General features: G+C 38.8%; 3 protein-coding genes across 11 annotated transcripts; 1 reads left to right on the top strand and 2 right to left on the bottom strand.

Annotated features, from left to right (window-relative positions):
- Positions 1-2,210: 2,210 nt before the first annotated feature.
- ZDHHC2 (zDHHC palmitoyltransferase 2) lies at positions 2,211-40,178 on the bottom strand. 2 transcript variants are annotated; one of them, XM_074588160.1, is made up of 13 exons: positions 39,941-40,171; positions 28,513-28,539; positions 25,256-25,350; positions 22,355-22,475; positions 21,364-21,433; positions 19,756-19,788; positions 14,813-14,933; positions 14,238-14,370; positions 11,678-11,804; positions 11,405-11,497; positions 10,207-10,316; positions 9,680-9,757; positions 2,211-5,815 (listed from the first exon to the last, which is right to left on the bottom strand). In XM_074588160.1, the coding sequence occupies exons 1-12, from the start codon at positions 40,110-40,112 to the stop codon at positions 9,717-9,719; spliced, it is 1,143 nt and encodes a 380-aa protein (XP_074444261.1). In that variant the 5' UTR covers positions 40,113-40,171; the 3' UTR covers positions 2,211-5,815; positions 9,680-9,716. The 2 variants fall into 2 exon arrangements, with proteins under 2 accessions (XP_074444261.1, XP_074444262.1); XM_074588161.1 differs by lacking the exon at positions 11,405-11,497 and having other exon boundaries at positions 39,941-40,178.
- A 7,073-nt stretch (positions 40,179-47,251) lies between these two features.
- Positions 47,252-103,761, bottom strand: MICU3 (mitochondrial calcium uptake family member 3). Of its 7 annotated transcripts, XM_074588151.1 has the most exons (15): positions 103,362-103,756; positions 89,881-90,034; positions 86,480-86,511; positions 85,574-85,652; positions 80,883-80,930; positions 80,413-80,495; positions 76,569-76,640; positions 75,184-75,222; positions 71,843-71,938; positions 67,056-67,156; positions 64,630-64,801; positions 59,983-60,091; positions 58,879-59,036; positions 55,784-55,858; positions 47,252-49,640 (listed from the first exon to the last, which is right to left on the bottom strand). In XM_074588151.1, exons 1-14 carry the CDS (start codon positions 103,647-103,649, stop codon positions 55,790-55,792), a joined length of 1,500 nt encoding a protein of 499 aa, XP_074444252.1. In that variant the 5' UTR covers positions 103,650-103,756; the 3' UTR covers positions 47,252-49,640; positions 55,784-55,789. The 7 variants fall into 7 exon arrangements, with proteins under 7 accessions (XP_074444252.1, XP_074444255.1, XP_074444251.1 ...); XM_074588154.1 differs by lacking the exon at positions 71,843-71,938 and having other exon boundaries at positions 103,362-103,761; XM_074588150.1 differs by lacking the exon at positions 55,784-55,858 and having other exon boundaries at positions 103,362-103,749.
- A 13-nt stretch (positions 103,762-103,774) lies between these two features.
- Positions 103,775-114,826, top strand: FGF20 (fibroblast growth factor 20). 2 transcript variants are annotated; one of them, XM_074588158.1, is made up of 5 exons: positions 103,775-104,079; positions 106,506-106,665; positions 107,557-109,997; positions 112,345-112,448; positions 113,742-114,826. In XM_074588158.1, the coding sequence occupies exons 3-5, from the start codon at positions 109,139-109,141 to the stop codon at positions 113,985-113,987; spliced, it is 1,209 nt and encodes a 402-aa protein (XP_074444259.1). In that variant the 5' UTR covers positions 103,775-104,079; positions 106,506-106,665; positions 107,557-109,138; the 3' UTR covers positions 113,988-114,826. The 2 variants fall into 2 exon arrangements, with proteins under 2 accessions (XP_074444259.1, XP_074444260.1); XM_074588159.1 differs by lacking the exons at positions 103,775-104,079; positions 106,506-106,665 and having other exon boundaries at positions 109,685-109,997.
- The last annotated feature ends 29,353 nt before the right edge of the window (positions 114,827-144,179 follow it).

Genomic DNA, 144,179 nt, shown 5'->3' with positions numbered 1-144,179 from the left:
TCGTAGAAACCCACATGGCAGATAGTATAATTTTATAGTATTTTCATTTAATAGTTCCAAGTAAAATTTCTTAACCTACAAGCACTAGTGCTTAAGAAGTCTGTCATTTAATCGTGTTGGCTCAATGTGCTGGAGTGGTAGTACTTGTTCAGCTCTGTAAAACCCTTTTGTGTAATCTTTTTGGAGTCACTTAGAAAAACAGGCAAAGGGCTAAGCAAATCAGCTGGCAAAGCGAGTGTCTTAGTGTAATACTCTTTGACCAGGTTGTTCTAGATATTCCACGTGAGGAGGGCTTAATGCTTTAGTACCCAACTTACTTAGTTGAAGACATCTGCTTTTATGTGGGATTTTGATTTAGAGAAGTGATACAGCAATATAATGAAATCACAACACAATGACAATATAGCGGTTGTATGCACAATTGAATTGCAATACAAACATCATTCCCTTTACCCATCTCTATAGCATGATTGTTTTGGTGTTTTCCTCCCTCTTTCCTGACTAGGTATGGCAGAGAAACGAGGAGGGTTCTCCTGCATTATTTTAGCAGTCTTGGGTTGGGAATGAAATGCGCTCCTTGCGCCACCTGTGAAGATCTGATTTCTGCAGAGGCTTCTCTTGTCCTTTTCCTGCCAGCACAGATGAGAGATCTTTTTTCTGCCTCTGCTGAAGTGGGAGAATCATCTTGTGTGAGTGTGCTCTTTCCTGGGCTCGTGGGACACTTCCCTCAGTTAACAGTGCTGGCTCATGCGAGGGGGAGATGGAGGGAGGAGAAGGGAAGCCTTCCCTTCTCTGTGCATCGGGTAGAAGCTGGCAACAGATGAACTTGTTGAGCTGCATTATGGAGAACTTGCTTTATCTCTCACAGGGTAGCACAGCAGAACTGTGGTTGCAGTTGGCATTGTCTTTTATTTACCTTTCATCATATAATAGCTGAGCTTTGCAAGCTCCCTGTTCCCCCTCTTTCTTGTCCTTCTGCACGCTCTGGAATGTATCTGCAGTATCTATGGGAGCGTTTTGTATGAAAGTTAATTACTAGTGTGCTTATATCATTACTAAGCCACTGATTTTTCTCTGTTGTACCTGTATCTGTCTGAACTACTGGCCAGTTTCTTTCTGATATAATAGAGAAAACAACTGGAAATAGGTTCCTGTTGTTCAGGCTGCAACACAGTTTGTATACGCTGTGTATTTTGTCTTTATAATCAGGACTGCTTCTTAGGTGAACTGAGCATTGTTCTGTTTTCATAAGAAAAAAAAAAAAGAGAATGACTTCATAGAATGATGATTGTCAGGAAGCGTTGGGTCTGTTCCAGTTATGCCAGTCAGTGGGACTGTGAGCAGGCAGGAGGTGGGAAAAAGGAGACATGGCTTACAGCACGCTCTTCCAACTGCTGCAGCCAAGCTGTTGGGCCCATCTGCTTGAGAAGATCTCAGCGATCTGGGTTGAAGGATGGAATCGTTGCCCCAAATACTGGAAAATACACAGCCAGATTTCAGGATGCCTGAGTTTCTGTGTGTCAGTGATGAGTGCCATAAGGAAAGCTTAGAGAAATTAAGGAATTCTTTATCTTGAATAAACCTTGGGAGGGAGAGGAATACACAGGATGTAGATATCCATTGTACATTTCAAATGAAAGACTTCTCAATCTGGACTTCCCTGGAAGGGCAGGGAAAGAGTGAGAGAAGAATGATGATGAAAACTTTAAAAAGGGAACAACTGAAGAAGTGCAAAGGGAAAGGAGGCAAGGATTTCCTTAGGTTACGGCAGGTGCCACTTGCTCAGAATTTCACCCCAGAAGGATGCTGCTTTTCCTGTCCTCTTACCAGCTCGCCGATGAACAAGTGATAACTGCAAATGATGTGGGAACAAAGCCACCCCACCACCCGTGCAGCAGAGCAGCACGTTCTTGGTTTTCATCTTGTTTAGGATGAGAATGTGTGGTTCAACACAAGTATCTATGGAAGGGTTTTAAATAAAAATGGGAAAAGCTTGGAGCATATACAGCAGGTTACATCTGAACTGAACAGGTGAAGGCTGCTTTCATCTTCATGTAACTGCTTCTGCATTTCTAGAGGCTCCCGAGTAGATGGTCTCATTGCTCTCTGCACCAGAGGTGGATCCAATGCTTCCCTAGGGAAGACTCTTAGCAAAGAGAGGAAAGTCAGGCAGAGCGGGAGAATCTGTCAATGACTGCTACGTACATGACTTGCTGAACATGAAGCATTTATTTATGTGAGCAATACATTAACAAGTGGCAAAGTTATACACTAAGTTTATGTAGAAATATATTTTCCCCCTACTCCAGTACACCAGTCAACTTAACTGGGGCAAGAACTTTCAGTCCAAATCATGACTAACAACTGCTACAGCACACCGTGCGCTACAACAAACTTGCCTCCTGCAAGTTCATGCTCGAAGACCCTGATTTTAAGTACACAAACAGTGAAAAATAATTTCATTAGTTACCTGCCCACAGTTGTACGCTACTAAAGAACCTTCAATCTGCAACTTAAACGGGACAGTGTTTTTTTCTCTCAAGTTAAAGAATTAAAGTGCATAGCAGCAACTGTGTCCAATTGCTCAGTGGGAGGAGCTCACCAACATCCAGGTGTTCCATTTTCTTAATAAAAATAATTCTGTGTGAGGACTTTGTGCATTCCACCACCAGTACATCAACTGCCAGAGAATGTGTGTGGACCACGTCTGGGGCAGATGTGTATTGGATTTGTTATTACCTACAACTTAAGGAAGCTTCTTACGCATGTGAGGGGCTATGATGCATATGACTGTTTACATATATACAAAATAAATTTAATTCTGTTGTCATTAGGGACTCCAGCCCATCTGAGGAGGCTGTAGAACTCGTTCCACTGAAGCTTGAAATGCAGTCATACTGCTAGACAAGTATCAGGGCTATTATTTTCTTTTTAGCAAAAAAGTAGATTAGTAACTGTACAGTAGGTAAAAAGCAGTCTTTAAAAAAAATACAGAAATTACACAAAAGGCTGTAGTAAAGTGCCTAGCAAGAATATAAAGAACAGGAGAATCAGTGTAAGCAGACAAACAACATCGCATCCTTGCTCCTCTTACTTCTTCACAAATTCTCCCAAGTGCATTGCAACAGCATCAATGCTCGATGACATTATGTCAAAAAGACCATTTCCACTTTGCTATATAAAGTATTAAGAGAGCTTAAAGCCAAGAATATAGTCATATCAGAAATTATACTTTGGAGCACGATTAGCTCCCTTTTGTCCATACTCTATACAGCGAGAACTGCCAGGAACCTCAAAAGCCTGCCGACAGCGCTCTTCATGGAGACACACACAGCTCCTACCCATCCTGAGAGCAGCCGTAGCTACAGCCCTCTGGCTCAGATCAGCTCAACAGTTACCTCTGAGTGACCCTCATTTCTCTTCCCCTTCTCCTCCCTTCATCCGCATATGTTTCTCACGCCTCCATCACTTCTCTGCTAAAGGGACAGCCTCTGGCTACATCGAAGTTGCAGATTATTTAGGGCTATTGTGCTTTCTACATGTGACTTCTGAGACATGGAGAAGTCAGGCATTTCTTGCTCCTTTATCCCTGTCCTTTCTCTACATTGATCCCCAGCCCTACTGAGAGCTCTCGGAGCCCTGGACGTAGTCAGGGATGCTGACATCTGTATGGGAGATGTCCATTTCCATTATGAGTTTTGCTGGGGAAGAAATCTGTACTTTGTCTTTACGTAAAAATACGGAGCAAGTTACACTGAAGCTGAAATTCAACTTTTTACTCAGTATTTTCAAAAGCATGCTCCATGACAAACCACCCTGCGACTAACTGTGTAAAAAACACGACTATACAGATAGAGAACCCGAAGTGTTAAAAATATATATTTTTCCCTCTCCCCTTTATCCCTTGACAAGTTAGCCTTTAAACAAACACTAATACGAGGTAAGCTGACAGAACAACACTGAATAAATAGCTGCGAAAAACTTTTGGTTGCTAGATGTCTGCAGGCATCATGTAAACTGTATGCTACCTTCATGCTAGTTTTAAAAAGGTGTTTTACATCTAGGGACCCACACTCCGGCACTTCTGGCAAGAAACAGATGTTTTCAGGCTGGTAAAATTTTGTGATTAAAAAAAAAAGGAAGTAAAATAAATACATTTTTCCCTCACTAGAAAAAAAAGCCATATTGTGCTCCAACAGCTATCACTTAAGTTGTAAACCCAGGAAAGATGAATTTTACAGTTACCTGCCTGTAGGAGAGTTAATGATGAGATTTTTGCTTTCAGAAATCCGTCACTTAGTCCTGCTGCCAGTTTTCTAAACAAACAACTGGCATCTTCACACTGTGAACCAACCTGCTGAGTGACTCAAGTTGGGTAACTGAAATACTTTTCTGCTTCAACTGAACTGACCTTAGTCTGAGAGGTTTCCACTTTTTTTTTTCTTCTTTGGACTAGTCTTTTTTAATCTAGCCCCCGAGAAAGCATAACTAAGTTCCTCCTAAAGTTGTTTCCTCCTAAAGTTGTAAATAACAATTTGCATTTAAATGTAAACACCGATACCATAAATTTAGTGTATACAAAAGGCACAAGACAAATTTGATTTGTGTTGCTGAAACTTCCTTGACTTTGAAAGTTGGTAACGCACCTTACGTTATCTGGCCAGTGAACTCCAATCCTAAGCAAGCTGCTAGCTCCTAACTTAACTGAAGGGGCTTTTTGGTATTGCAATCAAACATCTTGTTGTCCTGTAAATGCAAATATCACAATTTATAACAGTAAGTCTCCTTGATTGTACATGACAGTCATTAAGTTATGCAGTAAGAAAGGCAGTGTCTTAAAGAACAAGTGAAAAAAGAAATCTGAGACAACTATTGATTAATAAGAAACTAGGATTTTGAAGGACAGTGGCCCTCAGGAACGCAGGCTGGTAAAAAGCCTTTTGGATCAAAGTTAAGTGCCAACATTCATTTCCTGAAGGGGTTAATAGTTCCAAACGGGACAATAAAATCCCCGTTTCATAGCACTGTCCTCTGCGGCTCCCATCAAACTTCCCAGCTGGCCAACTTCATTTATGTATCATCCATTTGAATGCAGGCTTTTTATCGCTCCATTTACCAGCGACCCACTGCAGTATTCAATTAACAAAGGTGGTTTTTCCCCCCCTCTGCAACTTTTCAAACTATTGGTAGTACAGATCTGAAGGAAAACAGAACTTTTCAATAACATTTTCCAAAAATTTTCAAAAAATGTTCCAAAAATAGTCAGACTCTTCACTTGGGTCTCCTTATTCTCAAAAATTGCTTATCAAGCACTTGAAAGAAAATACAGACCACCAAGCCACTCAGTTATTCATAATCAACTCTGGCTGTTCTCCTAATTCATAAAGCCAGTAGAGCAAAAATCTGATTTTAAAGTCAACTACTTACAGCAATTTGAATTAACAGGTGACTTCTTTTCAAAACGAAGGCAAGCACATGGACTGATATGTACGGAGGTCACATTTTCTTGTGCTGAGTATCGAAGTAAAACCAGCCATTGAATTCTTACAATAGTAAACTCAGACTCCTTTTTTTTTTTTTCATTTCAGAATCATCCTTTGCCATTCAAAACCAGTAATTTTAAGTTGAAACATTCTTTATATGGTTCAGAAGTAATATGTTTAATTTCATGTTTCAAGCAGTGACATGGAGACAGCTAATCGTCTGTCAGTTTGTTTTCTGAGCACATCCACACAGGAGCAGACAGGAGCAGCTGGCCAACAGGGCTGATATTTGGAAGAATGCATCTTCCTTCTGACGGCAGCTTTTTCTTGAACTGGAACAGAACATTAATCACAAAATACGTTATTAGAATTGAAGAATACTTAAAAAAATAAGTTACTGGATAGGTCTCATCAACTGAAAGGGGAAAGTGAACAACAGCAGAATGAAAATCCCACCCTGAAGAAGAACACAGTAAGTACGTTCGCAGTTACGTTATTAATCCACTTCAGGGTGACAGTGATTAAAAACTGACTAAAAGTAAGTCAGGCCACCAGGTTACTAAATGAAGTGAGCTATTTTTAGAGTACTTCCAGGTACCAAGAGCAGTAAAAAACAGTTCTCTATTACATTAGAGTAAACCACATCTGGCGCCCTCAGTAATTAGTCCTCTGATTAACTATAAAGGATTACAGGATACAGGATATTGAACATAACCTTAGTTGGGACAGAAATTCAAATTACTAACGCTCGCAGGGGCTGTCAAAAATGGAATTAATTGGTTTTGTTGTTGTGACTTCAGCATCTTTAATAAAAGTACTCTACTCATTCCCCAGGAACAAATATAACTCAAATACTGACAATAAAGGAATGAAGTTAAACGGAAAGTAGTTCCAAAAAAAAAAAAAAAATGTAAAAAGGTTTTTATATAAGGGCTCTTATTCCAGCAACTGTATGTTGGAGATAGATAGATAGATACACACACACATATATATATATAAAAATATGTATGTACACACAGAGTAATCTAGCTTTTTTGTTACATCTCCAGAAGGTCTTTTTATTGCCACATAGAAATATCTCAGACAGAGCCACGAGTACAACCAAACTGGCACTTGTGCTCGCGCCAGAGAAATTATCAGTCCTTAGCTACTGCCTTTTTGAGACGTGCATGCATTGGTCTGAGGTAATACTGACTTCCAGGAGCCCCTTTACGTGGCTTTACACTTACTCTTTGGAACATACCCTCTTCTGAAGGTGGTCTCTCTTTTAAAAACCACACTTCAAAATGGATGGTCACAAAAAAAAGAAACAAAAAAACCCCAAAGAAAGAAACAACACCCCCCAAAACCCAGGGGGTGGGGTAATCAGACTGCAAACACAAATCTAATGGTTACTTTCTCAGACTGGACTAAAAGATAAAAAAAAAACAACCAAAAAAAGAGCATGAGATGTTTATCAAGCTAAACAGCTTTAAAAAAACACTTTAAGCATCTTGAGAATAATCACAGACCATGTTTGACATTCAGAATAATCTAAATGACAAAGTTCCAATAAAATGTACACACTGTTCAAAGAAAGGTTAAAGTTTAAAAGGTATTACTTCAGTAAATGCCATCCAGAGGGACCTGGACAGGCTGGAGAAGTGGGCCTGTATGAATCTCATGAGGTTCAACAAGGCCAAGTGCAGGGTCCTGCATCTGTGTCAGGGCAACCCCCAGTACGAATACAGGCTGGGGGATGAAGGGGTCAAGAGCAGCCCTGCTGAGAAGGACCTGGGGGCAGTGGTGGGTGAAAAGCTGGACATGAACTGGCAATGTGCACTCACAGCCTAGAAGGCCAACCGCATCCTGGGCTGCATCAGAAGCAGCGTGGCCAGCAGGTCCAAGGAGGTGATTCTGCCTCTCTACTCTGCTCTGGTGAAACCCAACCTGCAGTGCTGCATCCAGCTCAGGAGCTCCCAACTTCAGAAGGACATGGACCTCATGTCCAGAGCGGAGACATGAAGATGAGCAGAGGCCTGGAGTGAGGACAGGCTGAGAGAATTAGGGTTGCTTAGCCTGGAGAAGAGAAGGCTCCGGGGAGACTTTAAAGCCCCTTCCAGTACCTAAAGGGGGCCTACTGGAAAGACGGGAACAAACTTTCTAGGAGGGCCTGTTGTGATAGGACAAAGATAATAGTTTTAAAGTAAAAGAGGGCAAATTCAGACTAGATAGAACGAAGAAATTTTTTACTATGAGGGTGGTGAAACACTGGCACAGGTTGTCCAGAGAGGTGGTAGATGCCCCATCCCTGGAAACCTTCAAGGCCAGGTTGGACAGGGTTCTCAGCAACCTCATCTAGTTGAAGATGTCCCTGCTCATTGCAGGAGACATTGGACTGGATGACCTTTAAAGGTCCCTTCCAACCCAAACTGTTATATGACTCTATAAATAAAGCATTAGGACTTCAGAAAGTAGAACTCCAACCTGACAAAACTAGCTGCAATTAATGTTATTTCTGTAACATAATCTTAGAATCCAACAGGCCCGGTCTATTAATACACATCTCCGTGGCTGGTGTCACCAATCCAAAAACCTTTTTCTTTTAAGCCTGTTTCCAATGCTTTACTCTTGAGTAGTGATGACATGTAAGACATTAAACTACCTGAAGTTGAATAATTTATTCTTTTCCAGAAGCTGTTGTTCTGTTGAAACAACTGATGGATTAAACAGGGCAGAAGCATGTCATTTTACATTTTGAATGAAGGGTTAGAAATGAGATTTTTAGATTCTGTTTAAAAAAAGCTACACAGAGCAGTCAAAATTGCAGACACCGGCTGAGATTCATTCGCTCGTCTCTTTAACTGTTCATTTGACACCCACATTTTCAACACTTTAACACTTCACACCATCATCAAGTTTATAGATGTACCTATATCTGGAACCATCTGTGTCTTCATTCACCACTTAACACAAAACCAGAATGTAAGGGTCAAGAATAGTCTAGTTTCTCTGACGAATCCAACTGAACTTCTGGGACCTTTTTGGTACAAGCTAAAACAAAGGTACCAAAGGTACAACTAGGCCACCTGTTGGTATCTGCACACCTACCGATTTTATAATCTGCCTTGACAGTCCAATACCATGCCTGATTGGTCTAGTAACAATCACTGCAGTTCTCTGATGGCTTTCCATGCCTTCCACTCCCTCCAGGAGTGACTGAGAGCAGCCTGACAGCGTGCTCAGGAGTCACGTCACACAGAAATGAGGGACATCCACTTGAGATACTATTTCAGGATGACTTTTTAAAAGAGTGCTTCTAATAGTAGAGATTGAAATGACCTTGCTGGAACAACTCCTCCGATGTTGTTGGAAAATCGTATATTATTTGGTATGCTGAATTTCTTAGGGTTAAATTTTTTATTCAGCTTTAAATATGAAATAGTTGATTTCCATAAGCTTTGGTGGGGTTAGAAATCTTCAAATACTAAAGCGAACGATGATTGTATGTGTTCATTTCCCCCAATCCAATTATGAAGGTCTCCTCCTCTTATGTACGTAACAGAATTTACCAGCTGCTTCTCAAACCTGCCCTCTGAGAAGTCTATGTTGCAAGATAGCAATGCAAGAAATAATAACAACAAAAAAATCTCAATTGTTTTTGATAATAGGTGACTAAATGCTCAGAAAGTCATAGGGACACTTTTTGTCTTCAATAGGCAGCACTTTTAAAGTTATTGAACAGGATGCTCAGTACCTGGCACAGAAGAACAAGCTGCTAATAGTTTTACATATTAGAATAAATCTATTTTCCTTTCACTATCTGATAGACTTTTACGTGCTGTAGTGGACCAAGCTATGATCTTTGCTTTCAGTATTAAGAACTAAGTTACTTTTCAAACTTAGCTTTACAAAGATCTGCTGGACAGCTTGAATAGTCACAATTTCATTATCTTTCTAGAGAAAGGGAATAATAATATTTTGGAACACTACCTAAAAGCAACGCGTATAAAGTTAAACAATATTTTGCAAACATGAAAAATCAAGAAATCAGAGCTTTAGTTTAAAACTACGATTCATGTGCTACTACCTCATGGTAAAAAATCATTAAAGAAAAGAAAAGAGATAGGAATTGCTTTAGTAATTTTCTTCTGTGCATTCTTCAAGTGGTAAAAAATCGTGGAATAGCATATTAAGTACACAGAATATTAACATACCTTTCCTTATGTATTCAGATGCTTCTTTTAAGGGAAACTAGGTTTCATTTTCCATGGTTAATGCAGGATTGCTCATACCTTTAAAGACAAAAAAATTTATTTCCAGAGGAAAAGGTCTCCTGTCTCTTTCATCAAATAATACAGCCTTTAGCTATCCATCATCTTAATGTCATTCCACTATTACCAAGTCTGTGCCTGTCCTGTGTCCATTACAGAGCTTTTCACTAGTTGCAACAAGGCATCATATTCTGATATAAGAAATTTGTTCCCGAAAGAATTATCAGGCTCAGCCTAAAAGATAATTAGCACCTACTAGTGTTAGTGTTCTAGTATCTCTTGGTCAGGTTTACTTGGGAAGGGCAGGGCAGCTTGATACACGGAACTTTCTACAAACATGCATGTAAAATAAGCTTCATGTATTTTTTTTCATGAATACAAAACCCAAGTGATTTGGTCATTTTTACACTATATCCTCCAAAACAAGTTTATTACAAAACAAATCATTGCAGCATAAATCAATTCCTTACCAACTTTGCCCTTTTCAGCCTTTCCACTGGTTTCTGACCAAGACGGTGTATCAGTAAGAAGGTGGCTCTGGGAATCGCGCAACGGCTTTGCAGGAAACAGGTGGTTCTCACTGTAATGCCAACAAAAAGAACATTGTAGTAAACTGCAGTAATTTTTCATTATCTTACCACACACTACAGTTTGTTGTACACAGTATTTTCTCTACCTTACTGCACTTCTTTTCTGATGAATCATTACACTTTTATCATTACATACATTACGCTGTAGTTGTCACAGATGCAAGTGCAACTCCCTAGCACTGAACAGGGAAGCATTCTCATTTTTTCTTTGACAGGTATTATACATATATACATGTTTCAGTTCCAAATGTACTCTATCCATGTTCACTCCCACTACAACACATCTCACATGATAACACCTCCAAAACCTCTTGCCTAATGTAAGCTGTGGATCACTAGGGTAAGATTTAAAATGTCAATAAACAGTTAGCTGAAATGTAATGTCTTTCTTTTATGAATAAAATATTGACAATATGATTCCATTATCATTTCTTAGTCACATATTCAAGTCTACTACACTTACTACACTCTTCATTACATAAATGTTGCTAAGGAGTTACAATATGAAATACTAAGCTATTATATTTATTCAGTTTAAGGAACAGCTGCATACTTTTCACATTTTAAAGATGTCATGGCCATCAAGGATAAGGATTAAGAAAATGACTCCTATTAGCAGCAGAAATAAAACACATGCATTTAATACGCAGCTTCTTGTGCTTCAGCACAAGTGCCGAGATCTGGGATTCCCTTACGTGAAGCATCTTCTCACCAGATACGAAGAAGCAGGCCTCCCCCAAAAGCTTTGCAAGGTAATGCATCTGTATCACAGGCGGGCTGACTAACTGTCTCATATGTATGCAGAACTGAACGTTACGGATACTGTTTAAGCAGGCGTGGAAAATTCAGGTCCTGGGGTGACACTGAACTGAGACAAACTTATTTCCATAAATTTAATTATAAGTCTGAGTATTGGCTGAATTACAGCTTAGCTGTTTAAAATCTGATTTGTATATATTTATAAGATACACTTCATTTGCTTACCACTTTTAAGTATCTTATACATAGTTCTATTTATATGTGCACAGGAAAAAACAGAATATCAACTATTTGAAGTGAGTAACAAAAAGCAGATTACTTTTTGGATGTTGAATTAAGAGCACCAGGTGTAGAAGCTTGCTCAGGATCCTGATTAACAAGGCAAGTTGGGAAGGAGCAACCATCCCCTAGACTGAAAAATTCAGAATTAGCGTCATACATAAAAAAAAAAAAACAAACCCTTTGAAGAACTTTTTTTTAATAAAGTGAATATTACTGTATATTATTTCAAAAAAACTAGCCACCGCAAAACCCCTGTGGATGTTGATTATTCAACAGTTTCAACAAGTGAAGCATTAAAAACTGAGCATACCTTGAAAACACAGGCACCAACCAGTATTTCTTCTCATCACCAAACACCTGCCTTAGGTTTTTGCTGAAGCCCAAGCTAAAGCCATTCTTGTCTGTTCTATGACGAAATATAGGAGCTCTGAATACCTCTTAAAAGAAAAAAATTAATTAGATTTCTTCACAAGATAGGATGTTTAAGTTTCACACCAGTATTTAGGCAATTGCACTGATGATACCATCATCCAAGAGGAACGGCCAAATGACTGAGGAAGTCCTATGGCTGAGGAAGGGTGGAAATCTCCTCTATCCTCCTCCTCCCTAATCAAGGCCAGGAAGACTGAGAAACTCACTTTTTAAGAAAGCGTGATATGTTATATGAAGATTTCAGCATGTGGCTATACCGCAGAGAGTGTTTGAGAAAGAAAAACCTAAATAAAGGTTTTACTACAGAAAGAGTAACAGAAAAGATGAAAAGCTTAACCCACTTCAGTAGTAAAACTGGCTTTTCACACCCTGGGGTATGAAAATACTATGTGTTTTTACAGCTGCATAAGAAAAGCACTTCACTTGTAGACCCAGATTATTCCCCATGGACATCCAACCTATATTTCTGGAGAAGAGAGCTAAACATAGCTTCAAGTGTTGCAAAGTGCCTGAAGCACAAAACTCATTCACTTTCCACCAAGTGACTGATAGCCATTTAATTCCCTTAATTGGCTATATATAGTAGGCAAACCATGTCCTGATGTCCTGACAGTGCAGCTCACACAAATCATGCTGGAACCATGCAGAGATCGTCCTTCTGCAGTAAATCCTTAGCTACGAACTGCTGGAAATTACCTTCAACATGTAGTACGCACTAGTTACAAGATGTTTTAAAGAAGGGGGAAGGGAAAATAGAGACACCCTTTTAGATGCCCATGTTAGGCTAGGAAAACAGCTCCCAGGATGATTTAGGCACAATCACAGTTGAAGGTGTCATGGCTCCATTACCAAACTACTGCATGTTCAGGGTTTCACATATTGAGCAATTTCTGAAAGTAAGTGTGAAGAAGAGTCAAACTGATCTTTTTGAGTAGCATAAGTGTACAGAAATACAGTATATTACCTGCATGGAATGCAATTTCTTTTAAAAACATGAAATATTGAATTAGACGTGTACTGCATTATGGTTACCTTTGAACAAATTTTTTTTGGCACTCAAATTATACGAACAGTTTATAAACAGAATATTTAATTATTTCCGTTCATTTAAGCATCATTAATAAAAATTTTCCCCACTTATAACTAGATTGAACAATTTTTTTCCAATACTAATTTCTAAGTAGATGATTTTTCAGAATACTGAAGAAACCCACTAAACCCGAGAGAAATCTTGATGTAAACAAGCTTTCTTCCAATGATATATATTCAAAGTTTTTCACTAATCATCCACATATTATTAAATTCCAAGAGAACTGGAAAGAGCCGATCAATTCATTGGCTTACTCTAATTCAGCTTAGATCAACAGAAAAGCATTTAGAGATTTAGAAACTTTAATGAATATATTGCAAACTGGTATTATTACAGTCCAGTATATAGTACAGAACAGGGACTCAAATCTTCTGCCCCTCCTTTTATTTTTATTTTTTTTTTTATGATTTGTAACCAGACAAACATGCATCCAGGTGGTGGGAAATCCTGCTTTGACACTGATATTCAATGCAATTATATGTACACTCTCATAGTAGAGGCACAGGCCACCTTCGAGATTTTTAAAATTAACTCATAACAGCGACTCCTTTCTACGCATCTGTGATTATGTGGTAGACAGGACTCACAACTGTGAAACCGCCTTTCAGATCTCTGTGTTCATTTACTACTAAATATAGAAGCACTGCCTTAAAGTCTGTTCTTCCGTATCAGATCATTGTCTGACACTGGCTCTTTGTGTTCAGTCACGTTGATGAGAACTAACAACACCAGGTCAACAACCAGCGTGCCTTCCAGATTTTTTTTTCTCTCCTTGCCTACAGTATGGTCAAAGTTTTGGAATTAATAACTGTGCCTTTCAGAGCTTTTAAACAAAATTGTAGCCAAATTGAACAGAGGAACTTTGGTTCTGCAGGGGACAAGGGTGGGAACAAAGCGCTGGAGCCACTACCCAGACCAAGACACCACATCAGAAGATTCTGACCTGGGGGCTGGGAACGCCAAACAAGAATCACTTGTGCGAGCATGCATTACTGCATCTAACTTTTATTAGAAAGCGATCTCAATATTTTTTTTTTTCCACTTTATTCAGCTTCTGTTAGCAAGCTGTGGATGGGAGGAAGTTGGGGGAAGAGACTAAGTTCAATAATAGCTTGGCCACTTGGGGCAGGAGAAAAAGAGTCAGAATTTCCAGGGAGCAGCACAGCTGGGGAGTCTGTACTGGACATTGCCAGACCTGGGCACTTCTAACCAAGAAGTTAGTTAACTTCTAACTTCTATCCAAGGAACCTGCAGAGGATTGCCCACTTTTTCCATTACCCCTGTACATATACCATACATCTATTATTTATTTCTTGCTGTCAGAGAGAGAAGCATTAAATCCACTTACCTAACGTGGACTTATTCTTGCTGACAAGCCAACAGTGATACCCAAAGAGAGAAGACAGACTGACGGAAAACATAGCCGCAGCAAAGAATAAAAACATGATGTGGAACTTGGCTTGAGTATCAGGAAGGCCATTCTAAAAATAAAATATAATTATGCCGTTAGAATTGGGGAAATAGCTGTTTAACTTGATTATTAAAAATTGTCTATTCAGCCAAATCAAATTCAGTGCAGACACAAACGTACCACACAACAAGGGTCTGAATAAATGAATTATACACCTTCTATGTACAGATGACCATGCAATCAGCATCTAAAGTAAAGAAACAGGCCCTTTCTTGAGAAAGTGTAAATACTGACAAGAACCTGCAATTTGGATTTGAACTTTGAAAGGTCTTTTAGAGAAGAATAATTTATCTTTACAAAAATTATCTTGTTTGTTTAGCCTTTTCAGAATAATCATGTAACAGCATAAATAATGCACATCTACTGGATTTATGTACAGCCTCAAATATTCGACTTCTTGCACAGTAGTAACTTCATACACTTAAAGACAGTATGTAGATTAGAGTACTTACTGTCCAAAATTTGATAAAATACTGTAAATCCGTTGCAGCAATGAAAAGGCAATACAGTAGAGAGTAAGCCAGGAAGAGAAGAAAAAATTTGTAATTGGAGAATCCTACACAGTTGTTCACCCTGATTAAAAAAAAAAAAAAAGTAAAAATAAAAATGGAATGTAAAAGAAGTTATTTTCTTTGCTTTCATCCAATTTAAAATTAAACTTATTTACTCTGAAAACTTAGTATCAGCATGTAAACCAAATTTTGCTTCCTATCTGTGATACCTCAAGCTAATGAAATGTATTTAGGTTCAACTCCCAAATTAGTGTAGAAATTCTAACCAAAACAACAACAACAAACCCAAAGAACTTTACCAAACAATACCGCTTTCAACAGCTTACTGAAATTCACTTTTGACTTAGAGTATGAAATCTACTCCCAGCACACCCTGTGTAAATGTGATTGCACTTTTAGTTTGCAGGTAAGTTTAAGTATCCATGTTTTACCATTAGGCGGACTGTACGTAACTGGGAGAGTTACAAACCAAGATTTTGAATCTCAGTTGAATTTTGTGAGAATAAAAGCAGTCTCATTTAATCCACATCCTCCTTCATTAATCATACTACATACTAGTGCAAGCTTTATTAGTAAGATTCTCGAACTTAAAGAGTATGCACAGGAGATCCCTAAAAATATTTGCATTTATATATAATAATCAGATAAATACTACAGAAAATGTTCCATTTTAGTAACGACATAACAGCAAATAAAAAAAATATTAGGAACGTTTAAATACACATCCAAATGTTAAAATAAAACTCTTTTTATCATTTTTACTTATGGGCTTCAAGTTCATCTGTTTCCCATTTTTAAAGAATTTATACATGATAATGAGCAACTACCATGCATTATCATCAGAGAGACATGACAAGGGTACATGTGGTATCCTAACAGCTTCCCTTTAGAGACAATATATTGAGTATTATGAATTTTAGAGCTCTATTAAACATGTGATGATGTTACATCCACCAAATGAAAAATATTGGAGTGCTGCCCATGGACAGTTCATTGCTAAGCAGCTTCCTTTTTCTTTTATTTGGTTGCACTAAGCAGCTAACCAAAGTTATTACTACACTGCTAAATTTAACATAACTCTCCAGATGAGTAAAATATACCTTCTTTAACTACCTGATATTGCTGTCAGAAAAATCAGCTAATTAAGAGAAGACTACATCCACGAAAGCACTTGTATGTTGAAAAATAATTCTGAAAAAATAAGAAGGTGTGGCGAGTCTCAACTTTAGCTTCTTCTAGTAGTGCAGGGCAAGTTATTGCAACTATTCTCTTTAGGGAGACAGTGATGGTAATGGCAGAATACACAGTAATCAGAATAGGGTAAAATCTTAAAATACCAAATAAGTTTTCACTGTACACTAACGTCATCCATCCTCAGGGTACACAGGGGGTTTCTTTGTTATTGTTTTTGGTTTTACAAAACATGCCACCTTGGCTAAACATTAAATTTAGTATTGCCATTAAACATGCAGCAATAGCTAAGCATCTGTATTAACTACAATTAAGGAGGACTCACAAGAGAGACTGTTCTATTTATAAAAAACCCAGAAGGTATGTTTCTAAGTTCATCATGATTCTTATTGGCAAGTAAATTTACAGTTCTCCACAGTGAAGAGTCTTCTTAATTAAATATGTCAAAGTTAGGAATTCCATGATAAACTGCAAGCAATTCAGATGCAAGGTTTCTATAACCCTACTGTACTTTCATGTTATTTCTTTTATGACAGTTTTTACTTTATGACACTGTTTAGTGAGAAAAGAAATAACAAGTGAAATGTTATTCACCAGAGATGAAATTTCTTGAATCAAAGACAAATTTCTTTCTCGTGTTCTTTTGCATTACTCCATACAGTATAAACACCAAAAAAAAAAAATAAATTTCATAAATTATCCCACTCCCTGCAGTTTTGACAAAGCCCCAGACTGAAGGGTTCTTACTGGAAGAGAATAGTTCAAAAAAATTAAAGAGAAAGTAAACACCAAGCTTTTGTAATTATACTATTTGAACACGTAGCATCAAATCACAAGATCCGAGAATGGTGGTTAGATTTAAAGCCTAACATTTTGAGGAAGAATAAAACTGATAAATGTACAGGCAACTTGCTAAATAATGGTGTGCTACTGCAGTGAAACATTCATACAGAAGAACATTCCAAGTTAAAATTTGGATTACAGATAACGTTTAAAACAACTAATTCTGAAGTACAAAAAGAAGTGATACCCTTTCTACCTCAAGAGTTAGTTTACCAAAAATGCCAGGCAAAAAAATAACTTACAAGGCACTGAAGGTAACGCAGCTCAGTTAACAAAAAGCGTCATAGAATTAAGGACATACTAAATTCTCTTCAGATGACTCAAAAAACAAAGGAGAGATGGTTCAAATGTTTCTAAGGTGTTGCTAATGCACCTTGTTAATATTAGAGTTGTTACAAATTATTCTTTTGGTGCCTCAAGCCATGGCATTTCTGTCTGCAGCTCCATCTATAGTATGATTAACGCAAGCACTAGCATAGAAATCACTAATGCATTTATTTCTGCATCACTTTGCTTTTATTTCTGCATCACTTAAACCTTTTTGGAGTAGTTAGAGGGCAATTAGCATTAAATATTTCCATTTATCACAGCACTTCCATTATGGCAGTGGTGATAGCCAAAATAAAGCCTCCCAGAAAACAGCTGACCTGGGGCTCGGACATGACTACTCCCTTATTACCTCTGTCTTCCAAATGCTTCACCTTACCTTCCTCCTAGGTTATTTTTACATGTCCTCTCTCCAGAAATCCTTCTCATAGCAGAATATTAAAATAGTAATTCCCATTACTGTTTCCCTGCTCTCCCTAAGCATCACACAGGTTCTTTCCCACCTCTTTCCCACCAAACTTGCTCCCACCAAAAAATCCTAACACAAAAAGCAAAGCAGGACCTAATGATGTTTTCAGGGGGGCTAAAACCCACCCATGATACTGATTTGCACCCTTACTTTTGTTGGTAAAATAGCCATGTGATATTTCCCAAAGACACCTCAAACATGGGTCTATTATATAAAGTTTTATCAGCATCTGTGCAATATTTCAAAACTCTCTTGTCACTTCCACATAGTTATTTTTTTTCAAGGTCAGCAAGGAACTGCTGACATCTGCTCAACTTAGGAAAAATAAGACAATACCTCTTTATCAAGTGCATTTCTGCTACTTGGAGTACAAAAGGAATAATTCTCCATAAGGAAGTGTTACACATCTTTCACGTACTTTCTCCACGTCTATTTTTTCTTTTTGCATCCATTGCTTATTAGATTAAAAACCATCAGCAATCTAAACACTCTCTCAAACTGCGTATGTTTATGTTATTTGGATACAAAGAGTCTGCAAACGAGTAAAACAAACAAATGATACTGAGAGGAAAATGGAGTTTACTTTTGTAGAAGCCTAAGCCCTAGTGAAATACCACTTCACTGCCCTGTTACACAACACTAAGTACTCAGTTTATGATTTGTTATTTGATGCAATGAATTTTTATTCTGAAATCAAAGTTCACATGAAAGACATTCTGATGTACTATCCTAAGGCAGGTCAACTCAACAAATCCCAAACAGACCATAAAGCTCAAGAGAAGCGTGTGTAGCACTGAATAATAATAGTAATCTTGAGAGTTTTCACTGGTATTTCGTCAGGAATAGCCTGACAGCTATTTTTCTTATAGCTTTCCACAAGACAGCTATAAGAAGGCTGAAAAAAGGAAAGAGCCTTTTTTCTTGTAAAAAATTTGTTCCAACAGTTTGATCTGTTTATGCTTTGTTTGTTGTGCCCTTTTTTTTTTTTTGAAAAAAAGCACACTACTAACACTAAGCATCATCAAGTTTCATATGCTGATATCCCTACGGCAAAAAAAATATGTAGGAAGTAACTCTGCCCTGTATTGGTAAATATTTCTTTCAATTGTATCTACCATGCAGCTGCAAAATAAGGGGAGATTCTTAAATCATTTTGCATTGTGACAGAGGCTGTAGTCAGGACCAAGATAAACAGGAGGAGCCCAGCACCCCTTCCTCCCCTAGGACAGAGTCTCCTCTCCCCAGGAATTTGACTGAAGAAGTTCAAACCAGCTGCTTAGAACCATCCACCATTCAGTTTGTCCAATGCAGGAGATTCTTCTTTTCCGATTGGTTCCATCTGGTGAAGAACTGCCATCTACCACTCAATCCTCTTAACCTGGGACCTTACTAACCAATTCTCTTTAATTATTTCTGTGAGACACCTGCCAAACTGACATAAAATTAACTACACATCCTGTCTACCCACTGGTTCCAAGGGCTGCTGAGAAAAGACCGGAGAACAAAACCACTGTGCAGGCCGACACAGCAGCAAAAGCAGGGAGCGGGGAGAAAAAATGAAAGAAAACAAACGACCCCTAAAACTAAAGGAGCTAACTTGCTGTTTCCAGGAAGCCCACTCAAGCCGTGCTGGGAGGTTCAATAAGGGGGACAAGGTGCAACCCTTCCCTCTGGTTTTTAACTGAGAACAGTATTTCATCATTCAATGCAACTAAGCCACAGTAATATTTAAACTCAAAGTCCATGAAGAAAAGATGCAATTCCTAAAAGAAGCTTTCTTACTGACTGGAAGCCTACCTCATCCTAACTATAAAACATGGGGTTACCTAACTCAAAGGTCTAAGAAAAATGACGTATGAACTTCTTTCCATATCTCACAACTAGTAAAACAGGACATACAGCAAATAACTCCAATGGTCGCAGCTGCAAGATCAGTAACTTCATGTAAGCATCTGACTCTAGGAGTAGTGAAGCATCACCTTCTTAACAGGCCCCTCAAGAGTTTATTTTACCAAATCAGAAAATAGGAAAGGAAAGCCAATATTACACTCACCAAGGGCAATGATGATCCATTTTCAAAATGCATCTAAAAAAACCCAACAGAATTCCAAGCATCGCAAAAGGCAAAAGAAAAACAAAAGTCAGAAGCACAGTTACATGTCATATTTAAATTATTCACATACAGATTAAGAATTACCCATAAGTACTATTGGTTAACTAATCTATTTAACGAAGATGTCTATTTAAATTCACATAAATATGTACAAGTAAATTGTAGGTAATTCAAACTCAAAACACTTGTTCTGTCAATAGCTTAAAGATTTAAGAAAATGCAACCTATAACTTCAGCTTTAGGATGTAGTTCTCTTTCTGAATAGGTTTTTCAACTATTGTTTATGCTCTGACAGAGACTTAGAGACTGGGCTAATTCAATTATTACATACTTAGTGATGCAACTAAGTATGTTTCCAAATACATGATTTGCTCATATAGAAATATATGCAGATGCACAGGTTTTTAAGAACTTACCTTGTATGAAAAATCCCAAACATTTTTGAAATTAATAATTCTTCATAATAAAACATGCACAAGAAAATCAGACACAATTGAAGCAAGTGAATTTTGACGAGGTAAGGACAAAATTAAGGTATTCTGCAAAATATATTAACCAATGGCATTCTGCAAATTTCACTCACATTTGACAGGATAACACAGGTCACCTTTTTTCTCTACCCTGCTCAGACACGAGAACGTTCCTGTCTTACATTGCAACCACTATCCCATAAAACACAACCAAGATCCTCTTTCTGCCTCAACTCAGTTACTCTTTCAGTGTCTCCGCTGTTTTGCTGGACAAAATGGAAAGTCTTCTCTGCCTCACGACCATGTTGGAAGGTTTGATGTATCATCAGCTGGAGATTATTTGGATTAGCCTTAAAGCTAAGAATAAATCAACCTTTGAGGAAGCCCCTTCTCTTAAAAGTTAGAAATTTACATCACAGGGGACAAGAGTGGAGAAACACACAGACATCCAAGCTAACCGGAGAAAGGTCAAAGAGAAGAACGGCCAAAAGAAACATTAAACTAGAAAGCAATTAGACTTCTGGGGAATATAGAGGTGAACTTCATTTTCTGTTAGACAAACAAAAACTTTATTTTATGGCTTCAGTTAGAAATGATGCTTGGTTCTTTCTTCCAATAAAAATAACCTGCAAGTTATCCAATGAAAAATAGGATATTAAGTTTATTACCTCGGATAAGATGCAAGTGACATCATGATTAGATTGAGATGGGTAGTGATCTTTATTCAGATTCTAACAAAAGAAGCAAATTTTTGTTTATCAGCTATTTTTGGTTACATTCTTAACGAAAGTTCTTTATCAATATTCATAATTTTTAACCATTGAGTAAAGAACATGTAAGACCACGTAATCCATGCTGGCATCAAGAAAGCCATCAAATGAATTAGAGTAAGTTACAGACTTCCTAAAAAATACATAAATAAATAAAAACTAAACCTGAAAAAAAATAATCTGAGGAATAAACAAAAACTTCTCTGCCAAAACATTAAACCTGAAAAATCTACGCATAAAAAATAAAAGCTTCTGTGTCAAGAAAAAAAAAAATCAATTTCTTCAACATATTTAAAATATTTTCTTACTTGTCGCATACAGAACAGTGATGGCAACGATCTGGTTTTACAAGATGGCATCTGTCACAGTATCTGATCGCTAAAGAAAAAAGTTCCAAGATTAGATCTCAATGTACAGTCACACATTTTGATTCCTGAAGTCCGCGCAAACGTAAGTACTAGCAGCTCAGCCCAGCAGAACTCCCAGGAAAACATTTTAGCATCATCAGAAGCAGTTGCAAATATTGAAGCATTCTTTTAAGTACGTGCAATGCTGAATGTAGCAGAGTGAACCCAAAACGCTCAGTTTTTGCAATCTTTGCTAATCATGCTAATCACGCTTTTTCTTCCAAACCCCTCAGCTCTCCAAAACAACCAATGAACCAACAAACCCCACAAAAACCTCACTAGACTGGAAAACCTTTAAAGACTGTTCAACAATATAGCTATTTTAAGCTATTATTCTAACAGCTTTAATTTACTATATGAGATTATCTCTTGGATGTGCTTAGCTAGCCAGCATTCACAAACTTACAATATCAGTAGGTTAAGATTAACTCTTAGGTTGGAAGAACTTCTGTTCTTTCAACTGAACCACCAGCAAGTAAACCAGTAACAGTTTCTTACTGTGATCTATCAAGCTATACATGACATGCAGTTAGTGATATTTTTTTTTTTTTAACCTGTGAAAGAAGAAATCTATGCAGTTAAAGACTGCTACAGCCTCTTCTGCAGTTATTACAAGCTATTTGTTAACGTCAGATTGCAAACATTTAGCAAGGCATTGCCAATCCACTTTAAAATACTAAGTTGTACACGGCAATTTCCTTTCCAACAATCTTTGCACTGAATAAATGTAGCTGCATAAAGCTACATTAAAGTTAAGTTCTTGGGTCACTTTGTTATTTTATGAAGTATGAAAAGCAGTTCTTCCCTACAATCCAAACCCTTGACTCTTTTAATCAGTTTAGGTAGTACAGCAAGACACCTGCCTTCAGTGGTCTCCTGAACACCTATTTACCTCCAGACATTGTCCGTGTATAGATAGGAAGATCCTTGGCTGCTCGTCTTAAGACTTCTTGCTGGGATTCACCTCTAGGCTCCCTCTCTAGGGATTCCTTGTCTGAATATGATAGATGAAACTGGAATAATTTTTAAAACCAAAGATATGTTAGCAAATTTCAAGTTAAATAAGTATCTGTAGAGATGCAAAGAGAAATAAATATTCATTATATAAAGATGGATTAGCAGCACATACTAGGTATTACAGCAAATAACCCAGTGTTCCTAAGACCAGTTGCCATAGACTAAATTAGTGAAGACAAAATTTAAATTATTTCTGATTTGGCATTGATGCAATACTGACCACTTCCAGAAGTAATAAGCAACACTCTTCAAGAGGAGGATCAAGAGCTTACCATTTCATTGAGAGGTCAGTTAATTTACTTCTGTAATACTAAATATTAGCTAGTGAATATAACCTAGGGATGTCAGTCTTTAAGTGAAAGAAAATACGATACTAGTAATAGCAGAAAAGATAACTTTATTTCTCTTCTGGTGTCTGGCATTTTCCCTTCTATTCTTTGCCACTGGAGAGTTGCTGTTCTCTTCATGCAGGTGTTAGGATGTGTTTCTACATCAAAGATTGGCTGAGAGAGGGAAGACCTGTGTGTCCTGTATGACAGAATAACCACATCTTAACATCTTCGTGCATAAAAGGACAACTTCTGTCACCGCCCAAAATGGCAATAACAAACATTGCTCCAGCAAACTCCAGGGTAAAAATTACCAAGAGATGCACGGTATACATGAAGTAGTCCAAATTTCTTACACTCTAAAGTCCTCTACAACACAGCAACATAGTCAACTTTGTTGCTGTAGCTTCTAGAAATAGGCAGATGGGCAAGTCTTTGGTATCTCTATCAGAGAAACAGGATACAAAATCACCTCTGAAAAGAAGTCTGTATTTGGCAGGAAGAGTGGCTGTCCCTAACCTGTACTACAGAAGCCCTCTGCATAGCATTTATGTCTACAAAAAGGCTAGTCATTACAATAACATTGATTTTTTTCCTAAATGAAAGTGATGCATGTAAAACTAAGAAAGCAGAAAGAAACATACAGTTAGGAGCCTATTCTCACCTCCATAGAGAGGGCACCACTCTACCTTCCTGACAAAGCTCGCAATCTTCCAGCAGAAGCTGGAAGTTCACTGTTTAGCATGAGTTTCTCAGGCTCTGTGGTTTGCACCAGCTGCAGCATTCATGAGAACAAAACACAAAAGCTCTATCTGTTTTTAATTTTTCAAATGAGTATTTGCTATAGTTGATAAGTCAGTTCAGTTAAGTTGAAAATACATTCTTTTACATTTACAGACTTCATCCTAGAAACTGGAAGCCGAGCAGTAACTTAACATTATCAAATACACTAATTAAATTTTAAAAATACTGCTCTAGTAGATTAGGAAAAAGACGTGGAACAACAAAGATGTCACTTACTGCCAGCAACACTGTGTAAATTCAAAGAACACAGAAACACCACACATTGCTTTCTATTACCCAACTTCAATACTTTTAATATCCCATTTGAAGTTCTCCAGTAGCATTGTATGATGGCTTTGGAATCCCACTGTAATTATGAAGGATTTGTCAAAATGTTTTGGAAGTCTTTTATTGGCATCAGCCCAGTGATTTGAAAACCCTCCTAATTATAGCTACAGTCACCATATAAATGCATATATTTTGCTATGTAATTACCAAATGAAACAGATTCTTAATTTATTTTGCTCCTCTCCACCCCAAGCTGTAGTAAAAACTGCAGTATGAAATTCAAGGAAGACGTAATTACTTTGAATTATCTACTTGTTTCCACAATTATGTATCTTATTAGCGAATGAAAACTATTCAGAAAAGAACCTCCGCACAACAGACAGCAGAAATCACAAGCTATTTATTTTGTGTTGGCATGAGTTATGAGTCTGTGCCGAAATAAGCATTGGCTTTGTGGGTATTTCAAACTCCAGAGCAGCCATAGCATGATTCCTCTTGTCCTCAGAGGTTGTGTGACATAGCACCTACTGAGGACTGTGGGGTTTTGGTACAATGACAGGATGAAAGAGGCCAAAAGGTTGCGCTGCTTGTACCAAGCTGCATGGGGAGGATTCTCATCAAGGCTACTGACAGTTTTCCCTTTTTTTAAATGTTAGAAAGAATATGAAATTAAAGTTATAAAAATCCCCAATGCTGTAATAAAAGTAATTATCATGAGGCTACATCATGTCAAACATGGTTTTGTGTCTTAATATTCTCCAAGACAACTGGATCCTTCTTCTTTACACTTCTGTACTATCTGGACTTAGACCTGGGGTATATATTTACTCTTTCCTCTTTTCCTTTTTTCTATACTGGCTCCCTTCCTGCTTAGCCAGCTGCGGCTTTCCAGCATCAGTTTACCTGTCATGCACTCATGCCACAACCCCCAAGTTCCTTCATACCAAAACAGATGGGGAGAAGCATTAATTCAGAGGACAACAGACAGATGCTGACAGGCAATATAAGTCTTAAACAAAGGGAAATGAATTTTTTTCCCACATAAAAGTATTATATTCCCATGCAAAGAATTAAGCTGCTAGATCAAATAACTCATATTTTTCAAGTGGAGAGGTTTTTTTCTTCTTAATATCATAAATATTATCTACTTAAAAAAAAATATATTAAAAAACCTTTAAAACTTAGAGGAGGTGTAATTACTTTTGTCTTGATCATTACGCTGTGTGCAATGTGATTTACTCCTATTAAGAAGCTGTAACTACCATCTGTATTTTTCTACACAGTGTAAAACTACATGAGATTAGAGTTTAAGTTATTCAAACACTACAAAAACAAGCACTTGACTAGGCTATTTCAGAAACAAAGGTTTATCTTACTTCTTTTGAAGGATTCATGGGTAGCGTAAAGATTGTTTTCCAATATGACCAGACGAACAGCATGAAAAATATGTGGTAAGCAACCAGGCACACAACTAAAATCAAAAAGGAACAGAATTAATACAAACAGACCAGTGATTTTATAGTACTTGTGAACGGATGCTGTACGTATCACAGATAGTTACTCTAACAAATGTAAATACAGAGCCTCTGCAAAAGCTTTGCAACAAAAATATTGCACTGCAACTTTACATGAGACAAATATAGACTGTGTGGGGAAAGTCATGATACAGGCTACATATATTACAAGAGTTTGAGGGGAACGGTTAATAGCTTATTAAAGCCCCATAATTATTTAGCAAGCACTCTCCCTTTACACATTTATTAAATCTTATTTAACTGATGCGTCTCTGCTTTTTACGTTTATAAACCACGTAGTGAGACTGCTAGCCATGCACAAAAACCCAAAGAGAAACCCAAAAACCTCAACCCCCCCCCCCAAAGGAAATTTAGCTACCTATACAATGACTAGAGTCTTGTAGTGGATATGTATATGATACCTGAGCAGGAACCAGAACCAGTTAATTTGTTTTGCTAGATTTTTAGGAGGGAGGACAGTAGGGTGTTTTTTAAAAACCTGAAGGTTCTTTCAATTCAAATGTTCATTCACTACTTTATATCTTCATAGCCAGTGATTTATTCTCAGATTTTTTTTAACAGATTCCAGCCAACATTTACCACACTGCGTTGTTTTACTAGAATACAGAAGGTAACGTTAACTTTTCCAAAGAGCCTGCCATGGATGGATAGGTGTTTCCATTTAAAAGCTCTCACTATACTAAGCAATTCACTACAGGGAACAGGAAATCCCAAACTTGTATCCCCTGATTAACTTGCTCTAAATGCACAAGAAAGAGTATTTCCTTGGATTTCTCTTCCTCAGGCACAGATGCAGAAAATAAAGGACAGCTAGGACAGCAACAGTGAAAAATATTATTTCCTTGCTGTACAGATGAACTCAGATCATAGAGAACTCAAGGTTATATGGAAGCTACATGGTGAAATAGTCTTATAAATTCCCAAGATCTTCAAAAAACATTATAAAGGGAAACTTGTGTACGTTCACTACACAATCTGAAATATTGCCCTTGTATGGTTACCCCATGTTTTTATATATGCAATGCTATTCAGTGTTAGAGAATTTTCCATAACGCATTATGGTGTGCATAAATCCAGGAACAGTAGCCCAGCATGTTCTTGTTTTTTGCAATTTTGCCTCAAAAGCAACACTGAATAAATGTTTCTGGTGTTGAAGTTTGTTTACTCAAAAAAGCAGCGACACAGTAAATATTTACTCTTATTCACCAGGCAGTTAATAAACAACAGCTAACAAAATCTGAGGAGCAACACTGTACAAAGCTTTTGGGATGACAGGGGAAGAGAGCCATATGCCATGTCTATAAACTGAAAAAAATCTCATCAGTATAACTAAGTGACAGAACTGGACTCCACATCAAGCACAGTAAATGAAACGACCATCTTGTTATTGCACAAGCATCTGGCAGAACAGTCCACATTTTATCAGAATATTTCTATCAACTCTAAAACAACCTGATTTATTCAAACAAAATCAGTATTTTTTTAAACAACAGTATATGCATGGCATAAAGACAGGACAAGGTAGGGGAAGTTACATCAGTTCTGTACACTATGCGTTTACTAATCTGCATCTACATTTTATTGATGTGAGAATAATGGTAACTGTGATTGATAAGAAAATCCCTTTTTCACACATTGAAAAGAAAAGACTACTGGAGGAATATAAAATTTTAGCCTAAAGACATTATCCCATGTTTCCCCCCTAAAGTCTTCACAAGACTAAGTCTCTTGTTGTTTGCTCTTACACCGCAGTTCTCCAACCTGGTGCAGGTCTCGAGCAGTGACTTCTCCCAGGTTACCTACCCATCAGTTTCCCTGCACTGCAGTGGAGACCCTGAGCTACCCAGCTGCTCCACTGGGTCTGTGACTGTTGAGAGGCCAACAAAAGAACCCAAATTCCCTTGAGACCAAAAAAAAAAAAAAAAAAAAAAGACAGGTGTCCGCAGCTCCCTGGGCAGAAATCCTTCTATTTTACACATTTTCTGAAAAAAACCCGAATGGTGTATCCCTTGCTTGGCAAGGCAACGCATTTACAAATAGCTAGCATCACTAGAGTTGCCTGGAAATCTGCAGCAACCTGTAATAGGGCTGAGCCCCATTTGCACAATTTTCCCCCCCGAAAACACTAAGGGCAGAAATACAGCCAGGGAAAATTTCTCCTGGCTGAAGGCCACGAAGCCTTTCAGCAGCTAAAAATAAGGAAATGCATTTTGCTGTTAATTCTAATGTGCTTTGTGAGCAATGCCTAACACGACAGTAGTCCCCCCCGACATACACACTATGGAGCAGCAAGAAACTGAAATTATTTCAGAGTCTGCAAATGCTGAAATTTGCAGATACGCTTATGCATTCATGTCGGGGGAGGGACAACAGAACTGAAAGAAGTTTTTCAAGCAAATGTGTCTTAATTGGCAAATGTTTCTTAATTGGCTTGTGCTTTTTCTAAGTGAGGGAGTCACCAATGACTTAGTAAAACCTGCTGGAATTCCACAAACGTAAAAAGCATACAGTTTCTCTCCTAACCCCCAACTTCTTCCTCCAAAAGCTCTGCAGCCCCACACTTTAGATTTCCATGTTGTGCTGTAGTATTAAAATAGCATCTGGAAAAGTAATCTAAACATGCTACAGCCTCGGGGTAGGAACGCTAATGACAGCTAATCAGGCAGTTCTATTATCTTCTGAAAAGTTACGTATCTGAAGGATTCGGTTTCTTCAAAGAGAGTGGCTAAAAAGAAAAAATTCACCTCCCGTTTAAGTATGTTGCACTCTGCGCAAATGTCTTCCTTATCTTTATAAGTCCTGGTTTTACAAGAGCTTTCCTTGTTATGAATAAAAATTTTTAAAAACGGAATATAAGGATTATTTCAGTTGACACATCAGAAAGCCGGTAAGAAGACTAAAGAGTTCTAAATTTTCTCATCTCTATTTGGAACGGCTAAAGCAATATCAAATAACAGCAGGATAATAAAAGGAGCTGAGGAACACAAAAAAAAGTACTTATTTAAAACAGGTTAGATCTGTATCTCAATTCTACTAGTAAACCACTATACTACTCTGATCTATGAATTCCACTCATAAACAGCTAATAAAAATCTTACCTTTTTCTCCAATATTTGTCATTGTCACTGAAAAATGAGAAAAAAGGAAAGAGTAAAAATGATGTTTAAATAACAAATGATCTAACTGAATATTTTAAACTTTTGTTTTTCAACCAAAGAGGGAAGAGCAATCATCAAACAATATAAGCTTAAGGCCACACACTATCAAGCTTTTATGGTATAGCTGTGTACATTCATCACAAGAATACATAAAAAATTAAAGCTGATGCCAATTGCTTATAATGTTTTCTGGCTCCCACTCCCAAGCTCAGTTCCTGGCAACTAAGCACCTCCTTCTATCTGAAGTAGCCCAAGTTTAACCCAAGAGAAGCCATCTCGGACGAACAGTTATTCTTCAGAACTGTAGTCTTCCAAGTTTAATTGTTTATATACGTTCTGTTCTTGAGGCGGAGGTGTCAGACTCCAGAATTGGTTTTGCCAGCAATACTCTACGATACCTTCATTAGGTCTCTAAGGCATAAAAGCCAAAAGCAGAGAAAAGTTACATTTCCTTTAAGAAACTGCCCACAGATTACAGGATTTGGGGACAGTAAGAAAGCGAGAAAGGTGCCAGTACATTAGGCATGGATGGCATACACAGGTATGTATCAGTCACCGCATTCATGAAAGAGAATAAATCTTTTTCTTATACCTGTATTCCACTCTTGGTCACATTATTTAAAAAAAATAACCACCCCACAACAGATATCTCAGAGAGATTAGAAATGCCCAAGTGATCAAAACCTCATGGTGCTCTTCCCTTTCCACCCAAGCCACTCCACCACACATTTGTCCATCCCAATTAAGTACTCTACAAACTGTAATATACTGGCACCTACAATTGCAAGCAAGGGGACAGTAGCTATATGGATCTCTCATCCACTCTTGTTTTCCTAACAAAAATGTCTGCACAAGGCTGGTCTTCAAACAGCAGGCAAAAGGCAACTTAAAAGGCTACTACGTCCTACGTTCACATATTAAACTCAGGCTTGTTGATAAAGTGAGTCACTTATATTTAAATATATCTTGCAAAATGCAAGAATGTACTGTGGGACCAGTGCTGCTCAACACCTCAATTAATGCTCCGGAAGACTGAACATTCATCGAGTTTACAGATGACACCACCCTGGGGACACCAGCTGGTATGTGCATGTGCAGGGCTGCCATCCACAGGGACCCAGACAGGCTGGGGAAATGGGCCAACAGGACCCTTATGAGATTCAGCGAGGGCGAAGGCCAAGTCCCGCACCTGTAAAGAAACATCCCCCTGCAACGATACAGGCTGGGGACGGCGGGGCTGGGGCAGCTCTGTGGAAGGGGTGGTGGGGGTGCTGGTGGGCAGTGAGCTGAACATCAGCCAGCAGCACCAGGGCAGCAGAGAGGGCCACCAGCCTCCTGGGCTGCATTAGCGGGGGCATGGCGGTCCATCAAGGGGAGGGACTATCCCTTTCTATGCAGGATTCAGACAACATCCAGAACATTGCCCCTGGTTTGGGACTCCCAATACAAGAAAGACATGTCCAGGGGATGACCACCAAGCTGATAGGGACCAGATCACTCATCCTCTGAGCAGAGGCTGTTCAGCCTGGAGAAGACACGGCTTTGGAAGGACCTAACAGGGCCCCTCACTACAGGAAAGACGTTGAAGTGCTGGAGCGTGTCCAGAGGAGAGCCACCAAGCTGGTGAGGGGTCTGGAGAACAAGTCCTATGAGGAGAGGCTGAGGGAGCTGGGCATGTTTAGTTTGGAGAAGAGAAGGCTGAGGGGAGACCTCATTGCCCTCTACAACTACCTGAAAGGAAACTGTAAAGAGGCAGGGGTTGGCCTCTTCTCCCAAGGGAATAACAACAGGACCAGAGGAAATGGTCTGAAGTTGCAGCAGGGGAGATTTAGATTAGACATTAGGAAGAATTACTTTACTGAAAGAGTGGTCAGGCACTGGAACAGCCTGCCCAGGGAGGTGGTGGAGTCACCATCCCTGGGGGTATTTAAGAAACGTGTAGACATGGCTCTTCAGGGCATGCTCTAGTGCCCAAGATTATTGTTTGTGGTGGGGTGTTGTGTGGGGGGTTGTGGGTGTGGAGTTTAGTAGGTGGGTGTGCTTTTTTTTTTTTTTTTTTTTGTGGTTGGACTCGATGATCTCAGAGGTCCCTTCCAACCACTAAGATTCTGTGATTCTGTGACCTCCACGAGACATCAAGGAGGTGGAGCTGGGCTCTTCATAATGGCGCAGAGAGGGAGGACAAGAGCCAGTAGGTGTAAGTTGAAATTTGATACAAGGAAAAACTTTTCCACCATGAGAACAGTCCACCAGTGGAGCAAGTCGTCCAGACATGCTGTACAGTCTCCATCTCTGGAGCTTTTCCAGACTCAACCAGATAAAACCCTGAACAATCTGTCCTGACCTCACACGTAACCCTGCTTTGATTAGGAGGTAGGACTAGATGAGCTGAGGTCCCCTCAAACATGAATTATTCCACAACTCTATAATTATAGAACAGGTGTATTAAAATGGAGATTTGACTGTAGCTCTACCAAAATGAGCATCTACCTCACCTAAAGGAAAACAGTAAATAATCATGTTTATAAAGCTCTTCACAAAATCAGAAAGACCCCACAGAAGTTGCATAAGCCACTATAAAGCAAACTCTATTCTGCCCTCAGTTTTCTAGTTCAGCCAGGAGAAATCTTTAGAGCTTGATAAGCTAAATATCCATAAAGACAACTGCTAGAGAAAAGCTGAAGGAACAGGTATGCACATTTGACTCTGAGGAGCAGAGAAGCTGCGGCACAATAATGCACAAGAACTGTACAATTTTAAGTAAACAGTCATCCACCAGAAAAAAACAAAAGACATCTTTAGAATCAATGTGTAATATTTAAAAGTGCTGGAGCTCTCACATTAGGACAAACCAGCCAATACACAAGTGCTGATTTTCTTTCTCCACTTGGTATGGTCAGCAAAGTGTGCAGAAATTTTGCCAGTCATCTTGGAGTAACAACTCTCTGCTAATTAAAAAGCAGTAGCCAAGCATACATTGCAGAATCACCGGTTTCAAAATAAAATCTACTTAGAAAACCAACCCTTCATAAGAATTTGTGGTATTTTTCTCTCCTAACAAGGGAATGGCAGAGAACATTGCTGTGAAAGCAGTTGTCATCTTTTTTCCCCCCTTAACCTTGGATAAAATGTATTAATCGATGTGTTTGAGACTTTTACTTACTAACATCTGTAAGTAAAGAAGTAATACAACTAATAAATGCAAATTTAATAATTTCTATTTGACTGCAAGCCTACAACCTTTCAAAATCTCTGTGCACCTCCAGGACGAAATACACTCTTCAGAGTCTGTACCTGCTTGGTGGACCATCTTTTCAGCTTTTAAGGAATCTAATTTGGAATGTGTCTGACAGTCAGGAGCTACAGACCATGAAGGCTAAAATTTAAGTGCTCAAAGATGCCCAGTTAATTCCAGCAGGGTGAGAACTACTTTTTTTAAAATGTATCTTGTCATTTTAATCTCTTTTACCACCTGATATAACTCAAGAGTTATTTCATACGCTTCTGAGTTGCAACTACAGTAAGAGACCAAAGTAGAAGCAGCAAAACTGAAGAGAGATGTCAGTCACTATCTTCAATCGACCATCTTCTCCAGCCTTACTGCAACTGGTGTTTACGAGGAGACTGGCAGCACTGCTTAACACACAATCCATCACACAGCGACACACAGGAATACAGAAGATATCCAAGAACCTGCAGCTTTTCACAAAGTGAAGTACTATTCCTTCTGCTTATGCCTTTTTAAATCACTTTTGACAAAGACTCCCTGAAGGAGGTATAATGTGTGGGAAAGTAAAGGAGACGCATGTGCAACACCACAGGTTCAGGGAGGAAATAAAGGGGGGGTTTCTTGGGTTGGCTGGGATTTTTTTGCACAAATGTGGCAGAATTGACCAGCGGGGAGGGAAGCCCTTACAAACAAACACTCTCTTAAATTTCTCTCAAAAATTAAACTTTCTCTATTTGTAGAATGCCCACAATACAAAGATTTCTTAGGGTAACCACAATATGCTCATCATTCTAAAATCACACTATTTAATGGAAAATAATTTTCTAACACAAAAAAAACCCTCTAATTTTGGATTTGATCAAAGCAACGTTTGCTATTTTCCCCAACTTCTGAACAGCACACATGATATATTTATTTAAACCAAATTTCATATTTTTCAGTAGATACAGTGATACAGCTTTGCTATATTATTCAATAGTATTTGACCATATAGTCTTCTGTGAATCATTTATACCAGTCTTTCTTGCAGTTTTCTCATTTCTCTTCCGAGAGGTTATATTCACTGCTGGCAGTGAACAGAAAAGCAGGTCAGACTGTGCATCCTGTCATTAATAAATACCAGCTAAAATGCTGCAATTCACTCACTGGTAGTCAAACAGCATATAAATAATAAGGGTAAAAAGCATTTACGTCTACAATGCCTAAAATAAACACCAAGGACACACCAATCCCAAACATTAAGCAATTTCTACAATCTGGGAGAAAACAGCGTAAAACCCTTTGAGGGAGGAATGGAATGATACTCCTGTATATTCAGAGATGGAGATAATTATAAAACCATGACCTGTCTTCAAGAAGTCATTAAAAAGTTACAGCTCTGTTCGCCTAAGATACTGCAGGGGCCAATTTCATTAAGAAGCTGCCTTCCACTGCTAAAGCATCAGGATGCCATTTACAGTTCGGTACCAGCAGACTAGCACATAATTAGAGCCTCTCTGTTTCATTACGCAACTTGCAGACGGTGCTCATCAGAATTAGGGATCAGGCTGGGACATACGCAGGACTTCAGCCAACATAGATGCCAATTTCCTGAGCCAGAAACATCGTTCTCTGTTTGCCCTGAGCCACAGGCAGCCAGAAACGGGAACAGCACATTCAGTAGTCAACACTGCTAAAGAGCCTGCGCTTGCAAAAAACAACAGTGACTGAGGACAGAAAATTGTGTTATAAAAGATAGGAAAAAGTCCAGCATGGAAAGGACACCCGGAGAAGCCTGGGGAATTCATCCCACACTTGCTGGTAGTCTTCCTCACTGGGAGAAAGCCATCAAGCATTGGTAATGCTGCCTTGGCAAGCAAAGGGGCACCACAGTATCTCAAAACTGCCTGCTACAACTCCATCACCAAATTAGTTTGCCAAGAAGAGAAGCCACGTTGCTAGGCATCTTGCACTGGGTCAGACCTTAATTCAGTGATAGAAATGCATTTCCCATTTCTTGAACTATGGCTTATTTTCTCTAGAAATCTTTATTAGCATTCACCTGTGGAAAATTAAGTAGGCATCCATCTCCATGTGGCTAGAGACTTGACAAGACACATTGCTACCATAAACCCCGAAAGATTTTGGAAGATAAAATTCATGTAAAAAATCTGCATTGGGTTTCTAACATTAAATTTTGCTTGACTTCTAAACACAAAATCAACGTTCCTGAACAGTAAATGTAATGGTTAGATAAAAAGAAGGAAAAAAAAAAAAAAGACTGGAAAAAGCAGCTAATTTTTTAAAGCTTTGATGGAAGTGGATATACAAAATCTTGCTTCCATATTTTATGTATATTTTTTAAATATTTAAAGCTTTGGAATGGCAAAATAAGATACATCTGATTCAGAGACTCTGCAGACACATCTATAAATAGCTGTTTCTCTCAAACTTTTATACAGTTTAACATCTTGGATCTGATTCACAAAACTAAGTACGTATTTTATCTTTATAGGATATTTGAAGCTGTAAAACACTGATCTATCGATACAGTTTAACTCAGCTCTCTGTACACATAAAAGTGTTTTATAGTTGTGACAAGTGTTCTATCCTTGTCTGCAATAGTCTTTTAGAAAAAAAATCAGCGCTTGCAATAAAAACTACCTCTTAGCTAGACAGAGCAGTGATTTGCATTGATTCAGAGTGACAAGGTGGAGACTTTGCCACCAGTGCTTCGCTTCTGGACAAAAGTAACAGAAATATTTATGGTATAGTTAACATTGGCATAAGTAGTTACCAATAACCCATACATTTGGATTTGACAGCATTTGTGAATGTCTCGCTAAATTCATTTTAAACCCTTCAAACTACATCACCGCCCACCTACCCAGCAGCAGGCTGCTATTTGGTACCTTTATGTAAGGTCACAAACCCACTGCTTTTGAATTGAGCATGACTAAGGATTGATCTAATCTTTCTTCTTTACAAACACCCCGTTTACTTTCCAAGTCACAAGCACTAAGTGAAGACGGAAGACTAGTTCTAGAGAAGTCGTATGACCAGATCGTTTTCAGCAAACAGAGTGTGCCCTGACACAAACATCTATTCAAGCTGCTATGTATCAAGCAGTGTTAAATCTTTAACCAAAACCACAATCTTATCTAATAATTATATCTTCACCATAGACCTTATGTTCTCAACTTAAAGCCATAATTTAAATTTCAAGGCTCAAAACTTATAGGTAGTATGCTAGGCACTACAGGGAGAGATAACCAGTCATACTTAACACGGACTTCGATTCAATTTCAGAAGCGGAGAATGGCAGCTGCCTCTGAAAGTCTGAGAAAGAAATCAAATGAAATTTGATAAACGCACAGGAGTACTGCTGGCTAAAATTCAGGAGCCAATTTTACTTCAGCTGCCAGGTTTGAAACGTTTCTGAAAGTAACCAGGGATCTCAGAAGAGGAAAAAACCATGGTGTTTGCAAAATATGGTATAAAAATACCTATTTGCTTTGATCAAAGTCCTTTGCTACCTTAGCAGCTAATGTACAGACAGGGTATTTAACTGTTATTTGACAATAGCCAACTGCAGTGTTAAAATGCACTTGTATTTCCATAGCCAAATGTAAGCTGTATGTGATTACAAGACATAAGCAGCAATTACCACAAATCCTTTGATCCATTTGGAGAACATACTGAGCAAAGAGCTCAAATCCAGCTGACCAAACCTTGGGCCTCGCCTTTTTTTTCTTTTTTTTTCCCTTTTTGTTTTTCTTTTTCCTCTACCAGCTTCTGTCTCCGTATTTTCTGCCTCTTCTGATGCCCTGATGACACTGTGCCATGCCTACAGGGCAGGCATTAATTCTGCCTCTAAACTGTGATGAATTAAGCAGCTTTTTATCCTGCTATAATTCCATTCCACTGATGTTACACAGAGTCAAAATCCTCGATTCAGCACTAATCAATCTGATCCTCCAGCAAAAATCTTTCACGATCATTAACATCTTTAGCAGCTGGGTATCATTCCATGCTTTTCTGTTCCATACTGGGGATAGCTGTGGCCAGATCCCAGTCGCATGTTCTACTCCAAAACCAAAGATGTTGCTTATGAGTTCTCCTGACTGTATTGTGAATGTCTTGTTGTCCCCCCTCTTCAACTGCGCTGAAGTTACTTATTCTTTTCCAAATCGGGCAAAACACTCACCAGGTGGCAATATTTCCTCCCTTTCTCTTCACTGAAGTAGTCACGAAATGCTTATTGCTTGTTTCTGTGTTCCACAGCAAATCTATTTTCCTTCTCCAAAATTACAAATTCAAGCTGCATTTTTGGACAGGATTCCCTGAGCAAGAGCATTATCCTTGGAATTAAAATCAGTGACACGTAAAAAACGAATCAAAACAGAACATACACAACCAATTTCTATTTATTGGATAACCCTTTCATCAGCACAGCTGGTATTTTCACTAAAAATGTCTGTCCCAGCACTGTCAAATTTTCCCATTTTCCTTCTTGTATGCAAATCCAAATCACGAACTGGCAGGAAAACAAAACAAAACAGAACAAAAAACCAAAAAGGATCTCGACATCCGAGTTTGTCAAGAACATTTCTGACAACTGTCAGAAACTCTAAATAAGTACTGGTTCTGCCTTACCCAAAGTATGAAGTGGAGAACTACTCTAAGTCCTTTATACTTCTACTAACCAAAGTTAGATATACACCAAAGAAGGAAAATTTGAAAATAGTTCACAGAATCCAGTATGTCTTTCTTGAGTGGATGCAGGAGCGGGGAGAAAGAATTCTGTTTGCACTTCAAGTTACTGTTGTTCCTTCCATCCTAGGTTGAAATTTCAGTAGCTTCGGCTATCAAAGTTCAATGTACTCGTTATACATCGTCATTTCCTCATCTTTTTCAGAGGAAGAACAACAAATTTGTAACCCTCAGTTTTTCATAAACACATTCAGGTTTTTCTAGGGGAAAGAATACTTAAAGGCCCATTTATTTTCAACACAAAGGAAGCTGTCTGGGGGAAAAAGACAACTACTACTGCCAGATGGGGGTTGTGAAATGACAATACTCGGAAAATCAAGAGAATGGAACTGGATTAGAGAGAAGCAATTTTTAGTCAGGTGTTTCAAAATGAATTCATTTACACATTTAATTCCAGTATTCTATAACCAGCAGGAAGAAGATAATTGTTTCTCATTTTCCTTAAAGGTCAAAGCAGCATGAGCACCTAACTGAATCCAGTCATAAAAGAGACAGAACTCTAGACATGGTAATACTACAGTTAAAAGTTATGGATTCCTTTTTCTGTTCCTAAAAAGCTACTCAGTACTGTAACTACTTAGCTTTAGGGATGAAAGGGACCATCTTAGTAGACTTTTTCTTTCCTTTTTTAAAAAAAACACAATGTCCCACCTATAACACTCAGTTGAAATTGCAAAAAACATTCAAAATACTACGTTTGAAACACTTTCTCATCAGTAAAAGCTCAAATAAACCACTTACATTGCAACTGTGCAAAGTCCTTGCTAAGTCCTACCGCACAATGGTTAACACTGTTCCCTGTACATTGTCATTAGCATCAATGACAGCAAGCTGCAGTAAAATAAGCAGCTATACACGTCCGTCCCAGCAGTCAGTGCTGCAGAAATAAAAGATGCACTGAGTAGACAGGCTGGCTTCAAAGCGCTGAAATGCTTACAGTCTATTCCTGCCGTTGGCTTTCGTTCTCAGAGTTGTTAGCTATTCCTTCTGTTGTTTACACTAAATATTCATTAGTAAGACAAGACATAAGTTTATTTTATCGTAATATGCCAAAAGCGAGGGAAAACATCCAGATATAGATAAAACATGGAATGAGCGGAATTCGCAGACAGCTATTATGCTGAATTAAAAAACTGGTGAGCCAAGCAGAATGCGGAAGCAGTGGTAGTGGTGGAGGAAACAAAAAAAAAAAAAAAAATCCCCTTTGTCCGTAGAAAGGAATTCAGTAAAAGATGTTTTAGCAGAGCTCCAGGATTCTCTCTGCCTCCCCTCCCATCGCAGGCCTTTTGCTTTGAGCGGTTCTCAAGGAATATGGTACCATAGTTTATAGCTTGAAGCGAGTTTCAAATATGCCATTTCCTGAAGAGGTACCTGCTTTCAGATAAGCTAAAACCTTTCCTCTGTTATACAGAATTACACAGAAGAAAAAATATAGTAGACCACTCACACAGTAGCACCCGAATCAAGCCTACTGTACTGTGTAAGTATCACAGGGCCAGGGACATTAAGACAGATGTTAACTAAAGATGGTCACTTTCCCCCAAAACATCCTTGCCCTCCTCTTGTCAGCTTACAGCTCCCCTTTCCAGGCTCTCTCTGTCAACTTCTCCCACAACTTTCCAGACAATTCTCTTCCTTGCGCTGGAGGCAGGCACTTCAGTCCCCCTCTCATGAGGGCACAGGAACTCAAGTCCCAATTACTAGTTGAAGAGCAGCATGTAAAACTAGCAGATTTGAATGTTGTTAGTGAAAATAAGATGTAAAAAGACCACCTCCAATATAGGAGCCACGCGAAGTCTTGATACTTCCCTCCAAAACAGAGGTGCTAGGCCTAGCAATCATTTTAATGTCTCAATTGCTCAGCCAAGCATCTGTAGGACAAAAATTTTATCGCCTTGTGTTCAAAAAAAAAATAATATCCCAAATTAGGTACCAGACTGCTAAGATTTTCAACACAAACAGCTGAAGTCTGGCAAAGTTATACAGGCATATAGAATCACAGAATCATAGAATTGTCTAGGTTGGAAGGGACCTTTAAGATCATCGAGTCCAACCACCAACCTAATACTGACAAAACCACCACTAAACCACGACCCTCAGCACCACGTCTGCTCGTCTTTTAAATACCCCCAGGGATGGCCATTCCACCACTTCCCTGAGCAACCTGTTCCAATGTTTGATAACCCTTTTGGTGAAGAATTTTTCCCCTATATCCATCCTAAACCTCCCCTGGCGCAACTTGAGCTGTTTCCTCTTGTCCTATCGCTTGTTACTTGGGAGAAGAGACCGACCCCCTCCTTGCTACACCCCCATTACAGGGAGTTGTAGAGGCCGATAAGGTCTCTCCTCAGTCTCCTTTTCTCCAGGCTGAACAACCCCGGTTCCCTCCTCGTAAGACTTTTTCTCCAGACCCCTCACCAGCTTTGTAGCCCTTCTCTGGACACACTCCAGCCCCTCAATGTCTTTCTTGTCATGAGGGGCCCAAAACTGGACACAGCACTCGAGGTGGGACCTCACCAGTGCTAAGTACAGGGGGACCATCACTGCCCTACTCCTGCTGGCCACACTCTTCCTGATACAGGCCAGGATGCTGTTGGCCACCTTGGCCACCTGGGCACACCGCTGGCTCATATCCAGCCGGCTGTCGACCAACAGCCCCAGGATGGACTCAGCTTGAGGTGGGTGTTTTCCCCTCAGCGCTGCTCCTTGGAGAGACGCTAAATGACCACTGTGAACCTCACCTACAGTAGCAGGGAAAGGGGAGACAACACCAATTTGTATTCCTGTGTGCCATTATTATAATACCGTTCACGACACATCAGTACTCCGTACGTTAGCTCCTAAGACTCAAGTTGTTTTCTACACCTCAACAGAAACTGAAATCAATTCAAGGGAGCCCAGCGAGCCCGTCATTTAATAAACCCTCCCGTCTCAACTACTCAAATTCACCCCAACACCCAACACGATGAATTCTTCGCCTCAGGCTACCGAAGAGCCAAGGGGGGCACGGTCGGGAGGACTTTCCCGAACGAACTGGAGACCACGGGCGAACAAATGGCGGGGGTGGGGAACAAACACACACACACACACACACACACACACACACATACAAGGCAGCGCGGAGGCCCAGCACGACTCTGAGGGGGACCACGCTGAGGGGGACAGTCTCCAGCCCGGCCAGGGGCGGCCCCCGGCGGCGACAAACAACAGACAACGCCGCCGAACGGCGGCGTTGTCTGTTGTTTGTCGCCGCCGGGGGCCGCCCCTGGCCGCCACAGAGGCGGGAGGCTGCGCTCTCCCCTCAGGTGCCCTCCCCTCAGCCCCGTCCCGCGGGAGCCCATTAATCCCCCCCCACCCCTCCCCGCCCGCCGCCCCGGCGGCACTCACGGAGGCAGAGCTGGGTGACATAGGCGTAGTAGGACCAGCAGAGGATGCTGGAGATGAAGAGGACCGGCACCCAGTAAAGCAGCCGCTGGCAGCGCCGCCGTAACCCCATACAAGCCCCCGCCGAGCCGGCTGGCGGCGGCGGCGGCGGGGCCGCCATCTTCTCGCACCGCATCCCGACCGCCTCCCTCCGGGGGTCCGGGCCCCGACCGAGCGCCCCGCCGGAGCCCGCCCCGGTCCCTCCCTCCCGCGCTGACAGGGCTCTCCGGCGTGGCCGCTCCTCCCACCGCCCGCCCTGACAGGGGAAGGGCCGCCCGAGAGGCCGCAGCGTCATGGGATCATGGAGCGGTTTGGGTTGGAGGGGACTTTAGAGACCGTCTAGTTCCAGCCCCCCTGCCATGGGCAGGGACATCTCCCACCAGACCAGGCTGCTCAAAGCCCCGTCCAGCCTGGCCTTGAACACCTCCAGGGATGGGGCAGCCACAGCTTCTCTGGGCAGCCTGGGACAGTATCTCACCACCCTCAGAGTGAAGAGTTTCTTCCTAATATCTAATCTAAATCTCCTCTCTTTCAGATCAAAACCATTACCCTTCGTCCTGTCACTACACTCCCTAATAAGGAGTCCCTCCCCATCTTTCTTGTAGCCCCTTTAGGGACTGGAAGGGGCTCTAAGGTCTCCCCAGAGCCTTCTCTTCTCCAGGCTGAACAACCCCAACTCTCTCAGCCTGTCCTCACAGCAGAGGAGCTCCAGCCTTCTTGTCATCTTCATGGCCTGCTCTGGACCCGTTCCATGTCCTCCTTATGTTGGTGGCCACAGAGCTGGCCACAGCACTCCAGGTGGGGGCCCACCAGAGTGGCGCAGAGGAGCAGAATCGCCTCCCTCACGTTCCCTTGTTCTGGCCACCCCAGGCCTGGCAGGGAAGGAGACATTCCCACCACCTCTCTTAAAGTTTGGTGCTGGGCCATGGAGCAGCTCAGCCCTTCACAAAAGCAGTTATGGACCTTGGGCATCCAGCATGTTCCTTTGGGTGCTACCTGGCTGGAGGCACCGATGATGCCTCCCCCATCTAACGCCCGGTGCCCAGCGCATCCTCCGATGTGGGGATGGTGATGCTTAAACCCCCTTGGACGTACTTTAAAACACTTGGTTAAGAAAAGTGCAGCCGCAATTGCAAACAATGTTTTGGCATAACATATAATGAACAGCAAGTGTTGCAGGCCACCGTGTCGCAGCGTGCAAGAGGCTGCGGAGGCCAGCCATGGTCATGGCAGATGTTTGGCCAAGGGAAGGTGGCCTAGGGTTGTGCTGACTCATACTCCTTCCCGAAAAGGCTTTACGGCACAGCCATCGTAATTAAACGCTTGTGAAATGTCATAGTAAGCCCAGACCGCCTTGCAGTACGCTCACCCAAATTGCTGCTGAATTATCGTTCCAGAATTAGAAATGCCGAGCACGGCCCGTAGTATTTCTGCAATCTGCTGGAGTCTTCTCAGAGCATCGGCGGCACGGTAGGGAGGAAAGAGCTGGTTGATTAAAATGTGTTTGTACTTGGGAAAAAGGCTGGTATAATGTCACACACGGGAGACTACGCATGAAGCGAAGCGATCACAACCTGGAAGGCATACGGCTGCCATTGATTAAAAACAGGCTGCGCGAGAGAAAAAAAAATAGAGAAAATATGACAAAAAACAATAGTAGGTGTGCTGCCAGGTTCTAGTGTATGAGATGGAGTTGTTACCGTGTTTATTGAAGAGACAGAAAAAGAAGTTGACCATATGGCTGCAGTGTTTTTAGGTAATGCAAAATCATGCGCCCCTCATTATTATAAGATTAGGCTGAGGAATTTCAGTTAGCCACGGTGAAGTGGGTGAATGAGCAATACAGAATGATGTATCGAGAGGAATATTAATATCCCATGGCAGTAAATTACCTTTACCAAAGACAAAGACTCATATATCATTGCGAACAGCTCAGTGGAACCATCACTGGAATATACAGTTATTATAGAAGGGATGTGAACAAGATATGATGTCATCGAAAGATTGGAATATAATAACTTAAGAAAAGATTCTGCATAATGGAGAATTATGTATTATACATTAAAAAGCTAAAGAAATAGCGAATGGTACTGAAAAACTAGATTTGATATTCCTATAGACTGTATTTCACAAAATGAGGAAAGGGACCGAAACCAATGTGACATGGGCAATAAAGCCATTTTATTTTACCTGTTGTTGATTATGCAAATCATCGCTGAGGCCAACATCTTAATAGAACATTTAAAGGATTTGACTTTAATATATTTCATGAAAACATCCATGGCTATTCAAAACAGATTTTAGAAGTATAAAGAACAAAATTACCACCGCTTGAAGGCATACCCCGTGCTTTACTGGCAGAAGTTAAAAGAACTGAAGGCAATTTAATTCATTCGGTGGAAATCCCTGGCAGTGACCTCTCTCAGGTACAAAGGGTAACGCATCTAATGCGTTGTGTGTTTCCAGGGGCACATGGCTGTACCATAAGTTCACAGCTGGGAACTGTGTGCATAAGGGCGCATTCATTTTTGCACCGTACTCGGCGCGCAATGAAAAGCTTTCCCCTATAAACCATTTTAAAATGCTGCATGTGATATGGGCCTTATTAACAACACATGCCAGGGAAACATGGTAAACAGTAGAGAAGACTTTTTAACATAACAACTGATTCCTTGAAATAATAGTTGTTATTATAGAAAATTATGTATATAGAGATGGCAGTTTGCCAGAGATGTGGGGACAAAAAGATGATGTGTTACAAAGACCTCAAATTATATCATACAATTTCTAGTCAGAGGCTTTTTATTACTCCTTCAGGGAAACGGACTTCTGTAGCCCAGCTTTCTAGCTTTTCCGTGGCCACTACCACCCTCTTCTCACTGCTCAGATTTCACAATTATCAGCATATTCTTATTTAGCATGCTAATAATTACATTAATAGTAATTATTACAGCATACTCTTTACTGGAGATTCAAAATCGTGGTCATTCTGGATCAAAATTACCCCATTTAGTATGGGCTCACTTTAATTTAGCCAGGACAAAAAAGCCTGCCTTAACTGATACTCCCAATTACCTTGGAGCATCCTTTGGTCAGAGGGCTGTAAAGAATCCTTCTCCTGCCCTCACGCTTGTGGCTTCTGCCCACAGACTTGGGCTCCCTTGCCGCCCTCCATGCCCACAGTTCCTTTCTGTTCCCTCCATGACTCTTACCACTCTTCAGGTGGGTCATCAGAGACCCTTTCTTCTGCTCTTTTCCTCCTCATCATCCTCCCTCTGTGGTATGACCTGCAGAAATTACAGGTAGCAGCAGAACAACTCAAGAACGAGCACGTTCAAGGGAGCATGGTGTTATGGCAAAAGTAAATCCCGGGATAACCTAAACCATGAGATATTCATGGACAGATTTCCCAAATGACTGTATTTGGGCAGCCTCTCTCGACAATGAGAGAGGCTCAGCTTTTCCCCTCAGGCAAGGTATATGCGAGGGATCGCTGGTGTATTTTTGGTACCCTAGCATGCAGTCCTAATTAAAAATTACTCCTGAGCAAGGCGAGGGGGCTCTGCTTTATTGAACCAACTTTAGGTAAATTACATTGTGCTTCTAATGCTGACATTAAAAGTTTTTTGATACTCGGAGTCAGAGCATGCTGCATGTCTACAATGCTCACTGTATATGGATAGCTGTTAACAGTATTTTGGTGCACTTAAGAAGGAAGAAACTGTCCTAGGAATTCTGATGTTAGTAAGTCGTCGATCTAGAACCATAGTAGAAGGTTTGTACATGTCTAACGAAGCTACACAGGTGTCTTGAATGTATTTTATTAAGACATGATAAACAGTTCCTAATAATCAATCTCATACCGAAATGGCAGAAAAATAGAAGGAAATCTCAAGTGAGGGAGAGTGTTTAATATACGGCAGAGAAAAATTGTCTGTTATCGATAGTTTAGCATAGAAAGTTCTCTTCAGCGCTCAGTTTTGTAACAGTTTGAAAGGTAGTAAAATTTCAAAACAATAAGAATAAAAAAGTAAAATGAGCCACAAAAGAAAGAAAAGTGATTATGTAAATTAACAGTGTTCTTATGTACATGTCATTCGAACACCACAGTACTGCAGTAAGAGAGCATCCTTTTCCTCTCCCTTCATCCTAGCTTGGCAGTTAATTATTTGCAACTGTTTGGATACCCAAACCTAATGGTTGTCATATGATTGTACTTACTTATTTATTTATTTGCCTGGTTCTCCACAGGAGAGGCTCATTTAGCTCCTTTTCAAGCAATTAAATCCCTCCTGGAATTTCTTGATTCTGCCCCTGGATTGATACAATCCTATATTTGTCAGAGCCTGCCTTCAGGGAAGTTGTTTGAAGTTGTATTTGGGCTTATTATCTGCCCACTCTGCTGTCACTTTCAGCAGTAATTTTTTCATCGCGTTGTTTTTTTTCCCAGACGTATTCATCCTGGAGTTTTCATTCCCCCCGCGGCTTCCCCTTTTGCCCCTTAAGGTGGGAAAAACGGGAAAAAATTCAAACCAGTTCTACTGTACATGCCTCTCCTTTGGAAAAAATCAGGACCCCTGGAGTGTAAAGCCCCCAAATACCTTATCCCACCTAGTGACATCCCATGCTGTGTGTGTCCATCCAGTGGCTTTTGCCCCTTGGAGTAGAAGTTACGTGGCTTATTGGTTGACTCCAAAAGCAGGCACCTAAATGTACAGCTGTCAGTCTGACAGCCTCTTCTTTTTTTTTCCCCCCCTAAAAAAATCAGACAATTTAAAGCCACTTTTACAGCTAATGCCCCAAAATGCCTTGGGAGAGCTGAGCCCCTTGGTGCCTTGGTCACACATCCAGGTTTGACCATTTTCCAGGGATGAGATACTGCCCACGTTCATGTCTTCTGTTGCGGGGAGCCTCAGAATATGTCTCTGCACAAAATGCAGTGACAGCCACCATGTCTTTCTTTCCGCTTCCCATGGAAGTGTTTTTCCCAAACCAGGGATTCCAGTCCCTGCTCCGTGTACTGGGTTTTTTCATGCGGTTTCCCAGTGCAATGGCACATTATTCTCCTTACAAGCTATCTTATCTCTGGCAAGAAGCATAATTTGATAGCAACTACCGCAGCAGCTCAGGTCTCTCTGAATCCAGACTGCCATTATCCTGCTCTCCCATCTCTGCTTCAGGCAAAGGATTTCCACTCCCTCTCGTAGGCTGTCCCCAGCGCTTTTGTAACTGGGAGCTGTTTCACTTGAATCACATCTATACATACGTGTGTGATACTTATTTTTCCTGTGTTAATTGCTAACTGAGCTGACTCCCTCCCCGTCACACACGCGCTACTGGCCATCAGAGCAAGCCCAGGAGAACGCACAGATCCCAGGAGCAACATCTTACGACCGACATCCCTGTACTAAGTTCTGCGACGTTAATTAAACTACTTTGCTGATTCAAAACAGATCTCATGCCATTCTCTGCATGGATCCGTTCATAGAGTCTAGGTGACTAACTTCAGGCTCCGTATCTTACTTTACAGTTTATTTTTATAGCTCTACACTCTTTTGAATTTAAGGTGTAGCTTCCGAATCACGGTTAGACTGAGATAAAGTTCATTGTTTCAAACCAGAACTTACAATCTCAGGCAAATCACCTAAAACCACTCAACACTAGAAACGCTTACTGAAAAATCATGGCATATGGGTTTGGCTGCTTAAAAAGGAGAAGGATTATCAATATGTTGTCGGAAGAAAGCTGTAAATGAAAAGTTACTTGCAAGGGACAGCTATGGAACAGGAACTGGAAAAGTTCCTGCACAACGATACTGATTTCATTTCATTTATTTTTAAATTAAAGTGGACATACAAATAGGTAACTCAGCTATGCGTACTTTTTTTAAAAAAAAACCCAGGAGTAATAGTTTATTTGCTTACGTAGAATAAACCGAAACATATTACTAAAAGTTAAATATGTTTAGTATGTTGCTGTTTCTGTGCATGTTTATCTATATAAAATTAGGTTATTTTATGTTAAGATTTTCAAGTGGGTACTAATTTTTTTATGGAACACTCCTAGCCAGTAATAATGTTCCTCTGTGGGAGGAATTTATAAGTCAAACTAGTGGTAAAAATTAACATTACCCATTCAAGATTAAAGCACACCCCCATGTATTTAATCGTGTGTGTAAGAAAAAGAACATAATATATCCAAGGGCACCATCTGCTGACAGGTTCAGGGTGCCAAACGCTTCCATGGATTTTCAGATATAGGGACAAACACTATACATTCAGATCTCACATATTAGAAAATATTCGTATTAGTTTTGGCTTGATTTGAAGGGGAGTTCAGACTTGGTTCGGTTTTGTTTCAGCTTCATTTTTGAATAGCGAGCTTTTGGTCTGATTCTTTTCCTTCTGCAATTATTAGTCTGGAGTTCTTTTGCTAGAAACTGATCCTGATACTTAGGTGGAAAAAGGAGATCAAATAACTGTAGAAAACCAGGCAGTATGGCCAACAATATGCTGCTTATCACTGTTAAATTGTCTTTTTCTTCAGGCTGATCACATTCTTCTCAGGCGCACAATAGATGCGTTTGCAGTGGAAGTCATTTGGATCGACTTACTGTCAAAACGTGCAAGGAGGGAAACTGCCAGCGTGATTTTAAACATCAGCCCAGCAGGGAGCAGCTTGCAGTACAGGACATTCTGCTGGAAGCCAGGAATTCATCAGAGTAAAATTCATCAGGCAAAAGTTAGCACCACAAAGCTACCCAAAGCTGCCGGTTTAACAGTTACTCTTTTATCGCAATCGACAGCTGGTCTGCACATCCCTGGGCAGTTCAGAAGCATCCTCTGATTATCTTCTTACAGTATTACAGTTTTCTTAACTTACAGAAGAGAAAAAGAGCTGGTTTTACAAAAAGCCTTCATTTACTATCGCATAACTTAGTTGCAGCATACAAATTTTCTCTGCTGCCAGGAATTTGACTGATTTTGAGTAAGGATTGAGCACAGTGACTGCTATCCGAGGGGTGCCTCCATAGCAGATGGCACGTCCCACTACCCTGCCTTGTGTTCACCTGCCTGTCCTTGCACTTCCAGCTTTTTTATACAGAATTCTACGGCAGAAAAGCAAAGCTAGCTAAAGAAACAACCGAAAGAAGCAAAAAACTGTATTTTTTGCGACGGCGAGACACTGCAATTCAAAACATTTGCACATTCATGTTATGCAAAACCCCATATTTTTATGACAAAAGAATCTGAATGATATACACTGCAAAGAAAATTAGTTTCAAGTGCATTTATTTTGAAATAAACAAGAATATTATATGCATATATTCATATTTATATTAAATAACTTATTATTAAACATGAGAAAAAATACTCTGAAAAACTAATCTGACACTTTCACATTCTATTTTATATTAAGTGACTATAGTTAGGAAATACATAGAAAAATGATAAAATTGTCTCAAGCCAGCCATAAAAGCAAAGTGCACTATTGCCAAGGGCAGCGTAGGAGCAAATTGTCGATGGTGCTGCTGCTTCCTCCAAGGGGCGGATGACTGTGAATGAAGAGGAAGGAGGGGAACCCCTCCGATAGCTCCCTGTCCTTCCTTCCCTTTTTTTGTCCTTCATCACTGAAGTAGCAAATTGGGTTTTGCAGATGCTGACAAGAAGCAGTGAGACAGTTCTGCGTACCAAGACGATACATTGAATACCATTAATTCCCTAAATGATCACACAGGGATTGCAGCTTATCCGTGTTGTGTCTTTATCCCAATTTATTTGATTTTTCTTGTTGTCAGTAGTTTAAGGATGCCAAGGTAGAAATTTGGTGAGTATTTATCATGAAATACTAACTAAAGTAGCGTCCTTCAAAAGGTCTGGCTTTTTCTCAGATAAAAGCCACACCTAGAACATTTTTTTTTCCCCTAAGATTCCCAGAGTGGAATTTCCTAAAAAACTTCTTCCTTTTCATTTTGTTTTGGCTTTTTAGCAGAGATAAATCTCATTTTAAATTAAATGTTTATGAATTTAGGTGTACTTACACAGACGCTATACATTTTTTCTATTCACATGTGATGTAAGATAGCATTTGAGCAACACGTGCTTGACAAATTTGCTTACTGGTATTTGCAGTAATAAAAGATTTAAAATCATTATTTTCTTTCTGTTTTAACTGTCAGGCTCCACCAAATATTTGCCTTTCCGATAACAATCTACTGACATTAGTTTTAGCGTGCGTGTATTCAGCTGGAAATATTTCAAGGCACAGATTATTCCTAAACAGAGACAGACTTATTTAATGTCCGGAAGGATATAAGAAATACGTGTTCCTGTTTGTTTGGGTTTAATTTACACTGCCAAAAAATCACCTTGAAAGGGAGTAAGGAAAAACACTGCTAGTGAATAGCAAAGGCAAAATTTAGAGAACGTGAAACCCAAATGTAACAGTGGCCTTACCGCTGTTTCAGTAACATCTAAACCTACAGGGCAAGAGAGGTCGTGCTGGCAACTCCATATGGCCTATCATCTCCATAACCTTTGTGAGGCCCAATTTCTGTCTAATATTTGCTGCGTAATACTCAAATAACATTACTTAGTGCGTGTTGCTCTGCACTGCTGCATGCATTCATGTTTGTTTTGCTTTTTTGTTTGACGCAAACACAAGTTATTTATCTATAGTTCTCAGATACTGCATTCCAGAGTAGCAAATTAAACAACTATAATTTCTACTCAGTGCCACATCATACTTCATATAAAAGTGCACTATTCACAAGAAACACATGAAGTTTTACTCTACCAGAAATGTATCAGCGAATTTATATGTATGGCAATAAAATTTATAATAAATATTACAAAGTACATGTTACTTAACGTGAATTGGAACATTTTGACTTTTCTTCAACATCCTGCTCAGAAGACATCTTAAAATCTGTACTACTTTTTTTTTAAAGGATAAATAAATAAATATTGTAGTAAGACTTGGAGAATCTGAACGTTATAGTCCATACAGTACCTTTCCTAGGTAAATACCTATCATTCACATTATAACCATAACAGCTTTACTCTTTTTAAAGTAACAGCTTTGTTGGCTTCTAAGAATTTAATTTGTACATTCAACTTGTACGTAATTGTTATGCTACTTAATGTATTCTCATTCCCCATTTAGCACAAACTTTTAATAGTGCTCTTCTGAAAGCAAATTCACAGACTAAGCTGATGTGGGGCAGTTTCTCTTCATTGCCAAAACATTTGCCTTCCCAGGTGTAAAACTTAAATGACAAACATATCTCAAAGTAATAAAAAAATAATATTAAAAATGTATTCTTAAAAAAAAAAAGACTTCTGCCAATCAGGTGACAGTTTGTCACTTAAATAAAATACATACTTAAAAGCAGTTGTTAAGATTTGATGATTACTACATTACGTGGAAAAGTCATCCTGTGTTTTCTACTGCAGCTGGAAGATTCATGATTCACCTGGGTTAGTCTGTTCTTCATTAGGAATTCATAGGAATAAATAGTTCTAGCCAGTGCAGATAATCCTTCTTCCTTCCTTTATCTCAGCGTATCTCGTCTCCGAAATTGCTTCCATAGATCTCTGAGATGTTCGCTGGTTACAGTCATCACACAAGAGTAATATTCCTTCCAACCAGACTTGGGAGTCTCCTGTGAAAAGTGAAAACATACAATTGGAAAAAGATACTGTTCACTAAATTCCTTAATACTACATTAAATCTTACTCGGACTCGTGTCTGTTTTAATATTAAAAACCTCATATGCTTTAGTATTAAATATATATTTAATATTAAAATCATGAAAGATCAAATACTTCTATGGCTCAGAAGTACTTCTGTAAAATGAGGGTCATAAATCCATACGCAGGTTAAATATTCGGAATGCATCCTCACCTCACAGCACACACTTAGCATTCAACAAATAGCCTGTGTATATTAAAAGCTGTAAGAAAGGATTTCCTCTTTATTCAGGTACGTCCTGCTCTCTCTAGTTTTTTCTTGCTTCTTTATTTCGACGCTGTCCTAAAAAAATTCACCTCTAACACCAAATAAAAAGCGTAGAAAATTACTGATGTTGATGAAACTGAGGCATTAGCAAAAGCCAAATATGAAACAGGCAGATGATGTGAAAACTTCTTTACACAGGGTCACCTGAATCCTAAACCGCGTTGTAGTTCATTGCCATTGACAAGTGCCCACTGAATGGAGAGGCATTTCAGCCAAAGGCTGGCCCGGGGGAGTCACTACGCTCTGTGCCGTCTGTGGTTTTCACTGGGTCTTATCATTTCTGCCGCTGCTCTACCTTCACAGAACTATTTTGACAGTAAGTACAGAAAGATGGAGAGGGGCTAAATGTTGTATCTTCTTATTACGGGGAGAGAGGCTAAGTAAGGGACAGGAATTGTAATTGTAGGTAAGTCAGAAGCATTTACAAGTAATTTTAACTTGTAATCCATTTCAGAAATTAAGTCCAGTGTCTGGAGGTAAATGGTTACAGTGCCAAGGTGAGGACTTGTCTGATAGCTTGTTTTGGTTGAAGTGAGTGAAGAAGTTAAAAATAACGTGAAATTGCAGTATATTAAAAACCATTAGAGAGTGAAGCCTACATTTCATTTACTCTTATTACTTTTGTATAATTAAAAAGCATTATGCAGAAGTTGTAAATATTCAGAAAACAATCTAATTCACGGCAGCATATAATCCAGATTTTAAATGATATATCAGAAACAATACTTACATGAATGAATAATTTAGTGGAGATTTATGGTGAATCTTACCAAAAAATGCATTACTTGCAAAATGCATTGCATTATTTAAGAAAAGCACATTCAGTTGATTTACTAGTGCTTTGAGATATGCATTTATTTTTTATTTTATGAAACAGGTTCAGAGAAACGTTCATGAAAATCTATAAAAGAAACACTACATTAACCGTTCATCTGCTCATTTCTCGTGTATGCATTGTTGCTGTCTCTACTCCCAGTGTACCGAACCCATAGAAAGAACATTTTGTCCCCATACTCTGTGACGCTTTCACATTTCGCTGGAACGTTCTCCTCCCCCTGTACCCAGGTATGTTTTTAAGGTTCTACTCAGTTTTAGGATCAAAAGTCTGGGTTCTGTAATTTCCAGTTACTTTTGTAAGGTAAGCCAGTAAGATGTGCCTATCACACGCACTGTGCTTTCTTTGCTTTAGAGAAGAGGTAAGCGACAGTCTCTTCAACTAGTAAGCAACAGCTACTGCTGATTTTTTTTAAAACCTATGATAGATGCATTCAACTGCTGTATATTAGGAAAGTACAGAAATTAAAAGCTTTCAAAATATTGATTATGTGACGCATCTTAATGTTGCTTAACTGAATGAAGTATTTCTAGAAGACAGCAGTTTATTGTTGAAACGTGACTAGCAATGAGGTTCTGAATCCACGCTTGTCTATTAACGTCTTTCTCAAAATGAAATTTCCTTCCCCAATCAGCCCCAAGACTTTGTAGATATTAACTATTGCTTCCTAAAAACCTTCTTTAATCAGAAATTTAGAAGCCCCTCAAGATTCAGAACATCTAGAAAACTGTTCTTTTAATGCAAAAATCGTAAGATTTTCAAGAAATTTCTGGGACATACAACTTACTTTCTAGATTTACAATTGTGACATACAATGTTACAGGCTGAGAGAGTTGGGGTTGTTCAGCCTGGAGAAGAGAAGGTTCCGGGGAGACCTTATAGCGGCCTTCCAGTACCTGAAGGGGCTACAGGAAAGCTGGGGAGGGGCTGTTTGCAAGGGCATGTAGCGATTGGCAATGGCTTTAAACTAGAGCAGGGCAGGTTTAGATTAGACATTGGGAAGCAGTTCTTTACACTGAGGGTGGTGAGACACTGGCACAGGTTGCCCAGAGAGGTGGTGGAGGCCCCATCCCTGGAGACATTCAAGGCCAGGCCTGATGAGGCTCTGAGCAACCTGATCTAGTTGAAGATGTCCCTGCTCACTGCAGGGGGGTTGGACTAGAAGACCTTTAAAGGTCCCTTCCAACCCAACACATTCTACGATTCTACGATTTTCAATACTGTAGAAGTGAACAAAAATGGAATTATAGCATAACTATCTACTACAGGTTCTGAGCGCACAGTTTAGTGAACAGTAGTTTCAGATGGACTCGAATCCCTCCCGAAGTTGGCTGCTAGCATCCTTCTTTGGAATTAACTCTGGCAGGGTTTTGTGAGCCATTTCCTAGCTGACCCTTAAGTAGAGCTCTCCTCTCAGCTCTGTTGGGCAGTTCCCTACTCACATGTTTTCTCTCTTCTCCCTACAGCACCACAGAGGAGAACTGGAATACAAGCTCTCCAAGAACATCACCAGCTGTTTGGACCACACAGAGCTTCTACAGTTGTTCCCAGGGGAGAGATTTTCATTATTTATTGTAAAGGTATAACATTTTTGACACTGCAAAGTAAATTGCATAAGTGCCATTTGAGATACATAATGTAGAGAACAATGTGCTGTTTATCCACTTCCAGGGTGCAGATTCCACGTACGGTATAATCTGTGGTACCTATGCCAAGTGTCTTCATCTCTTTCATCACACTTCTACGTTTACCACAGAAAGTATATCAATGCACAGATCTGTACATTTATATTTGGAACAATGTAAAATTAAGAGTTGTTGTATCGCACCTAACTTTGGGATGTAACTGCAGATTTTTGTATTTCACATACATGCATGTGTGTGTTTGTACATCAGACTGAAATTTAATTACCCAACTGAAATTGTTCAATTTCAAATCTCCCCTACTTCCATCTTTATTATCTTTTCAATTTGTAAACTAAATAGAAAATAACCATTTTTAGAATTGTGTAACTCTTCACACTGTATGGCAAAGACACAATTAGTTCTGTTTTCAGTCACTGTAACTAACTCCAAGTGAAGTGAAGTGATCTTCACATACGTTTTGGCTAACGTTTCCATGAACTGACACTTGCAAAAAACTTTAATAAATAAATATCTACAACAAATCTGAAGCAATATTCGAAGTTACGTAACGTTTTGCACAAAAAGGAACTCAGAACAGCTAACAGCTAACAACGGGCTATGTCACTGTAATTCATCCCAAGAGACAAGGAGCAGTTGCTGAAGTGAAGAGCAGTAGCTGACTAATATGTCTGGAGGGAAGAGGGAATTTTCTACAGATGAGGTTTACGCTGTGTCCTCCAGTGCGCAGGTAACAGATACCTGATACAGCCCTATACGCGGCAGCTTAGGTACCAGCAGCGTTCTTGTTACAGCACCCAGGAGCTGCAGGTGGGAAGAAGAGCAGGGTAAATAAATAACCAGCAACCTCCACACCATGCCAGTCACTGCACTGAGAGCTCACCTGGCTTCTCGGTACTGTCTCCCAGTGCGTAGCGTAGACACATCATTATTCAACTGTAAATTTTCTTCTTGAGAATGACTTTCTACAGGGTGAACAAAAATCTCCCTTTATAAATCTCCACTGTATTTTTTTTTCCCCAGTTTACTCCACCTCAACAGATGAATGAATTTATTGCCCGGATTCAGATGTCTGTCAAGGTGTCCAGGTATGTAAACTTGATGCTTTTACCACAGTCTCTCTTTTTGTCACCAAGCGAGTTTTATTTGCCTTGATTACTATACATTGGGTTCATTTGCGTCACACTGCATTTTGTTCCAGTTGGTCACATACCCTTCACTGAAATTATTAGGAAAGCATCGCGACTGTGTAACATTTTGTCACTTTTCTTGTAAAAACCGTTCCCTATCTTGAAAAGCTCACAGTTTAAACAATACTTGATATGCAGTTACAATGTAGGCTGTGGCAGAATTAGTACAAAGTACTTCTAAAGAATGATTTTTAAAAAGACATGGGAAAGGAAGAAAGGAAGAGCCAAAAGTTTCAGAAAGATGAAATTACATAGAATTAATCTAAAGCCATGAATGTCTTCTTATGTGACTGGCGAGTTGGATTACTAAAATGTTGTTTTAACTACTTCATTAGTCATTTACACTTCCCATTAATCAGGTGGAGAAACTGGACTCTGTTAAAATTTCCTTTTCTGTTCCTCACATATTAGTACAATGCTTCAGTACGTGAAGCATACTCATTTATACTCATAAAGAGGAAGTATGATTTAAAAAAAAGGTTAATAGTTAATAAAAATAATAAAGAAATAATCCTACAGATGCTAAATTTTAGAAAAGAAGAGTTCATGCAGGTCAAACAGAACTCTTGTCTTCTTTTTAAGAGGACAAATCAGCTGCGTAAGCCTGGACGTGCCCCGAGCTATTGTTACTGCTGCATTTTCGAAGAACCAGCCTGTTCAAAAGATGTGACACTTCACTGAAAAAGAAATGGTCTGAAGAACACAATATTTGGGATACATGAAATGCCGTGCCACAGGAACAGGTCAACAGCGTCGATATATTCCCTCTACCTTACCACTCTCACAGAGGGGTCTACAAAAGAAAAACATCCGTGGGACCGGTGAGCTACCAGTCTCAGTAAACAGGGACACCTCTCATCCCCACAGACTGACATTTTCGACTGTGCCAGAAGCCAACCATCACCTCAAATAAACTGGATCCAAGAAACTTCTGCTTAGTCTACCTACATTCCCTTCCTGCCATGCTGTTTCACAGTTATGGAAGAAAGATTTAAACCAGCGGCCCAGCAGGCTCACTGGCATAGAGGTGCTCGGGGAGACATACGAAAGGACACCAGGTCAGATGCCAATACGCTGATGGTTAGAGGCATCGGAAGATGGTTATTCAAGAAGAAATCTCAGCTTAATCAAAAAATTAGAATTAAAATTCAGAGAATTCAAATTCAGAATTAAAAACAGAAGAGGAATGCTCAGGAGCACAAGATGTGCTGGCCACTCCACAGGGCCCACTCACAGCAGGCCACTGGCTCTGGGACCTTGTTGGGCACGGCGTACACCTCTGTTCCTCCCCACTGCACAATGTCACGTCTGGGACCTGCATCAGCTGATTACAGCCTTCATAGCAACTACTGCAAAGTCCATAAATACAGACATGAAAAAAGGGCTGGCACCAAACCCTTAAATTGCAAAGGAGCAAATTCTTGCTTCATGTATGAAGAGAAATGTCTACTAACACATTTCTGCTGTGTCCACCGTGTGGCAAACAGTTTTGCAATACGGCTACAGAATATGCACGCCCCATTTTTGACACTGAAACCCACAGTACAACCTAAATGTTAAAGAATGAATATTCATGTAGTGAATACGCAGAAACGGCCACAGTGATCACATGTGGGCAGAGTGCTGATTTTTGAAAATTGCTGGTATAGTGTTAATTGAGCCAAACCCACGTTATTGTTTTCAGAAGTGTAACTGTATAAATCAGAGTTACTAACTGTATAAATCAGGTTACTAACGGTCTCTCAGGAAGAAAAAGCTACCTCTACAATCTTCATTGGTAACCTTATTAGCTACAGGTACTGGAGAGAAAGCGGTCACAGGACAGACAGAAAACAGCAACAGGAACTATGAAAGAATACTTTTCCTTCTTTCAAACATAGTACAAAATCACAGCTGGCTTACAAAACAGTGACAGAGCGAGTCAGCCATTGCCAACTCCAGAATCAAATTCTACTGCTTCAGTCAAAAACACAACATGACGCTTTGAGCTACTACATGGCTTACAGTCGAGAGAACTCATTTCTTGAATTTTGGAATGGGAAACACAGCGGTGACAGTTTAACACTCAGCCATTCCTGCAGGCATGCCAGCACACTCAGACGGGGCGGCAGACACATACCGTCAGTTATCTGCTATACAGCTCCTTCCGCACGCAGGATTTGAAAGTAGTGTACCTCTGTACAGGTTTGTAGCCCTGTGGAGCAGAAGATGGAGAAGTGCACAGATGCAGACAACATGTGAAGGCAGCCAGAGGGAAGCGTAAGACAACGGTATCATGAAAATACAAAAAAATGGCTTTAAGTGACGCATAGCTAGAAGATACAGTATAGTATGCGCTAGATAAAATGTTTAGCATTCAGTCATTAATTTCCAAGTCTTTCAGTTTAAAAATGGAATTTATAAGGGAAAGGGAATCTTATGTATTTTTAAACAAAAAAAAAAAAGGCAAGGAAATAACTATTTTAAACCGAACAGCAAGCAAAAATAAAGCTTTTCATGACTGCACATTTTATGGCAATACTTTGACTCACCACTTGATGGCAGCTTAACATCCTAGTTTGTTTCAAACTACTAAAACCGAAAAAGGTTTCAGATTATAACACTATATTCCAGAAAGAGCGAATTTTCATTAGATAATATCTTTAAGACATTTACTTTTCCCAAAACATATCTAAAATATATGTTAAAATCAATTATTACGTTCCCCTAAGGGGTAGTACCTGACCCTCCTCAGGTTTGTAAGTTTATGTCTAAGCTTTTAAATAGGACAAAGCTGGTAGGTACTGACTGACCTTTCAGAACTCCGGTTTCATCGGACTTGTGCAACTCTTTGCTCTTAAATGTGTTTGCTTTAGTCAGACTAACTACAAAATGCCCTTTTCTAAAATACATGGTCCCAGGACCAAGCTCTGTGATGCCCTCAAGATTCTTCTGGACAAATATTTTAGTAAAACGACTTTTAAAAAAGTTGAATTACTAAGTATAAGATGTTAATTGTAAAACGATAAGTCAAATCACAAGCCTATTTTAAACTGTTATTTGTAGATATTTTTAGAGTGATAATCAGAGACTACGTTGATTTGGGCAGACATTAATTGTAGTGTAATTAACATTAAAATCAGGCATTTACACTTTATAACCAGGTTCAAATTTCTCATGGCAAAAATTTCCATGTTGCTACAAAATACCGGGTAAGCAGAAGGTATAATGTTCTTTTATCTGTATAATGGAACTGACCAAATCTTAATATGAATTTGAAACACAGTTATTAACAAAGAAAAGGTTAGTCATTTGTTAGTTTTGATTTAGCACAAGACAACATTTGAGCCCTCGACAATGTAGGAGCCAGAGGGTAAACTTTTACTTGTTCTGGCCACAATAACTACTCTGTAACTTTTAATGTACAATCAATAGGAAGTAATTAATCACAATTTCCACCAATTTGTTCTGGGCAAAAGGTTCTTTCGTGTTTACTTCTCATTCTAAAACCAAGATTGGGGTGGATGGGGGGTGTTTATCAAACTGAAAAGGCAAATCTTTGCAGAATTTTTACTACTACCCACTCTTGGAAAAATCAGGTTTGTGTAACACTTACGAAAACTTACTGGAAATTGCGATTCCTAAGTTTGATACTATAATTGTCTCAGAATACTAGTGATTAGTGAAGAGAATGCATTTTTCTCAATAATCTAACAAGTCTGCATGTAGGCATGACTGAGTATAACTGAATTATAGCACCAAATCACAATCATCTCCTATGCAATCCAGGAGATATCTCATATCTAATTAAAATTAGACATATTTATGGAAGACGGTGCTATTCTTCTGAACATCCTTGGCTATTCTTTGCAGTTCTTTTACAGTCCACTGGAATATTGCCACTAGGCAAAAGAAAGATACGTGCATAAGACTGAATAGTGCTGCATGATATAGATTCTAAAGGCTTATATGTGAGTTCTGTCATGCATTTTGTGAAATAGAAACATGTAATACATTTACAAGAATTACTTCGTAAGCAGACTGTTTTCTGGTTAAATTAACATACAGTGCACACTTACAATTAGTAAACAGTTAAAACATAGAGCTGAACATCTCGAAACAGTTATGAAACAATCATCATTTCCACACCATAAGAAAAGGAATTGAGGACCAACAAGGAAATAAGTTTGTTACAAACGCAGTGGTTGTTAGCCACATTTTACAGTCAATCATAAGATTACAAAAATAACAAGAAAACTGTTAGACTCAACACCACTTCACAGAAAGTTCTAAAATTATATTTAGGAAGCTAACTAAAAATCACTAAAATTATATTACAAATAGAACATACTGAAATGTGAATTTAGGAACCATAATACAGTTTAAGATTTATGTCTAAGGGATTAGGTTGTCAGTAAGAACACCATTTTACATTTAATTAAAAATGTTAACACCTGTCATATGAAGAAAAAAAATGTGACTTTTATTGATCACCCTCAAAATAAAAATTCTGCTACTATAAAATTCCCCTGTACGACACAGGACCTGAAGAGGGCAGCAGGGCCTACACATTCACTTAAAAGGTAAAGCACGATTTACAAGCTTGTTCCCTATGAAAATTTTCTACAAGTAATTTCCTGCCCTCTAGCTTCTTGTAACTTAATATATTAGGTACAGGGTTAAACTATCAAAAGCAACTTTGAAATAGACTATAGCATTGTTCAGCACCACTTCACTAATTCTTTATTTGAAAATTAAAACTATCTTCTGCTGCAACTCTTTCCAACAGTCATTACCAACACTTGCTACTTTAAATAATGTTTTCTAAAGAGCCAGTGGCTGACCTTTAAATTGCCTGGGTTTGAGAGAGACAAACTCTCTTTTCCCTGCAAACAACCCAGACATAATTGCTACTCTCGTTAAAATTCTTAATGCCAATGTATCAATCACATAATACAGAAGAAATGTCAGTATGCAGAGGATTTCTCCAATTTGGTTTGTGTGCTATAAAGGTGCATTATGTCCTCTATAGATTCTAATCTAATTAAAAAAAAAAAAAAAAATCAAAAATTTAAGAAGGGATTTATCTTACAGACTGCTTCAGGATTTCTACAAAGCATATGTCTTTAACCACACATACTGCTGGTTTGCAACTTACTGGTGCTACAGATGCTAAAGGAAGTAGTTGCAAGTAGTAACGTCAACTAAGATTACTATAAAAATTAGAATCCTTACCCTAAACCCTCGACTGAGTCTGTCTTTCATAATGCCGACAAATTCTTTGTAACTCAACTGGTCATCTCTGTCAACATCAAAAATCTTGAACACTGTGTTCACCAAATGTGGTGAAAGCTTCACACCTGTGGCTACATACACAGCACGTTTGAATTCATCTGCATAAAGAGAACATCAGGACAAAAAATAAAACATATTAATTTCATCCTACTTTGTGGACAATGTATTATGAAATACAAGTAAACTTCTAACTTTTTCACATTTAAATACTCAAAAAATAAGAAAACGTGAAAATCAGAATTTGATTTCACAGTTCTAAGCCAAGTACTTCTCAACTGATATAAAATGATATTGCTTAATTGGTATCAATTATTTTACACAAAAGATATCACCATATACTACGTGTAATAAAAAAATTAGAAAATCATACTGTAATTAAACCTATGTTACATATACACCTTGTACTCCCCAAACATCTCAACTCTGTTGTATTAAGGATTTCAGTCAGTACATACCTGCCTAATTCTTTCAGCATCAACTTACTGATTTGTTCAAAAATCTGTCTAATCCCTCTGTGGATCTTCTGACACCATTTCCTCCTACAAGCTTTGTAGAAGGCCAGATTCCACATGCCCACTGTGTAAAGAAATGCTTTTGTTTGCTTTAAATGATCTCTTATTGGTGTCATCAAGTGCCTCAACTCTTGTACTGCAGGATTCGGTTGCCAGGCTTGGTCAGGTCATCCAACCAGGGCCAGGCTGGACGGGGCTTTGAGCAACCTGGTCTAGCGGGAGGTGTTCCTGCCCAGGGCAGGGGGGTGGAACTGGATGACCTTTAATGTCCTTTCCAACTTTAACCATTCTATGATTCTACGACCAACTATTCTGCATTTAGCTCATCTACCACTTACATGACTTTGTAAGGCTTTATCGTATCTCTTATGATGTGACCGAGCCATCTCCTCTCAAAGCTGGTGTCCTAGCCTTTTTAGCCTTTTACCTGAGACATTAAAACTACAAACTAGGAATTACAAAACATTTTTGTATTTTTGTCAACAGTTCTGTGTCTTTATCAACATATTTTTATAAAAATATAAATACTTACCTTGACCTATGGAACGACTTGCAAAATTATACATTTGCATTGCAATTGTAAAGTCTTCTAGGTTGTTCAAGAATTGGAAAAATGATCTAAACTCATCAAATGTGATACCCTAAAAACCAGAAGAACAATAGGCACCGTAAGAATTATCAGTAGTGATGACAATTGAATAAATAAACCTTGCAGTTACATATGTCTACTTCATTTAAGAATAGATATTACAGCCATTTAGGAAAAAAAAAAAAAGAGAAAGATGTACTGAAAGTCAATAAAGAACTGGAGTCTCCTGAGGAATGCAAGATGGTCTTTTCTCTTTGCCAATGCCATGGATAACAATTCTCACCCCAAAATAGTATTCCATTGCGTAAGTCAATCTTTAAGAATTCCAGGATTATTGCGATACGGCAGTTAATATTGAGAATAAGAGTCTAGGTTTGTATCAATATTGGAATATGTTTACTACTGAAAACCTGAAAACCACTATTATATATACGTGAGCGTGTGTGTGCTCACATACACTGCATGAGTTCATAAATACATGTTACGATCTAACTTAAGCTCTGTACTTTTAAGTACAGAGTAACTCTGTACTTAAGCACTCTGCACTTTTACATATCCAGATTTAGACACCTAAGTCTCTTCAGCTGATACTCCTGTATCGAGTATTGCAGGGTTTGTCCAGCTTTTTAAAAAAATCTTTTGCATTTTGACCAGACTTCAGAATATCTTCTGTGAAAGTTTCTCTGAAAGTGCTGTTGTTAAAAGAGCTTATTTTTAATTCTTTCCTTATATTTGTTCTGCTTTTCTCTCATCTTAGCTACAAATCCAAAGACCCGATAAACTATCTCAAATCAATTTTGAGAGAGACTTAAACAGAGACTTTGAATTAAGCCAGGACCATTGCTTCTATCTCATTCTCCATGGTCTGTCAGCCATTCTGAACAAGGGATGAAATTCTTTGTCAAACCTTGATCTCCCTGGCCTCCTTTAACTATCATTCCTTACTATTCTTCTGTCTGCTTTTATCCTTTTAGCCTATTTAACTACTTCTCTCTGAAAATAAACCTGAAGACAACAAAGAGACCCGTGAGCCTTTCTGTTCAAACTAAAATCTTGACCTACGTCTCTTCTCAAAGATATACATAGTCATCATATATGACATCATCACATACATACAGAAATCATACTGAAGTAGGTTTGTGGCAGAGGAGAAAATGGCAGAGGATGGGCATAAACCCATGAGACAGCAAGTACTGTGGTAAATGTGGAGAGCAACATAATGTTGTTAAAATAGAATACTTTAATAGGCCTCCACCCACTTGAGATGTAAACCACTGCTTAAGTGATCCTACCTAAGCTGTAGCCAAGATTTATAAACTGTTTGATTGGAGAGCTTGACCCATGTCCATCATGAATTGCCTTTCTCAACAAGCATACCTGTTCTCTGTTCCATCCCCTGCAATTAGGAGGAAACTCTCACGGACACAAGCAGAACCACCCCTAAATCTCCTTTAAATTAAAATTCTCCTAAAATCTCCTTAAAGCTTTATTTATTAATACTAACTAATACTGTCTTTCTTTTTTCACTGCATTTGACATCTAATAGTTTATGTAAAAGTTCTGTTTCTTACACTCTGTTTAGACTGAAAACTCTCTGGGACAGGCATGTTTTGTCATGTACTTGTGAGATAACTAGATCAGTGAAGCTTCAGTACCCAAGTAGGACCCTCAGGTACTATGGCAAAATAGCAATAATAAAAAATGGCCATCAAAGTCTTGAGCTGACATTTTTAGGTTCACAATGATATTTAAAAATCCTTATTTTGCAACACTTTGTCTGTGAATATTCTGAATGTGGGAGATAGTGTATGAGGTCAGGCTACTGCTCTTCCCACGTAACTAGACGGGAGATGATCAGTCTAGATGGAAAGTAGCCCTTGCGTCGGTACGGCTGAGAACCACTGGCCCACAAACACGCCTTTGCAGCTTCTGTGTTTCCAGTAGTGATAAAAACTGCTGCCACGAGTTGACACTGGAGACGAAGCAGGGAGATAAAGGAGCCACACCTGCAGTCCATGGCTGAACCGTACATGCTCTACAACATTTTAGCAATGAGAAAAATATCTGGCTTCATTTCATTTCTGCTGAGATCATCTGCAATCATACATGTTTATTTCCTCTCAAGGGAAAAAAGCAAAGGACAAAAAATAGTCAGAAGGCAGGCAAAATGACACTCAGAGTTGGGCACACAGCATTCTACTGTCTCTCTCCTCTCCTAGGACCATATTTTGTTCAACTGGTAACTGTAATAACATTTCATATTTGCCATATGTTTTACATTTTGGCATAGGAAGTTATCTATGTGTAGATATCCCACAATTTTCTTACTGGAAACTATTTTCTATGTAAAAGGAAGCTAACTTTTCTATTTATTTGGGCAGATTATATTTTACTACAGCAAAGAAAACTGTTATATTAATGCACCAATGCTGTTAAAAATGCATAGACTTTCTTTAGGAGCTGATATTTGCAGGAATACAAGATGCCAGCTTAAATGAATCACTGCCTGGCATCTAGTTAGTACAAGGAGGAAAACATCCTGTGAGCAGGCAGCGTGCCAGCTGAACATTTTAATGTGACTACAGTACGCCAAGTGATCATCACGTTGCTTTAGAGGCTCCTACATACAGCGCCACAAGACTAACATTGCCAACTGTGAGAGCAGCTCCTACTACTTTACAGGCTAGACTAATTTTTCTTCTAAATGGAATCCTCTGGTTTGTATGAGTATTGCAGCGTATCACTGTAATAAAATAGAGAGTACATTTTATAATTTTCAAATTATAATGTTATTACAAGTGTAAAAAAGTGCAAACATATGAACAACGTCTCCATGGCAGTAAGAGGCGAAGTCCCATTCTCAAAAGGCTGTGACCAGCAGAAGAGATGTCGCAGGGATTTACTTTTTCCACTGTACTGACAGCACATTTACCAAGCCAGTGATGTGGAGCTATGGAAAATGGCAATGTCTCGTTTTACTTCATGGAAGTATAGCATATGACATACAGATATATGGCACTGCTGAAGTGCCAGGATATTCCCAGAACGCAGCATAAGCAAACCTGTAACTGAGTGACACAGCTTTCTGTGTGGAAGTTTTCCTCAGCTAATGGTCCCACAAGAGGTCAAGAAGAGGAAACTACTGTGGAAGACTTGCTGTCAGAACAGTGCCATTGGAAGAGTTAGAGATGAACTTCGAAGAATACTTCCTTGTGTTTAAAAGAAAGTGTCTGTATTTATATTTACTAAACAACTTCACCTTTGCCACTGAAAGAAGTTATTTCTCTATACCTATGACTGTCGTAATTTTTCAGTTACCCAAATGATAACTATATCATTGCTGTTACACAAGCCCCAAAGTGTGGGTTGTTTTTTTTTTTTTTCAGATTTCCACATATATCGAAATCTTGATTTCATCCTAAACAAGAAACATCTGCGAACCATGCAGGAGGAGCTTTATACCATTTCTGTTGCACTGTCTTGGCTTTGAATATTGAAAGCTGCTCAGACCTTTTAGAGTAGTTAGAACTGAGCGCCTCAGCGGCCAGACCAGGAACGCAGAAAGGGTTGGTGAGCAGGAACTTTGATCCCAATCTCACCGCTTCACCTTACACCTAATCTGGTGCAAAAGAGACAGCCCTGCCTTGCCTTCCCTTCCCACTCCCCAGCTACATTTATCTCGCAGTGGACCTGAGATAATGCAGAAGACTGTTGATTTTTGGAGTGTGTTTCTATCAGGTCGGCTGACTGATCTTACTCTGTAGACTGAAATGACAATGTAATTTCTCAAATAAATAAAAAAACATTGTAAAACTGTCCAAACCGATTTATTACTTTTATTCACAAGCTCTGCTCTCATTACTATTAAAATGTATAGCTTTTGAAAGAGTTAGATTTCTAGGACAGATTAATCTGATCTTCTGTAAACACAGACAGGAATATAGCCCAATCATCCCTTATTTGAAGGGCTACTTTTAACGTTACCCTATTGATTACCACTGATGCATAGCTGCCACGACACTTCCCTCAGATACACTTCTGACAACACATTTGTTGTTAAACAAAGGAAGGGCTACCTACCTCATGAGCTTTATTGCTTTTATTATCTTTCCTATCACTTCAGACATTAAGAACCACATACCCATCTGTAATTATATACAAGTGATCCAATTAAGACTATAAAACAACTAGATAAAGCGTGTCAATGTTATTTCTGAAAAAGGGCTATTTCAGTGGCAGTGCAAAAGAGAAGAAAAAAAAAAAAAGTGTTTTAATGCCTCATCGCTAGAAAATTGTTCTTTTCCAAGTCTTATGGTTTTTGCTGTTTATACTAAATTTTCATGTAATATAAAGCCTTGTTATGTAAACTTCAAAAGCATTACTAGCTAAAGCCTATGGAACATAATTCTATGTTATTTACTCTTCTACTTTTTATTGAGCAAGTAATCTGAAAAACATGAGACACACAGGATCAGAATAAAATCCTGGTGCTAATTAATTCAGTGACAGAATCTCCTTCAGTCCATCAAGGTTATATTTTCATCTTGATGACACTGGGACTGGATGCTGGGGCCCACCACTGTCAATTACCTTTTCTTCAGGAATTGTGCAGCGCAAGTTTTCCAGGTAACTTGATGTATTTTCCACATTTGTATACCTCAGAAGAATATGGGCAAAGTCTTCCTCACTGATGGTGTTCATCCCATTAGAGTAGGACAGGAATTCTATCTCTAGAACCTCAGTTTGTAGGTTATCCATAAATCTAAAGCACAAACATAAATACAAAGAAATAGTAATACTTTATATTTCCACTATTCATGTCCTCAAAAACTTGTAGAATATAAAGCCAAATAGCATTATACCAATTAGTTCCTTTTCGTAGCACTGATGGTAAATATGGTAAATCCTTTATCTATGTTGACACATTTCCTAATCAATACAACAAATTTAACTCAAAGATGAAGTGTTTTAGTAAGGATTAAAATCACTTAATACTTATATTCTAGTTTGTGTTTGCTTAATTTTCGTCTTCAGTGGGTCACTGATCTTTATTTTTATATGCTAGACTGAAAATTCCATCATGGTACTAAATGAATTCCCAAGATTTATTCCCCATAGAGTTACTTACAGATTGCAATTAAACCTTACCTTTCTCTTTTTAACAAGCTAAGTATGATGAGCTCTTGCAGTCTTTCAATCTAAAGTTTGGGGTTTTTTTTAATACTTCGCTATTCTTATGATATTTCTATAAACTCTTCCCAGCTTAACAACTTAATTAGTATATTCTAGACACCAAAACTGGATAAAAAGGAGGTTGGAGAGAGGTGGGTGTTGGCCTCTTCTCCCAAGTGAATAATGACAGGACCAGAGGAAATGGTCTGAAGTTGCGGCAGGGGAGGTTTAGATTAGATATTAGGAAGAATTACTTTACTGAAAGAGTGGTCAGGCACTGGAACAGCCTGCCCAGGGAGGGGGTTGAGTCACCATCCCTGGGGGTGTTTAAGAAACATCTAGATGTGGCACTTCAGGGCATGCTCTAGTGGCAGAGATTGTAGGGGTTTGGTTGGACTCGATGATCTCAAAGGTCCTTTCCAACCATGAAGATTCTATGATTCTAAATAAAAAGGAAATATAACATCCCTGATTCTGCTTGATGTCCTGGTTATACAACCGCGGATGAAATTAGCTCTCTGGTCACAGTGCTGCACTGGGAGCTCACATTCACCTCACCGTCATCTGCACCCTGCAGCACTTCCCTGTTACGGGTTTCCAAGAGTTCCCATCCTGCAGGCGTTGTCTTCAACAGTCCTTCTTATAGAAATATCATAAGAATAGTGAAGTATTAAAAAAACCCCAAACTGCAAGAGCTCATCATACTTAGCTTGTTAAAAAGATAAAGGTAAGGTTTAATTGCAGTCTGTAAGTAACTCTATGGGGAATAAATCCTCCTAATCTAGAACTTGACTTTTAAGGACTATGAGGAACTCAAATCAAAAGGATGTCTAGGCAAAAGTATAAGAGCAAGGTAAACATACAATAGTATTTCCCTCACCAGTCCATAGTTCAATGATTTTTTGAGTTGGTAAAGCAGTGTTGAATAAAACTTGATGGATCCCTCTTTCACGAATACGTCTACTAGGTTTTGATCTCTTTAGCATTCACAAGATCGTACAGTAAAAGATGGGTATTTTAACTAGATGCCTTTTAAAAAAGTACCTTCTTTTCTGGTTCTTGTTTTGAACTCACATCACAATTTCACTTGACAACACGGTTTTTATATTATGTGAAATACTGAATACTTTTCATGACATGCATAATTTTAAGGCAAAATATTTTGCAAACAACTCACTGGTTAGAATACACAGTTAAGTGATAACTATAGAGACAATTGGTATTAGGAGTATTTACTGAGGAAACAATAACCAAACGCTGTATCTCTTTCAATCACACAGAAACATACAGTTTTAAGGCTCCGTTTTTATGGCACTCTCCCTATATCATTAAATTCTGTTTTAACTGGTGTAATAATTAAGCCAATAGCTTCCACTGTGTTTTCACTTTTTCCCCAAAGAAGCTTCTTCTAAGGTGCCTACACGATATCTTCAGGAAAATCTTTACATGTAAATATGCCCGTAAGAGCAGAGATGCACACAAAGCTTCTTTTAAAGCACTGACAAACAGGGGAAAAAAATAAAAATAATTCAAAGCCAATAAAAAAGTTCCTACATATCAATAAGGACAAAGTTGGGGTGTAAACTCTCCACCCCAAACCAACTACGCACACAAGTGCTAACAAAATTTGCAAATGCAGCAGTGTTAGTACCAGAGTTTTTATTGTTGGTCCGCTTACTGTTTTATTTTTCTCTTTGTATATACAACACACGCAAAGGGAACATAAACTTTATATGCACGTCTGCACAGTAATATAATGTGTATAGTATTATAATAGACATTAATTAGAACAAGTATGCAAGTATTTTTTTTTTTTACAAGGAATTAATGAAATTGAGACTTACCTATAAAAATCTTCAAAGTTCAGTTCAGCTTTTCCTTTCTTGCCAAAAAAGTGTACAAGCAACGTAGTGTCTGACAGTGAACTTGAAATATCATCAGCACGCTTAAATATTAGAATAAAAAAAAATTAAACGCCATGACTGGCTCAGTTACAGAAGTATAATCTGAGAATGCCTATCATCACAACAGACCTTTCTATTAAAAGAGTTTGTGTTTTATGATCACAGTCTTAAAGAAGATTTTAGTGTTAAAATCCATTAAATTATGTCATGCAATTTTCACACAAATTAGCATTAGACTGTTAATTGCATTTAGTAGAAAACACTTAAACCAGCAATATAATATAATGCAAGCTGCAACGCAGGGGGGAAGAGCATGAAAAATAAAACCAGAAACTCTTGAGAAAAAAACACGAACAACTAGTCAGTTGAGGTAAACCATAAAAACAGCTCCCTTTGTACACAATCTCCTTTCCCTTCTACTATGCAAGTACAAAGAAATTAAAGGACTTTACTTTATAGACTCTTATTTTATATTTCAAAGTTATTTAGTATGGGATTCTATTCCAAAACCACTCACATCAGTCAGGCGTACTTTATATGATTCCTTTCTATAAGTAGCAGATGACTACCGTTTAAATGGGATTGCCCAAATACATTTAAAACAACTGAATTGCAAGAAATTTGGAAATCATGAAGTAATAGTTTGATTCATTCTCTTACGAATGTTACTCATCTACCGAGTACGTGCTGTATGCATCAGACAGGAATCTTTGAACATGTACTAATACTTTTTCCGTAATAAAGAACTATCAACTTTGAAGGCATGGAGTCAGAATAATAAAACCAACTCATTTTGACCATTTGTAATAGCAAGAATTGTAAATAGGAAGACACATATAAACAGAACTATCATTTGTGTATAGTGAGTGTGCAACATTCCACTTTTTAACTACATATTCATTACCCTTAACTGCTGTGTACGTGCATTGATTTTACCTCTTTTACAAAGAAACTCCTGATATACTGACGAGCTAGAAAAATAATCCAGTAATACAGGGCTCAAATAAGCCATAGTATTCCACCATGGCAATGGCCTTCTGGCATTAACGTGCATCTGCCAACATTTGAAATTCAAAAAGTAACATATTTAGTCTCATTGCTGCACCTGCCTAGGGAGAACCTTCTGTCCGAGCTCTCATGTTCCTTACAAAGTCAAGATCTTATGAAAAGCCAAGCGTGGGAGCCAGTAGTCTCTGCCCTTCCTAGGCAAGCTACCACCCGTCAGCAACATCATATTTTTGTGGAAGCGTGCCTGCCAACTCTAATGTTAAAGCACAGAAGAGAATACGCAGTACAGAGACCTAGTAAGCATTTGGGAGATGTAACAGTACTAATTTATCATCATGACGATTGATTATAAACCTATGGAATTTACTATAAGTATAGAAAACTGTTTATATGGATCTATAAAGATCCGCCTATACAAACCTGCAAGCTGCCCTCAAGAGTCCTTTAATTCTAACTTCATTTTATAATGGAAAAGACTATAAATTTGTAACAGATGGAGAAACTCTAAATGAAGAAACTGGGAAGAAATTCTGAACAGTATGCAGCAGTACAACTTTATGTACCACGAAAAACCATTTCATATCTACGTTCTCTGAAATAGACTATATTAATCTCCAATTTACATACTGATTTGTAAAAAATGCAAAATGCAACATTGATTAAGAGTATTTATGTATCAACAAGGAAAAACATGAGGCAGTAACAACACAAATCCTTCCCTTTCAACATCCAAGAACTAAAGAAATGAGAGAGACTTTTCCCTACTTTAGCATAATCAGTTTAGAATTCTCAAGATTGTATTTCGTGTACTCTAGCTTCCTCTTTATTCTCGTATTCTTCTCCAGGGAGAAATAAGATGACATAGCGTACGTATAGGCAGACAGATATTTCACGTCCTTTAATTAAGACAGCTCTGCTCTTCAAGTGAGCAAACTACTTCAAAAAAGTAATCACTATTTGTCTTTTAATATTGTTATCCTCCACTACAGGACACAATATACTGAAACGCAGATACCCTGATTTCTTATGTCTTTTAAGCAATTAAATCCCTAAGCACATTCAAACAATTTCCCTCAAGTACACTGAAAAGATATCAAATGTTAAATTACAGCCTTTCATCTTGCAAAAACATTTCAAAACCTTAGACTGAGGTTGCATTCACCCATATCTAAAGAACCATTTAAAAAAAAAAAAAAATACAATCTGTAAGTCTTTTCACAATTCCCACTTGGTCAGCCTCACTAAATGAAAAAACGCCAAACAAAAACCTCACCGCAGAAACTCAAGCCAGTACGCTTCTCCACAGAATTGCAGACAACTAAAAACCACTCCTCTGCTCCTTCTGCACTGGTAGCATTAAATAAATTCTCTCTCTTAAGGGGCAAGGATAAAAACAAAAGCTTTAATAATTTAAAACTATTATTTATTGTTCATAATTAAATAAATTTTGTATTTTAGATCAGTGAAAATGAAATGACCACACCTGTTTCCATATATGCAAATATGAGCCTCCATTTTGATCTAATAGTCATTTAAATGAGAGTAAAACCCTGCCTCATTTCTCTTTACCTTTACTCTAATACAAGTCCAAGTAAAGAGACAAACAGGAGAGACAAGCGTTTCAGTCACAGTATCGTATTGCTGCACACTGGCACCAGCTTTTCCTCTCAATTTCCTAACCTGAAGAGCAGTAAATCTCTTTTTTTTTTCATATTCTGCAAAATTATTTTCAAGCTTTTGATTAAGTACTCACGAGCGATGACTTATAGCAACATATTCTGAGAATGAAGCATGCATATTATGCTTTGAATTAATAAGAGCTTTCTTACTGCAAATCCTCGATTTTTCAATAGAGATAATAAATCTACTGATTTCCAGTTTCCTTTAGTAACTTAAGAATAAACACACAAACTGAATTCAGGCACAGCTGGCATATTCCAACTGGATGGTGTAGTTGCTACATTAGGAATAGCAGAGACAGTACTGTAAACTGTCCTGCAAAGAAACTGGATGCGATGAATAACAACTTCTCCTGCCGAAAGAGACCTTGTAAGTTGATTCCCACAACGAACCTTATTTACTCTCCTTTTCAACTTACACAAGGCCTTCTCAAAGGGCTACGAAACAGCACAGACTCCAGTGTCACCTAGCTTTATGACACTTTCCTAGTACAGATGGCTAGAATATTATTCAGATGTGAGAGTACCTGGGAGAGATAAGATGATGAAAGCCAGCCGGCTCAAACTTAACCCAAGCAAGATAAAGATGATTATGATGAGAAGTGGGAAATTGTCAGTGGAGCAAATGCAGGACATGACTTTTCCTCATAAATTGACTTACAAGTGAGCGGAGAGACTTCTTACACATTTTACAGACAATTTAAATCAATGCTGCTGTTAAGCTTCCATCACATTGTAGTTACAGATATTAGTCTGAGGCATCAGATGTAAAAAACCCTATCTCTGTTTAAATTAAAGGTGTGGAGAGATTACCAAACTTAACTCCATCTACACTTGAGACTGAATTCATGCCAGCTAACTGCAGATTAAGATGACAGTCAATTCAGAAAACCCAGTGCCGCAAGCTCCTTAAACAGACAATGAAAAGAACATCCCTCTCTCCCCTCTATGTTTCCCTTTGCTGACTAGACAAGAAAACTGATGTTCTGGGTGTTAAAATTTAGTGAAATAAATAAGGACTAATAACTGGACTCATCATGTTCAGGAGCTCGTTAATTTAAAAGCAAGGCAAGAAAGGCTGGGTATACTGCTTTATTGCAAGATTACTATGACTATATTATTACTGTGGGTATTGCTATAAATAATGGTAAAAAACTCCATTCTGTAACACTACATTTTGTTTTGTTCAACGGCAAATGAACTCAAGCTGAGAGAGGTACAGAGAAGGCCTATTTGATACCTGGGAAATGCAAGTTCTACCTTAAGAGAAAAATCAGAGACCTCATTGCATTTAGCTTATGATAATTAAGACTGAGGGCTATGACTATGTTGATAAACACAACCATGAGTAAGAAGATTAACGCTAAAGAAAAAAAAGCCCTATGAAAATTAAGGGACAACAGACCGGTACAAAGGGACTATGACTAAATTTAGCCTGGAAATTAGAAAAAGTCCATCCAAGTCCTCAGGTTATTCAATAGCTTCTGCAGAGGAACAGCAGGGACAGAACACTAATTACTTTTCATATGGCGCACACATTGCTTATGAACCAAAGAAAGAGACTGTTTTACCCTGGAGGTCCGTTTCAGTTCCTTGTTCTTTTCTCATTATGATCCTGCTTATGAAGCATGGGACTCGAGACCGGAGTCAGTGGGGAGCTGCTGGATGTCCTTTAATGCCACAACCAGCAGAGCAATGGCCCTCACTGCACAGGGCACAGAAAAGCCTAAATGATCTGTTTTTCTGACCCTCTTAAATGATCAATAAATGTCTTGCTCAATTATCTGAAAGCAGATCTTGAAACAAGAATCTTATTAGAACTTCAAACACTATGGAAATTAATTTGACAGCTTTGATATTGCTAGTCCTCTGTAACGATTGTGTAATATTAAAAAAGTTTGACTAATGTTTTTCAGGTTGTTTTTGCTTCTTAAAAAAGTAATTAAAAGGAAGAGAAGAAACAAAATAGGAAAATAATCAGAACAGAAATAAATAAAATAACAGTCTGTTTATGGACCAGAGACAGAGGTTGACTTATACCTCCGCAAGGTCCGAAAAGAGTGCTTGGCTCGTGCTACGTCTCAAAGTATCCCAATAGCTTCTGGGGACAAGGTCCTCTCCTTCTGTTTTAACAACCTGTAGAAGTTTCAAGAAGCACAACTGTTTTAAAACCAAAGAACAATAAAACAACCACTTACAGACTTTAAAATCTTTTCCGACTAATCTTCAAAAGCATGGCTTGATTCTTCTGCTTCTATACGCAGAATTTCTACCCAGTTACTTGATACCTTGTAAATGAATGGAACGCTCGTCTATTACAGCTACTTGCTTACTATTCATAACTTGGCTGTTCCAAAAGTAGCATGAGACTCCACTTTCCCAAACAAAATAAATTAGAGAAAGCGTAAAGTGAAAATACTAATTACAAGTACATGTGAAAACGTCCATCTAAACTCAGTATTTTGTTGTTGTTTTTTCTAACAATCCTGTATTGCCCAAAAAATATTAATTTATACACTTATGAAATTTGTTTTCTCATTGGTAAAAGTACAAATATCACCGTACAACTAGTTATATAAAATTAATTTCATCCAATGATCAGGATGACATCCTTACATCAATAAAGAAATGCAAAAAACCAAGCCTAGTAAGTCCAACTTCAACTGTAACATGCTTATCAAGAAAAGACTATGCACATCTGATGATCAAACTTACCTGGTTTAAACAGAAAATAAGCGTTTAATCTCTCCACAAAAAACACGTTTACCTTTTTGCGCTGAAAGATTTCATTTTTGGAAGCCTGAAAAATTCTCCCTTATTAAAACTGGCCTTCCTTTTTCTTGCAATTAGTCTTGGAAGATCTATGCAATACATTTCTTCCCCCCCCCAAAAAAAAATAATCTAGGGGAGGTGATCCTAAAGACAGCAGAAGGCTATTTGAACTTGGTTAGGGCTGTTGCAACTGAATGAATTTTTCCCTTTCTCTCAACAAGTTAGTCTCCACTAGGTTTTCTACTTTCATGGCTTCCCACTTGCATCCATCTGGGCAGGTAAGACAAAGCCAGAATGAATTTAATCTTCTAAATACAAATTAAAACCATTTTTTGACTCAGTACATACTGTTCTCTTTGAAGATTTATGCTGCTGTGCAATGCGTAAAACCATGTTGTTGTCATAAAGAATACTGTACAAAGTAGAAGGTTTATTGTCTCTATGTATTCTACATTATGTCAACACACTGTATGTACTGCTTCCACAAGTTCTATTATGTACTTCCACCACTAACCAATTCAACTCAGCTCTTCCCAGAAACTGTCCTCAAAGAAACACGACAAACTACCAGGAATTATACCCACGCTTAATGTATATAACACTTTTGTTTCCTTTTTGGAAAACTCTGGTTTTATCTTTCTCTTATTACGCAGTGACAGTTCCTATGTCATGGACACATCATATATCACTCCATTCAGTCCTAAATTGCTAAACTCAAACTTGTTTACTTCAGTGCACGGGATTAAGTCCTCAGCAGTTTCTCTGAGGACTTTTTTAAGTTTACTGCATCATGCGAATAAACACCTCATTCCTTTATGCAGTTCTGTGGTTATCTATTTCAAGTATTCACTGAATTTGTTTTCTTGCTAGAGATTTACTTTAGCCAATGGAATTAGTACCTCAGGGCATGCAGATTTGACTTTCCTTACATGCATCTCACCATAATTATCATGTTCCGGTTGGCATTTGGCTAGTCAAAGTACTCATGCAATACATGCTGAAGTAGTCTTAACACGCATCTGCAGTATGCACCAGAACATGACTTGAAAGAATTAACCTATGCAAATGAAAATACAAAAATATTTAACCCATTTAAAATGTCACTGTATGCACTCTATGGCTTATAGACCTTGACGCTCCTCAAAAAATTTTGTTTTGAAGGATGAAGTGAGGAGAAGGGCCCAACACAACACTTTGGACTAACCCAGACATTTTAGGGCTGCATCTCCTTGGTCTTGAGTATCTTCCAACTCCCCAGGACATCAAGGGAAACTGAAAAGGCTGCTACACTTCTTGTTTCAGTAGGAGAAATAGAAACCCAAATTATCAGTTTTCTGGGGTGGGGGATTTGTCAGATACTGTGAATTCTTATACATCTGAGTATCCTTGGGGTGGAGATCTCCATTTGGGTAGTAGGCGGGCAGAAAAGGATGGTGCACACCTGGGCATCATCTTGGTACAGCGTTTGGACATGGCTGGAGTCTAGAAGATTTTTTTACTAACGCTGAAAATTATTATATGAGTAGGAAAGCCTAACTAGTTTGGTTTTAGTTTAAAATAGGAGGCAGCACAGGAATATGGCAACCACTGTACAGCATCTTTCACTGCAGTAAAGCCTGATCTAAAATCCATTTAATCATAAGGCCTCACATTTCCTACTACATTATTCTCACACCATCGCAGCATCTACTGCACCTTTTCATGCAACAGCCTTCCTTCCTGCATATTGCCCAAATTGTATGTGCTGACTTCACAGGAAATAAATTTGTGCATTCCTGTGAATGATTACATAAAAAAACCCAGACTTTAAAACTGAACTTGACTAGTCATCTAGTTCTTGTCGGCTTCCTCCCCGTACTTTGACTAGCACAATAATCACACCAAAACAAGTTTAATTCTTCTATTTTAAAATCAAATCAATCTTTTTTACAACAGTTTTTCTTCTGCTGTCAATGAAAATTTAATCAGGTCATAATGAAGACATTAAAAAAACCCCAGAAGATCTCTCTCTTGCTGATTCTCCCACTCCTCAAAATAATTGAAAATAAGTTTCCTGTCACCTACATAATACAGGGGCTATTTTCTGTAAAATCCTATTCTAGTTCAGCACTGAAAGTTATTATTCATTTGTTCTGTAAGTGAAGCACAAAAATATAAAAGCTCTCTTCTGGTTTCTTTTTTTTGTGGGGGTTGGGTAGGGCAACATAGAGGTGAAGGATTCATTTGACTAATTATTCACATTATATACAAGGAGACAAGACAGATCTGGATCAAATGACGCATGCAGGATGACTTAATTCACATACATTAATTAAGAACAAGTCTATTATTTCTTAAGATATATTTTGTCTTTTCCCCTAAAAACACTGTTTCCTTCATTTTATATAAATAGAGCGAACAACCTTTCCTCCTGGTAGGCTTGCCTGTTTCAGAATGCGTGCAACAAGCATGCACAATCTTTTATGCAAGTAAAGATCCACCACAATTTTACTGATTAACAGAAGTTAATTTACTTGATGAAAAAGATCAATATTGTAAATTTTCTTATACCATACTATTTCACTTCACTGGTGAAGACTGCATAAATTGAAAATAGTTAGAGTACATACACTGTTAGTAGAAGTATGATATCCATAAAGTTGAAGACGCTGACATACAGCAAAAACGGGTCAAACCAAGTATCACATGTCAGAATGAAGCCCAAAGAAGGGGGAGAAAAAAAAAAAAAAGACAATAGAATAGGTTAAGACAAGCAAATCTTCATTTTATGTATTATTAAATTTGTTTGTTTTTAAAACGACAGTGAAGAAAAGAATGGTTTATCTACAATCTCATTCTTCAAATTTTCAAAAGAGAAGAACAGAGTTGCAGAGATTACTCTCAGGAGAAACGTTCTAGTTTGCAATCCTTACTTTTTCCAAAAGCTCTTCCTTTGGGTGTAAGTTTCCTTTGTTCAGAATAAACAGTGTGTGAGAGGTTCAACAATGACCTACAGTTTTGAAAAGCTACGGATAGGTCTCTCTGGGTGGGAAGAAAAGATCCCTTTTTATACTCAAGGAAGGTTTAAAAAGTATTAATTCTTGAAATTCAAACTTCCTATGGTTTCAGGGACAAAGATCTGAGATCAAGCATCTATGGTCCCAAAAGGATAATGGGCACTATAACAAGTTTCGCATGTATGTCAAAACGTTCCTTATAATAAGGAATTTTTGCCATAGAAACACAAATTGCAAAAGAACATTTTTTCTGCTGTGGGCTCGACAGAGACTTGTCCCTGATTTTTACCTGTCCGACAGTAAAATAAATTCCTGCTACCACTGCCATCCTCCAGACAAACCACCACAGACTTGTCTATTTCTGACTTACCTTTCTTAGGCACAGAAGAAATACAAATTTGACATTACATAAGAATGAGTATTCAATATTCCACAAAAATCTATTCAGACAATATAAACAACTAAAACCATTTTGCATTGGATATAAGCAGTATTTAATAAAAAAAATTAAACTTGAATATAAAACCTAAGTTAATTTGTAACATTTCCTCAGCTACTTTAAAACTTCTATATTAATAACAAGCATCAGGATCAGTATGTCTACATGAACAGCTGCAGTTAGTTACGAGAGCAGGAGTACAGTTCGGTCCTGCCACTGAGATCTCTCACTCTTACAGACAACACTGGGTCGTTTCGATTCACTTTTTCCTAGATTTATAGACTCCAAATGGAATCAATGCTACTGTCATAATATGTAATACAATATTTAAACGCTAATTTTTCCTTTCTGTAGACCACTTTTTGTTTTTAAATTACTGAAGTTTAGGCTAAACACTGCTTTTTTCTATACGTAAATTTATGCATATTCTTTTATTGATATGAATTTATTGTTTTGAAAAAAATTGACAGTGATTAGTAAAATATATACATACATGATTTTGTCCTACATCAAAGAAAACAAACCAACTACCAGCTGCAACTATTCTAATTTTACTTACCAGCATTGCACGTTTTTCTTCATCTCCTTTTCTTTCTCTCTTCTCATTTTTTTTCCTGAAAATCTCTTGTAGCTAAAAAACAAACCATTTTGTTCTTTTTAGTTATCAGGCTATTTTACGTGCATAACAATCATTCATAGTGAGGAACACTGCAAACAGTATTAAAATGCAGTTCTTTACTAAAATATCGGTCTTTCAGTGATGCTTTATTGTTCATATTAATGCCCTCATGTTCCTTCTGTGACCTTAATCATTACACAGAAAGGAATAAGGAAATATTTTTTCACAAAGTAAGGCCAATAATTCTATTTGGGAGCACAATATTAAGAACATCCTATTTAGCTTTACATTTTAGGCAATCCAGCCTATAACAAAAAGGGGGAGTCCCAGCCTTTTTCACCACCTCTAGGCACATCCTTTCTTGTCTGGTACTAATTAGTACCTGTGTGGCTATGTAGCCAGCTGGATCAATCTCTTATTCATATTGTTAGTTTCCAACTAGACCAGTTCTTACTCCTGCTGGCACAAGGGAGGACTGGAAACACCTGGTGGGGGTGAAACATTCCCCTTCAGCAGCAACAAACTACTACTCAAGAGTAATTTATCAAGTACCCTTTTTTTTTTTCAAGTCTGTTCAAAGAATACCTTCAGGTCTTGTAAAATACCCCTTTCACAACTTTCTCTGCATTAAGAGCTTTAAACATGACTTCTGAGAGAACCTCAAATACGAGATTTAAAACATACAGACTCTTGAGCAGATTTATTTTTTTAAATTATAGTCTTCAGAGTAAGAACTGGTCTGTACTTATCTTTCTTTGTAAGTATCTGTTTTATTTAGATATTTTTATTTATGGCAATAGTTATTAATGTTCCCAAACCATTAAAAAAAGGTGTCACAGTGTTTACTCTACACAGCAAGAGAGCGCGGTATTAACTACTATGCCATCTGTAACTCTATCGGTGAACTTCAGCTTTTCAAAAATTGCATGTGAAAATATTGTACTGCCACTTGTAGCATTTGCTAATCTCAAAGTGGACTGGAAAAAGAATAAGAACTGTGGCGGATAAATTTGTCAAATTCCAAAATACGGTATTTTTAGAACCAAACATCATGGCATACAGACGCAATTGTGGCAGTCGTTTCAAGACCCACTTTAACCTACCAGAAGTCTGACAAAAACCTGATACTGTAATGCCACGCACAGAGATCCTCCCAGGGATAGGAATGTGAAAGATAAAGCGTGTGTGATAAATTTTGCAAGCAAATTTTCCAAATTTAATTCCAGAATACTATATTTCAGAGAAGGCAGATGACTAAGACAAAGGGAGCAGCAAGCTCTACTGCAGGGGTGTGACAACATTGAAATAAATGAATACAGTATTTAGCAATTAAATAGCAAATGCATTTATAAATAACACTTCATGAATTTTCAAAATTGACTACCGTGTTCTGGAATTGCTTATAAGGCAAATACAGACCAGAATATCGTGTGTATCACTATCTATTTTTGAGTATGGGATCAATGTATAGACCTTGGTATGATTTTTCTAAGTTTTTGCAAACCTACAGGCACAAATTATTGTAACTTATGCTGATGAGGAAAGAGTCATGATTTGAGATTTAGCTGGATGGCCTGGAGTATTACACAGTTTGCAACCCAAAACTGTGGAAAGAAGAAAGATAAAAGAAGAGAGAGACGCAGAAAGAAAATACCTCGTGAAAAGTGAAGTGACAAGCCATCAAGTAGAAGACTGGCAGTAATTGAAAAACCAAAAAAAGATCGGTAAAAAGCAATGCATCCTTGGATGTATTTCCCCTGCCACAGAGGCAAAGGGAGTAGGATTCTGTTGCATTCATCATTAAAGCACTTGCTAAACTTCTGGAAATGGATCTTTTGTTCAGAAGGAGTGCTATAGGATACCAGCGAGTAGGAAAGTGAATGCAAAAAGGATCTAGGAGTACTTTCATAGGAACGTTGTTTGAAACAGGATAATGAGATTGACTGCTGAAAGCAGCAAAAGCAAGATCTCCTGTAACAAGGCAACACAATCCTTCTGTTCCCTGACCTCACCCCTATGACATAAGCAAAGAGGAAAGCACAAACACCATGGAATTAGTTTACGAAAACACTAAAGCCGTTATCAGAAAAATTAAGTATTTTTCAACCCTTCACTATACATACTCTTCAAGGATCACGTAACATCTGATCCCTACACCAATCTCTTTAAAGTCTCTTTATTTGCAAAACTGAATAGTGTTACCTGTATTTCCAATTTTATGATAGCTGACTGTAATCAATGGAGAAGTATTTTGCAAATGTTGGATATAGTTCAAATGGCAACACGGACAGTCTCCTGCTTTCAGGGCCACAGGAGATGATGTGTACCCAAGCAAGGTGAGCACAGATATATATTCATGTATATTCAGGTCTACCACAGCTGTAGCATCATTGAATCAACTTCTATTTTCATATTTACTTTTATTTATGCAGACATTATTTATCTACCTACCTATCTATTTTAGTCTTTTTCACTTCAGATCTAACATCCTGACTTACGAGTTTTGAGCTGATTTTTGAAGGGTCGCTGACACGTTAACCAAGCGGAGTTACGGTCAGGTTTACTCTATGCAAATTTGTTAAATACGATAACAGGTGGAGAACAGTATATCTAATGTTTGAAAATTCTCCTTTCTTTCTTCTATCCACCGAGTTTGATAACAGAAAAAGAGTAAGAAGGAGAAATTTTTATCAGAGACCACAACAGAGAACAAATAAAAAGCAGGATGTGAAGAGGACTATAAAAGAAAGATGCGATATCCATAGTTGTCAGTCTATTCCACCACATTCTGCTGTACTGAATCACAAAAGACTTTTTTTTTTCCCTTTTTCTTCTTCCTCTATTTTTTCTTTGGACAATTAATCCAATGTTTGCTGGCTTCTTCCCCCAGCTGGAGGAGACATCTATTAGGAATTAGCAAATATAAAGATGCGTACATTTAATATTAGAATACAATAAATGATCAGCATACCACAATTTGCAAGTGGTGACAGCTTCCAAAATAAATTAGACCTGTTCTGCTTAAGCTATGCCACCAGAAAACAAGACCCCAGATCTTGGCTCTCACTTCCTTGAAAAGGAGAATTGAGGGAAGTTCAACGTGTTGAGGACAGTTTCTTTCACATTTCCGTTTTCTTTAGGTTAGCACAGCTTATCTGAATTGAGCCTTAGAACTTGACTTGGAAACAAATTAAGAAACAGCACACAGGAAATTAGGGGGTCTTAGTTTTAAATAAATCATGGTCTGACACTAAAATCCATTCCCTGTGTCTGTTTTATTCTTTATATTTTGTTCCATCTTCTTCAGTAAGGCACTGCGCTTTTTCTCCTGTGTATTTACTGTATTTATTTATAAACTCAACTACACAAAAAAACGTACAAAGATAAGAACTGATGACTTCTGCAAGTATCTTTTTTTTTTTTTACGAATATCTGCCATCGTCATGGCAATTAAATAATTCTGCTGACCATTGCTACAGCAATATTACTTTAATAGCCTAATTATCTGTGAATGTAGTAGCAATTAAAAAGATTCAGAATAAAAACTGGAATTAAGCTTCAAAAATCATTACATACAATACAACCGTGCACTGTAATAAGAAGCTACTATTTACAATTTACATTACATTTAATATTTACATTAAATAAGGCAAATGAACAACTACATTCAGTGAAGAATAGCTCATGTTCTCATGATTAGTGACATCATCATGAGCCTCAATCCCGACAAAAAAATTAATTTCAAGATTACATCAAAATATTCAAAGACTGAAAATATACATACCACTAAGAATTCCTTTTTGTCCACCATCTCATTGCCGTCAGTATCAAACATGTTGAAAGCGATTCTAAAACCTGCATGTGGCTCTGCCAAAAAAACCCAACCATTCAATTAGTTACTTGCTTGGAAAGAAAGCAAATATAAAACTTGAAGAAATTATTTTGTGTCTGTTTATAAAATCCATATCCTCAACTAATTTAAATTAGTGCATTTGTGTACACAGTAAATGCAAATCATAACATCTGTAAAACCATATTATCCATGTTATGAAAACAGAAGGCATGCTCACGCATTCATAGGTTACGGAAAATAGACAGTAGAAACAGAACATGAAGTGTCCAAGAAAAGTATCTCACAGTAACATCTGGTTGTATAGTTAAGACTGTTAGTTCATAACTAGACATCTTGTTATGTTACAAATTCCTAGAAATTTGTAAGGAAGTTTTTGGGTTTTTTTCTCCAAAAATACTTACTTGTTAAAATACATAAGAGGAATAAATACTCTGTGTAAGATATCACACCTGAAGACAAAAAACAAACAACGCATTACGCCATATTAGTTTCACCTTGACTTCACATCCTAAACTTGAAACTATTAAATCTACGTATAAGGAGAATTTCTGTACGTGTACGTATTCTTACTTGTGTGCATGTGACTATGCAACCTCGTCAACGACCTATTTGTCTAAAATACTGATCTATGGGGTGGGGTTTTTTGTTTGGGTTTGGTTTTGAGTATTTTAGGGGAGTAATAGATTAAACATGGCAAATAAACAACTACAGTCAGTGGAGAATGGCTCATTAAACAGAAGATGGCTAGATTCTTAAAAGTTAATATAAACGATTAATTCGGTTTTCTTTCCGAAAATGCCACCAATAATTCACGACAACACTCTCTAACAGTATGAGAGCATTTACTCTAAGAACATTAATAGTGCTCCCTCTTGATACGTACCGCTTGAATACAGTTTTTGACTTTATTACATGCCTTGAAAGTGCAAAAGAATATCCAATATTAATTGAAAACTTGGCCTCACGTTACTTATGATAGCATAGAATTGGAGTTTTGAGTTGTCTTGAATGCACATTTTCATAACCATCACCTGAAATTTATATTAAAACCCTTACTAAATGAATGTGTAAATTTTGCTGAAAGTTTTTAAAGCCTGATAGAGACATTTGTACTCTCTCTTCCACACTAAGAAGATCTGTAAGGACTACATTCTAAGCTTTTCCTCTTTTTTTTAGATGTCAAAAGGCAGTGTGGAATGGCACTTCCTTTTCTCTTCAGAAGTGATTAATGCAAAATTTAAGTTAGAGCCGAAGTCAATATTCAAATATTACGTCTGATACCACAAGCTGTACTTCTGCTTTTCTAGCTCTACGGTAAAGAGATGACCTTGCAGAATGCCCATACTACCAACAAACAGAAGCATCTCACAGTTCAGTAAGAACTGAAAACGATGACTTGCAGGTCTCCCAAAAGCCCTTAGCTCTAACAATCTTTGAGGCTGAACTAGCAAAACTGGTTCTTGATTTCTAACCAACTGATTTTGTCTGTCCTCCAAAACCAAGAGCGTTAAGTCAGTCCACAATATTACACTATTTCAAAAGAGTGAAAAAAAAGTATTCAGACACCTGAGAGTAAAGATGTCTATCAGCTGGGATTTTCACAAGTTGCCTGCTGTCTCCTTGATTTCAGGCCAAGTCAGGTGCAAAAGTTTTTCTAAAAACAGACACATCTTTGGATGTTTAAATATCTTTTAAAATCTGACTTAACTGAATATGTGACAAACTATGTAAATAGTCATCTGATTTTTTTTCACTGAAAAACCTGTACAAGTAAAACTCAAAACATCGTATCATTCATGTGGATTTTACAATTACTGAACACATTTAACATCAGCACTTCCAACACTGCCAAAGTAAGAAACTTTGGCATTTTCTACTAATATTTACAGCACAAAAAGTTCTAAATTAATTCTGTCCGGAAATAAGGGACTTTCTGTCCTCTTGAACAGCTGAGATACGAAAATCTCCACTATGTTTGTCTTGGATCTGTCCAAATGTCACCACAAAACTTCGATCATACAATACTCCTCCCTAAAAACCAACTGTCCTGAAAGAAGACCACCTGAAAGAGAATCAGGTCTCCTATCCTCAAACATAAAAGAAAAAATAACCAACCAGAGAGATCTCCACAGATATCACACAGACTGGAATACGAAGGCAATACAAAAGACAGACAGTTAACTAAGTCTTTGGAACCAAATCACATACTAGAAAGAATTCCTCTACTCCGCTCTGGTGACACCCCACCTGGAGTACTGCATCCAGCTCTGGAGCCCTCAGCACAGGAAAGACATGGACCTGTTGGAGCAGGTCCAGAGGAGGCCATGAAGATGGTTCGAGGGCTGGAGCACCTCTGCTATGAGGACAGGCTGAGAGAGTTGGGGTTGTTCAGCCTGAAGAAGAGAAGGCTCCGGGGAGACCTTAGAGCCCTTTCCAGTAATTAAAGGGGGCTTATCAGAAAGATGGGGATGAACTTTTTAGCAGGGACTGTTACAATAGGACAAGGGGTAATGGCTTTAAACTAAAGAGGGAAGATTTAGACTAGATATCAGGAAGGAATTTTTTACAATGAGGGAGGTGAAATGCCCACAGGTTGCCCAGAGAGGTGGTAGATGCCCCGTCCCTGGAAATCTTCAAGGTCAGGGTGGACGGGGCTCTGAGCAACCTGATCTAGTTGAAGATGTCCCTGCTCATTGCAGGGGGGACTGGATTAGATGACCTTTAAAAGTCCCTTCCAACCCAAACTATTTTATGATTCTATTCTATGAAAGAATCACTAAACCCCTCAACATTTACCAGCTGAGACGCTGCCCTCCCAAATTCCATTCCATTCATGGAAAAAAAGATATTTCACACCCTTTGATCCAACAGCAAATTTAAGTCTTCAGAACCAAGATTTTACTCCTGCTAGTAGACCTAGTTAGGAAGGCTACTAAGTATTTTTAATACCACCTATTCTTTTCCTCAATTTACATATAGCTGCACACTGATAGCAAAGATTTAACGCAGGCATTTAAGTACGCATGCTCTATGCTTTATCTTCTTGGTTTCATACAGCGGCTTGCAGAAAACAGTTTTCAAAGGCCTGCTCGAATCTGTTTGGACAAGCAGCTATCAAGAAATCAGATACCTCAAAGGTTCTCATTCAGTGATGTAAAATGTCCTTTAAGAGCCAGTCAATAAATGTAAATATGTATTTTTGTTTGTTTGATGACACCTTCTTTGTTGTAAAACAGAGGAAGAAAGTGCAATTGTCAAGTAGCCCATCACAGGTATGAAGAGAGCAATATAAAAGCCCTCCAAAGTGTTCTCTCCTTTTGTTTGTACTGGTATATTGTAGCTGTAGACAGACAGTTCTGGTTGATTGCTCTGAGTGTTATGGGAGAGAGGCTCTAAATGATGACTGAACAGAAAGAAAAGCTCACACTAAGATCAGAAAGAAGAGAGGGACGTCACTCAAGTAAAACAAAAAAATAAAACTGAAGGGCAACTGGCATAAATCTATGTGGCTCATCCGCTTTATATGAATCTATGGCAAAATAAAGGGACACAGGCTTTTGCTACTTGCTTCATGTTAAAATGTGCATGGAAAAAAGAAAATGAGCAAATTAATCTTGGACTTTTCATGTCATGTACTAAATAAACACTAAATCACAACTAAGGAGACCTGAATTCTATTCCCATTCCTTTCACTGGCTTACTGAATGACCTTATCAGTTGTAACACCCATCATCTTTTCTTACATTATCTATAAAATAGGATAACGGAACGTACTTTTTTGTAAAGCATGCTGAAAAGCTATGTAGGTGATAAAGTTTATTACTAATTTTACCAGCTTATGATGCCAATTTTGAGTCCCATTAATGCCATCAACTTCTGTAGAATTTCACTGGCAGAAAACTGAGAGTAAGATACTGTTGAATCAGGACTGCACAACATTACAGACATTTTATTACAGACTTAATAAGCAACATCCAGATATGGGTTTTTTAAACTGATAATGTACTGATTTAACAGATTCTGAAGCTGAAGTTTTATGTAATTAATATTTCAAAAGTCAGCTGTTCTGACTATATAGGAAGCAGCCTAGAGCAAGGAAATACAAGGAAATATAGGGCAAAGATGTACCAGCTTTTGCTTCTCTGGAGTTCGGGCTGCAGAACTGTGCCAGCGCCTCCATGCACTAGAGATTCAAGTCTGGAACCCTCCTCTGACAGTAGGCGCATATTTACTCCTTTAATAAATCTGAGCTGCATTTGAATTGGACTCATCAATTACACGAACATATTTGATTGGAATTTTGTTGCTGGCATGCTTATTTTAAACATTCATGAAGTGTCTTTATTTTATAGCAAGTACTTGTGGCTTCTTTACAAAGTACTTAAAATACTCCACCAGACCTTTGCCATTCTGAATATAAGCAGAGGAATATGGTGTTATTCATCATAAATAGCTTTTAAATATACATTTATACGATGGTATACAAACCATCGTAGGGTTTTTTTCTGTGTTTTTTGGTTTTGAAGGGATAGAGCTTAGTTAAGAAAGGAAAAAAAAAAAAAAAGTAGAGGAGACCGGAGTGGCTGTTGGCTCTTCCTTTACCAATAGTGTGAGTTTTAAAAGCTACCAAAGCCCTCATCTACAGAATTTAAAGGGTTATATAGCATTTCTGAAACTGCCTCTTTGTGTTGTGAAGAAAATGCTTATTCCATGATATAAGATACCATTACTGTCTTTAAAAATAATCACATAATTTAACCTATTAAAAAAAGTAAAGGGATGTTGTGCCTTTATTAGAATAATGTATCTGTGGTCTACAGATCATTCTTCATTACAACAAACTGAAACTGAAACATTCAAACATCAGTTTAACAAACTCCAAGATACTAATTCACTTAAAGAGGCTAGCTGTAAGATGGCATGATTAAAAAACCCTGTAGAGACTAAAGAAAACTGCTATAAGATGTAGAAAGCAACAAACACTTTTTATCTTTTTGAACATATGACTCAGATTAAAGTACGGTATCACTTTAGCCACATAAATTAATATAAGTGATAATCTGCTTCAGGAGAATATATTCTTATCCCTCACCTTTCTCATTAAGATTACGGAAAAGCTTGGATGATCCTTTCCAAACTGGTGGTGTCTCCATAAGGATCTGATTCAGTTCCTAAAAGATAAGATTTTAAAAAGATAAAAGTATATATTTAAATATTTAATGAAGTAGTTAACAGATTACGAGTAATTGCTAGAAATCAATATAAAAGACAAGGAACTGCATGCAAATCTACCAGTTCAGTTTACCACAATGAATTCGGAATTACTCAAGCACGTACATAAATTTTGCACACATGATTATTCCAATATCTGCATGTATACTAAGTGTTTGCAGAGTTGGAGAGAGACATGTAATGTGTTTGTTGCTGAAATTACCCACCACTGCTCATATTCACTGAAGCCAAGGGTAAGTTCCCCTTGATTTCAGTAAGATTTTCACACAAGCTCCAAGCAACTGTTCTTTTGAAACACTCAACCTGAACTAAGGCAAACTTCACCCATGAATATGAATGTGCCTTACTTAAAATACAGGGATACAGAGTCTTTTTGCAGTTGTACAAATGTAAAAAAGAATAAAAGTATGAGGCACTTAAACATCACAAAAGGTAGAGTGGCATAAGTATTTCAGGCAGCTTTGGATACACCTGTTACACTTAGACACTAAAGAAACTCAGTCAGATACAGGCTGAGAAAGGAACTGACAGAGGCTTGAGAAAGTCAGTAAATCCAACGTAACAGGCACAGCTGCTCAAGCATCTTTGAGACTCTGGATTCAGCTGAAGTGGCAAAACCAAAGAAATTAAGGTCTCTTTTTTTTTTTTTTTTAAATGAAGATTTTAAAACTTTCTTATTTCTCCTGTGACTCTAAGTTTCCATCATGAAAGACAGTAACTGTATAAAAATCTATGGTTATAAGGCAGCTCAGGAATGATTGCCCACCTGCTTCGAAAGGGATCGCCACTTTTTAGTGCCTGCAATAAAAGACAAAGTTATGAATGCACAGAATTCAGTTATGCCAATATGGTATCATAAAAATTAGACTGCATCTATACTGTGTTTTCTAGCCAAAGAATAGGTATTTTCTCTACTTCATGAAGCTAATCTTCAACCTGGTTCCAAAAAATTCTCTTTAAGTTACTAAAAAATAATTAGCTTAATACATACCTAAAATCCTAACTTTAAAGGACCAATTCAGATGTACAGCTTTTAACCCAACTCCGCTGGTGTTAGAAATCCCTTCCTCATGATGAACTCATGCTCCATTAAATAATTATCACGATACAGGAGCTATTTGCTATGGTCTTTCATTACTTCATGGTTAGAAACTCATTGAAATTTTAGTTTTATATCTTGGTAAAGGTTAGCACAAGACTGTCTGCAAATCCCACTCTGACAATGGTGGGGTTATATCAAACAACATCATAACATGAGCCAACAGATTTTCATATAATTTTCAGCTTAATTTTTTAATGTCAATTAACATCTTGTCTCAAAATACTAAATAAAATCCCCCCAAACCAACCTCATTTGCCATATAAATTTATATACGTTTATGCCTACCATAAAAACACTTGGGTAATAAATATATCTAACTTTATTTCCCAGTCTCATATTATATATAGATTTTCTTTCTAGACAAGCAAATGAAGATTTACATACTTCTTACAGCTCAGTATTAGGCTAAAATTACTATAGTTAGAGCTAAAGGGAACAAAATATACTTTCTCTTCTCTTAATTGGCTTTCTAAATATATAAACATACGTTCAGATGATAAAAATGTATCAAGCATGACTGTTAAAAAGATAATATTTTCCCAAATGAAAGCCTGAATTGTAAAGGCAGCAGCAGCAAGTTAATTATAGCTTTTATTTTTTATAACAACTACCTGGAGTCAAAAGTTAGATTTTATAAAACAAAATATACTCTTACCATATTAGTTAGTGTTTAATCAAAAAAGGAAGTGAACACCCTCTTGACTTTTGTAGGGTTTACAAGATTTCCAAAGTAAATCAATCACAATAGATGCATTCACTCCATCACAAATCTCATTCAGGTCTAGCATTATTAGCTTTTCTATAAAGCAGATGTAAAGAGCTACTATTCTTTCTCTTCAAAGGCCAGTTTTGCTTTTTGACCAAACTCAAGACCTTTCTAGTCTTCATCCATAAAAAAAACCACAGGTGCCTGTTCTTTTTTTTTTTTTTTCTGCAAAATTTATGTGCTTTGGGTAATCCTGCTCTAGCAGGGGAGTTGGACTAGATGATCTCTAGAGGTCCCTTCCAACTCTGAAGATTCCGTGATTCCGTGATAAATTTAGGTGCTCTAGTATGTCAGCCTGAATGGACCCAATTATTTACAACTTGCAACTCACAAAATGATCCAAAAATACCAAATAAGATGTTTAGAATGTATTAGTTTATTCAGAAAAATACTTTCCTTAAACTTACTATTTTCAATAGAGCAAGACAGAAAATTAGGACTTGCCCAAACCAACAAAGCAGTATTTTGACAAAGCTGCAGTAGAAAGGTTAAAATTAACCCAGTCAGAGATGAGAAACTGGAAGTGGTAATACCTGCAGCTCATCTACTTCATCTATTACTTCCTACTTGTCAGCCTTCTGTCCAAATGTCACAAATATGACTTCCACCATAATGATGTCATCTAGTTCTGCTTAGTTACAGCCTCTTACGCTAACCTCAGTCATGTAATCTCTGATATTCATCTACAGAACTAAAGGACATCCAGGTTCATTTTGCTTTTGGTGTCAGAGATGAACTGGACACACAGGAAGGATTTTGCTACAAACAAGGTTTCCTACACTGAACTCGTAAGGGTGCCTGACTGCTCAACTCCAGATCTCCTCTCCTTTGGCACGAGATGAACAGAACGTCCTTGTGAGCGTTTTGGTTTGGTTTTTAAAATCTGAACACTTGCTGTGAGAGAGAAGGAAGCATAAATTTCATTAGCATGGAAAAATCTTAATAGCAAACCCTACATAAAGTGTGGTCAAACCATTCAAACTGTCATAAAATGGAGTTAAAATATTTAACTAATGTCCAGTATATGGCACAAATGCTTCATGACCATACATGGTGAAACCCAATTCCACAATAACAAAAAAAGGAAGACTTGGGGATCTGCGCAGAGGAAGTAGATATAAAATATAAAGCGCTGATGTGTATTTGTATTAACTTCTGTGATAAGGAATCTGCTTCCTCTCTTTTAACTGCAGAGCTAAAAAAAAGAGAATGAAGATTTGCTTTCTGGTAAGAGTTTCAAAGTATTGCAAGTTTTCACCGTCTAAGCTTTATCTTCTGTCTTCCCTGTTACAATGAGATTATATCTTTATTCAAAAGTTATAGAAGTTTTGATCGCTGATGTGCCACGGATTAATTCTTTCCTCATTTCATTACTGTTAAGAGAACAAAGCGGGGAAAATCTAACATCTGCACAGAGCTTTAAGCTCTCCTCTGACTATTTTAGCTGCTTTTGGCTGTTCTCTATACTGGCTTTGTGGTGTAGAGTTTAGGAAGAAAGACCTAAGGTGAGTTATTATACATGTCACACCTGAGCAAAGATATTCACTTTCCCCAGAAGTTGTGTGCTGCTACCAATGCACTGCAAGCCTCAGGGCTAGGAAATCAAACTAGATCAGAAATGGATCACCTTACTATTTAGTCACTCTTTGATACTTAAAGCAAAAATTTTACAATAAGTGAACTAAAGTTGATAGTTTATTTTTCAATAATTTAATTAACACGTAGTGCTAACTCTGACAACTTCTAAGTGTAGAAAGTGGATCCCCTGGGGGTCTGAAAATCTTACTCAAAGCATGTTGTTTAGAAAGCTGTGATATGGTTATAAAATCTCTGTAAGGGAAAAAAACCCCAACGCGATAGCAGATGACACTTTAAGATGGCAAGAACTGCAAAACAATGTTATGCTAAATTATTCAGAGAACTCGTATCATGCCTGCCTATTTACACAGAAACTATACAGAGGAGGAGATAAGAGTTCTACAGCAATACTGGCCTGCTCAGAAAGAAACCATAACTGTAACTGTGTCAATGCAAATGGAACAAATGAATTTCTTGTCTTTCATGCCTGTTGAGCTGTTTGTGACCTCTACAACAAGAACATTTAACTAATGTCTAGTATACAGATGTTTACAGTCTAACAACAATCAGGATGCCGATTGTATGCTATTGGATACCATTAAAAATAAAATTCTGGAAGATGCAGTACCTTTTGACCACAATCAGAAACAGCAAATGGGAAAATAACACACACCACTGGCATTTTCCCTAGCAATCTTATCAATATAAAACTCCTGCTTACGTTTGGGTTCATCACTTGTGACAGCCTGAATGAAGTCATATGGAGTCATATATAGCTGTCCTTCAAATTCTAAACTGGCAAACCTACGAAACCGTTGCTCCCGAGGAGTTGCATAAAGGTGTAAATCTTCAAGGTCTGATCTGTTTTCTGTAACCTTCAAAGACAGAAGGAAACAATTTTAATGTATCAGAAAGGTTTTGGTTTACAATTGCCACTGCCATTCACCATAAAGAAACCGTAAATGTAAAAGTAATAATTTGTAAAGTCAAATGCATCCAAATGTTTTTCTATCCTTTTCAGCCTTCTACAATTTTAGCAATAAATCTTTATGCACCGAAAGTGTTGACGCTACCCAAGCTTAGGGGAAAAAAAAAAAAAGAAAAAAAAAAAAAAAAGGATAACCCAAGAGAACTTAGCCTCTTGAATCATAGAAAAAGGGGCAATTTTAACTCACGGAAGTCCATGTAACTCCAGCAGTCAGACTTTAAACAACTCTGAAAAAAATCATTTCAGTTGTCTGACATTTCCAGAAGAGAATGGAATAACACTTCTTTTTTATATTGTTTCTTAGCGCAGAGCACAACTGTTGACAATAATAGGCAAAAAACCCCCATAATATACTCCAGTGTAAATCTGTTATTTTAAGTATCCAATGCAATTAAAGCTACCATACTTGGGGGAACAGAAGAAGAAAAGAGGACAATTATTCCTCCAGAGTTATAGAAACACTATATGGCATTAAGTTCACATCTGATGAGAGTTTACAGATGTCAGGAGTTTCCGGTATATTTACCATCTAGCTGACTTACACGTAAACTTAGTAGTACGAGAACTCTAAGTGTTCTAAATTATTCCATCTTTGTGTAGCACTGTCAAATCTTTTAACTGAAAATATGCTACTGCTATCTGAAAATTTGTTTTAGCCCATAATAAGGCAAGCTCCTCTGTGGAATCAGTATCTTTAAAAAAATCTAAGTACCTGGAACGCTTTTTCAGAGATGACAAAACCAAACCCAACCTGTTTCAAAAAAGGAAGAGCAATGATACAGCTAACTTCTCCCAGTATATTAAAGAGGAATGCAACATCTTATCAATGAAATATCCTAAGCTGCCACTGTCCTCACTATTCTTGTCATGTCATACATTATCCCTAAAATTCTTCAGGTGTCAAACTAAGGAAAGGCAACAAGTAGCACATGGTTTAACTAATGCCTATGTTTTCTTTTAACAACTAATAAAAAAACCACAGCCTAATACATTTTGTTTTTCAGAGAGGCATCTAAACACAAGGAGAAGTTGGGAGATGTTGGCAGTTGCTGTCTGCTAAGAGGTAACAGTCCTCAACTACAAATGGAAATTGGTTTTCCAAAACCTTTCTAAGAATAGGTTTCAGATTTCAGCATTTAGAAGCAAAGGCACATTTATATTGGGCAGTCAAAACTCTGGGCTCACTTTCCTTCTGTTTTCCAAACAATGTCCTTAAAAAAATAAAACATTAGTAAGACTACTGCAGTGAAACAAGATTTTATGGCCTCGGTTGTAACTAAAAGATTAAGTTATGTTTGTAAAATAGACACATCAAAAATAAATGTGTCTAGAAAAGGTCAAACACTTCCTATTTGGAAAACAAAACAAAACAAAATCACATTTGCAATCACAAGGTAAGAGAAGAGTCAATTTCTTGATTTTATGTATGTAAGTTTTAGTACTTCAATACTTTATCTAGGACATTTTAACCAGCCTTCTAGAAGCAAAAACGACTGTTGACCGCACAGTTCTCTTTCTGCTGTCTCTAGTCTTTCTGAAATTACTGCTCCTATTGTATATGACACGTTTCATTTCAATTAAAAAAAACTGTCATAGAAAGTAAGAGTAATGGAAATGCTTATACAATCATTTAATTTTCAATAGACTGCTTTACATACAAATATTTTGCACTTCTGCCTGAGAAGCAGCTTTAAACCTGGTCTCTGTGGTCTTTTATGATTTTCAAATGATTACCAAATTAAATATGGGGAGAAAAAGATAAAATCTAACAGCAAGACCTATAAACTCACCTAGAATGACAGAAAAAAGATGAATTGTCTTCTGACATACCCACATGCAAGCCAAAATATTTCTGTTTAAATATTATGGTCCTACTGATCCTTCAGCAGCCCAGTAGCATTCAAGCTATGCCTTCATGTGGGATTTACACGACTCAGTTGTTTTAGTAGCACTTGTAGAGACATAACTGATTACCCCTATATTTGAAGTTTAATAATCTATCTGATTTTTGATACATATATTATTTTACCACTATTAAAAACATGCTTTTGAATACATGCAGGTAATAAAGCAGTATTTCTGCAAAGTCAATTTTCAGAAAAGAGACTGCTTCAAGGCCATATTACACATGCAGTATGTGTAATCTATTGTAATCAGTCATAATTGATCATACATAATCAGGAAAATCTCGAGATAATGTATCACTCATGAAATATCATCTCAGTTTTGACCATTGTTAGTACTTGGAGAGCATGTTGAGATTCTTTGCTCTCTCAAGAAATTCCCGCTATCTCAGGTACTACTGCTTAATATTTCGCTTGAGACACTCAGAAAAGCATTTGCTAAATTCTCAGACACATATTTCAACATTATCTTAAGTACTCTATGCTACTATAAGTACAAAATAACACACTGCAAACATGGAATTTTCAAGACATGCTTAAACTTAACTCATGCCAGTACTTAGGTCTGCAAAACCTTAATTTCTGCCTCATTTTAGGCAATCTACAGTTTCCTCCAACCACGGCAATATATCACCCTCTGGCTCAAAGTCATTGTAACATGACAGGAATACAGCCTGCCACCAAAAAAGAGCCGCACCTCCCTCAAGGCTCCATACCCTGCATGCCCTTGTTCTGGCACTTTATGTTCATTTTTCCCAGCGTAAAATTGGATAAGGGAACTGGTCTGACTGAGAACTTTTTGTTTTGGTGGTGTTATTTTTTAGCCAGATAAATGCCTGGATCTACCCCACGAGAACAGTTACTTGTTTTAAAACACAGGCCATGGGAACACGCAGCTTATGGAAAAGAAAATATCACCTGTTCCAGCAGCAAAGCTCCACCTACTTCAAGTTAAAGTGATGGGAAAACTGCAGACTTAAGCATAACTATTCTAAGGAATAAAAGTACCACTTTATTTTGAACTTTTGGGGTTTATCTGAAAGAATCAAAACAAGTTGTTTCTATTATTGATCCAACATGAATTCTAACAAATGTATACAGGGCTTAACGTGTGTTACAGCACTGGTCCATACACTAAATATCCAACTAAAAGCAAGGTTTGGCTGCAGAAGACTCCAGGCATACACCTTAGCAAACTGACAAATAAAACCGTCTTTGGGAATGATACTATTTTTTGTCCAAATTTCCTGTTCAGAGCTTTCCTCCTTCTATTACTGCTCATCAATCTATGTAACATACAGCAACTTTAAGCCTCCTGCATAAAAGCTTTAATTATTAAGAACTAATCAATATGCTAATAAACACCACACCATTCCAAAGTATTCTAAACCTCAATTTGCACCCCTTCAGGCATTTATTTATGTCTCAACACATAAAACGTCTCCCATTTTCCCCACCATTAGCAGACTATAATCCAGTGAGGCAAGTATGAGCATCTTAGTGACACCAATTGCTCTCAATTGATTTATTTCATATTTATGCCCAGGTTAGGCAATCTTATTGTAGCAGCATTAGTGTCAAATCCAATGGACAAATGAACAAGACACAGAAATTAGATGCTGAATACCTGAGGAAAGGTACTGCTGCTGAAGGAGTGAACGGGATTCAACAGGATTCCAATTTCTATTTGAAGTTTCAAGAGCTTATCCAGACTAAATCTCTCTGTAATTATCAACAATCTTCAAAAACTCTCATGAAAGTACATCTCTTTGACAAACAAAAGAGGGGAGATTTTTTTTTTTTAATGCTTCTGTTTACTAATCCTTTTGGCAATCCTGCCTACTAATTACTATGAGCTTGTATCATGTTATGGTTCTCTGCCTTTTAAAAACCGGACATGGCCATTTCCTTCAAGCAGAACGTCACGAATCTCCCAACAGCAGTATTATCTTAATTTTAGGCATAGCAGGTTAGCTCTGGTTTACCTGCACATGTACAGAGAACATTTTTTTGGGGAAAAAAAAGCCCCACAGATGAAACCAAGAATCTAGCTGGTAGCCACAATTTCACAGAATGGCTGTGGTTGGAAGGGACCTCTGGAGATCATCCAGTCCAACCCCCTGCCAGAGCAGGGTCACCCAGAGCAGGTTGCACAGGAACGCGTCCAGGCGGGTTTGGAATGTCTCCAGAGTTGGAGACTCCACCACCTCTCTGGGCAGCCTCTTCCAGTGCTCCGGCACCCTCAAAGCAAAGAAGGTTTTCCTCTGAAAATAACAGCATATTTTTTAGAGAGTGCAGTTAGTTAGAAGAAACTTAACTGTAAAGTAAAATTACCAAAAAAGAAATTGGTTCTGTTTTACCCCAAACCAGGACACCCCCCTGAATTTTCTTCCTCTATTCACAGCAAAAACTTGAGTGAAGATGATCTAGGCTTTCTACCAAGCAAAATTAGCGTCCAAAACTTATTCCCATTTTGGGTTCATCTTTCATGTACTGTGTCTATCGGCGGAGACAAGTCAAAATGCCCTGAAAGTCTGCTGCTCTCATCAAAGGTTTCCACGTATGACTCGAACTTCCTTGAAGCATGGGCAATTCTCCCTTTCTGGCCCCATGTTTGTCTTACTGGCTCTCTTATTTTAAGAGATATATTCTGTCTGAATTTGGTATAACACGAATTAACCTCTATGGCCTTCCATTGTGAAGTCCATGCAATAACTCTACATTGCCGTAAGATGGCCTCACACAGGACATGAGCTCACAGAGTGACATTACATTAACTAACATTTTGCAGTAGTTATGACGCCAAACTATCTCAAAATATCAATAAATGGCAATGATATGGCTCAGGTTCAGCGGAAGTAAAGTGCAGAAGATAAAACATGACATCATTACCCTTTCTATTAAAAAACACAAAAGAAATGTTCTTTGCCAAGTGTCAGTTTCATATTACATTAAGTCAGTAATTCAGAAGTTTTATTCTGTGGCAAAAGATCTAATTTTCCCATAGAGAGATGCTTAAATGCCAGATACAGGATTTTTCACTTGAAAATTAGAGAAACCGATGCCTACAAGCTCATAAAGTTCTGCAGAAGTAATCCACAATAATCCATTACCAAAACCCTGAACAATACTTCAACTCCCAGATTCTGAGGATATCTACAAATACTGCAAAATATGTTACAAAACAAATAGGTAAAAATATATTTGCTGTGTGTGCACATACGAAGCAAAAAGCTTCAACAGCATCACGTAAAAAACCCACAACTTTGCTGTGTTCCAAGTCAAATCAGTGTTCTCTTGCTTTTTCCAACTGAGATAAAGGTGAGACTATTTTAGCTAAAGAAGCCAACATTTACTACTAAAAGTACCTTTTGCTTGCAGTCAAAAATATGTTCTGTTACAGTAGTTTAATCTTTAACTAATTTATTTCAAGTGAGCGAGTTTCTTTGAATTTTTGCTTGCAAAGTAATCTGTCTTCCATCAATGAGAATCTGTGCAAATTATTAAAATAAAAAGGTTTTCAAAGCAATGCTGTTCCTTACTTCCTTCGTTTATATTTGACTTCAGGCTTATTTAATATGCTCCCATGTAGATAAAAGTAGCACAATTTTGTTTTCATGCTGGGTGGCCAAAAGGTTAAACGTCAAGTTCCTAGTGTGGGAAAATCCCAAAGTAGACAAAACTGTTTTGATGCTTACTGAAGTTATGTTTCTCGCAGACTACTTAGATGTAGTACAGCCAACAATTCTGTTAGCTGATCTCGCTTCACTGAGATAAGGACATTATTATATTAAAATATTTACAAGCATAGGAAGCTGGAATGCGTTTAAAATGCTGTAAAAAGGGCCCTGTTCAAATACAATTCTGTTACAGGAAATCCTTGGGGTAACAATGTTTATCTGTAAGCACAGCTATTCCAGAAATCCTCCAAAATAAGTATTACGCTAAAATATTCTCCAACAGTCCTTTTCACATTAGTTTCACATGGAAGTTACTTAACTTGGAACAGTTCTTCAAGAAGCTTCAGTCAGTATGTCCTGCTATACACGTCCACACGCTTCACTGCGTGCAAGACTAAAACATACTCGTAGCTGGATCTGTCTCAATCATTCATCATCCTTTTTTAACACCTCGAGGAACACAGAATTAACGCTGAGAGGTAAATCTTCCTCTCCCTTCAGCATGGCTCTCACTACAGCTGCCTAGGAAACAGGATCCATCTCAGGATGATGACAGCGAGAAGCTTCAGATGTCAACAGCGAAAGAGCAAAATCATCTCCCTGCATTTGGCAATCGACCTATGACATGAAATGCACAATGCTTATGAAAAAAGGTTAGCTAAAAGCAGTTCTTGTAAAAATGATCCTTTATGTACCCCTTGGAATGGCATCCTCTTTGAGCAGGCAGGAGAGTCTCCTCCCTAGGGGAGTTTGCCTTACTTTTTGGAGTTAAAGTCTTGCTCTTCGTTTCACAGAGATGGAAATACATGATGTAATCCACTTAGAAATGTGCTGCTACAAATAAACTTGACCTTTTGAGTATTTTCACAAAGGGAGAGTTTGACAATACTGCTGAGGTACTAGGAAAAAAACCTCTGGAAACACCTAAAGTATGCAGCTTTCTTCTCCTGGAAATGAGCGTGCCTTCAAGAAATGTGACAGTACATATTCTGTGTCTGTCTCTCCCTGCCCCCCTTTTCATTCGTAAATCACCTCTGAAGGAAGCGATTCTCAGAGAAAATTTTGTAAAAATAGAGACCTGGGATTCACTACCTTTACACAATGACAACATGGTTCTAGAAGAGATCTCCTTGGAGCGCAAAAAGGCATCATCGCTATTTCCAAGATGCTTTAATAATCTTTACAAATGACACTGGAATTTTTGCAGTGAGGAACATGGAAGCAAGAAACTAGAAGACAAATATTAATTCCTCTTGGTAATTCTGACACTGGATTATGTTTTTCTAAAATTGTTATATTTATCTGAAAAAAACATGACACACAGGTGTTCCAACAAGGTAAATACAACAAGGTAAAGGGCTCTTCTTCGCTCAGTAGTGTTCTCAGTTGTCAGTACAGAGAATCTGTACCAAAATAATATTTCTTCCAAAGAGCTTCTTGCTCTGCATAAGCATCTCGTAGACTTTAAAGGAGCTGTCTGGTAGTAGAGCTCTCCTAGTCTTCACCAACACCTTCAGACACAAAATCAGCAGCCCTGAGTGACAAATTTTACTTTGGTTCTGAAATGTTTATATGGCAGCAGCCCTGGAATTAAAACTGTTGCTTTATTATAGTGTCCAAGATTTTGCTCTAGGTAATCACATGTAAACCCCTGGGCCTCAGGACTGGAATTATTCTCAGAAAGCACCTGGGAAAAAAGGAATCCTGTAGGGAGCTTAGGTTCATGCTGCTCCTGTAGCACACATTCCTCTCTACCAGAACACCTCCAATAATATGCTTAGTCAAGCAAGTATTTTTTTTGTAGTGACCACAAGAGATCTGTCCAAAAAGTTTGCTACACCACTGCCCCCACCTTGGCGACACATACCATCGCTTACTTGACTTGTAACAAACAGCAGCTCCTTATTCAGCTGTACATGAATTCACAAATCTGTTGCTCATCAGGTTTCGTACTGTAAGAGTTTCACAGAACAGGGAGAAACATCTGCAAACCATTCTGACACTCTGTTTCTCTAGGAGACTCAAACATAGTTTTTTTCAAGTTATTCTCAAATGATGTACCACATTTCTCAACTGGCCAAGAATGGGAAAGTGTCCCATCAACATCTGTGTAATCATCAGTGTTGGTCCTGGAATCTAAAAGCCCTTTTAAAATTTATTGGTTCCATAAACACTAGAGCATCAGTAAATACTAGATGCCAGTAGAGGACAAAGCAACTAATTATCAAGGTAGATACGATAACAACTTAAGTATTCCACCACTACTGCCAAGCATTATTTGGATTCAGTGACAGAATTTGAAGTGACCTGTAGAGACACTAACTGGGCCCAGCACAACTCTCAGGACACTTTCAAAGGCCATATGAACATCGTCTGGAAGCAGGCGACCTGCAAGAAGAAAAGTTGTTCTTTGTAAGACAAGATATAAACTAGGTTAACCCCCCCTTCATTTCATATTTAGGAGGATCAGAAACATATTCTGCTGTCTGCTGGAGCTGCCTAGATGAAACAAGGCCAGTCTGCTTATTACTTTTACAAAAATTCATCCTGAGAAAAAAGGAAGATGTGGGAATTCAAGACTAGATATGTGTACTGGTTTTGGCTGGGATAGTTAACTTTCTTCACTGTAGCGGGTATGGTGCTAGATTTTGGATTTGTGACCAAAACAGCGTTGATAACACCGGGATGATTTAGCTCCTGCCGAGCAGCGCTTACACGGGGTCAAGGCCTTTTCTGCTCCTCTCACCACCCCACCAGCGAGTGAGCTGGGGGGGCACAAGAAGCTGAGAGTGGACTTAGCTGGGACAGCTGACCCCAACTCACCACAGGGATATTCCATGCCATGTGACATCAAGATCAGTGATAAAAGCTTTGGGGAAGAAGGAGGAAAGGGGGGACATTTGGACTTAAGGTGTTTGTCTCCCAGAGTCACCACGGGGAACTACAGGCCAGTCAGTCTGACCTCGGTGCCTGGGAAGGTCATGGAACAGATCCTCCTCAGTGCCATTACACGGCACACGCAGGAGAACAGGGTGATCAGGCCCAGTCAGCATGGGTTTGTGAAGGGCAGGTCATGCCTATCAAACCTAATATCCTTCTATGATAAGGTGACCCACTTAGTGGATGAGGGAAAAGCTGTGGATGTTATCTACTTGGATTTTTGCAAAGCTTTTGACACTGTTTCCCACAGCATTCTCCTGGAGAAACTGGCTGCTCATGGCCTGGACAGGTGTACTCTTCGCTGGGTAAAAAACTGGCTGGATGGCCGTGCCCAGAGAGTGGTGGTGAATGGAGTTAAATCCAGTTGGTGTCCAGTCACAAGTGGTGTTCCCCAGGGCTCGGTGCTGGGGCCGGTTCTCTTTAATATCTTTATCAATGATCTGGATGAAGGGATCGAATGCACCCTCAGTAAGTTCGCAGATGACACTAAACTGGGCGGGCGTGTTGATCTGCTTGAGGGTAGGTTGGCTCTGCAGAGGGATCTGGACAGGCTGGACCGATGGGCTGAGACCAATGGTATGAGGTTCAACAAGGCCAAGTCCCGGGTCCTGCACTTGGGTCACAACAACCCCATGCAGCGCTACAGGATTGGGGCAGAGTGGCTCGAAAGCAGCCCAGCAGAAAAGGACCTGGGGGTGTTGGTGGACAGCCGGCTGAAATGAGCCAGCAGTGTGCCCAGGTGGCCAAGAAGGCCAACAGCATCCTAGCCTGTATCAGGAATAGTGTGGTGAGCCGGACTAGGGAAGTGATCATCCCCCTGTACTCGGCACTGGTGAGGCCCCACCTTGAGTACTGCGTTCAGTTTTGGGCCCCTCGCTACAAGAGGGACATTGAGGTGTTGGAGCGTGTCCAGAGAAGGGCTACATAGCTGTTGAGGGGCCTGGAGGACAAACCTTATGAAGAACGACTGAGGGAGCTGGGGTTGTTTAGCTTGGAGAAGAGGAGGCTGAGGGGAGACCTTATCACCCTCTACAACTACCTGAAAGGAGGTTGTAGAGAGATGGGGGCTGACCTCTTCTCCCTGGTGACAAGTGATAGGACGAGAGGGAACGGGTTCAAGTTAACGTCAGGGGAGGTTTAGATTGGATATTAGGAAACATTTTTTCACTGAAAGGGTTATTAAACATTGGAATAGGCTGCCCAGGGAGGTGGTGGATTCACCATCCCTGGAGGTGTTTAAAAAAAGGGTAGATGGGGCACTTAGGGACATGGTTTAGAAGTGGCTCTTGTCAGGGTAGGCTAAAGGTTGGACTCGATGATCTTAAAGGTCCCTTCCAACCTCAGCAATTCTATGATTATGCATGATGGAGCCCGGTTTTCCTGGAGATGGCTGAACACCTGCCTGCCCATGGGAAGCAGGGAACAAATTCCTCTTTTTGCTTTGCTTGCTCACACAGCATTTCCTTTACTTATTGAACTGTCTTTATCTCAACTCACAGGTTTTCTCACTACTGCAGGGTGGGAGGTGGGTGAGTGGCTGTGTGGGGCTGTGTGGTGGCTGCTGGCCAGGGTCAAACCCCACCAATATGGATGAGACAGCCATCACCACCTTGAACACTCATGAAGACTTTGGATATGCGAATATTTTACATTGTGGTACTGTTTTCAGTTATAAACTTACTGGGCGTTAAACATTAAAAATGAAATTATCCATCATCAATTAATGTTTCACAATAGATTTTTTTGAATGGAATCAAAAACTATGGGAGGAGATAGATTTTGTTTTGCCTGCATTAGAACATTTTTAAAATTTTAAGAACCTCCAGCAATTCCACGTTTTAAAGGAAAGGATTTCAGGTTTTGCAAGAGCTGGTCACTTTAGTGTCAGGACTGACTAGGTTTTTTTACTGGTTGCTCTGTTAAGAAGGAAATAAATTATGAGCCTATGCAAATCTTCACCCAAAAATACTCATTTTGTTAGCTAAGTCCCCCAAAATTTCAACCTGCTATATGGTCATTCCAGGCCAGAGCCCCAGGGGTGATGTAAGAAACATTCAGCGTAACTGCTTCTGCCAGCTGCGGTACATCTCTACAGCAAGACATTGAGAGCAGAGACACCAACCACTCGCTTCTTGCTTCCAATAATCCAGTAAGTAGCATCCTGCCGGAGGGAAGATTAAGGAAAAATCATGCAAATGGAAATACTAGGATGAAGTAGAAAAGTCTGGATTGGATGGAAGGAGAAAAAAACAAAAAAAAGTTGGATGAGGATGATTTGCCTTGGTGGAATGAAAAGCAGACTGAGTTGGAAATGAAATGGGGGGCTACGGAAATAGGAAAGTGGAGGAAGGGCAAACCCAAAAAGCCCCAGAAAACAGTGTCAGACTTTGTGTGTCATGAATAAAGCAGAAATGTCTTTGACTCCTCCTTGACCTTCCAAAAGCAGCTGGAGAGAATCCCAAGACACTTGAGCTTCATTCTTTGTTGGTGAGTACATGACGGAATCATAAAAATCTCATAGCAAAATGTGCATCACATTTTCATCAAACTCATCTATACAGAAGCTGGAGGTTATCGTTCTCCAGCCATTGCTCCAAACACATTGTGCAGCAGATCCAAGAGCTCCAACCTTGATCCTGGTAACACTGACACTTACGTGACTTTTCATGACAGAATTTTCTACTTCAAACGTTACTATGCTTTTTAAACTGTTAAACACTATTAAGTTTGTTAAGCTCAGCACTTAAAATGAGAAATTAAAAAAGTTATTGTCATTCGGGCAATATGAATTCAGCCTCCTAATAAAGGATAAATACAATACTGTTGCAAATACCATGAATACCATTCAATGCACTTTGAACCCGGTATTTGCATCCTTCTCCCTGCGTCCCCCCCTTCCCCCCAGAAGACAACTCTGGAGGTGTTTTAGAAACCTGTAATGAAAGAATCTGTGCTCATCACAGGTCTAGAGGGCAATCATAAATGGAGCACACATCGCAAATGGAGCTCATGGCCGAACTACTCTTGGTGGTTCACCAGCTAGATCCGGGATCAAACTACAGTCTCTCCTCGTTGTCACACAAGCCCTTCTGCAGCACAACAGTCAGTACTAAAAAAGCATGGGAACCTACGACCTCAGACCAAAAATTCCACAGCTATTTGATCCTCATTTTTGAGGGGCTTCAACTGAAAGGATATTTTTCTCAGGAATGCGGAACATTTAGATCTACAATTTGAAATCAATGAGACCACTCGTTCAAAATAAAAAAAATAATTGCAATACAAAGCTAGTGTTCCGAGATGTCAGTCTGCGCGTTTAGTCTGGCCACACAAACTGACATATTTCAAGTTAATCTTTCAAATTTTCTGCCATACAAATGGAAAACCGAATTAATTAGGGCCTATTTCCACAAGGGAGCATAAAAACAAGCATGTTAATTTTTTTCTTTCCCTCTCTTCCCCTGGTGTTTGTCTTTGAAAAAATAGTCTGTGTATACATAGAAGACACATTTTATAATTTTTTTATTTAACATTTATTCAAATATAACCTTAATTCCGACTTTATAACCTCAACGCTTTTATAGCTACGTGTGTGACAACTCAGAGTTATACATCACACTAGATTTATTGACTTTCCAAGGGTGCAGCAGCCATACTTCCCTCGAAAGAAGACTGCGAATTAAGACCGGATAAGTAAAACTATGTAAAGTTCTGTCAAATATTTAGGCTGAAAGAGTCTGTCTCTGGTCCTCTGTGCCACAGCAACACACTCAAGACATATGAGTACATGAATAATCAAAACCACCTGGCTCAACTTCCCTTCGTAAAGGATGCTGCCAACGGAATCTGCCTTTCTGCTAACAACTAAGGGCAAAAGGGCCAACAACATTCACATTTAAGCCTCCACTGCAAAAACGTAGACGCTCTTCCCAAATGTATCAAAAGATAAACCTGACGTACAGAAAGCAGGACGTTTGCACCACTGATTTCCAGTCCTCGCGACACCCTACTGACAAACCGCCTAATTGTGGCTCTTGACATTTTTAAAAATACCTAATTTTTTAATGAAAAAAATCCTGTCATTACCATATGTTACACGCAGCATGGTGTGGAGTTTCTCCCCATCATAGGGAGCTTCGTTTTCCAGGTTCATGTCACCTGTTTCTTGTTACCCATGTAAAATACCACACGTTTTTGCTAGTCGACCAACGTTTTCCCTGAATTAGTGCGGCTGAGGCGTTACCTACCCTACGCCTTCTTACGAAGCGCTGCACAAACCCTCCACTCCACAGAAAACGTTATATTAAAGTCAACTATCCTAAATTTAAAGAAGACAAACACAGCTTTTGCACTATCAACAGCGGCTCCATTTGCAAAAAAAAATGGTATTTTCTATGAAGGAAAGAGGCGATTAGACCAGCTCCAGACGCGCACAGTTTATGTTTGGAGGCGCGGTGATAGCGACCCCGCCGCTCTCCTCTCGATGGCGGCCAACAACCCCCTGCCCTGCCCTCCCGGGGACCCTGCCCGCCCCTCGCCTCCCGGCCCGGGGCCACCTCTGCCCGGGGGACCGGCTCGGCTGCCGCCTCGGCAGCCAAAACGGGGGGCAGCGCCGTCCCTCCCGCCATGCCCGCCGTCTCCTCACAGGCGAGAGGCCGCCGGGCCCTGAGGCGGGAGCGCACACACCTACCGTCTCCTTGGCCGCGGCCGCCACCGGGATGGGGAGCAGCACCCGGGCCCCGCCCGCCTCGGCGGCTGCCGACTCCCGGGGGGGCTCCCGCCGCCGCTCCGACAGCCGGTACCCCAGGTAGCCGGCCAGGGCACCCCCCGCCGCCCAGCCCAGCTCCCGCCGCCACCACCACCGTCTCAGCCCCGCCGGCCCGGCCCCGCCGCCGGCCCACAGCCGCCGCGCCGGGGGGGCGCCGGGCGGGGGTCCCAAACGGCGGCGCCAGCGCAGGAGGCTGCGCAGGGCGGCCATGGCCGCAGCCGCCGCTCCGCCCCGGTTACCGGCGGACGCAGCCCCCCGGGGGTGCCGGCAGAAGCCTCGCGAGAAGCGGGGAAGGGGTGGGGAAGACAGAGGCCCCCGGCAGTCCCCGCCCCGCCAGGCTGTCCGCCGCCGCCGCCCAGGCCCGGCCGGGCCCACCCCGCCGCCGCCGCTTCCCTCCCCGGGGTGGCCGAGGGGCGGCCCTGATCCGGGGGAAGGAGGAAGGAAGGGCTGCCAACCACGCCTGGCTTGCCTCCAGGCCCTCAAGGCTGGAGCTGGCCTCAAGATCGGTCACCGTTTCACCGCCGAGGCTGTGTTAAAAGCATCCCGGGATCCTTCGTTATCCGTGTGGGAATGAAGCCCCATCGGTCTCGTAAAAACCTGGTGATGTCCCATCCCGTTTCCCAAGCCTTGGGAACCCTCGGTGCGTACCTGATACACAGGCGAAGCCAAAAGCGTGAGGATTGTTTCCGATAAACTGACATTGAACGGCGTTGCCTGCGATACTGACATTTGGCATATTAAATCCTTGGTTTTACAGTTACAACCCTTACAACAAAGGGGATAAATAGTCTGGCAGACTATTCCATAATTTTTTGAGCTGTGCTGTAAAGTTTGGCACCTAGGTGAACTCTGTGATTCTCTGAACTTGGTCCCATGATCTTAAGCATGTTGGCACTTAGTCCCACCAGGAACAGTTGTTAGAAATGACATGTGAAACGGAGATAAACAACTTACCAACAGAGTGTAGTGCTGTCCTTTACCATTCCTTGACTGATACAGATAATGTTCCTTCTGTTTGGTTGCTTACTGCATTGTTCCATTGGGACCCATATTACTGAATTCCCTAAATAGCAGCCGGCTGGAAAATTCTGCAAACTTGTTGAAAAGTCAGCAAACTTGCTGGGGGTGCGTGGTCTTAGTCCCACTGCCCATGTCACCAACAAAGATGTTAAGCAGCACTGGTCCCAGTACTGACCTCTGAGGAACACCACTCGTCACTGGTGCCCACTTGGACATTGAACTGTTGACTGCAACTCTTGAGTGCGACTGTCAGCCAATTCCTTATCCACTGAGTGGTCCATTGGTCAAACCCATGCCTCTCCAATTTAGAGACAAGGATACTGTGCAGGACAGTGTCAAATGCTTTGCACAAGTCCAGGTAGATGGTTTCAGTTACTTTTCCCTTATCCACCAACACTGTAACCCCGTCATAGAAGGCCACCAAATTTGTCAGGCACAGTTTGCCTTTGGTGAAGCCATGTTGGCTGTCACCGATCACCTCCTTATTTTCCATGTGCCTTAGCAGAGTTTCCAGGAGGATCTGCTCCATGATCTTGCTGGGCACAGATATGAGACTGACTGGCCTGTAGTTCCCCGGGTCTTCTTTTTTTTCTATTTTAAAGATATTATGCCAGGGGAGAACTGTGGCCATGTTTGTCAACTGACAGTCTGACAGACCATGCAACAGTAGGCATGGCCAAGGTTGAATTAACCTCAGAGCAGGTATTTGGGGTGAATGACAGAGTTACTGCATTTCTTTCAATATTTTAGAATACCGTAAGCCAATTCATACCTCAAGTAATTCCCTTGACTTCATTATTCCCATCTGTTAAAAACTAAGTATTTTATCTGTTAATTTTTTTAGATCTACTGCTTTACTTACAAGCGTTTTAGATGTATGTTTCCCAAGCAAAAGTCTTGTCTCCAGATCTGAGCTACATCTCTGTACTAAATGATAAAAGGCCAATATTTAGGTGTCAGGACAATAATAGTTTCAGATGCTTAGCATGACTGAAACTCAAGTATTTCTCCTGCAGTTACATGACTAAGCATCCAGTCTGGAAAATTTTGTAGAACGTGGCCCTTGGATCTTTTCAGTTCTAGTTACCTCATTGGGAAACATCATTCACTGATATAGACTTTTTAAAATAGTCTAGTTTTTCCATTTGATTGGAAACAAAACCGCTTTTGGTCAATGGAGTGTCCCAAAGTAAACCTATTTGCCGTGTGACTCATCAGTCGCCTAAACTGTGGACATGAACCATGAGTTATCTCCGTGCTCACATTGTTTCCCTGAAATCGGTTAGGCACATTTTAATGACTTTTCAATAACACCTTTAGGCTAATCTTTTTTTTTTTTTTTCCACTTCAAAAAAATGCAATACACATCTGTAACTGCTTACACCTGGATACGTTGTCAGAACTTCCCTGGTGAGGTGTTTGCTTCGGAACAAGAGCGCAATTTATTTCTGCAGCAAGTCAAAAACTGAGAGCTGCCTGCATGTCTTATGTGCGCAGATTCAGAAACCGTGTAATTTAAATAAATCAAGGTGTTTTTTATCCAGTGATCCACTTACAGAACTAATGCAAAAGCTGCCAAATGAGGCATTTGAATGTTGATATATGTGGAAAAGGTCCATTCTCACTGGATGTAGCTGGATATAAACATGTGCTGACTACCTGCCTAGCTTATACAGGAGTTATTCATGTGTATCCACAAAAACATGGACAATTAAATCACGAATCTTAAAAAGATGAATTTCTGCCTTCATTGAAAGAAATAAAACAAAAAGTGAAGGTGCAAGAAATATAGAACTTCCTTTCCATAGGAAAATACTTTCTTTCAGCATCACTTCTCCCTCATCTGAGCTTTTGTAAATAGGTAGATATATTTATATATACATGTATGTATACATGCATGCATACCTGCAACTATATCAGTTCAGAAGAAAAAGGTCTGAATGCTTTTAAAGTCTGTATGCATTGCATTTAAAAGGCTTTAGATCATCAGATTATGACCTGATTTGTACACGGAGCTTGAAAAAGATTCTGTTCTTTTCTTCCCAGGAAATCCTGCACGAGAATACACCTTATTTTACTCAGACCTGCAGTGCTCTGAAAGGCTCTCACTGTAACTTCATCAGGTTCTACTCGTCTTGTTGGAAGCAGCCAACCATGTTTTCTTGTCCAGATCTAGGAAGACTCTGGAAATGACCATGATACACAGGTATCTCCAGCGGGACATATTCCTTTATGTTCTACTCAGTGGTTTTTTTTCCGCCCTGTGTCTGCTTCCTCGTGTAGTCACGAACCCCCCCTTCATTCTCCTAGACAATATTTTGTTGTAGCATTCAAATTTTATGGATGGCACTGGACGGATGTAAGAGAGTCCTAGAATTAATAAAGGTGCAATAAATTGCAGGACATAAAGTTTTACAGCTAACAACTTTTTTTAACAAACCTGATAGATACATAGATCTGTCTCTCTCTATGCGTATATACACACACAGACACATATATATAGACTATCTATTAAAGATTTCAGTCCGTTGCTTTCTCCACTCCCTTAGTAGCCACCAGGTTTTGCGTATGACAATATGCTATTCTTAGGAAATTATAGTAATTATATTGTGTATAGAAGCCCTAACTGCTTGCTATGGAAATAAAAACTCGGCCACATATGTATTTGTTCAACGACGCTGAAAGTGCAGTCTCTAGGAAGTATACGTAGAGTTGATTAGATTGCACTGTATACTTTCAGTTGAATTATGTGCTCTTGTAAAAACACTCTTCAAAATTATTTAACTTCCCATGGTATAGTCTCAGAAGGTGCAAAAAAAAAAAATCCTTAGTGTTATCTTTTCCTGTCACATGACTACTGCAAACACCAAAAAAATTCTTATCTTTTTGTTTCTTTTCTGGTACTTTATAAAAACAGCATAACCGGTTTAGTGTCCAGACATTAAAGACTCCACTCGGAAAAGATTGTTGTTACATATTCCACTCTACTTTAAATGTTTCCATTATATAGCAGGAAAGATTTAGCCGTGAGGGTCTTCCAGTGTGTGATGGCTGATTTTTTTTTTTTTAATAAAATCCCCTTCTCTACTGGGGACAGTGGTGCCATTTAACCAGAAGAGCCCTCTACTGTTCGTAGGACTCAGAGAGTACTGCTTGGACCCGGACACATTATCCGTCTTGGAGCATCTTCAGGCTTAGAAGAATATGCCTCCTCCATTTAGCTCTACCATCCTAGTGCATGTCCTGCAACTTAGCAGCTGTGACGAACTAATTACAGTTTGATCTCGACCTGCCAGTCATGTCAATAAAAATACTTGATGCGTGTTTCAAACGTTTTAGGTGTATTTGAGTAATCGGTGTACAGGCTACTTGAGAAATAGGTGCCATATAGATTATTCAACTTTGATCTATTTCTTTGATTTAGCACTGCAATTAAGTAGATTTGGTTCAAAGAGAAAGCTCATTGGTTGATGTTTTACACTGATGTGATAATGTTTACACAGATGTGCTTTGAAATCTCGATTATGGTGGATTTTTGGGTCCCACCACATGACAGGCTCCTGTTATCTGAAAGGTAAAATAATATAACATCTATCTGTAACTGCCTTCAGAGCAGGTCCGCCTGTGCTCTCTTCAGAGGTGATTTATCTGATCATTGTATTTAGCGTTAGTTTTTTCAGTTTTAAATCCCTCCACAGTAAATCACTTGCTTTAAAGCAGCCTTTTTATAATTCAGGTGCACACAGGGGCAGTACTTAGGACTGCAATGATGAAAAGGTGTAGCATTACCTGCTTTAAAGCACCTGCCAATTAATTAGCCCTATACTCTCCATAGCAAATAAAGCTAAGCAGTCAAATCCATTTGATCTCTCAGATTTAGACTGCGACTGAAAAGACCGCTGAGCAAGACGGGGGAACTAATCTTTCATGATTCTCTGCAACTTTTTTGTTTAAATGAAACCTTAAACCGCTGAGCGATTCTCTCAAACTTTTGAAAGAATTAACTACGAAAGTTCTTTGCATTTTATGCTCTAGTACGGTGTTTTAACATTGCCAAGGAACTGCATTGCGTATCTTGAATGCTAAGATGGGTCGTGTAGTTTGAGCCCTAAAATTCATTGGGCATTACAGAAAAAGCTGCAAAGGTGGCAAAAGCCAATCTCTGAGTTTTAATATACCGTTGTTTTACCATTGCTGATAATGAATATGTGTTCCACGAATGTATTTGCGTGCATGAACCATTCTGCGTTGGGGATGAAAAAAAATGCATACGCTCATCTGGAACAGCACAGCAAAGTCCTGAAGTGATTCAAAATGCTGTAGAAAGACAACAGAGATCTTCCAGTACGTGATATTATGGCTAATTTGTGATGCCCACAGACTTTGGTGATGGGCCCAATGCAAAACCCGAAAGAAGATGGGTTGGATGAGCCATCTCTCAGTCTTTCTTTCTTCATCTCTGCAGGTTTTGAAAATGTTTATCCCAAACCAGGGGCCGGCTCATTTATGTTTTTCAAGATGTTGTAACGATAGCCAAACACTATAGATGGGTTTCATGTCATGTTCAATGATAAATTAAATGCGAGGCAGAGTTTGCAGAGGGGAAAACACCTCCCTGACTATGCCAATTTCTTTAGAAATTCCCCTCCTTGTAGCTGCAGTGATAAAAGGCGCGGGTAATGCCTGTACATTTTATTAGCGCTTTAGAAACAGGGAGTAAAACTGTCAGATCTTTGTGTGTTTTTTCTTTTTTTTTCCCTTTTTTTTTTTTTTTTTTTTTTAATCTCCTTTCATGTGTGTCTGGGCAGGTCTCACCCTCAGGTAACGCCCTTTCTCCTTCTTCCCTCCTCGCCTCTCCTTGCACCTGTCCGCGGAAGCCTCCTCCGGCTGCCGCTGCCCGCTCCGCTCCTCTCCGCGCCCCCTCCGCCGCTGGGTGCGGGCCGGCGCTGCGGGAGGGGCCCGGCAGCTCCCTCCCCGCCGCCCGCTCACATCAGAGGAAGGTGCGAGGAGAGGAGGAGGAGGAGGAGGAGGAGGAGGAGGAGGCGGCGGGGGGGGATGAAGGGGGGAGAGCCGGTTTACAATTTCAAACGCAGCCCTCCCCGCCGAGGGCTGCATTAGCATATGTCAGGGGGCCGCAGGTATATATATACACACGCGCGGGGCGTACAAACGCCACCCCGCCGCCTGGCTCGCCACCGGCACGGCTCGGCTCCCCATGCTGGGAGCCCCGCCGCGCCCCCATGGCTCCGCTGGCCGAGGTGGGGGGTTTCCTGGGAGGCCTGGATGGCCTGGGGCAACCGGTGGGCGCCCATTTTTTGTTGCCGCCCGCCGGGGAGCGCCCGGCGCTGCTCGGGGACCGGCCGGTCCGCGGCGGCGGAGCGGTGGCGGCGGCGGCGGCAGCGGCGGTGGCGGCGGCGGACCTGGCGCATTTGCAGGGCATCCTGCGGCGGCGACAGCTCTACTGTCGCACCGGCTTCCACCTGCAGATCCTGCCCGACGGCAGCGTGCGGGGAACCCGCCAGGACCACAGCCTCTTCGGTAGGCGGCCACGGCACGGCACGGCCCCCCCACCCCGGCCGCGGGGGGGCGGGGTGCGCATCCGCACGCGTGGGCACGTAGGGGTGTGTTTGGGTGCCTGTCTGTGGGTGCGCGTGTGTGTAAGGGGCTGTGTGTGTGCAGGCGGGTGTGTTTTTGGGAGGGAGGTGCGATGGCAGTGATGCTGGGGACGGGGGATGAGCTCTCGGTACCGGCTTCACCCTCCGTCGTTAAACCACCGTGGCAAGGTGGCGAGGCGGGGTGTGCATCCCACCCCAGCCACGGAGTACGGATGGGTGCCTTGCTCAGCCTACGCTGGATGTCTGTAAGTGCAGGCTTATAGACATAAGGCTTGTAGAGATAAGGCTTATGGACATAAGCGTACGCTGGCGGGTTTGGTGGGAAAGGTCGAAAGTCAAACTGATTCTTTTTGTATTCGCTATCTCGAGTCTCTGTGCAATAATACAGACCGCGGACTGGGGCAGGCTGACCTTTAGGATGCGTTAGGCCGCTTTGGGGTTTTTTTGGTGGGACAAAAAGGTGAAGCAGAGGGGCCTAAAAATGCCCCAAATACTTAAAATGCTCGCTAGCCAACTTTGTATGTCAATAAAGCAAAAAAAAAGAGGTGAAGACAACCCCAAAATGTAAATGTTTCCTGTGATGTAAGGGTAAATCCTAACTAGCAGTTGTAGGAACTGGACATCTGAACAAACCTGCTGTTGTCAACTGCATGTGAGTTTTTGTGTGTATTGATTCGGCAGTCATAAAAAGGTGATTAAAGAGTTTCCTATCATCCTGCCCATAGTCAAAACAATCTGCTGGAATGGCTCTTAATTGCTTTTATAACACATGGATGTTTTCAGAAGTAAAAGAGCAGTAGTCAAACAGACAGTTCTTCTCAGAAGGAATATTTCCTACAGCGTGTAAACATGAAATAAATCTTTGCTTTAAAAGGAAAAAAAAAAGTTAGCCCCAGATCAAACATTTTCTGGGCTTTTTAGAAATGTTCTTCCTTTATTCTGCCACTATTCTCGGCAGGTTTGTCTGATGTGGTTGCTTTGTGGGTTGAATCACCTGCTTATTATAGTTTTGAGAAAGGGTGGCTTTGAAAATGATACCAGAAAGACAAAATACCTCCACCTCTTTTTATGGGACTGTGTGCTTTAGGAACAGGGAAAACTAGGATGATTTACATGCAACAGAGTTTTTAGTGCTTACTCTTTGTAGAGGATTTATTTTCTTTGCTGCTTGGTAATAGAAATAAGAAACCTGCCACAGCTCAATTAAAATTCAAAACATTTTAAATTATTGTATAGTCCAGACAGTCCATCTGTCTGAGAGTGAAAAATGGTCCTGCATGAAAAAGAGTAATCATAAATACAGCAAATAGACAAAAAGTCATAATCAAAATCAAATGCACTTTTAAAATCACTTACCTTAGATTCAGATTTTTTTTTTAATCTTTTGTGGTTTTGCTGCTGCACAGCAAAATCTTGTATTCTAGAAGAATTTCTTTTTGAGGCTTTGTTTACATTGTTAACAACTTCCAAAACGCCAGTTCACATGTTCCCTTTCTTTCATGTTTTGTATGTACTGTAATCTGTGCATATCAATTGGTTAAATATGTTGGCATACCCTTGCCAAATTCAGGCTTCAAATAGTGCCTCATCTCCCGAATAGTTGATATTATTAATATATATTACATTTTTGGGCAAATGTAACATAAATAATGCTATAATCCAAACATTAGCAAATAAGCAGCGTGCTTCACGCACATAAAAAGCCTGCACTGGAGATAGCAAGTTGTGTCAAGAGGTGTGGGCCCATATGCTAGATAAGACGCCTGGCAAATACTTTTTTTTTTTTTCTGTGGGTAGATTCTGTTATATAAAATTCCCATCTGTACTTTGATTTCCATTCAAATGATCTAATAATGGATGTGTGTTCTTAAGATAATGCCACAGAGAAAGTAAAGTATATTTTCAGGTAATTCAAACCTATCTTCCAATGTTTGAGTAGGCAGTTTAGCAAATAGTGTATAATCATTATAGATTACAACTGCATGGTACTGAAGGCTTTAGGCTCAGCGCTGAATAAAATCCTTTCATATTCAACATTAAAAAAAAAAAAGTTTCTTAAATGGTATAGGATTCTGGTTTCTAGATGAGGCTTCTCAAGCTGCTTGCCGGTGAATGTTGTATACGTTTCCATATGGTGTTTGAAATTTCAGAAAAAGTAGGCCACGTTTATTATAATATGTACATTTTCCACTGCATTTTGGATGCTATGTAAGCTATGTGCTTACAAGTTGAATTAAAGCAATCTCTTTTTTTTTTTTTTTTTTTTTCAGGTATCCTTGAATTCATCAGTGTGGCAGTGGGACTGGTCAGCATCAGGGGCGTGGACAGTGGCCTTTACCTTGGGATGAATGAGAAGGGAGAACTCTACGGCTCTGTAAGTACCGCTTTCGTGTCAGCGCACACATGTTGAGGGTTGGAAGGGACCTTATTCACTTCTTAGTGCTGATCAACCCCCTCAAGTAGCTAAGCTGAGGTAGTACTGGCTTTCAAAACACTAACATCTTTTCCTGTTGAAATGTATACTGTTTTTTTAAAGTATACAGTATAGCCTTGGATACTAAAGATTCGATGGGAAAAGTTTCTCTGTCTTAGATGAAGAGAACTGAAAAGAAATATTCCTCAAATTATTATAAAAAATAGCAAACTAAAGTAGCTACTCAAACAGCATTTAAGCTGCCTGCTATCTCATTTTCTTTTCATCAGCACTGCAAATGTATCGTGGTGCATACTTTATCCTCAAAAGCATTGGATGCAACCGGGAAACAGTTAAAAGGATAGTTATGGAACAAATAAATGACAATTAATATAGTACCCTGACTTAATTTATGTATAGACTAATGCTCCTTTACAAATGGTCAGGTGGTACTTCCAGGTACCAGCTTTTTAACATAAAAGCATTCTTTCAAATGCTGTGAAAAAGAGGATGATACCACGTGTCACAGTTTGGTACCACTGTTATTTGAAAAATCTGAATGGTGCAAGAGTACTGGCAATATCTGTAGATCCCGACTGGAATATTTCCATTTAAAAATGAAAATCAGCTTGTACTCATTATAGTTGACTTGTATCTGTGTAATAACTTCAACATATGACCGTAAAAACATAATCTTTGGTTTTTCCAATACTATCAGGGTAATAAGAGTCTTAGACTCTTCTCCTTCCAAGTCTTAAAACATCTTGAGATAAGGTATTCTGTCTCTCCAGTCCCTTTGGTTGTGGTTAGTCCTGTTTGAAATGTGGGAGGTGATGCACACCACAAAGAACACATGGAAATACCTTCTTCCTCTGTTACATTGCACCTGAGTCCCTCTACCAAACCTCATTCCTAGAATGGTTGATACCCCAAGACAGAATAGTTCCTGTAGATCAGGTGAATTTGAGTTAAGTCATAAACAAGTAACGCCTTCTTAGACAGACAGTTATCTAATTTGTGTTTAAATCCAAAATTGTATACGTACAGGTTCAGTTTTCAAAAGAATAAAGTAGGCTTCCAAACTCAGTGTCAGGGCTACGTACTCTTCTTGGGTTTGATTTGTTGACAGTTAACTGAACAGTAAGGCCACACAAAGCTTAAAACATTTTCTTTATTTTTATGGTATATTTTTCATGCGTGTTCAGATATCTAGTGACAGCTTGACTTATTTTTCTTTGCTGTTTCTTTCTGTAGGAGAAACTAACTTCTGAATGCATCTTCAGGGAACAGTTTGAGGAAAACTGGTACAACACTTACTCGTCCAATGTGTACAAACACGGAGATTCGGGGCGGCGATACTTCGTAGCACTTAACAAAGACGGTACTCCCAGAGATGGGGCAAGGTCCAAAAGACACCAGAAATTCACTCATTTCTTGCCCCGGCCTGTGGATCCTGAAAGAGTCCCAGAACTGTACAAAGATGTGTTGGGATACAGCTGAGGAAGGAGGCAACTTTGGAAAAAAAACCCAAACCATACTGGAGCTGTCGGCCCCGCTGCCATGGCAATCCCAGCACGAGGAACCTGCAGAGGTCTAGGATGCTGGACTGGAAGAAGCTGCTTTGTGACAGACAAGCCTCTTGTTTTCTAACCTTTGGATTTAGGAGACAAAGCCTTCAAGCTGAGCGTGGACCAGCCTCCTTCAAACTTGCTGAACTGTGTGGTTGCCCGGAACCAGAGGGAAGTTGGAGTGTGACTTTTGTTATAAATAACAAACTCTTGGCAATTTTGTCTGGATTACCTGTGGTCCGTAAATTGACAAAGAACTACCTTCATCGTGTGGATGAGACGACAGCTGGAAGAAATAGAAAGAAATAGACTGTAATAAACCAGTAATGAATCCTGAGAACTGTATATGAAGTTTTAGTGGCTCCACTTTAGTGATGGACCTTAGATGTCGATGCATCATAGTCAGAGCTGGAACTTTTCTTCAGGATGGACCTATTTATACATCTCCAGATAGCATATATTTATTTTATATATTTATTTATTAAAGAGTTTATTTTTTACTGGGATATGAAGAGAATACAAACCCCTAACCCCAATGAGAAATAATTTACAGTGCCAATATTTCCTCTGAGTAATGTCATGATACAGAAGTGACATTACATTGCAATGCATCCAAAACCTGAACATTCATATTGCATTGTTTATCAATTACAGCTAAAGTTATATTTTATGCACATACTATTGCCTCGTGACTATCCTTATTTTGAAAAGAATGTTTAATATTTTTTTTTTGACCTATGAGTGTGCCTTACAGATCTGTACTGAATTCAAATGCACATTTAAAAAGGGAATTAAAAAATATTTCACTTTATTTGGTTTACTGTCATTTTTAAATTGAGAGTCTCTTAGCACACTGTGTAACATTTCAAACCTGCAATAATTGTCATCTGTGTAATGACTAACAGGAAAGTCTCTGCTCTCTGTAAGAATACTTAGCAGTAATGACAGACCCTACATGATTTAGACCTAAACCTGTTGAAGCCTGCTGTCCTCTACGGGAAAGGTCGGTGCAGGAAAGGCAGCCCAGGAGAGGGCAGCAATATTTATACTGCCCCAGAGGTGGTCTCATGTTTCGGGTGCCAACACTCCCAGTGGGCTCCAGCTCAAGATTAACTCATCTGAGTTCAGTTTTGTGGAAGCGTATATGGTTCAAGTACTGCACGTGCATAATTTATATCAAATCAAGGTATATCAAGCATTTCCCAGCATGTGCTGGAGCCATCACTGCACCAGAACTTCTTCCGATCTATAATGAGAAGTGGATGAGCATAAACTACTGGTGGACCGGGGACAAAATCATTTTACTTTCTGACAAATAAAAATCTAATGCAGATACACAGAAAGGTGTTTCATCACTTTGTAGCTAACAATATGTAACTTACCAAGGTTAAAGGCTTCACTAAAATTTTCTGAAAAACAGGCAGTGGAAGATCTACAGTGCACTGAATACAGTTTAGGAAAATAATGTTGTAATGTGCTTCAACTTACCATAAAATAGTGATTTTATGGGTGACACAGTCCCGTTAGTAACAGATCAATAACTGAAGACAAAAGTGTACACTTTAAATAGAAAATTTTTTCCTGTGCATGTTAAAAAGTAATTTATACCATGTTAGTTGTGTAAAAAAAAAAAACTAGTGGCTGCTGCTCAGGACATAATTCCCATACATGGCAAACATGCTCAGTGTTTAAATCATACCAATAAAAGAGCTACTTCTTTTTGGATCAGCAGTTTACTGTTAATCCAACTACCTCAAAAGTACTTTGAAGATGGCAAGGGCTGTAATCATCCTTGTTATTACTATTGTACATCTTTTTTCACAGATATGATACAGGCTAAGACAGTAACGGAGGATAGGTTTAAGCGGTGAATAATCAGCTGGAACTTCTGTATCCAAACTGGTAGCCAATGTATAGATGAAGAGTGATACATCATTGTCATTTTCTTGCCCCATTCCCATTTTAGATATATGCCAATAGTCCTTGAAGAAAATGTAATGGAGCAGGTATGGTGGTGCTGCATGACTGTACAAAACCTCCGGAGCACTGAAAAGCTGTCACAGCCTCCTTTTTTAGCTCTGGTATATTGCCATTGAAGGAAGATACTGTGTTTTCCCATTTCATTTTGCTTGTGGCTTTTATTTGCACTCTGTTACAGTCTGTCCATCATGATTTTCAGATGCAGTTAATGTTTTTCTAAGTTGAAAATGGCAGATGCAAAAGCAGCACCTCAAAATAGCTCTTTTCTTATGTCATCAGACTAATAGCTTTAGTTGTCAGTGGTTGGGTTTTTTGTGTGGTTTTCTCTCCCACTTCAGAAAGCCCCAGTGAACAGAGAAGGAGAAGTCGGTTCTGTTTAACCAGTAGAATTAATGATCTGGTTTACCACTCATTACATTTTGCATAACCCTACCAATCTGAAAGCTGTGGACCGCTCCCACGTCATGAAGAGGATAATCTGAAGGAGGCGACATTGTTCAAGGTTCAGAGGAAATGTCTGAAGGCGGAGAAAATGCCGCATCTCGAAATAAATCCCTGCGTGGTTGCTTGCCCTGTTTCTGCCTTTCCTTTTTTCCAGGGAAGGAGAGCCATTGAGGGTAGTCATGCAGTTTGTGTAACAGGTGCAGCTCCACTTTCTGTTCCCTGCTGATTCTCTTTATAGCTGTAAAACCCGGCCCTTTGATCTCAGAGCTGGCTGGAAAGCGTGCTCCATGCCAGTTCCGTATTTCTTCACACATTCTGTTTTCTGCTGCACTCTTTTCCAAGTTGTGCCATACGGGAGATTTTCTGAAATCCAGGAGTAACCTTGACTTCTGAGCATATTTGAAGTGAAATTGTTACTTTTATTAACCTTTGTGCTTTTGTTTAGAATGAAGAAGGTAGAATTTTTAACGGTCTTCTGTGGAAAGTGTTCCAGCTGTAATAGTTACAGGAATAGGAGAATCCAAGTGCCTCTAGAAATGTGTATTTTTTATTAAACAAACTGATACAACCAGAAAAAGTGGACAGCTAGTCTAAAAGGCACACAGCCCTTTCATTGGTCTGAATCATTTGTGTTTGCATGGAGAATTCTGGTCCTGCCCATACGTTCAAGTTTTCTGCCATAAGCTTATTGATGTTGTCTTTCGCGCTCAGGTGTGACAGCCAGCTTCACTGATTCTGTCTGAAAGCTGAAATCACTGGTACGGCCATGCCCTTTGGTAGCACTCCAGGGTTGTGCAGAATTTACTTTCTGACACGTGAGAGTCACTTAACGAGTGCATTTTCATCATAGCTTTCATTTCCAGCTATTTTAATTTCTTGATGTGCCTTGTTAACTCATTTTTCATAGCCATCCAATCTTCCTTCAGTGGCTTTGTAAAGTTTTACCTAAACATAGATCTTTACTAGCAGCTGTATGAGCTGTGAGTGTGATTTTTAAATTTTTTTTTGGTTTAGTTTATGTAATCATACTAATATTACCCTACCATGGCTCTAGTTACACCATTACAAACCATTAGGTTTGCTTTACTCCTTTTTCTGTAGAGCAATGAACTAAACAGAAGGCAGTTTTATACACCATAAATGCATCTGCACTATTGCCTTAATGTACTGGACCAAGCCTGTGTCATAAATACTGAGAACACCGTGGTAAGATGCTTAAGTTTTGCTCATCTTGATCCATACTGCATGGGGATGCTACCAGTAAGGAGGCCTTTTGGAAATCTTTTAATTTGCTTCTTTTGCTTTTCATGTAAGAAAAGCTATTGACTCCATTGCTGTTAAATTCTCTGCATTTATTTGGTGGGATTTTTTTTTTTTTTTTTTTTTTTTAGTAGTGCAGTCATTTGAAGGCTCAAGTTATATGAACGTAACAATGGCTGCATGAGATCAGACAGTACCGCATCTCCACTGCATGGGGAAGAGAGTAAGAACAAGACAAACGCGTAATCTGGGCAGCCATTGTAGAACCCCAACTAGGCTTAGGACCTGAAGTCAATTCTCCTCTGCGTCATTTCCTTTGATGCGGCAGAAGAGTGAAGTAAACATTTCACAGCGTTGAAGAACATGGTGGTGGAATTCTGCGCTTCCTGGATGTCTGCATCAAACCGCACTTTATCAGACATTTCTCGTGAAACAATTTCCTTTGCAGCAGCATATTCAACTGTTGTGGTGAAATCGTTGCTGTCAGTGTATATCTGGATGTACACGTGCTCCTCTCAGTACAAGGCAATAAACATCTTGCTAGACGGAGAAAGAGAACATTCTGAAGTTGTTATATACCATGAAAATGTTAATGAGGAAAGTTTGGTTTATGGCATTAGTTTTAACCAAGTTTTTGATACAAAGTTTTGCAGCACTTTTGACAATGCTGTATGGGTTCTTGACAGTCAGAGATTCACGGGCAGAAAACCAGAAAGGTGTAAAAGCTTCTCAGGTGGAACATGTTTAACCATAACATCTTTATGAATAAATTGTGCACAAATAGGAAGAAAAAAAAAAGCCAGGGAAGAGGTCAAACAGTTACTTCTATTGCCAGTTGGAGAGATATTAAGTTTCAAACAGAAATTGGGTGGCAGCTTGCCAAAATAACTATTTCATCTGCAACATGATCAGACACCAGACCCATTCTGGAAGTTCAGGAAAAAGAGAAAATACTGAATTAAAGCAGTGGTGACAGTAGCTCTCTGTATTTTGAACATATCCAAAATGCTGTTGGTATTGTTCTCTTATAGCAAATCTCTAGTAAATGCAATTCATGGGGAAAGAAGTACGAGTGTTAGAAAGGCAGTCTTTTGTAAGTGTGCTTAATAAAAATCTTTCTGTGGTAAAGTCCTTGTTTATATCTTTTGTCTAATTATAAGAAAATCGAATCATGCTTTATTCACACTTAAAATGTCACGAACCACTTGGTTTATGAATAGAGCCCAAGTTCAGTCACATTTGTCTCCCAAATGTCATCTTTTATACATAAATAACTACGCCAGCATATGTTTATGAAATATACTTTTCAAATTAGTTACAAGTGTTTCCTTTGTTCCTGATGAGAACAGTCTCAGTTGTTGACTGTTCCAGGGAACACGTTTCTCCCTTTATTACTCATGCAAGATCTTCCATCCATCTCTAATTCCAGTGGCTATACGGTGCCGTAGACATGGACACGGATCTCAAGGTGGGTACATCTGCCTTAGGGTGGTTTCATCCGGGTGTAGTTGAGATATCAGAAGGTGGTGATAGGCAACTGTGCTTACACGTAAGAGTTTTTAGCAGTTGACCCCTATTGTTATGAAGGTTCTGGGTAGGAGCATGAAGTAATATTAGCTACCAAGTCATTGATATCCTGATCGTGCTAATTCCATGTCTCCTGTTTTGCTGGATCCAGAAAATACAGTTTCCTTTTCTAGTAGAGGTATGGATAGAAGCCAGTTGAGCTTGGCATGAACATGATGGAGGTGAAATGATAGGAAGGGGAATATTCTCAGGACTTTTTGCAAACTCCGAGATGTTTTTCACTATTAGTAAGAGAGCCTATTGATCAGGTGGGTTATCATGTTTTGAAGTCCAGCCAGAAACTCTTTTTCTTTTCAGCTGGACGAAGACCGTATCTTCATCTCTCAGATTTAGCACCACTTTGGTCATCTACTCTTTCTGAAAAGTAGCATAATCCAACGATAGCACAAAAAGTCATAACTGCATTCTGCTTTTTGTTCTGCCTTTCTCTCTAGCTATTCAGCCTTGGAACTACCTATTAAAGTCTTTATATCTCAATTTCACCACCTATAAGGGGATAATATCTCTAATCAATCATTAAGCTAAACAAACGCAGAAAAATCTTTTAACACATATAACTGTGTAAATTTGTGAAGAAATTTAACCTGCTAGAGAGTAGGCCTATTAAAATGGTCTTTACCTTTGGTAACTTTTAACACGAAGATATGGATGCACGCTTGTAGCCTACTGTATTCCAAGTATTATTTAGAGCGGGTTTTGATTTTTAAAATGTCAGATGGTAGCTTTTTCTGTTCAGGAAAGTCCTTATCATGGTTCTACAAAGCTATGCTCTGTTGCTGGCCCTCCAGTCAAACTTTCAGAACTGTAGTTCTTAACAGATAGATCAGAGGCTTCTCCTTTTTTCCTTTTTTTTTCTTTTTTTTTTTTTTTTGGTACAAAACCCCATTTTACTTACACTCTATGATTTAGTGTAGGGATCTGGACGCCCGTTTTTTTTCTTATTGCTCTGTTTCCAGCTACTCCAAAAGAATTCCTATTCTTCCTACAGTCTTATTTCTCTTTGAATAAACAGTCAGTAGATTTTTGCTGTGAGCAGATTGCTTTGTTCTAACTTTCCTTAGTGAGCTGGAATCCAGTACTTAACAGTCACCAAATGGTCAGCAAATGCTAATAATTCTATGCTATTGTCTTTATGTATAAACTAGAAACTGCCGAACCCTAAACCCTGCATGGCCTAGTACCTGGTCACTCACACTTTCTCTTTTCGGTCACGGTGCCATGGGTATCTATTCCAAAATCATAAAGTCTCCTGAGGTGAGTTCTGTTCTTTGTGATTGCTGAATGCTGTAAGGTGCAGTATGAAATTGTCTCATGCAACTAGAAATGTCTCATGGCTGTATTCAAGCATCATTGCATTTGATTTATTACTAAAAATTGGGTCCAGGATACCCGCATTTATGTAGTGGTTGTGGTTTTGTGGCTTATAACCTCAGTTAACTCCTCAAGTTCACCGTAATGAGGAGGTAAATTCTTTTATCTAGGAATGTGTCTGCTAATCTTAACTATGTAAAGTGTTCTCCCTTCTGATGATGGTGCTAGGCAAATAACTGCAATAAGGCATATGTAGATGTTTCTGTAGGTTTTCTTTGTGGCATATGGACCTTGAAAAGCTCAATTCATTTAAATCTAGGTTATTACTAGAGTTTGCCCTGTGCCATGCTCTGCTAAAATTTTGTCACATGGTCAGTCTGTATTTTCTGAATGTTCTTACCTCCCCTCACCTTCTTTAGGTCACTCTTCAGGACGTATTTCCTATCCCCGAGCATCTCTTGCAGAGATCAGAACAGATCACTCACAGCTCATCAGTGCTCCTTCAAAGACTGTTGCAAGAGAGCAAAAATAAGGTACATCTCATAATCAGGTATTGTGCATGGTTTTTTTGATATTTTTTTCTTGTTGCTTTGGGGAATTAGGCAGTGCATTCAGGGTCAAAACCCACACCTATCTTAGCAGTGCAGTGTACTAGCCCTTGCTACCTTTACATATTTAGTCAGCCCCTTGACAGTGTTTTAAATGAAAAGGTGACAGATGATGAATGACACAGAGCACTCTCTTATGTTTTCATATTAAAAAAAGAGGTGCTATTGTTTCAAAACAGCAAAACTCTTTTATCTCATGAAGAAACTTCAATAGTTCTATGAAAGATTTGGTTGCTTAAAAAGTTGGTGAGTGTGCCCATATGTTTTCATACGATTCTTTTATGATGCTGGCCAGCAATGATGAAATTAGCATGTTTTGATCTATATACAAGTTGTTCATAAAGAACTTGAAAGGAGTAGTTAGGAAAATCCAAGTGCTGAAACATTTAAGATATACTTTCTGGTCTCACTTTTGTGTGATTGTCAGCCAGGGACTATCATGATCAAGGTAGCTTGCCAATTGCCTGCCATAGATATAATATTTATTGCTGCAGTGGGGATTTCCTATCAGAGATCTAAAGACAGACTTTTATACATTGTTTCTCCTAGGTAACCTATTCAAATCAGCAGAAGAGATCTGATAGTAAAGTAAAAGTAATCAAAAGATATGTATTTTTGATCTTTGGGTTTATTTGAACTTCATTATTTTTGTTCAGGTTTTCCTTCACATAGCTGAAAAAAAAGAGAAGAAAATTGGCTGGTGTTTTGCCTTTCTATATAAAATTCATAACTGTGTAATGATATTAAAATTAATGTATTTTTTCTACTGACTTATGAGGCGTAACATTTATTTTTCACGCTACCAGAAAGTAGATGTATACAGCTTAGCAGGAAATTAAGCTCTTTTAAGTCTGTTGGAAATCTATGGGAATACTCGGCTAATCAAATCATAATTGGCTAACATTTCTGCTTCTCTTTCCTGAGACAGAATTAGACAGTGGTCCAAAGCACTGAGAATGGAAGGATGGGGTTAACATATGCTGAATAATTCCCATATTCTGAATAATGTCCCTGGTTATTTGCACAAACTATGCTCTCCACACAGTTGATTCCCTGCAAAATTGATCTATCGGTCATCAGTTCTTCTTCTATATGCATAGCCTCCTGTCTTCCCTTCACAAGGCACTTTCAGCTCAATGCAGAAATCAAGTCTTCCCAATTACCCTCACATTTTTAGAAACTGAACTCCTTTATCAATCAATATCTCCTGTTTCATTGGAGGGAGACGGACTTTCCTGAGGAAGACTATGCCACAGATGCTTGTATTGATTGGTGTTTGCTGTCAGAGGCAACTCCAGATTTTGAACTGCTTTTCCACAGAGGCATCTCTTACTGCTCCCAAGGCAATCATGCCCACCATGGTCTCCCAACCTCATGGTGCCCACCATGGTCTCCCAACTCTATGGTGCCCAACTCGGTCTCCCAACCCCATGGTGCCCACCATGGTCTCCCAACTCCATGGTGCCCACCATGGTCTCCCAAACCCATCATGGTCTCAATCGTTGCCTTGCCTCCTGAGACATGCCAAATCCCTCACCCAGTGTGGCTACCTTAGCCTGCAGCGTGGCTACCTTAGCCTGCTGCGCTAACAGCAGTGTGTTGCTGCGCGGAGAGATGCAGCTGAGGCCGGTGAAGGAGGAAGGAAGCGCAGACGAGTGCCTGAGCACAAGCGTGTGCTGGATGCGTGTGTGCAGGGAGGGGAGGCGACGGCAGTCTGAGATCAAACCGCTTCGCTAGCATTTAGCCCTTGGTTATATAGCTGGGAAGCAGGATCAGAAACTGCCTGGTCTGATGCAAATCTCATGGGCTGTCTATCCTTAAAAGGCAGATGAACTTTTTTTTTTCTTTTAAAAACATTCATCAGAATTACACACCACTTTCCATTTTCTCTGAACTACGGCAGCTGAGGCCTCTTGTGGTACAGGTTTTCATATCCCTGTATTTTATTTGCCAGCTAAATAGCCAAACAAGGGTGATTACTGGCAAGCATAGCGCTGTTTTTCTCACGCTCTACAAATTGTATGGGAAGCACAAACTGTATGGGGATCGTGAATGTATTTGATAGGGAATGTTGATCAAACTAATTGGATAATAACATTTTTTTTGTCACCAATGACCCATGCTACAAAAATCTAAAGACTTTGGGCTATATATTCTGTCCTGGCCTAACACATTCACTCATAGATTAAACATTAATATTGAGTTACAGGCTCATATTCACCTTTATAGTTTTTCATGTCTACAATTTACACTTAAAATTTCCTAAACCCCTTTTGATGTCTCTGTAGCACATTAATGTTTTTCTAATATTAAAAAAAAGATTACGTTCCAAGAAATGATTTTTTAAATTTGAAACATTAATACATTAGTAAAAGCAAATGTGAGAATGTTATGTTGAAAATTTGAGTTAATATCTGATTGTGTCCGATGAGAAGAAAACTTTTGCCAGAGGGTATTTCAACATGAAGGCATGATAGGACACATACTGCACAGCCACTAGTGAGCGTTTCAGCTTCGCTGGGAACCCTAGCCACCTATGATGAATCTTAATGAACTCATAAAACGTGATCTGCAATATTTTTTTTGCTATAATAACAACAACAACAACAACAACAACAATCATCATCGTCATCTTCCTGGATTTAATTTTTATAGACCTCAGTTTAAAAGTTATTTTTGTTCTTACTAAATTAAAGCTATCATCGAAAAAAAACAGTTGCAAGCCATGCAGATGGGAAAATGTGGAAAAGATTGGAAAACAATATTTTTTCTGTATATTATCATTGCTAAGATAACTATTTTCTTCTTTTGCCTGTATTCTTTCCTTCTATTTTTAGTAGATGTATGTCATCTCATCACATTATGCGTAGTCTTCCTACTCCCAAGGGCCCAATGTTAACATCGGTGTGCAGCTTTCCAATTTCCTGGAACTGAGTAACTCACCACTAAAGTGAAACAGAAAACTAAACTAAGAGTATCCATTTTTAACGAAGTTTGAAAAGAAAAATAGGGGAGAAAAAAATCATGCTATGTAAATATAGCAAAAACTAAGACAGGGCACCAAAGAGACATTTCTATCAGAGGCACAAACTTGTGGCCAAATCTGTGATATGCTTATACTGGTGTACAGCACTGGAAATCAAAAGACAAAAAAAAGAAAACATGCTAATTTCACACAGACGGGAAAATCCAATCAGCTCTGATAGGCTGCAAAAATAACAACTAGCCTAAAGCAGGGCTTTGCAAAACATCCGCCGTAACTCTGTACCCTCAGAATTCTCCCCTTTCACAGAAATGCTTCCCTAGCTTTCAGGGTAAATGCCAGCAAAGGACATGGCACTTTGATAGCATGCCTTTCCAGAAGAAGAGACAGAATTTTAAAGAACCAGGGATTCTTAAAATGCTTGTCACATCAGACATTTGAAAAATAGGAATCCCTCAAGGAATATCGGGAGATAAAAGCAGTCCACTTTAGCACACTGCCTGAGACTTCTGTGCGTTGAAGGACAGCACCACGTTAAGGAGGGTGCTGTCTCTTATCAGGCACCTGCAGTACTAGCTCCGTAACCTTGGAAAGTACAATCAAAAGAAACAGTACATCAGTAACCTTGTTGGCGGCATGCGTATTGTAAAGGGGGAGAGATGTAAATCCCATTTTGTAACTAGAAATTATTTTTTCCCTGAAACAAGTTCTGCTGTTATCAGAGCAGTTGGCAATAAAGAAATGCTGGAGAAGAATTAGCGTACTTCTAACACTCAGCTCTTTTTTCCTGAGTCTTAATAGCTAGTTCAGAGTCCACTATTGTATAAGATAGCTTTTTCCATGTGATCTTTTTTAGACTGAATTTCATATGCCGTTTCAATTTGCTGGTCACTAGACAAGACCAGCACCTTTCTGCACCTCTTTGCAAATGGCTCTTAGATTTAATAACTTTTTTTTCCATACAAAACAGTGTTACTCAGTAGACAATAATGGAGGTCTGGCTTTCATAATATCAGGATAATTCTTTTTTTTCACCAATTCAAAATAAACCAATGTGTTCAAGGGAAACTGTCTCGGTCTTCTTCAGTATTATGAATTGTCATGCATGAAGCTTTCAAGGCCAAGGAGTGCATCCTACAATGCTGGAAATAAGTTGTAAATAATAAGTTGTAGTCTAGGGCAGAGGTCTCGTGCTTTTTATTAGTGTGAGAACTATTAAGTGTTTGAATTTCAAGACAAGATTCTTCTTCAGAACCAGCAAGTTACCATTGGCCAGCCCTGCAAACCCATTCCAGGAATGGCTGCATCGATAAACCTAAAATTGTAAATACAGAAGAATATGAAGCTTAACTAGATATTTTGAACATGTTTGATTTACTTCACTACTGGTCATACCAACTACTTTAATGTTATCTTTCTTAAACCTAGTGTCCCTTAATGCAGAAGTTCTTTTTCTATTTTAATGCTGCTTCTTCCCCCTTGATAAATATATAGGTATGGGTGAAAAGGAGTATAGAGGAATTTGGAAAGAAAATAATTGCTCAGCTATGCTTTCAGTTCTAGAAAAATAAGATTTTCTGAAAATTAAGATAGGAAATCTACGCACTATGAGCAGAACAAATCAGATTTTAATGTAGGAAATAGGCAGCATAGGTATCTGATACAAGAGACATACTTCTCTAATGATCCCTGGCATTGTAAAGGCTCTTTCTACTGGGGACAACATATTAAAGTCGTTCTGAACTTCTATCTGGAGCTGCGTTGATTCTCAGCTGGCCTAAGGATGAAAAAGATATAAAGATTGTTGAAACCCATCACATTCCTCTCAACACATTGATTTCTGCAACACAAATTTCTTGACTAAAGCCTAGGAGTTAAAGATGACAGTAAAAAAAGTTTATTAAAAGTTATAACTTCTTGGCAAGAAGAATAATATCTTGAATCAGTTATCAACACTTAGCATTTAATTTTAAGATACACTTCCAGATGTTAGATTTGAACATTCCAAAATGTAAAAGCAAATTTTTCTTTAGAAAAAAGATCAGATTTATCACATAAAATCAACTGCTTTTCTTGGTGAATATGAAATACATACATATAAAAGAATAAAACTTTGTTTTGAATGTTACACTGCCATCTAATGAGACAACTGTAAATTACATGCAAACATTTAGTTTTGTCATCTGTTTTTGGAAGTAGATGGTATAATACAGGATACAACTTCAATGTTAATGGCCTTTATAATAACATGAAAATAGAACATTTATTCATGAATAGAATCATACTAATAATGCAATTAGCTGATGATATGGTAAGCAGCTGGAAAAAAGCTTGTCTTCAGATATTTAAATAAAACTGTGAACTAAATGAATACAGTGAATAAGGTTTCCTCTGAAGACATGACGAAAAAATTAAATGAAATAAAGCTGCGTTTCACATGTCATAGCAGTTTTTTTCTGGATGTCAGATAATCCTACACAGTGTATACCATGACAGAGTTTGTTTTCACCCACTAGTGCACATAAGGACCTAAATGAGTTTTGGGGATGAAAGTAGGTGGAGTAGAGGCACCTGGGCTCTGTTTGCAGCTATGCAGTGAAGGTCTTGAATGAGCTTGATAAGTCACTAGGGGAAAATCCTGCCCTACGCCTGTCTGCGTGAAACTACTCAGACAGTGCAGCGCTGCTGGGTGGATGCTGAGGCAGGATGAAGGGATGCCCTGTGGGCTCACAGTACTTCATTTTCTGGGACTGCTGGAGGCCAGCTGGGATTCAACCCTGTTTGGATTTCCCCTGTACTGGTGATGCTGAGGGTCTCACAGAGCTCCTAAGCAGCTTGGTGGCAGCACCGGGTGTAGGGCTGAGTGTCTCGGCAAGGAAAGACGGTGCGAAGTCTGCTCCGCGCGGTGCTGGGTGCTGTGTGCTTGGTGTGGAGAGAGCCTGCACCTCTGGGCTACTTTGCAGGTGTATCAGAATAGCTGAAGGTCTGAGCACAAGTGTTTTGTGTAACCACACAGATGGAAAGTAGGCTTTCAGCCTTGCTAGCAAAACCTAAAAATCCACTGAGTTTTATTTCTAAATAGGTACTCAGGTAAAAAAAAATCACCCTACTCTCAGCCCACTTCCTACTACAGCAATGCTAATCTGAAGCAACCCTATTAGTCCTCATGTTTATGTAACAAGCTCCATCATGAAGAACACCTATAGATGCTAGAACATTGCAGCAAAGACAACCAGCATTCACTACAGTGTATTTTACTGCAGAGTATAACCATTAATATTTATTTTCCAGTCTCAGTCGATACTATACTAACATGGCCAAATTGTGGGCTACGTTGTAAAATAAGGACTTTGATTTTCACCAGTTGTGTTGGCATCATCCTGCCAATGAAACTTGACATAAACCAAAGGGGAAGAGGCACATTCACTAACAAGTAGTATGGTCTCGCCAATCAGCAAGTCCGAGATCTGGCTTTTCAGTGAGTGAGAGCATCTTGTTGATTTTACGGAACACGAGGATCTTCACACGGGGAAGATCAAAGGGCTGTGTTAGGTTTCAGTACATAACTTTATGGGACAGATGGAATCCACTCAGAGAGACCCATGACACTCAGGGCCAGATTATCAAAAGTTTCAGACACTAAAACCTATTAGTGTGTTCAAACCTTTATTCCAACACTGTCAGCACTTTTTAGCTCTGTTTAGAGCATCAATCTCCATTTTAACTACTGCGAAAGTTCAAATGGAGGTTAAATGGATGGGCTAAAGGAGGTGGCAAATCAAACGAAATTTTGTTTGCCATTTCTTTGTTTCCACACAAATATTGTCAAACTTTTGCGGATATGATTTTGTTTTGCAAGGGAGAAAAGAACATTCTTGGGAAGCATACCAAAACTTGAAACATCTTTGGTCAGGTAATAAACACTGCAATTGTGTCCTTGCCTTTGAGATCTTGGAGCATGAAAATAACTTTTGCTTTATCGCTGTTGAAAACATTCCAGGAGTTTCTATCAAGTAACCCAAATACACTCAGGAAGAAAGGAGAGGTGAACTAACCATCTTAATATCAGTATCTCCAGATTTTTTAAACTCCTCCATTTGCCCATGTTTTGCTTGATATTAGTTTGACTGCTACTGCACTGGTAAACTCATCCCTTTTGGGGGGACTCCAACTAGGATTCCTGCTCTGAGTCCCGATGTCCCAGACTGCTCTGTAGTTACCCTTGGGTGAGCTTTAACTCTGAACATTTAGTTCCTTGACCACACCGGCAAGTTTTTTAAGTAGGTGGTTTTGCTCTGCTACCCTTGCAAAGGAGGAAGATCTTGTATTGTAGCTCCTTTAGCTAATGTAACCTAATGGGATCCTTCTTCCAGATCCCCAACATTGTGCACACTCTGATTTGATGGAGAAGTGACACGAAGTTGAAGTTGGCTAACAATGATTTTGCAATGTGTCTAAAAATCCTCCCTGTTTTACTGTAACTAGACAGGAATATACAAATCCAGATCATGTAGTAACAAACAACCACATGGGTGTCCAGCCTCAGTTTCCTTATCACTTTTGAATATTCTTAAAGCCTTATTCAGAGATCCTAATGAAATCCATCATCCTCTGCTCTTCATTCATATGGCTTCTTTTCTGGAGCAGCCAGCCTTTCTCAAATTGCTATTAAGAAACCCTCTGTATTTATGACTTTCTATGAGTTGCTTCTTGAGCCATATCAAGTGATGACAAGTGATTGTCAAGCTATTCATTGCTTAATTTTCTCCCCTCTGTGGTCCAGGCTTGAAAAATAGATTACTTTAAATGACAGCCAGCTCTTCAAGTAACTGAAGTGTCACATGAATGAATAAAAGTTTAAGAGCTCTTGCTGAGTATTTCTGTAGATTTTTTTCCTCATATGGAGGCAAACATGAAAAAAAATTCAAATAAGCCTCACATTCAAACCCAGTGGAGTTCCTGGCATTAGATGGGATGACCTATTTTTAAACATGAACAACTTCTGCACATCCTTCCAACAAAATCACAGCTCCTACTGCTGCTTCATTGGTGTGATCATACCCTGGTACAGCCGAGATGTGGGGAAAATGCATAGTTTACATAGCTATAGCTGTACTGAATCGAGTCCACCATTTCCACCTCAGCTCTGCTTTCTGCTGTATGAAGCAGAAATATCTCACGAATTCAATATCTCATGTTATTCCGTTATATGATTATGGGGTTTGAATTTATTTAGAACTTTCCAAGCAGTAATGGAAGACAGTAGAAGACGGTTTCTACAAGGAAGGAAGGAAGGCAACAGAAGGAAGGAAGGAAGGAAGCAGAAGGCAACATCAACTCAAAATTATGCATTAGCTCACAGTTGCACAAGCTTTCACAGTTAGGCAAACTGCTTTTATCTACGATGGCAGTTAGCCTGAGTGGATTATGTTAAAAGTAACTGAGGGCCTAATAATGTGACTCTCATTTTTAGTATTAATTATGACAGAAGAAAAAATTGCCAATTATTCTTCTTTTTGAAGGATTGAAAAATGCTGGAGTGTAAAAACTGCCGTAACATGGTCCCCTGTTCATGCATTTTTGACATTACACATGAGCCCCCTGCACTTCAGCATGAATACTCAGTGCTTGTGGACTGCAAAAGAAGACCCGGTAGATACCCGGGCTCAGCTTTGGCTGGATGGCCTTTAACCAGATCACTGCAGCCTCTGAAAAGCAGAGAGAAAGATTAGACCACTCATGATTTTTTTTTGGCAGCATACATCTGCTCAGACGGTCAGATATAATAACATGACGGCACAAACATTTCGGTGGCGGAATGTTTCGGTGGTGGAATATTTCAGTTCCACACAACCTGTATAATTTTTTTTCCATAATTTTGTATCCATGAATAATCCCTTCCAGTATTATTAAAAAATCTGTCAATTTAGATAGCCTTTTAATACAAATAAAATAGTCACTTGATACATTTTGACAAGAAGACAGAATGTTGTCTCCATTTTAAAACTGTGCTGTAACATTTCTTTTGATTGCATTATTCTATTAGAATCCTCTCCTATGTTAAGTAAGGAATTTGAGAAGGAAGAGGAAAGGGTTAAAAACTGCACTATCAAGCAGGTGTGTTGGTTAGCAAAGGCTTTAGCTTACTTCTTGGCCCTCACGCAGTGCAGGTGTTGAACATCAGCATTTTCATCCTGTTTGATATCTAGGCTTTTGTGTTCGTCATCTGGGAACTTTTACACTAAATCTGTAGGAAAACCCCCCTTGCTTTGTTGTTTTGGCTGAATAGGATAAAACAGAATTTGTTTCTTATTGGTGTGAAGTTTAAAAAGATTAGCACAGCTATGTCTGTCAATCTAAGAGGTGGAAGGTTTGTTTAACTTGATAGTTTATATTGCTGTAGGTCTTCCCCTACAAAACAACAGTCAGTAAGAGGTGAAGAACAACAAGCTGACAATGAATGAAATCTGCAATTACTGATAAATAATCATAAAAATGTGATAAAATGTATGCATTTAATGCCTACAGTTAATTTCTGAACTTATAAATATTTATGTGTAAAATTGGCTGAAAAATCTGCTGGCAAAATGGAGAACTTTACAATAAAAGTTCATATTTAATTGAATTATATGTGTCATTAAAGAATAAACAGTGAAAGATACAAAAAGCTCATCTAACTTTAAAATCCTTTACATATGAAAAAGACATTTTGTATATAAACCTACAGATTTAAATGTTCTTGTTCCTTTAGACCAGCAGAGGTTGTAAGCCTTCAGTGTCAATGGAATCTGCTCAGTAATTTATTTTTCCCAACTAAGTAACTCTTACGACATACAAAAGCCTACCATTGCCTTTTTCTGCTTTATCTTCTGCAAAGTGATGAGTGAAGTATAATGAAGGCCTTTTGAATAATTAGAAAACTTACGCAGCCACTTGTTTAGTCCCTTCCTACTAACAGTGTGAAACTAATTTTGAACAGCTGGTCTCTCATATGGTTGTTGTTCGTGACTGACTTTGTTTTGCATGGAGACTATGCAGGGTAGAAACTCAGAGTAAGTTTAAGACATGTTAACTTTCCCCAGGGAGACTTGCCTGAAATTGCTTGAACTAGTCTGACAATCTCTTCCATTTGTTCCCAAAATCATTTCTCTGAAGGAATTCTTATTTGCATCGCAGTTATTGGCTTGGTGGTGGAAAGGGTTTTCGGGAGAGCACCCTGGTATTCATGGGTGGCACGGCAGTACAAAAAGCAAGCAAGTTCACTTTCTGTCTCAGACACTTGGAATAAAAATGTCATTCTGCCTCTGTGATAACTAGGGAATCCTCTTTTTTTTCCTGAGCGATTTCCGGACAGCTGATTAACTTTGGCCTTAGACACACACCAATGGTTTTTCAGCGTGTTAAGCAGTAATTACACTTCCCTATATTTTATCAGCAAGAAGAGAATAGTGATACTTTGCTGCCAGGTATTCTGTTCTTAAGTACCCAACTACATTCCCCTTCTTGAATATTAAAGTGATGCTTGTAATAATATAGCACAAGGTTTTGGAACTATTCCACACAACTGGTTTTAACTTCTTTTTAACTCATCAAATGCTGTTTCAAATGCATTCAAAGGTAACACACCAAAAATGCTGCTATGTTTAACAAAATAGACCAGAAATATGTGGCATCAGTGTGTTTTTAAGCTCTTACTGCGAAATACAGGAAGATATTCTTATGTAAGGTCATGTTCTATAATTTTATTTCTATATCACTGAGCCAGACTGAAAACTATGTCATATCTATTACTGGAAATCTATAAAGCAATTAATTTGCTACTTGAAAGCAATTCTATGGTCTTGATAAATAATGGCAGCAAAAGTTACTGTGTATATGGAAGATTTTATTAGCTGTGACACAAGCTCAAAGCACTTAGAGGGGCTAAACGTGACTTTCTGTCACTTTGCTGTGATGTTTACTGCATTACCTCATCATGCCAATACTTGTCTTGGATGTGGCAAGAGAGGAAATTTTATTTATGATTCATTTCCTTGTTTAACTCTTTTTAGCAGTTACTGTAGTTCTGTGTTTTCATAACACACTTCACAGCTTAAGTGAAGATGCATTTTATCATCAGGTCAATGACACTGAAAGGATCACTCCTTAAAACAGAGGAATCGTCTTGATACATCAGAGCCTGCCTAGAACCCATCCAGATGTCAGTGGTACTTCATTACTCATTTTGGTAATGCTAACCAGCTGCCAGTTTACTGTCTGCTGTTGGAGTCCTCCCTCTCCTCAGATAATCAGGCAAGTTTAACAATTGTTCTATATTAGCAAACTGTTTTATTGCCCTGTGAAACCTAAACTGAAAGTTGCAAATGCTGTGCTTTGAATCCCTTTCATGTCTGAACATGACTGACACAGAACGACTTCATTAGCTTTCAGGAAAGTGCATTAGAAAAAATCTAACTCTGAGCTCAGGTGCCAAAAGGAGTGTACTGTTCTACCTTATTGTTAGAGTAGCCCTGGCTTCTGTGTTGATGGACGTCAATATTTCTATTTCTATTAGGCTATTAATTAACTCTTTTCAAGATTATTTGGGTCATAAAAGTTCTGAAACTATTCTGTTAAATACTTTTGATCATGAAAATTTAGGAATATTTTTTTAATTGATGAAGTTGAGAAACAACTAAGAAGAAAGACATTCCAGATTTAAAGACTGGAGAAAACTCAGCATTTGAAAACAGTAGGAAATTCAGGAATTGGAAAACAGCAGAAAATAAAACTTGTGTAGTCTGAGGGCTACTAATACAACCCACAGTTTATCCATGTAGGAAAACAACAAATAAATATATTAAAGTACAACAACAATAATATTTAAATGCTATTTCTTCAAACATAAATATTATCAAATGAATACTTTTAATAAAAATCAAATCTTAAAGACTGGGAAATGTTCCTTTCAGGAAGACTCTCAAATGTATCCAAATGAATGGTTATCATGCCCTAATACTCAGAATCTACTTCTTTCCTTCCCACTTTCCCCAGCAACATCCTGAAATCAGTCATAAACTCTAAACCAACTTTATTCAGCATCCATACAAATTCATCTCACTAGTGATCAGAAAAAAAACCGCAACAGATTAATGCTTTTTGCTACTGTGCCTAAAAACAAAGGCGGTTGCTGCAGTTTGTTCTCAGGATGTCAGTAAAACATATATCTTTTCAAAACCAGGGAATATAATACTATTTGTACAAGTACTCAAGAAGATGCATAAACCAGCCACGAATATCTGCACATGAGACCCTCTACCCATCCCTCCTGCTCTAAAAAACTTTGCATATACATTTTGTACATCACTGTATCTTCAACTTCTTGTGTGATCTGGTAAATGGCAATCTAGCATGAGGTTTTTGACATGAAGTCTCGGGTGGATTAATCTGCTTTTGATATGTACTGTATTGAAATTAAGCTAATAAAGGGACATTCAACGTGTCCAAGTGTTTTTCCACATTATAGATTGTCTAGAAGTAAGATGAATTGAGAATATTAAATTCAAGCAAAAGCAGTTTCTGTTTAACAGGGCCAACAGTGAGAACATACTCTAAAAAGCATTTGCTTTATATGTGAGTAGCTTTGCTTCAGACTACATTTCTCTAAATGGGAAACCTTAGTTTTCTGCCTTTGCAAAATGCAGTTACTATTCTTTTTCTCACAGCTGCCACGATGCTACATGAATCAGTGCAATTTTATTATTTATGGCTACAAGTCATAGAAGAGAAGTTAATTGATTAAAGGAAAGAAAGAAATGGAGAAGCAGAGAAAAGCTATACGTAACTGAAGGATTAATGAAGAGAAAACAACAAACAGGATTTGTTTAAATATTCCCCCAAACAAATTATTTTGTTTCAGCTTGCTAAAGGAAGAATGCAACTGGTTTTCCCAAAGCCAAGGATGAGCTACTAGGACAGAGAATGAATTTTCTGCCTTCCTGACAAAGTACTGGTCATTGATATAAAATCTGTACCCTGCTGGCTATATGTACTTTGCTGTAACATAGCAAATATCCGATTTGGTTTACGGTTAGAAGCACACAGGCATGTGATATCTCGTCCATCACAAAGTTGCTCAGGAGAAATATATCCATTCATTCTTTTGAAGGAATCAGCCTGCGAAAACGAACTTAAATGCTTCAGCCTTCTGTGTCACTAGGTAGCAACAGTTCTGATTCAGATGATGGAGTGCAAAAACGGGACTCACCTTTGCATCGAACTGCAGGGTTAAAACAGCTGCTGGGTTGTCTGAATCAATTGGTGCCCCAGCAAGAAAAGAAGCTAACTGGCTTATTTTTACAATGGAGAGCTCATTCCCTGTGTATAGAAGTATAGTAGTGCATCAGTCATGCTGCTGAAACAAGAAAGCTAGTGAAGATGATGAGAAGCATAGCCAGTTTTAGACTTCATTGGAAAATACATATTCTATTTTTTCTTGTTTTCAACATGAATAAAGTTTAACTTTTATGTTCAGAAGGAATCCAGTTATGGTTAGTTATGAAGAATGCAGTGAAATAATGTTTTAATTAAGTTTTTGCACAGCAAGGGGCAACATGTATGTTTTCTTCACATCAGGCAAATAACTGTGGCTGGATTTTCAGCATGTGTTTATATGGTATCTGTCTTGGTGCAAGAGCCACTTCACTGCCAGTAATCAAGTGACACAGATGGACTGAAAAAAAAGTTTACTCCAGACTTCCCTGTGTATATTCTGATATTCATGATAAAGATGACACTGGCGAAATATTTCGAAGCCAAGAAAAAGCTGAGAAAGTTTCTCTGTATTCCGTTGGACTGAGAAGATCAAAGACAAAATGGTAAGAAAACACAGAGGGTAATGAGGATCTGATAGAATTTCAGCTAAATAAGAATGCTGGTGAGCAGCAGGTCTTCCAGTGACTGCTGTGTTTTGCAATTCCTTCATCAAACACCATGGAGAAGAGAAAAGCATGCAGCATGCGATTACACGATGAATGAAGCAGTGATAGGTGACTTCAGCTATACATGAGTGTACTGAATCAATTTTTTTTTGTGGAACAATTTTGTGTTCTTTTGCCTTTTTAACTGCAGAACTAAACAGTTTTTGCTTACAATGCTAATATTAATTTTAATAATTTTTAAAAATTATTTCCATTTACTATGCCAATGCAAAACTCATAAATGCTTCTCTATTCTAACACGACACTTGAAATCACAGAATCACAGAATGGTTCATGTTAGAAGGGACCTTGAAAGATCATCTAGTTCCAAGCCCCAATAGTTGGTCTGAAATTTTAAGTGGCAGACAGGAAGGACAGACAGGAACCAACATTTCCCATTCAATCTCATTTCATCCTCCTGTGCATATGTGTTATGATATAATCTTTAATTACACAATCACATATAGTTTTTCTCTCAGGAGACCTCTGGCTTATAGAGTGAATAAGAGTTATCCAACATTTCTTTTTATCCTGTTCACTAAATGGTTTAGCCTCAGGCCTTATTTATGTTACATCATCCAAAATCTTCACTACAGAATTATTCATTTCTTTTCCTGGGAATTTCTCTGGTTCTCTTATCACACCAGCTAATTGCTTCATGGCTGCTCCTAAACCGATCTTTATTATCCCTTTGAAAGTGTATTATCAATGTCCCATTTCTACAGCTATGGAACTCAAGTGCAAAGAGGTTAAGGCCAAATTTACTGTGTCCCTTTTTGGGTGCCAAAGCTGAGACATGAAGAATGAGTTTTTAAGAATACCTCATTTATTGAAAGCAATTTGTACGCAGTTGCAGTGCTCACTTACTTTATTTGTAATCTCTCACAAATATTAGATGTCTCATTGAAATGTCCCATTGGGTATGCAACGGCATCATATAAAACCTGAGTGGATTCAACTTCATCAGTGCTCTTTCTTTTCCTGAAATCCCCCCTCTTTTAGTTTGCACTTTCTAATAATTTCTAAAAGAAATTAGTTTTTCCCCATGTTCCTCCCCTGTATGGGTCTTTCCCAGCACACTGGTTCTTCTGCACCTTTCTGAACTCCAGATATTCGTGTTTTCTATAGCCCCTGTATTTTCCTAACTCTGGAACTCCTTCCTCAATTTTCCCTTTCTGCAAATACTCTCAAACTTGCAACCTGCCTCTCCATGCTTGTCACTCTTCTGCATTCAAGACAGGTAGTTTCCTCTTCTTTTGCACTGTGTGGGAGCCAGCTGGAAAGTACTTGAGGACAGGAGAAACCGACATTTTGCTTTCAGCTCCAGGGTCCTGTGTCACATAATTTAGCAATTAGCTGGAGCAATCATAAAGAAGTCCTATTTCATCCTTGCATCTTCGGGCAGCAGTATGCTCAGTGCAGGTGGAATCATGGAAACCTTGGCTGACCACCTGCACACAGAAGTCTTTGAAAGGCTTATAAATCAACCGTTATGAAGTGAATTTTTCAGAGACAGAAAATAATGCATCTCACATCAGGACCACTGCTTAAACAATATTTAGATTTCTGATCTTGAAGATATAAGCATGGACCTTCTCAGTGCAAGAATTTTTAAGCCTGATAAGTGCTAAAATCTGTTTCCCAGAAAATGCTGTGCTGTTGTAGCTGAAATCTTCCTCAAGTGGTTCATCATGAGAAAGACAAATGAAAGTCTGATAAAAGACAAAAAGTAGCTTCAAATCCAAATCTAACAGTGAGCAATACTTCTGATGACAGTTTTACAACACTACTAGAATATAAAAAGAATTATTTTTTTTTTCTGTTACATATGCTTAGTCCTGATCATAGCAACTAGGACATTTTAACCAGTTATGGAGATTTGCAGTCAAAGAATTCAAAAAACTTTTAAAGAATAAAGTAAAAAATGTTTCTAAGGCTAAATTTCACCAAAATAATTTTAGATGCATAGTACAGTTATTTCAAACAAGCAATAATTTCATTCATATTACAATGAACTTTTTATTTCTCATCTTGTTGTTCTAATCGTTATAAAGCCTTCTCTTCCGCCTGGCTTTGGCATTCAAAATCAAATTTGGCATCAAAATGGTCTTTTTTCCTCCTTGCTGTTCCTGTAGACTCTGGTGTTCTTGTCTGTTACTTTCCCTCCCCTCCTGACTCTTTCTAGATTTTGGAAAGATGCTTAGTACTTTCCACCACTAGAAGTAATTTATATTTTAATTAATATCTAGGATTAGGTGAGGTGACAAGTATTAGAATGAGTCAGAAACTGAACTTCCAGAAATCTGTCAATTAATAGACATGTAGCTGTTCTCATGAGCAGAAGATAACCAAAATCAAAGAATTTGCATAATCATTTTACTAGTAATATCAAGTAGCTTTAAGAATTTTAATTTTTGGTGTTTGGCCCCTTTTGACCTTCCCTCAATATACAGTAGTGTTATTATATGCTTATCATATAGTTATAAGAAATAGCTAAATAACAGTTCACAAATCAGACTTTTTCTGAAAGTATTTATTCACACTGATTTAAAGGTGCTAAGAGTGTAATGAATTATATTTTGCAGTAAAAGGTGCAAAATTGCAAGGCACAGGTCTTCCTGGTTTTGGTTGCACAAAAGGAGTTCACATTCAACATAAATCAGAAGTAATAATTAGTTGAAGCTAATATTCCATCAAGAAATGAACTAGCTGAAAATGCAGCAAAATAGAAATACTTGGAAAGAAATTGAGAGCAACATGGTAACAAATCCATTGTTTTGAGATAGATGATAAGACTTCTTTATATTACAGGGGAATGACAAAACCAAATTGTATTAGAAGCAAAAAATAAACAATGCTGATTAGCAGGCATTGTTTGAAGCATTTTGATATCATCAGTTAACTTTTGACACAGGTGGAGCAGTATGCATAGATGAGGGTGGAAGTAACACTTCCAAACAAGTAGAGGCACAAAGGAATTTGAGATGATATCCCTAATGAAACCCAGAGCTTCAGCACTGTGAGAAAATTAAAGCTTGGGCCAAGAATCAAAGAGAAGCTCAAAATGCTTCAGAAGCCTTTTTATAGTCTAGGATCAAGGAGGTTTCAGCTTTTAGTGTGCAAAGGGCTAATAATGATCTGCTAATCTGTGCGCAGCATTTATATTGTTTTCCTTGTCATTTCTAACAGTCTATCAAAGCCTCCAAGTAAGGGTTTGCATGCTGGAAATCAGATGTGGCTACGAGTCCAGTGCATATAACACCACATCGGATTATGTGATGTTCAGGAGGATGTGGAATGCTTTTAGGACTGTCTAAAGGTGAAAGACACTAAATGCTGCTACTCACTTCAGTCACATTCTGGGAAAAGAGAGTAGACAGAGAGCAGAACAGAAGCACCTGGAGCGTATTTGCCCTACAATGGACTCCATCAAGCAGCTAAATAGACCCCAGACCTATGGAATTTGCTTTTGACTTTGTCCTAAACTTTTAAATCAACTTCCAAATTAGCCAAGATGGCAGAATACAGAGAAATTTGAAATACAATGTTTTTATTCGTGCATATCTGAATAATGTGTTGTAACAAGTTTCTGGTTCTTATATCTTGTCCATCTTTTCATATATTTCAGTCCAATAGGTACCCTTTACGTCCTTAAAGATCGACATTTCTCTAAAGCAGGATGAAGTTTTGACCCAAATGAAAAGGATATTTTTCCATCTATTTCTGTTGTACTGGAGTCTGCCTGTAGTTTTCAATTTTTATAGTAATCCTCAAAGCTAAGCAAATAACTTCCAATCAATAATCAGTTTCTACTTATAAATTTCCTACAGCTAGATACTAAATATATTCAATGTACTTGCAATTATAAAAACCATGTTGATTTCTTTACCAAATACTTGGACATCACATAGTATTTAATTTCCCCAAACAATCAGATATTTAACTTACACTGTAACATACACATACGCACACACACATACTTTATCTGTGAGACATCTGATATCTATATGTGAGAAGTAATTTGTGTAGGTATAATTTATGCTACTAACATCAGCCCGTTCTGCAATTCAGAAACATACTTTTGTTTCCTCACAGAGGTATGACGTTTTCGAAGAGTGGGAACAATCCATCTGCAGTCCTTGTGAAAAACTGAAATTGTGTATTTAACTTTTAATTATAATATTTGCTATCTATGCGCAGCTAAAAGCATCTGGTGAATGAGCACAGAAAACTCTCACATTACTATAAACACAGAATTGGTTGTGAAATTCAGAGCTCATAATCACGCTTTCAAACTTGTTTTCCAAGAAATGAATTGTGAAGTTGTTCTGAGTTCAAATGATGCCAAGTGCCTAAATATCACCTTATCAACTTAATTTACATAATTGGTGCTAGTATGAACCTCAGTCGTGAATTTTCTGAATAATCTCTGCTGGTAGAGCGTAAGCTCTATGGAAAAATATTTCCAAACATCGATGTAAAAATAGAGAGGAAAAAGCTATGAGAAGGGTGAAACACAGTCCTTTGGACTGTGAGTCTGTGGGATACATGTAGGACCCAATACTTTAAGTTTTCAGTGTTGGTTTTGCTGTCCGCATAGAGAGACCATCCATGTTCTTGTATTGCCAATTCTGAAGGCAGGGGCCTAAGTTATTTGACTTTATGCTGTTAATTTCTAACTAGTGGTTTTTGTGGTTGATAACTTTAGATTATTCTTGGCAGTCATTTTGTTATAGATGAAAAAAACCTTTGGGATTTCTTTGTGGCACTTCAATGAGATTTACGTATCCACATAAAATGATAACGTCAAAAAATTAAAATATCATCCAATTTGTTTGTCAGCCTGCTTTGCCGCTTAAATGACTGCAAGCACAACATACATATGAATTTGTGGGTAAATACGATTGAGTGCATTGGAAGACCTTAATATCTTTCAAACAGAAAAATCAATTTGCAGAGCAAATTTGACACTGGGATAGAGGTGTAAAAGATCTATGAATTTTCATGAAAACAGGTTACCAGGCAGATGAGGGAGAGGCTACAGTAATTCCCCTCCTACGGGAAAAAAAAAAAAAGAAGTGTGATCTGTATTGTTCATAGACATTAGAGGAGTCATGTTGGAAGGAGGACGGAGAGGCAGCGTTGGGGATGGAGGGAGAGGGGTAGGAAGAGAACGAGAAAGTGAGTGAGGCCATGAACGCCTTGCTTTTTTGAGAATTTGAGTTATGATACATTAACTTATTAGACACCAAAAAAAACTGTTTGGGAGGGAGTAACCTTGATTGAGGACTGGATTTTCTACTGTTTAAAAGGGCATGAAATGTTTTTTCAGACCATGAAATCGCATATGCTCCCTCCACGTGGCTTCTCTGCTTTCTCATAATGGTTGAGCTCACATTTACTTTAATTCAGTTTAAATGCCTATCAATCGTGAAACACACATTCACTGGAAGCATTCAGACAGACAGATGAATTTCTAATGCCTTTCACAATTGCCAAGTCATTCCATCTTAACCTGGCTTGTCAATTATTTACTTTCAGAGTTTACAGCCATATTTAGAGACAGATTGTAGAACTCATCAGGTGAAATGTGGCCTCTGCTTGGGTCTACTGGAGATTACCACTGACTTCAAAGCAGGAATTTACCCATATTGTTCACATTCACATTCTGGAATGTCATGTTTACTGGATGAAATACCATGTGTATTGGCATTGATTTTCTATTCAAATCACAAATGGTACGGTATGTTCCGTTACCCAAAGAATTCCTATCCAAGTAAGACCACGTAAACTGCTGCTGCTGAACCATTAGAAGAGAGATTAAGCCAAAAACTTTTATATTAGAAAAAAAGAAACCATATATACTATGGTATTTTTTGTAATCAAAGTAATAATTTATTTTCCTAGGCAAGTTACTTTCTAAATTTTGTTTCTGTAGACCACACATGTAACAAGGCACTTAAATAATTTCACATGCTTTGTGATACATCAGGTTGGAACAGCGAAAGTCCCCCTCTTCAATTCATTAATTAAACTGCTATCTAAGAATTTTATGGATATTGATGTGATTTGGGCAGTGTGATACAGAGACTCTGTAGTGTGGTACCAATTTCTTGTTAGGTTGATGGAGCAATGCGGCAGTGGTAGACAATGACCTCTTACAAAACAGAACATATTAAAGCACAGACTACGCTCAGGTCCCAGCTGGACACAGGGCCAGAAGCATACACACCAAAGGAATGAAATTTCCAAAAAGACTCTCTGGAGAGAGAAGACAAGCATGCTGCCATTGCTGACCTGAGAACAAATGAACATAAAATGATACTCCCTAAAGAGTATTTGAAATTGCCTAGGGTCTCACATTTCCTGGGCTCTGCAGAAATTTAGGGAAGGACAGACAGATTTAAAGATTCGATTGCCCTAAAATGTGTTTTCTATTAAATGCTTTCCAAGGACTGTTTATTACACATATTGCTTAAGGCACTAAAAAAAAGTTGATGCCACATAGTGGGAAATATGGGAAATTTCATCACATAAATAATGAGTCAAGGTAAGGGCAAGAAAGACATGACTCACGGTCACTTTAGTGATGGTCGACTCCTTTTGAAGCAATAAAAAAGGTCTCCTAAATCCCTTTGAATCAGACTTGATTTATAACTAAAAGTTAAACCTGCTGTGTTCATGTACAAAACATCTCCCGTATTAGGATAATCAATTATCCTAACAATCACTGTGCTGAAGAAATCAAGAGAAGAAGGTGCTACCATGTCATGTTCTATTAGTAAAAGCAAGAATATGTGCTCAGTTTCCTACAGAAAAGACAAGCTGTTCATTTGGCGCTATGCTCCTTCTTTCTTTCCGGGGTAAGGAAGAGGTCAACTAATTGTCCTGCTTTTTGTCACCCAGCATGTTTTTTGTGCAAAAGGAATTAACTTCCTTCAAAATTACATGTTAGGTAATAGTCTTACATACAGCAATCCTTTGTAGAACTAGGAAAGTAAAGGAATGAGAAGTCTTCATTGCATGCTAGAAGTGTGGGCTACATGAGTAGGAAATGCCATTTTACTTAAAAGTGAATGAAGTATTTAGTTTGAAGGACAAGCAGTACACAGGGCCTTGAAGAGAAGAAGCAAGCATAGCTTGGGCTTGGTACTGAAACTCAGCAGGGTCCAAGGGTACTCTAAAATGTAGCTGTTGTGGCAGAGGCACAGAACTGCTGCCAGAAAACCGGCAGCTTTACAGCCTCCGCCTCATCTTCCCTCCTGTGCCGCACCCTCCTTTCTGCCTTCTGCCACCTTCTCTACATGTACTAAAGGGAGCAGGTAACACAGGCACCACACACGGCCAGGTGCTTGAGGTCTTGGTTTTACCAGTTAGGATACCAGAATAATTCCATGGACATCAGAGATAATCTCTGGTATTACTCTTACTGTGAATAGGTAGACACTCAGAGCTGTTAAATAGTAGGACGTATGCCAATATCGTGAGTACTATATGTTGATGATTAAACATGTAAATAGTGCCTTAAGCTTGATACGCAGAATATGACACTCAGTATAAAAGAAATTACATAAAATACTATAAAACACAGTATCACATGTAATTATTTAATGTTCAGGAAAAAACCTCAGAACCCAGAAAAAAATTGCGCTTTACTCTCTGATTGAGTTGGATAACCACAAATAGCTTCCCCGATTCTTTCTTCTTATACCTATGTAATATTTTCCAATTTGTATTTGGTACTTACTTCCCATCTCTCCACACAGGAACATTATTGACTGTCAGTGTTCACCCAGGAGTAAGAGATTCTGACCTGAAAATAATCAGACCTGCTTAATGTCTCATTTTTAAAACACATTCAATAACCAAGTAATCAAAACTATATATAGATTCCTTCCATAGTAACAGACCTAATTTATAACTGCTAACAGGACTAGGTTTTTAATAGGTAAAAATGGAATAAATTTAAAGTGAAATTGTAGCTTCAAGAACTGAGAAGCAGAACATACCAGGTAAACACAAAGAGGTTCTTGTGCACTAACTACTGACATGCCTAATATTCAACTGCTTTTTCCTTCCTATTTCCCAAGTTATAAAGCCATGAAAGGAAAACCACAGAGCAATCATATTTTGTCAAGATACCATCATAACACTAGTAACTGTTGATGAGCTTAAATTTATTTCTTAAAAACATACCTTTTTAAAGGACATCTACTTCTTTTTAATAATCCCAAGGGCTGGCATATGTACCCCCAAAACTTAGTATATTCATTTCTTGCTTGCAAGACACATTTTTCCAAAAAGATTTTATTGTTAGATGTCAAGAGACGTAACACAAGATTTACTGGCATATTTTCTCATGATAAATGTTTTTTTAATGTATATTTTACAAGATTTTAGATAAATAAGTAAGAAATAATTCCCTAAAGATATATTTTGCACCAACAAGACATGACAGTTGTATGTGTTTGTTACACTACAGCAGAATGCAGTCTCAGCTAGGGTTATTGCTCTGCTCTTCAAAGTATTCCAATATAAAAACTGATAGCTGTCTGTTATGATTGGTCAAATTCTTTTCTTACCTCAATTTCACAGACCATCTACAGTTTTTCATATAGACTATTCAGGCACGTAGAAACAGCATGTTCTACTGTATGCTTTGAAAGTACTACTGTCTTAAACATGTTTAATAAATATATTGCCCCTTTGAGCCTCAGAGGCCAAATGCTTAGAGGCCAGGTGCAATGTGCTCCCAATTTGTTTGTGAAAAAAGTCTCCTCCTCATTTTTGCCTCACTATGGTCTGTCAAGTATCAGCAAGTGTGTATAAGTGTATTAGTTTTAAGGTCCTGAAAAAGGGATGGTGCCAGATCCATAAATGTACTTAGGAATATAACTGCTTTTGGCGACAGTAGGAACTGAATGCTGTAATAACTTTTTGGTACCTTTGGTACCTTTACCTCTTAAGGTATATTTATATGTTATATTTACCTT

This window comes from Larus michahellis, chromosome 5, assembly GCF_964199755.1.
Source record: "Larus michahellis chromosome 5, bLarMic1.1, whole genome shotgun sequence".
NCBI lineage: Eukaryota > Metazoa > Chordata > Aves > Charadriiformes > Laridae > Larus > Larus michahellis.
The sequence above is the reverse complement of the archived record's forward strand: the minus strand, read 5'-3'. Positions and strand labels throughout refer to the sequence as shown.

What these genes read in the sequence shown, in the direction of transcription:
- FGF20 (XM_074588158.1), top strand. Translation starts at nt 109,139, where the DNA reads ATGCCTGTACATTTTATTAGCGCTTTAGAAACAGGGAGTAAAACTGTC. An exon ending in CCAGGACCACAGCCTCTTCG is followed by an intron (nt 109,998 to 112,344) that starts GTAGGCGGCCAC and finishes TTTTTTTTTCAG; the next exon opens with GTATCCTTGAATTCATCAGT. An exon ending in AGGGAGAACTCTACGGCTCT is followed by an intron (nt 112,449 to 113,741) that starts GTAAGTACCGCT and finishes TTCTTTCTGTAG; the next exon opens with GAGAAACTAACTTCTGAATG.
- MICU3 (XM_074588150.1), bottom strand. Translation starts at nt 103,649, where the DNA reads ATGGCCGCCCTGCGCAGCCTCCTGCGCTGGCGCCGCCGTTTGGGACCC. An exon ending in CCGTAATCTTAATGAGAAAG is followed by an intron (nt 80,931 to 85,573) that starts GTGAGGGATAAG and finishes TTTTGTCTTCAG; the next exon opens with GTGTGATATCTTACACAGAG. An exon ending in GACTCAGTCGAGGGTTTAGG is followed by an intron (nt 49,641 to 58,878) that starts GTAAGGATTCTA and finishes CACTTTTCACAG; the next exon opens with GAGACTCCCAAGTCTGGTTG.
- ZDHHC2 (XM_074588160.1), bottom strand. Translation starts at nt 40,112, where the DNA reads ATGCGGTGCGAGAAGATGGCGGCCCCGCCGCCGCCGCCGCCAGCCGGC. An exon ending in ATGGATCATCATTGCCCTTG is followed by an intron (nt 14,934 to 19,755) that starts GTGAGTGTAATA and finishes TTTTTTAATCAG; the next exon opens with GGTGAACAACTGTGTAGGAT. An exon ending in CTTAATTCAACATCCAAAAA is followed by an intron (nt 10,317 to 11,404) that starts GTAATCTGCTTT and finishes TTGGCATTACAG; the next exon opens with TGAGAACCACCTGTTTCCTG.